The sequence below is a fragment of the Mchenga conophoros genome, linkage group LG14 (assembly GCF_057382185.1).
Source record: "Mchenga conophoros isolate Kocher_MC1m ecotype Shallow Benthic linkage group LG14, M_conophoros_male_GT1.1, whole genome shotgun sequence".
Taxonomy (NCBI): domain Eukaryota; kingdom Metazoa; phylum Chordata; class Actinopteri; order Cichliformes; family Cichlidae; genus Mchenga; species Mchenga conophoros.
The window spans coordinates 9471876-9613869 of record NC_140539.1 but is presented as its reverse complement, the minus strand read 5'-3'; the positions used below and the strand labels follow the sequence as shown (position 1 = coordinate 9613869).

Here is a 141994-nt window from a genome sequence, read left to right as displayed (position 1 = left end):
GTGTAAAGGATAACATTGGGGTTTCAGACAAATATAAAACTTTTTTTTAAAAACGTATTAGTCAGAATTACCAGGAAATTCACTTCTGTTAGGTTACACACTCTTTGTCTAGAATATTTATCCCAATCATGCTCACATGTGGAGGTTGTTAAGATAATACAGCAGGGCCACGATAGGGAATATGTAATAAATTAAAAACAATGAACTTAAATAGCCGTAAATGATTAGAATTAAGATATCTACAGTGAATAAGTTATCATATAATAAGTTATCAGAACTCATAAAAAAAACAAGGTGAATTGGCCTTTCATTGCTGTAATGGCCTTGTTGACTAATATTGGCATCTCGGCAAGTACCATGGCTTTCAGATATCAGTGCCAAATGATTTATGTCAGATGAAAAAAGAAACATATCAGCTTGTTATTCAAAGTTTTATCAACCACAAATTTCTTGATATTGTTGATCTAAAAAAAAAAGAAAAAAAGGGGGGGGGGGGGGGGAGGGCTGGAGCCATTAGAAAAGCTGTTTAATGTAGTTTTGTAACCTGGGATCAAAATGAATCTGTGAAAACAACAAAAACCTCCACACACAATTTATTGAAATGACTCCCAGATGTGTGCGTGTCATCTTTGACATCAAGCATTGTTTACCAGGTCCAGTCTGTTCTTCACTCTTGTTTCTTGCACCATCAAAAATCCTTTCAACTCACAGAAAACTTAGAAACTCATATCCATGCTCTTCTTACATTACATTACTTTCTGTATTCCTGTCTTCAGGAATGCAACACTACAAAGGCTATAGAAAGTCCATTATCTATTTTACAATCACCTCAATGATTTATGGGCTCATTTCTTCTCTTTCTTTCTTTCAACACCCATTATTTCTTGATTTTTTTCAAAGATGCTCTATAAATACAGTTATTCTAAAACTTTCTACAATACATTTCCCATCCAGTCAGGTTTTGTGTGCTGTAAATTGCAGTATCAAAGGGCTTTTGCAGGCTGAGATCAGGAGAGCAATAAAAAAGATTTAGGGAAATAAAGTGAACAGGAATGTGCCAGTATCCTTGTGTCTAAACTAAATGCGTCCAAAGAAAATCCACAAATTTAGAGTTATTACAACAGCAAAAAAAAAGCTTAAAATAACATCACACTTCAATCAAGTGAAGGCCCTTTTCTGGGTTATAGAGGACAAACAGTGGATTCAGTTACATTCAGGTGCACGTTGCCTGACTTTTCCCCAGTTTCTGCCTCTACCTACTGCCTGTTTGACTACTGATGTATCTGTGACACTTTCAGATGATCCGGTCTATTCTAGGCCTGCTTGGTGGCTGAACTCAGATAGTATAAAATGCTATTTTCCACGTGACTTCATTTTAAAATTCAACATTTCAAGAAGCCATGGAGGAGCTGATTCTCCTTGGAGTAAATCTGTGTCTATGACCCTCACTTCAGTCTCACTGCTTCCTGCTCAGCTAGTCAGAGGGCTTCTTGCAGTTTTCTTTGGCTAGTCTGAGTCTGGACAGGATGTGTTTTTTAGGGAATTTTAGAGTGGTGCACCCAAACTGGCTCACGCCTCCGGTATCTCCCGGAAGTTTTTCCCGTCTCTGAACCCAGCTGCGCCAGCCGGGTTTCCAACAGTACACGCTGTCGTAAAAGCGCGAGCCATTTTCCCCTCCCAACACATAAATCCGTCTTTTCCACCTGGCCACACCCCCTGCTGCAATCCGCCGAGGCAACCCCGGAAAAACGACGGGGCTTGGAGCTCGGTCACTTCCGCCACCCGCTCCCCCTCGCTGCTCTGCGCTGACCAGCACCCCTCCCCCAGTCACCTCCCTCTCCACCCCTGACCCTCTGCCTTCTCTGAAAAACAGCACACGGCCTGTAGCGTCCAAAGTCTCCAGGTTGGTGTAGTTACCATCCAGGAACTTGGTGGTATCCCTCATGTATCCCCCAATGGCGCACACTCCACCTCGCACTGCTACTCCTCCAGCGAGGCAGGTGGCACCTGAATCTAGTGCCACACGTGTCCAGCAGTCTGTCAGGGTGTGATAAATAAGCACGCCTGAGTGGACCACAGCTCGGTTCTGTTCAAGTGTGGTTCCACCCAGGAGGTAAAGTCTTCCACGTAGTGCTGCACAGGCAAAGGCGCGCAGGGGAAGCGGTAGCCGAGGCCCAGGACTCCACTGAAGTGTGGTCAGGTCCAGAGTCTCACTGGAGTCCAGGAGAGCTGAGCGGTTGCTGCCACCCAAAGCATAGAGTGACTCTCCACATCCAAGGAGGCCTAGCATGGCCCGGGGCTGGACCATCGAAGGCTGCTCTATCCAGCGGTCCAACACAGCATCGTATTCATGCACGGCTGCAGACACAGAGCCGGTCCGCAGGATCCCACCAGCTACAAAAAGCCTGTCGCCCACAGCTGTGCAGCCAGGACTGACAAGTGAGCCGAGTGGTGCTAGCTTCTCCCACTTCCCTGTCCGAGGATCAAAGCAGTCCACCGTGTAGTCTCTTGCAGCTAAATACTCATCTTCCCGAGGCGTCAGGTCCACACAGACAATCTTTTTCTCAAACATTCCCTCTCGTGGTCTGAGAGGCCCGCCGAGGCCTTCTCCTGCTGCTGCTGGCCCCAGTTCTTGACTCAGTCTTCGGCTCTCTTCCTGGGACAACAGCCCGGGGCGCAGGTGGTGAAGCAGCGCCGGCATGTGAGCGTAGCGATCCAAAGGCTGGTGCTCTGCCCAGCGGCGTGCCGCATCATATACCTCTGCCTCCGAGTCCACGCCCAGACGGTCGGAGCTCAGAAGACTGCCTAAGGTGCCGTGGTCGAGCAGGAGGAAGTCTTTCTGGCGGGCCACCCGGGGAAAGTGCTGGGCTACCAGTCGCAGGGAGGCACGCAGCAGGAGCTGGTCATGGTGAGAGCGAGCCAGAGAGTACATCCCCAGGCAGTTGTCCACTGAGAGGTGCTCAAAAAGAAACCTGAAGCATTTAAAGTGAGAAAAAAAAAGCAGAAAAATGTCAAAGAAAAACAGAAGAAGAGAAAAAGGGAATGACACAAGATGATTTAATTGCCATCTTCATCTAGAAAACAGAATAGGTTTTATTTTAATTACAATCTAAAGTCAAAGTAAAAACGTAGCCACTTGAACTGTAACATCTAATTACTGAGGATATTAACTTTACCTGGAGCACAGGTCCTGGAGGGGCATGACCTGAAGCCGGTTGGCAGCCACAAACAGATCCTCAGCTGTATCCAGGGAGAGCCCAGCCTCCCCAGTGTACACAAACTGGATGATGGTTTCCATGACAGATGGCGTCACTTCCTCAAGCCGGATCTCTGTGAGGCGAGACTCCACCAGCGGGCTGGTGAACATGGCCCGAAAGTACGGACTCACGGCTGCTAAAAGGACTCTGATGGCAAAGAGAAGTCGAGGGAGAGTCAAAAGAAAAGAAGAAGTAGATGGGTGAGACATTAAAGTGAACCACAACAAAATGTAACAAATAAACAATTAAGAAAACTTCCTGTTACTGTACAAATTTAGGTTTTATACAATGGATCCATAGATGCACACAAAAAATAAATAAATTCCTTAACAAAACTGAAACTTTGATGTTGCATAATTACAAGACAGTCTGTAATTTTATGTAATCTTATATTAGCACAAACAGTCATAGTGCCTATAGAAACATGTAGAAAAACAGAGACATACGTTTGAAATTACTGTTATTTTTTTTACGTTGCGATATCTCAGGGATTAAACTGTATTTACACTTCTGTCCACTGACTGAAAGGGGAGTTTCTGGTCCAGCCCACTCAAGCTTAAAGTCAGTTGTATGTGGCCCATGGTGTAAAATGAGTTTGACATCCCCGATCTAACAGGACAAATACCTCCCAAAAGCATTACAGAGCTTTAAAAATTTCAGGCTTGAACTGTTTTCTTTCTTTTCATCACACACACTGGTGCTCTTATTCAGAATATAGCAACGGATGACTCATCTGGTAAGTTCCTATACTCCACTCCTAAACCTGTGCCTTTACAGTTTTTGTAACACTGAAGTTTCCATTGCACGTCTTTTAATGGCGAGTTTCTGCACTTCAACCCTACTGCAATAACTATTCTTCCAAGCAGACCATTTTCCCGAAGGACAAGCTGCCCTGTCTTCTCTTACATATCACTCTAAACCACGGGTATCAGTGCTAACAAATGCATGCAGTTGACTGACGGGAAATTTTCATGCAGAACTACACATTATAACATGTGGCTTTTTATCTTCTTCTGTCCTTGAGGCAATGGTGGTTGTGATAGCTTTGGAAAGCACAAAAACATTGGGAAATGACACTGCTGTGAATCACACTGGAATTTCAAACATAATGCAGATGTGACTTTTGTCTCTTTTTCTAGTGTGCCAGATGAGCTGCCTTAGTAAAAGGCTCTTCTCAGCTCATCAGTAGATGAGCACCAATGCACACTCTTTCAAAGTCACTTGCATCATTATATAAAAATCACAATAATCTAGACCTGCTCATAGCTCTCTTTTTCAGAGGCTGGTTCTCTTGCTATTCCACAGCATTTTAAGGCGATAAAAGAGCTGTAGCTGTTCACTTTAATACAAAGTTTCAAAGCTGTGTCAATCCAAATCAAGAAAGCTATCACGATGAGCACAGAGCTACACTCCCTTCTCAGATTCAGACAAATTCTGCAAGCATGAATGGACAAAGCTTCGAACTACAAATAGATAATGACCCAAAGCAAAAAGACAACCCAAGAGTTTCTTAAGGCAAGAAAAATGTGAGATTGTTCAATGTCCAAGTCAGTCACTTGATCCTAACTCAACAGAGCAGCTATTTAGTTACTAAATACAAAACTGAATGCAGAGAGACCCAAAAACAAACACCTCACTGGAGGAAACACAACATTTGGTGACATCCATGGATTCTAAATGTCAGGCATCTCATCTCAATTCCTCTGAACCTCTGAAAACTACTGAAAATTGTTACAAAATGACAGAGAACAGGTCTCACCTTGTACTGCTCCTTAATTTTCCAACTAAAGCTAAATGTCTGCACTCCAAGTAAATTATTTACTGATGGTTTGATTTAAAATCCACTGTGGTGGCATACAGAGGTAAAATGACAAAAACTATAACACTGTCTAAAAACCTAAGGACCAGAGCGTATAAATAAAAGGGACATTTATTTGTCAGTGCTAGAAAATCAATTTTGCAGTCTTTCAGTGTTCAAAGCTCTTCAAGTCATGTTTTTGAGTTTACTAAAGAAAAAAAAAGGGAAAAAGGAATAGTCAAGTAGCTTTATTGTCATTTCAACCATGTGCAGTGGTACACTACACAGTGAAGACAACGTTCCTCTGATATTGCTCTCATAATTACATATTGATAGTGTGTAATTACTACAAAAACTGTAAATACACAGGGGCAGGCACTGGTTTGTGGAAACCACCATGTTGCATCATCACCTTGAATACAGTGGCCGAGATGCACATTGCTGTTCTACTGTTTTATGGATGAGCCCACACACTCAGTACGTCAAAGGTGGAAAAGAGAAGTCATGCTGTGGAGGCAAACTGTACTTCAGACTTAAGATATGAAGGATATTATATAGGTTTTATCATCTGAGATAGGGTCCTGTTCACCAAAGTCAGGGCTCCAACACAGGAAAACATGCATCAACATGCTTATTTATTCCCAATATTGTCAATAATTACTTATTGTCAGGGAATTAGACCCTTGCATCTCCATACCCTGTAACATATGGCAATCATACCTGTGACACATGAACTTCTTTCCTTCAACAAGGAGGGTAACATCACACAGCTGCTGAGCATCCAGGAGTTGCTTCAGTCCTGAAAGACAGAGAAGAAAGAGGTGGGAGGAATGAGAGAGTGGCAACAGAAGGTAAGATCAGCCCAATGTTGTGCAGGAATAGAGAAACCCCAGCCTTGTCATTTTCTAATGTCCCACCATGAGTTATGTAGTCCCCCAGCGGGGTGGTGCTGTCATCGGGGAAGTCCTCCTCCTCTGAGTCGCTGTCTGACAGAGGCTCCCCTCCGCCCCCGTCTCCGTCCTGCCACGGCTGGGGACGCCAGGTGACTGTGCCCCCCCGCACAGCATTCATCTGAAGGTGTGGACACAAGCAGAGAATTATACACATGCATTATGCATTTAACATCAGCAAACACAGAACAGGCTGATCTTTATGCATCCAAGGACCATCATTATACCCAGAGACTGTGGACACATGGCCCAGATAGCACCTACCTCCAAATCACTGGCAGAAAAAGGTATGCTTTCCTAGCCACACATTATGAGAGCATTGCAATACAGTGCATGTTAAGAAACTCGTTGATTTTAATATCACATGTGTGATACTTGCCATAAAAGGTGGAGTTTTAAAAATTCCAAAGCACACTGCTCATAGAGGCTGTGATGGGGGATTTTTTTTAGCTTTCATTTACCTTTGCTCTTCTTCTCGTTTCCACCGTGAAAGCTGGTTGGGTCTCACTTTCAGCAGGAACTGGTGAGGCAGTTTGGAGCAGACCGACTGTATCCAAGTACCTCGTTTATTGTCAAAAACTTGGAAGCATTTGGTTGTCTTGGTCCTCCGGACTCAGCTGAAACACTTGTCCCGGCCTGCGGTGAAGAGGCGTCAGGCTACTCGTTGCTCGTCAGGCTACTCATCCAGCCCTGTGTACACCATCACCAACTGGAGGTACAAACTAGCTTAAAAAAAGAAAAAAAATCTCCTCCTGTGCAAACGCGTCTCGTCGTTACACACATCAGTCCACCATGGCAGTGTACACAGACGCTCAGCTCGGTGGTTAGCCGGTAATAACTGCAGCTTTTAGGGCTCACGGAGCTGAAAATTGTGACTGAGTTCAGCTCCTGTCGGCCGCACTTGTCGTCTCTGAACCGGATTACCGCAACGGTAAACTTCCGTTCATCTGATTGGCTGACCTTTGCCCCGTGACGATTGTTTGGGGAGGATGAGCCGTTTCCTGTTACTGGATTTAAAAAAAATAAATCCTGCTCCTCCTCTGTGACAAAAGTTGCGTTAAATAACTACTCGTTTCTCTCTCTCTTCCAAATTTAATTGTTTACAAAAATTTATTTGGTTTCTAGCTGCGGTAACACTGGTTTCCGCATTCATGCTGCATTCATGGAAGATACGGACTTTTTAACAGCCAGAACTAGCGCTACCTAGTTAAACTGACACCTAAAAATATAAATTTATCATAAATCAAAAATATTAATAATAATAATAACAATGAAAATAATAATGAAATACACAAACATTGCCTCAAATGTTCGGGACACATTGATAACCACGAGAAACTTCAGTTGAGCAAGAGCCTAAACAGAATACGGCGTTGATTGTTCCTATACCTCCATGAACGCATCCTCAGCTAAAGAGACAAACATGGCGACCTGCATCGGCATGGTCGCTAAAGTTGGGGTTTTTGCAGCTGCTGTGCTAAAGCCGGTAGCCAGACAGTGTCCAGTGCATAGCGTAAATGTATTTGTCCCGCATCGCTTGTCGCATGGAGTCCGGAGTCGTTTGTACGAGCATGTCCGTGAAGGCTACAGTGACAAGCCTGAGCTGGACATGAGAGCTGTGTGTGAGGAGACTGACAAAGTCATAGCGAATGTAGAGAGCAGGAAAGGGGACCTGCGAGGGGACGATGTGAGGAAAATTGTAAGCGGTTTTAGTTACTAATTAAGTACTGTTTGTGGCATTAAAACACCATAATTTTATCCTATGTCACTATTTTCTAAAGTTTTTCTGGGTGTTATCGCTTCACTGAAAAATCTGTTTTTACAATAAGCCTCCACATGCATTTGCTTAAAATGTAACTGGGACATGATTCGCTCCAAACGTGTGATGCCACAAACTCCCACTGATACATAGATGTGTAAAGATTTCATACAAAATCTTTTATAACCCTGAGAATTAAAGCTGAAAGTCTGCACTTAAATTGCATCTTGATTCCCTGATTTGCAATCCACTGTGGTGGTGGTGTACAGAGGCAGAAAAAAACCCAGTCTTTTCCCCTAACATTATGGACGGCACTGCAAATCTTGCCTGGATCTAAAAATTGACAAAAATGTCTAGTCATGCTGACTGACCTTAAAACTACACTACTTACCATAATAAAAAGTGACGTCTTTGGTCTGAATACTTGTGACTGTAAATAAGATATCCTACCATGAAATCATCTGGGAAACAAAAAACAAAGCAGTTGTTTAAAATTAGATCAACTGTGTTAAATTTGACTGATCGGTTCTCAGTGTTTTTACATATGTACACCTGCTTATTATCACTGCTGTCTAATGTGCTTGCTTTTGACTCGATCATCCTGATTGTCTACCTTTTAGGTGTGTGTGTGGCAGGAGCTCCAGGCAGTAAAGACAGAAATCTCTGAGCTGGAGGAAGAGAAGCGGCGCATCAGTGATATAGTCAGAGCACTAGTGGTGAGAAATAGTTATTACAGCTCTAAACATTATAACCAGAATGAACTTCAGTTTCTATCGAGGTTTGCGTCATCATTTACTCTGCTTTGAGGTTTTTGTTGTTGTCAGAGAGTAGATTTCTGTGACCTAACTGATCTTTTCCTCACAGACAAAGGAGGACAAGAAAGCCCTCGCCAATGTAAGTTTCACTTCAGAACCTTGTCTCTTTTGTTACTGAGTCAGTTAACCTTCCTACTCCCCTGTGTTTTTGACCTATAATAAATCTCATGTGGCACCACTTCTGAGTCTTTGCTCTTTTCTATTCTTTAGCTTCCAGAGTACAACCAAGCTCTTCAGAAGGGCAGAGAGATCCGCAATAGACTCAATCATCTGTACCACAAAGAGACCGAGCTGGATGAGGAACACTATGGCCGAGCACTCAGGCTGCCCAACACTACACACCCTGATGTGGTCAGGATACACTATGCACACACACTACTTTGTCCTGAGCTGCTTGGGAGAGATTTACTGTGAAGCTCAAGTCACTAAGCATAAGTTTCTCTTGCTCTTTCCAGCCAATAGGAGATGAGAACCAGGCAAGGGTGGTGGAGCTCGTGGGACAGAAACCAGGTGACTAATGAGATGAGAAGTGCAGATTTCTAAACTTTAAATTGATTACCTAATATTTTTTTTAATGAATGCTGACACAAACGTTTGTGTGTGTTTCTGGTACAGAGTTTGACTTTAAGCCCAAAGGACATGTAGAGCTGGGGGAAGAGTTAGGACTCATCAGGCAGAGGTGAAGATGACTGGTTGTTGTTTACAGTCCTTCACTGTACTGTATGTCCACTATAACACTGTCTAATATACAGTACAAGCTACTTTAATTTAAATAAACTGCGCTATTCACATTTCCTCTGCCCACTGCTGCAGGCATCTAGCTCATGTCTCAGGCCACAGGTCCTACTATCTTCGAGGAGCCGGGGCCAGACTTCAAGCTGCACTCCAGAACTTTGCCCTTGACACGCTACAGCGACGGGTATGTGTGTTTGGTCATTTGATGTGATCCCCGGATAATTAATGTTAGTAGTGTGTATTATTATATCTATATATATATATATATAATATCTAGACATGCCAAACATGGATTCCTCCTTTGACTCCTACAGGGCTTCATTCCCATGGTTGTGCCTGATATGCTGAAGGGTGCAGTGTTTGTGAGTACCAAAGCTCAGGTTTCTAAAGTCACAATAAAATACTTTTGTCATACACTATACATAAAGGATGGCCTCATCCATCAAGACACTCACTATTCTGTGTAGTCTTGTCTTTCAGCCTCATTTTAAGGCTTTAATTTGAGTTTATTGTTTGCCAGATATAAGCACAGTTTAGGAGCTCAGTTTTGCTGCTGAGTAGGCACTCACCTGTCACTCAAAGTGGCTATGCCCCCAACTTAAAGCCTTAATAAAATGAAAATGACTGAGTCAGATACATTCACATGGCTACCTTGTCATAACCTTTGTAATTAGCCATAGAGATGAAAACCATTTTTCAAAACCAGGCCGTAAACATATTCATATCTGTAGCAAAGTTGAGCATTTTAACATGGGAGTCTTTGGGGATTGACTCACTTTTGGTGCTAGCACATCTGCATTAATCTCATTTTTCAGCTCATTTTTCAAACAATTTAAATTTAAATTATTCTAAATGAATTGTTTTGCAGTTATATATAAATTTTCGTTGAAGTAACTGGGCACAGCCACAGATAATCTCACTCTGCTCTCTGATTTGACCCACCTCCAGGAGGGTTGTGGGATGCAGCCCAATGCCCACAGCTCACAAGTCTACTCACTGGACCCTGCACGTTTCCCAGACCTCAACCTGGCTGGAACTGGAGAGGTTGGGGTGGCAGGTAAAGCTTCTTTTTCCATTTCCTCACAGTTTCAAATAACCAGCTGGTTGTGTATCAATACAGCAACAGTGTGTTGTATTGTTTAGTAAGCCTACAGCTATCGAGTGTAGTAACTGAGAGAAGTTTGCTTAGTCCCAACAGCAATCCTGTATTCGATCGATTGCTGAATTGAGATGTCGTGTGTCTTGCTGTCCATCAACTTATCAGTAGTCAGGTTTCAGTAAAGAAAAGCTCTCGTGGATCTCTGTATGTTTAGTTGCGTTTCTTTAATCTGGAGAGGGGTGGTAATGTGTAAACTGGATGCATCCATTTGTATCTCTTCCCTCAGGCTATTTCATGGATCATGCAGTGAACTCGAAGGACCTTCCTGTCAGGTGAGGTACACCCCACCTCTTACTTTGAGATATATGGAATAATTACACGTAATGCGATGCTGTCGTGTCTGTGTGCAGGACGGTGTGCAGCAGCACCTGCTACAGAGCGGAGACCGACACAGGCAGAGAGACATGGGGGCTCTACAGAGTTCATCATTTCAATAAGGTCAGAAGCCACACAGAAGTTTAATGTGTACATTTGCTGTACATGGACAAACCAATGATAATGTAAGTGGTTATTTGCTTGTGCGGCTGCTTGCTTCTATGTGCGTCTGTGCAGGTGGAGATGTTTGGAGTGACGGCAGACGAGACAGGAGAAGAAAGCTCGCAGCTGCTGCAGGAGTTTGTCAGTCTGCAAAAAGAGATGTTTTCTGCACTGGAACTGCACTACAGGTCAACACACACACACACACACACACACACACACACACACACACACACAGTCTTACTGTCTCCTCAGCTGTGTCCTCAGCTCGGACAAAATGATATTGTGGAAATATTCTGAAATGCAAAAATGTCGATGCGCCTCCCCGTTTTCTCTCAGAGAATGCTTGCACTGGTTGTAAGAAATAGTTTTGTGTAGTGAGGAAAGATGGAAAGCTGAGCATAATAACAAAAGACCAAAGATATAAAATATTAAGTGTAAAGGTATTTTTAGTGTTGATGTGTAAACACTGTTTTCCGTGTTTCTGTGGCTCTGTATACCCACTACAATGGTCGCTTTGTTCCACAACATCATCTCACAGTCACTTGTATTTATATCCCAACATTAAGACGCTGCAGTATTTTTCTGAACACTAGGTGTCGCCACTCAGACAATATTGCCACATAAGTGCTGATATAGGAGGAGAAGAACTCAAAAACAGAAGCCAACAATTTGTCCAGTGTTTTTTGTTTTTTCCCACTACAAACTCAGGCTTTCTGTTCCAACGTCTGTATATCCGTGTGTCTCTGAGCTTCTGTACTGGTATATCATTAAAATGGCAGTATAGACTGACAAGATCCTACACTAGTCTCTTCAACTCAGCTGCAGTGGCCATGGCACAGCTGGCTACGTTACAAAGATCAAGATGTGCATGACTGGCTGAAGCAAGACAGGATGTGATGTCAAATTCAGTGCGCAACACAATGAACATATTGGGGCCATAAATGTTTTCTGGCCATTATTAGCGTGGTAGTGTTTAGTTTTCTTGGCCAGGTGAGGTTTGCACCCTTATTATTCCATTAGTTCACTGGAAATCTCAATATGAGGTCCAAAGAAATTGAGATTTTTCCATTGAAAGTGGAAAAGTCCATTAGGCTGTAAAGCCAAAAGAAACCTATCAGATATAAGAAACTGGTACATCCTTTAAAAGAAGGATTGCACTGGCCAGCTTTGCCAGAAATCATTTGAAAGAGCCTCAACAGTTCTGGAAAAAAAATCAGTGGACAAATGAAACCAAAATGGTGTTTAAGAAAAGTATGGAGGAGGAGAGAAATGGCTCATGATCAGAAGCATAACACATCATCTGTAAAACATGGTGGAGGTAATGTTGTGGAAAGGACATGTATGGCTAGAACCAGGTCACATGTGTTGGTGACTGGTGACATTATGACCTCGTCCCTCTTCTTCTCGGTAAAGCTTGGAATAATTTCAGTACTTCTGAAAAAAACAAAAGCAAAAAAACAAAACAAACCTTCAACTTCGACTGGAAAGTGACCCGATTAGGATTTGTCAGTCACATTTTTGGCCATTCAAATATGAACAGGTGAGCTGCGTTTCAACGGTACACATGTGTCTAAAAGGATAGAATGATGACTTTTTATATCCAAGGGGTCGAGTCTGGGGAGAAATGCTTCTAAAGTGCTCATTGACAGGCTGACAATCCCATGTAGTCATAAAGCAGTGAGTTTGGTTGAACCCTGTTCTGTCTTGAATTTGAAGTGAAACAGAAAAAAAGTAGATTTAAAGCTCAAGTCACCCAATGTCTACAGAAAATGCAGCACTACTTTCACTTTACACATCCCTCACATGTTGAGATCTGACCCTTACCTGTGACTATTTTCTTCTTCAGAGTGCTAGACATGCCGACAGAGGAACTTGGCCCTCCGGCACACAGAAAGTATGACATTGAAGCCTGGATGCCTGGGAGAAACAGCTATGGAGAGGTCAGCCCTGTTATATAAATATTACCCATTTACCTACTTACTTCCAGTTACCTCATTTCTATTTCTAATCAAGAAGCTTTCAGTTTGTACAGTCAATAGCGACTCACACCACTCCTGCATGAATAAATTTACGGACTGGTTTTTATAATTGTTGCTCATTTTATATCCTCTGTATCTCAGGTTTCCAGTGCGTCCAACTGCACAGACTACCAGAGTAGACGCCTCAACATCCTGTATGAGAGAGAGGACGGCAGTCTGCAGTACGCCCACACAGTAAGACTGCAGATGATGCTGCACTGCTGTATATTGCTGCTGGTTAGATATACCACCTCCGTAATCTATGTTTTCTTCCTCATCCTAGGTGAACGCCACAGCGTGTGCAATCCCCCGAACAGTAATCGCCATCCTAGAGACGCACCAAACCAAAGTAAGACACCAGCAGCATTTTTTTCCCCCCCACATTAGTTTTTTCCCCCACATTATTATGAAAGACAGTTCTGTAGTATATTCCCCTCATGTTTCTCATAATAAAACGTCAGCTCATCTACCTAACACAGTGTATAATGTGTAATATTTGTGGTGTTGTGACTGTTGTGATTCATGTTTCTCTAAATCACTTCTGTCAAACTCACATCCTAGCCTTCCAAACATTTTTTTCTGGGACTTTGCACATACACGTGAGGTTCTAAATAAATTTTACTCGACCTAGTTACAGCAGCTGTCTGCAGTAATGCGCCCCGTGCACACGCCACAGTGGAACAACAAAGGAAAGTTGAGGCTGCTGGGAGAGAGACAACTTCTTTACTGAGTGTAAAGAAAGCTGGTGACTCTATGTGCCACAAGACAGTTTGTGTTTGCAAAGAATAATTTGTTTTGTAATTCTGAATCAGCACACAGAGCCACAGAAGGGTTAGAAGTTGTAAAAGGCAAGTCTCACTGCAGCAGTGGAAACGGCAACCGAGTCAGGTTGAGGTTGAATGGTACAGGTGAACTTCAAGATCAAGGATCTTTAAATTTTTTCTAAAACCCACTGAGCTGTCACGTTCAGGCTCTATACCAGGGGTCTCAAACTAGCGGCCCACATCACCCCTACTTTATATTGACGTGAAGTTACTTTTTTGTTAGGGAGGATTTGTTTGTTGTTGAGTGCAATGCTACAATAAGTTCTTTAAAAAGGAAAAAATGACTTAATAGGAAGGCAATATGAGCAGAGAGTACAAACGTGATGAGGGATTGGGTGTGTTAGTTCAGTGAGAGAGTTATTTGTAAAGAAAACAATTTTCACTCGTAGTCCAAAACGAATGTGTACACTTAGGTCTGCATTTTTATTTCGGTAAATACAAACAAAATTATAGCAGAAGTGCTGGCACGTGTCTGGCCAGTTTGTTCATTTGGTAGTTCAGTGAAAGGCTTCAGTTAGTTAAGAGTGAGAACAATAATTGTGCTCACTTTAGCAGTTTTGTCTTGTTATACAAAATGTGAAATTTCAAAAAACAAACAAAACACGACATTTTTGGAAATATTTGTGGGTGTTTTTGTGATTGTTTTTTTTTTGTACTACTTGAACACTAAAGTGTCCCTCACACGAGATGACAGAAGTGGCCCACAGATATTTTAAGTTTAAAACTACTGATCTAGACTGTAGTAAAAGATGGATACCTTGACATCGCATATACCTGAGCTAAACATTTTCGCCGTTGTAGCAGGTTGATTTTTTTTTTTCTTTTTTCGTTTTCAGCTGTTCTTTTGATTTGCTGCTGTGTTTGGATCATTGTGTTGGTGCTGATAGGCTGTGCGTGGTTTTACGTTTTCACAGAGGACTTGTTCTTGAAATCTTGAAGCTTTTCAAACCTAACTCATGCTGCCATGCTCTGTTTCTACATCAGAGGCTTTCTCCTTTCAACACTTCCAAACAATCCGTACTTGTATAATTGTGCCATCATGAACTTTAACCATTAAACTTCTCGGAGCATTGCACAGCCAACATTTGAGGTAAATTTGCTGGGATGTCCACTCTTAGGAAGGTTGTAGCACGTGTTAACACACACCTGAATGCTCCAGACCAGCAAAGTCCCAAAGTTCTGCTTTTTGTAAAGGTACTCGCACTCAATGATAATCAATTAATTAAGTGCATTTGAATAACACCAACTGGCTGTTAATTCTTATAGAAGTAGTGAGGGTGTATTTAGTTTTTCACAGGAATTGATAAAGTCTAGCTCTTTTTTCTCATATGTTTTCAAGAAGTTTTGAAACTAAGACTATACTTCCTTACGTTCTCTCACCAGGAGGGAACAATACGTGTTCCCCGAGCCCTGCAGCCTTACTTGAGTCTGGAAGTGATTGAGAAGCCAAAGTACACTCCACTGAAATACATCGGACCCAATCAGCGCTACCCACCACCAAGGCCGGCTCCTAAAATTAGATGACACTAACACAAGTTCAACACTCTAAACAGAAGCCATCGTCTACATAAATAAATAACTGTTTGTTTATTTAATGCAAGTGGATTGGTTGATTGACCGTGTCCCTCAAAAGACATAAAAAACGTTGAGAGTGAATTAAGTTTGTCAGTGTTTGAAAGAAGACCACTGTAAATAGATTCATTCCTTTGTCTAATGTAATGAAACTGGTGTCTTTTGTCTGGATAATTAGAGGAACAATAAGAAAAAAGCAATAAAAAGTGTGTATATCTCCAATATCGTTACTTTGGGTTTTTTTTCAGGGGGCTGCATATATAGACCTTGTAGATGGATTAGCTCTACAACAAAAACACACTATGTGCCTTTGAAGGAGGGAGCTTGCAGTTGGATATTTAATAACTCCCAAAGGTGACATACAGACCTGTTAATGTGCCTTACATTACCAGCTGTTTCAAAGTGATCTGCTAAAATAATTGAGCAGCAGCTAGAGGAGGTGATGGAGCCTACAGGGAGCCTGCAATCAAAGTGTTATCCTAATAGTGTCATTGAAGAGCTTGTTGGCTGGGGTTTAAACAGAGCGCAGTTTAAGTTAATTTATTTTCACTTGACTCCAAGGAGAGCTGCATGCCCCTACTGTTATCAGAGTTGATGCGCAAATATTCTTTGCTAAGTACAGGACGTCAACCTGATTCTCTGGCACCGGTCTGGGCTTTAATCGGTCACCTGACACACACACACACACACACAGAGGACTGTGCTCCGCGGCTCGGCTCCACCTCGCTCGGCGGGTGTGTGAAGAAGATCCAGCCCGTTATTTCAAGGTTATCTCCTGCAGGAGCCTCACTTTCCGGATCCTATGGGAATTCTGATAACCGCGGTGTTTCTCTGGGCTGCCGTCGGAGGTAAGCATTCATCACATCCATTAAACACACACACTGTGTGCATGCAGGGCGCTTTTAGTGTGAAGTGGCGGCAAAAAATTGGCAAGCTAAGCCGAAGACGACCCAGTTCTTTACACGCTACTACCTCAGCTACTCTTTTTACCGCCATGGAGCCGGCTTTGTGATAGAAACACACACAATAAACGCGTTTTAGCGCTACTTTGTGGCGCAGACTGGCGCTTTATGCTAACCTAATGGCGGAATCCGCAGGGGTTTAAGACTAATAGGCTAAACAGGAGCGTTGTTACATAATTTGTTGTGCGCCCACCTTTGTGTTTGTGTGCCTGTGGGGCGATGCTGCTTCTGCCCGTAGACACATTTCACACACAGAGGAGTATTTCAGTGTTTAGGGATTCCCGGCTTTGTCCGCTACTAATCCAAATGGAAAAAGCTCCGCGCGCAGGTGAGCGGAACAGCGCACACGTGCGCGTGATGCTCAGCTGCACGCGCCAGCCGCTGCGAGAGCCAGCGTAATCAATTATAATCTGGGGGGAGTGTGCTTCACACACACACGCGCGTGTCTGCAGGGGCGCACAGCTCTGTCAGTAACCTATAGAGGATACTACAAGCTGTGGGTTAGAGTTGTGTCGCAGTGTGTGAGGGCAATAACCCCACCCTAACACTATACAACCAAATCTATTATTACATTAAAATGGATATAAAATACTGCATAATGCAACTGCCGCTCCACATCTGTCAAAGCCAACACTCCATATTGCGCATCCTTCAACCCCCCCCATAATAAATGCACCTATTCCTGATGCAGACAGACATTTGGGGGCTTGTTGAGCAGCTCGTGTACTCCACTAATTTGACTTGGACACGTGATGTATTCATTTCTGAGCGGACAAGCCGAAATAAAGCCAGATCACGGTGATAATTATGGTGCTGGGGTGTCCCAGCTTGCACACACACACTTCGTCATCACATGGACATGCAGACTGTTAAAAGGCCAAACTGTAGGCAGCTCACGTGTCTGCGAGGGGGCACCAGTGGTATCAGCTGGTCCCGTATTGATCCTGCACTGATCGGGCTGCGATCCCACAGAGCCCAGATAAAAGTCAGAGCTTTAATTTTCCTCAGTGTCTTTTATTATTTATAATTATTTGTGAATACATAACATTTGAAGTCATGTTTGATGAAGTGAACCTTTATGGAGTCTTTCAAACAAAACCGTTGTTGTTAGCTGATAGACACAATCAAAGTGAAGTGGTTTTAATAAATAAGCTGATGAGAAACACTAAGAAAACAAAACAACTGTTGATTTCCATTATGTGACTCAGAGATATATATATTTTTTGTAGATGTGAGTAATTCCTTAGAAACTTCCTTAGAGAAATTCTCCTTTGTGTATTTTGGGTGGCACTGTTAGTGTGGTATGCTTGGCAGTGGTGGTTTTGGAAGAAAAATGCACTTCATGCTAATAGAAGTACACGCTCATTAGGCATTTTAAGTCAGTCAAAAAATATTATGACAGTTAAAAACTTATTTATTTTTCCCTTTTTATGTCAGGGGCCCAGACTTGATGATATTTGCCTTTATTTATGCATGATTTTCTTCATAATTGTGATGGCAAAGTACCACTAAAAAAAACAAAAAACAATCTTGTAAAGTAAAGTTAACATGTGCGATGACATTTGTAAACAAAGAGTGAATAAAGCTGCTGGAACTGAGCAGCATCACGTCTCACACTTCAAACAGTCCTCGCTCCCGGCGCGCAATAATGAAGGAGAGGGTTGCAGGCTGCAGGATGAACATGGATTCTTGGTCCTCGCTAGATGCAGTGTATCACCGTGAGGAAAAGGCACCAGCAGAGCAGCTTAGTGTGCCTTTAATGACTGGCTGGCTTGTGTGGTATTGGTGACTGATTTAACCCGGGTGGGAAACGACCTTGTGAGCTAAAGCTTCTGGGAACGACTGCATCCTGGAGTGCGAGAGAGAAGGGGGGACTGGGAGTTAAGCACATTAACAAGGGAACAGCTCCACCTACGCTCGCACAGAGCAAACGGTTGGAAAGTAAACAAACTACTTCATCTGTGGTGCAAGGTTTCAGCTCCTTTTACTGATAGAAAACTGCTGATTACATTGATTTTTAGTCCAATTGTCCCTCCGTGCCTCACCGTGTTCACTCTGCGTCTCTGTCTGTGTTTGTGTTTCAGTGGGAAGCCGGCCAGTAATCTCACCCCTTAATGATGCAAAGGTGAGGAACAAGACTTTATTTTTGAATTTCATCCATCAGTCTGCTGCTTTTTAATTACTCAACTGTAAAATATGTGTGTGTGTGTGTGTGTGTATTGTACCATTAGGTTGAATGTATTATTCAGGAGACACTGAATGAAGATGGATCACCGCACGATTGTGGCCCACAGCTAGCAGGTAGGTAACCAATTAGCTGTTCTTAAGAGATCAGATGGTGTCATGCAGGGTTTGGTGTGTGCGGTTTGATTGCACGGTGATTAGGCTCGCTTGTGTCTAATTGTTTTTTGCAGATGAACTTGATGAGGTGCACAGGCATCAGGGTCTTCTCAGGGAGCTGCAGAAACTGGCTGATGATGGTACACATAAATTCACACTGCCTCAGTCTGATGTTGTTTTTAAGATATTACTACTAAAAAAAAAACATAAAACATGGGCACTTATATTTGTTGTCTTTTTTTATGTCACACTGACTGTTTCCATTTTTCAGAGAGAGATAAGGAGCATGATGATGAACGTCAGCGGTACGAGTACAATCTGGCCAATGATGAGAAGGATGAGAATGACTTCGAGGAGACGGGCGAGGACGAGAGAGATCTGAGCAACCTCGCAAAGGAGACAGAGGGAGAGGAAGAAGACAAAACAGAGGATGATGACACCAAGGAGAAGGTGATGGAGGAGCCGCGCATTGAAGACAGAGAGAGGGATGACGAGGAGGAACGAGCCAAGGAGCTCGAGGAGTTGCTTGCCGAAGAGCTCGCCAAGAAAGGCAAGGAGGAGAGAAATGACGAAGAGCTCAAAGAGCTGCTGAAGGAGCTTAAAAAGAAGAGGTATGAGGTGGTGAAGGAGAGGGAGATCCAGAAAGGCGCTGGGACGGAGCACAAGGACAAGGTGGAGGACAAGAAGAAGGAGCAGCAGGACAAAGAAAAGAAGGAGGAAATGGTGGAGGACTTGGAGAAGCAGAGGCTCGAGGAGAGGAGGAAGAATGAGGTGGAACTGATGGTGGAGAAAGAGAAGGTGGAAAAAGAGTTGAAGGAGCTGCTCAAGGAGCAGGACAGCAAGGGCAAGCCAGAGCAGGAGAGGGAGAGAAAGGAGAAGCAAGAGGAGCTGGATGAACTCGTCAGGAAGATGAAACGGGTGCAGGAGGAGGAACAGCAGGAGGTGCAGGGCAGGGAGAAAGAGGAAGACGAGGACCAAAAGACGGGGGAAGAGAAGAAGGAGGACAGTGAGAAGAAGAAGGAGGAGGGCGAGGAAGGAGACAAAGAGCCCGACTCTGAGAAAACAGAGACTGGATTTAAGAAGGAAGAGGCAGCAAAGGAGGTGGAGGTGAAGGAGCCCCAGCAGAAGAGAGTAATGGAGAAAGCGAGCGATGAGGCTACACGGCAGTTTGAGCGGGAGCGGTACAAGGGTGAGGAGGAGGAGGAGGATGGAAACGGGGAGGACGAGGAAGATGAGGATGAATATGTCAGGGAGGATGAGGAGGGGCAGCAGGAGGAGGAAGACAATGAGGGTGAAGAGGAGGATGAAGAAGATGAAGGAGAAGTAAGTTAGAACAATTAATGGGTACATTCAGGCTTAACTGCAGATTACAGTGTAATTATACTGTAGTTACTTGGTAGTTATTGGAACCCATAGAATCATGATATCATCCTTGGTGATGTAGTATTGTTAAAGGGACACCAAATAACGACATTTTATTAAATAAATTAAAATTCTCTGGGAATACCAGAACCAAAAGGGGTCATGTGACCTGGCAACCTTGATAATCTCATTTTTAATCACATAAATAAATAAATAAATAAATAACTGAAGTAAGATAACTTTTTTTAATTGGCTAAAACAAATACTGACAAAGTTTAAATCTGAGGACATTACATGCGGTTAAAAAAAGGTGATAAATCACAATGTATGTTACTGTAATATTCAGTATATCACAAAGTAAAAGATTTTACACTTTCAAAATCAAACATGAAGCATTAAGACCAATACGTCAGAGTGAAATGCAACTGAAATATATAAAATCAGTGGTTCATTTATTCAAACAATTAATCATTAAGGTAAATATGCTTGGTATATAGTCGGTGTATACAAGTCAATTTAATTTGACCAGACTCCATTAAATGGAACATTTATTATTGCATGTTTTGTTTTTTGTTTTTTTGTTGGTTTTTTTTTTTTTTTTTTGGGGGGGGGGGGGTGTCTCTTGTTACATTGACAGTGGTTTGGGATAGTTGAAAAATATGCTTTCTCTTAGCTTGTCTGTTCAAATTACAAATGCACTGATTCCAGGCTTGTGCAACTGTTTTTTAATCTGCAGGAGCTGCTGGAGATTGAAGCAGAGCTGCGCAAAGTGGCTGCAGAGCTGAGGGAACTTCGCAGAGGATAAGATACCCATAACCCACACGCACAGCAGAATGACAAAACCCCTTTGTTGCATTCACAGTCACACATTCGGCTCACACAGTTTCCATTTAACAGCCTTCAAATCCCTTCAACACTCAGAGGAATCTGTAAATGGACATTAGTGCAAAGTGTACATACTGTTGGTTCATTTCTGCTTTTAGATTGCCTGGAGGGAAAAAGAATACTCTTTTTTTCTTCTCTTTTGGTCATTTGGATGTGTTTTTGTGTTGAAGAAAAAGACGTAGTTTTCCCAGAGAATCTGAAAGCTTGTGCTCATCACCGTTGCCCCTGTCTTCTCGAGTATCTGTAAATAACGTGCGTGAGGTAGACAGGCGATAGATGCAATAGCATTTCAGCACTTTCATTCAGATGTTAGTTTGATTGCAGATTGTCAGCCACGAAGAGTCATGATCATAGCAATCAGCGCTTCTTTTACTCTGAAGGTTTCATCTTTGATGGCGTGTTCTTGTTTCAGGAAAAAAAAATACAGTTTCCCTATTATAAGTAGTTAGTGTATTTTAATATACAGTATATTTTGTGCAATAACTGATAACTGTGTGTACCCTGCTGTTCCGACTGTTAACGATACTGCTGATATTTGTACCCAGGAGGAAGTCGTTATCTCCTCTTAATTTCTTTGGCGACTTAAGTAGAAATGAAGATTGTTTGTTTCATTCGGCGCACGCACTGTTACAGCCAGACTGTTTGCGACGAACCGGGGTGACACGAGCGAAACACACACTTGCACGTACGTCACACTTTAAGTTTGTCTTTTGCCTGGTTGATCGTGTGGCAGAAGGAGGTGATGTACTTACAGCTTACAAGGTCTAAAAGTGTCACCTCAGGTTTCTCAGCCAGCTTTGCACTCTTATCTTAACAAGCCAAGGAGGAGCTGAAGGAAGGAGGAGAGGAAAAACTAAAGCCATTTGTTGTCTTTTTGGTAACAGTGACACCGACAATAACGTCGATAAATACTAGGTAGTGTTACATCCCAGTTTTAATGGCTGTCATGTCATTTGTGTAAATATCAGATATGTGGTCTGTAAGCCAAGGTCATGGGAAATATGAAGCAACACCGCCCCCAAGAGGACACTGGGCAGATATGCACTTAGTGCAGGATTAACAGGGTTGCTACTGGAGGCCCACTTAGTGCAATAACACAGTATAGACTAGAGCACACGCGAATGCAATAATTAGCCAAATACTGAATTATTTAATGTATTTTAATATGTAATCAAAGTGCATCATGTGGTACTCGTATACAAATATTTCTCTTTTTTCTACAAGGCCGAGATTTACGATACGTTTATGTATTTGAACACTGGCCGAGCCGACGGTCAACTTGTGTAAACACGTGGTAATAATACACGTTATGAATCAACACTGACGATGTTATAGCAATCTATTCCAAAGAGGAGATGCTTGTTCGCTCAAAGGTTAATCAACATGAATGTACTGTAGTTCCTTTTTCTATAGAAATACAAAATGAATCTCACAAACCAGCAGGATCACTGCAGGAAACGTCTGTGGGGAGGTGACGCGCTCAGCATAGAGGACATATGACACAATATGGAAAAAAGTGATTAAAAAAGGCATTTGTATTATTACTGGCCAATCAGAGTGCTATATTTTGTGCCTGCTGTATCTTCTTCTATGCTACCTGTCAATCAATAAACAGAAAAGTATACTCAAGTACTGTAGGTTGCCTTTTTTTTTTGCTTGTTTGTTGGCCTTAACAGAGCAGAGACAATTAGCAGGTCAAAGTAATTAGTGTGTTTTGAAGAGGATAAAGTTCGGGATCAAGTTTTGCTTATCCTTTTGATGAAACCAATCCGTGATCAACTCCTGGGGTGACAAACACCCACTGTTTCCTCAGAGGAACCACCTGTAGTGTGTGAACCAGCAGCGGCGTGTTTGTCCAACACTGACTGGATGTGGCTGAGCAGAGAGGAGAAAAACTGAGGCATGCCCTCGTAGCCTAGCAGAGAAAAGAGCGCATCAGAAAACGACAGTGTCTTCCTGTGTGTAAGTCACTGTGTACTCCGGCACTACCTGGGAAAATGTTGATGTCGATGACGGTGAGCGCGTGCGTTCCTATGTTGACGATGACATCCACGCCAAACAGGGCCATGCCGAGCTGAGCTCGGAGCTCCTTGACGAGGGCGGCCACAGCATCTGAGCTGGGAGAAGGCGGGTCCACCATATGTTCATCCACCTTAGAATATGAGACGTGGCATTTTATGGTGGACATGAGCAGCATTTGACCTGTTGCTTTAAACTAAGTCCAAAATATTACTCACAGACGTGAGATTAGAGTTCGACTCTGGTTTGGACACCTTTTGGCTGTTGAAGAAGATGGTCTTCCTGTCTGCAGGCAGGGAGAAAGAGAAACTGTTATACAGAAAGCAAAACTAGGTGATAGCAGTGGCACATGAAAGTAAAAGTAGTAGAGAAAATGAAATGCTGGAACTCAAAAGGAAGGGACACAAAACGAAAGGAAAAGCAAGAAAGGTAAGGGCGATGCAAGTGAGTTAAAAAAAAAGTTAAAATATAAAGTTAAATGATAAAAGACGGGAAAGACGAAAGGAATATTGGCGGGGTGGAAACTGACCACAGGGGCCGGAGGGAAAGTTCTTGATAGAGGGTCTCTCTACGCAGCAGTGCTTGTCTCCTACCACAAACACTTTGTACAAAACGGCTCCGTGGTTCACAAAACTCTGAAGCACACAGGGGGGATGGATATCAGCCAGACTGGCTGCACTGAAGAGCAGACACATCTGCAGCATGGAGACCACATGAGATTAAGAAATGGAAACTTACAAGAATACATTTTACAGTTAGTAGTTAGTAGATATCAAGTGGGATTTTGCGAGGCAGGAAAAACCAAATCAGCTACCTCATGTGAATATGAGCCGTGTGCCACTCTGGTTTTACAAACTGAGGTGAGGAAAAGAGGAAGTGTTTGTGTGTTAGTATTTTATTTTTATAAAACTGAATTGCATGTTACCTCCAGGCTTCAGTCACACACACACATGCATGCATGCACACAAAGATAATAAGTAAGAAATGTGGAGGACAGACATTAAGTGAACTGACTGAGAGGAAATGTTAGGCCCTGTCTTATCACAGCCTGCTGAATGGATGACAGGTCACTGCCACTGTGGACCTCGAGGCATGGGGGACTGCAGATACGCCAGTCTGACAAACAAAGAAGAATGAGTAACTGTTAATATCTGCGATTGAGCTGTAAGTTGTGTTACCGTTGGGCTAAGAAGCTGCAGTCACCTCGGAGTGAACTGTTCAGTTGGCTCATTATCCGACCCGAGATAAAGCGGTCTAATAGTTTAGCCATGGCAGGCAGGGGATCCAGCAGCACTGTGTCAGGATGAGCTGAAACATAACTCTGTGGTGGGAAAGAGAGAGGAGTCACTAACTGCTCATTAATGAAAACGTCCAGCTGCACCATTATTATTAACACCCGAGATTAAAAGACTACATGCAGAGGGTACTGGAGTATCCTCTGTCAGCAGCCCCAGATGAACACACAGTTTACTGGACTTGCAACATGAATAGTTTAAATAGGTGCAGCATTACCTGAAAGTTATCAAGGAGCTGCTGTGATTGGCTATCGTGCTCAGCTTCCACAATTACGTCAGACAGCTTGTGAAGGATGATGTCAAAGGGTCCCTGAGGGCCCAGGGGCTGAGTGAGATCAATCTACAATAGAAAAAAAATGTACAGGCTATGTTGATGAACTTCTTTTAATATAGAATTTTCTACTTTTTATTACAAGCTTCATTATCTTATTCTTTAATCCCAGTTTGGATTAGTGAGACAGACTCCCTCTCTACTTTTAGGACTAGACTTAAACTTTCCTTTTTCATGTAGTTAGGGCCGGATCGGGTGACCTTGAATCCTCCCTTTGTTACGCTGCAATACACCTAGGCTGCTAGGGGCTTCCCATGATGCACTGAGTGTTTCTTCTTCAGTCTCTATATATATTTATACACATTTATAAACTCTGTTTTTAATCATTAATTATTAAAATCTCTGTCTTCCTCCCCTCACCCCCAATTGGTCTCACAGATGGCTGCCCCTCCTTGAGACTGGATCTGCAGGAGGTATCTTCCTTTTGAAAGTCAAAGGAGCTTGCAAAGAAAAGCGTCTGGACTTCTTTAAGTTGCTTGAAGACGTTTCACCTCTCATCCGAGAAGCTTCTTCAGTTCTAATGTCAAATGGTGGAGAGTCCCAGATATAAACCTAGTGGGAGTTTCCCCCCACAGAGGGACAAAAGGACCCCCTGATGATCCTCTAATCGCCTGAGCCAAGGTGGGAAACTGGGCGTGGGTCCCAATCAGCCAGAGTTTCGGGTGAGCTCATTGTGAAACCTGGCCCCACTTATCATGCGAATTCCTGAGGTCAGATGGCCCAGGATGTGAGTGGGCGTTAAGGCGTCTGGGAAGGGATCTCAAAACTGGATTATAGATGGCAGAGAGTTGGTGTCGTAAACCACCGCCTCTGTTCAAAGATGGTCGCTCACAGTGGACATAGATGGCTTCTTTCACTCCTCTTTCAAACCATCTGTCCTCTCTGTCCAAAATGTGAACATTGACATCCTCGAAAGAGTGTCCTTTATCCTTAAGATGCAGATGGACTGCTGAGTCTTGTCCTGTGGAGGTGGCTCTTCTGTGTTGTGCCATGCACTTGTGAAGTGGCTGTTTGGTCTCTCCAATGTAGAGGTCTGAGCATTCCTCGCTGCACTGTACAGCATACACCACATTGTTAAGTTTGTGTCTTGGCATTTTGTCTTTCGGGTGAACCAGTTTCTGTCTGAGCGTGTTGCTGGGTCTGAAGTACACTGGGATGTCGTGCTTGGAGAAAACTCTCCTGAGTTTCTCTGATACACCAGCTACATAGGGGATGACAATGTTGTTGCGTCTGTCCTTCTTATCCTCCCTCGCTGGTGTCTGATCTTCTTTTCTGTGCCTCTTTGCTGACTTTAAAAACGCCCATTTAGGATAGCTGTAAGTTTTGAGTGCTTCCTTTACATGTGTGTGTTCCTTCTTTTTTCCTTCAGGCTCAGAGGGAACATGTTCTGCCCGGTGGTGTAGGGTCCTGATTACTCCTGATTTGGACCCACACCCAGTTTCACACCTTGGCTCAGGCGATTAGAGGATCATCAGGGGGTCCTTTTGTCCCTCTGTGGGGGGAAACTCCCACTAGGTTTATATCTGGGACTCTCCACCATTTGACCTTAGAACTGAAGAAGCTTCTCGGATGAGAGGTGAAACGTCTTCAAGCAACTTAAAGAAGTCCAGACGCTTTTCTTTGCAAGCTCCTTTGACTACGATGACCTGGATGACTGAGAACCTTCACAGACATCTTCCTTTTGAAAGCGAGTTTTTTTCCCTCCCACTGCCAGCAAGTGTTTGCTCACAGGTCGTCATTAGACTGTTGGGATTTTCTCTGTATTACAGTAGGGTGTTTCCCTTACAATATACAGCACCTTGAGGAAACTTGCTGTGATTCGGTGCTATATAAATAAAAAAAATTTAATTGAACTGAACCCATTCGCACACATATCCATACCTTATAATGTTCACACACACACACTCCAATCAATGCACGAGGAGCAACTCAAGGTTCAGTATCTCGCTTGACATGCAGACTGGAGGAACTGGGGATCAAAGCACTAACTTTACAATTACCACATGACCCACCCACTAAACCTACAGACCCTGGCGCTCTCGGGCTGTCTCTAAACAACTGTGCTTATCTTTTAGGTCAAATCAGATTGGGTGTGCTCAGGGTGGTGCAGCTGTAAGCCATAATAGATGTAGCCAATCTATGCTGTAGGAGTTTAATATAGCTAAATTCTCATATTATCACTCATATTATCTTCATTTGTGCAGTCTTGAAGTGTAATAAATGTACAGTTGCAAATGGCAGTTTGTTTTAGCACATGTAGCTGATCACTGCACCAATTAAGGAGTGATCATCAAAAAATATAGAAAGTCAAATTTTCAAATGGCTGAGCAGGAAAAACACAGGTGTTACTGTTTGCATTGATAATATCCCCATTCTGTCTATAACAGTGATAAAACAAGAATAAAGCTAATTTGAATATCGCCTCCCAAAAAAGCGTGTGCTACAAGACATGATCAAATGAGTCTGTGTTATTACTTTAAGTTTGAAATCATTGCATATCCAACCGGTAGTCAGCAGCAAGGACAGCAGGGGTGTTTCTTTGAATTGTGGCCACTTTTCCTAGAAACCTTGGAAACCTATGACCAAGCGCCTTGTCATAGGGGAGTAATCTGACTGAAGGTGAATGTTCTTGTGATTTGGTGCCATATAAATAAAACCAAATAGAAAGTCAGCACTGTCTTTAAGCCTTATATGATTCGAGAAGAGAACAAAGAAAAAAAACAAAAGAGTTGACCTCTGGGGGTGACAACTGTCTTGGCTTCAGGAGGGATCAGACGTTTTACAACCAAACCACAGAGCCAGTAGATAATTATGTACATTAGCAGGGCCTTGTCACTGGCACACCTACAGTCAATAGATTGCAACACAGTGACTCGTAATAACTTCCAGAAGCAAGGTCAACTTCATGACATCACACAGTATGTAAAAGGTTAAGACACCACATGAAATATATATAGACCTTGTTCACGCAGTTCTTTTGATTTTCTTTTGGTATTGCTTAATGCTTCGTTTTAAGCCACCAGCAAATCTTTCAGACAAGAAAAAAGAGTCACTTCCTGATCTCTGCTCCTGAAATCTAAATCACCATAAAACACACCCAGGTGGTTTTACACCCATGCAGTAGTATATGAAGATATTTGCGTGCAGTTAAATGTCTGAACAGTTATGATCACGGATGGGTTGCAAGTTCACTACAAGCAGATTATAGCAGGTGGCCTCAGGTGGCTGCGATACTAACTGCTAATGTTGTGGCCGCAAGTATGTGACTATGAGCGCATAGTGTTCATAATCTAGTGTCACAGCTATCAAGCAAGTATGAAAACATCCATCTACCGTCACGCACTTACAAAGACATGCAATGTTAAGCATGTTCGCCCACACACACACAAACAAGAAAGTTTTTAGCCTTTACACTAAAAAAAATTAATAATTTTCCCCTAATTTAGGCTTTTACAATCATCTTACTCCATCACTCACACACTGCCTTGTTCCACTCGTCTTAATTAAACTGTAATTATCAACACGAATACGTAACAAATAAAATAAACTGGCCAGTCTTCAGCCTCGCATTTCATGTGACTCGCCATTGTGATTTAAGATTTAACACACAGCCAAGATTTCATGGGCGAAAAGAACTCACCTTTACCACTTCCACTCCATGGTGTCTGTAGGAAAAAATATTAAAATGCTTATTGTCTATTGTTATGTTAGACATAATGAACAAGACTATGCTGACAAATCATTCAGTATAGAGAATTTTACAGTTGAATAGCCTCATAGTAAAACAATAAGTACACTTACGCACAGAACCGTATGAACGCGTCTAGGTTCATCCTCCTGCGCTTCTTGTCACTGAGCCAGCAGCCCACCCTGCGCTCTGACATCCGGACCCCTGCAGCCGAGGGACCGCACACGCGCACGGACAGACGATCCATTCATCCCTTCCCTCTGCCACTTCTGCTCGGGAGTGTCGAGTCCTCTCGCTCTTTTATGGGGACAGTCATGAGTCATGGTTGTCTGAGTCCGCACAGGAGGAGCGAGAGGGCCAGTTTAACTAGTAAAGTCTCTGACTTCCTCGTTGGCGCTGCCATCCAATTAAAGCGGCCGGGGCCGGTCATGGAGCCGCTCTGAGCGAAAAACTGAAAGAGAAAGTAAAAATCCTGTCGGGGAAGTTACTCCATTAGCCTGCTTTCACGGCAGTAGCACAGGCATGTCATTTCCTATTATCTGACTCTTGAAAAACACTCGAAGTATCGATTATTTGCGTGCTCATATAGACATATTGAGTAAAGTTCACCTGAGGTCACAAGGAGGAAGATGTCCCGAGGGTCCAACGCAGGTTTTGACCGACACATCACCATTTTTTCACCAGAGGGCCGCCTGTACCAAGTCGGTAAGGGACATTTTCTGTTGTGTGTTAGCTAACAGCAAACCCGGACCATGCCTAGTGTACAGTACAGTAGCACAGTCATTACCAGGTGTGAGCTACCTGCTGCTGCTAATCGAAACAACACTACAAGAACATGATGGAGCAAAAGTAGCTAGCTTCTTCTGGTTTCGGTGCGGAGTACGGTTAGCGTCCAAGTTGAACACGTACTAGTTGCTATACCTGTTTTTACTCAAGCTTGAATGTTTATAACCTAGTTAAATTGCAATATGAATAACTGCACACAGTTAGTAGTTAGTTTGAGTTAGTTTTATTCTTTATGTGTGCTTTTAGTGTTTAAAGTATCCCGAAAAGAGAAAAAAATAGTTCCTCTAAGTTGTTTTCCTAACTATCATGGGCTAACTCGGTGCCTTCCCCCTCATAAATTAAATAATCAGATTAAAAAAATAAAGGGGGAGGTTTATGTTGTTATTTTTTCTCATATGTGTCTTGTGCTGCGATGCAGAGTATGCCTTCAAAGCCATCTCTCAGGGCGGGTTGACCTCCGTTGGGATCCGGGGTAAGGACACCTCGGTGGTGGTCACACAAAAGAAAGTTCCGGTAAGACCTCAAACGCGTCTCACTAGTGATGATGCTGATGATGATGATGTGAGCTGAAGCCAAACAGTGAGGCCACTTATGACTCAAAGCATGTCAGCAAAAAGCTTGAATAAGATACCCTGTATATAACGCGATAGGGCCTCAAACACACCTTTGGCATGTTTTTTATTCTCCTATGTCAGCTTCATCATCTAGTCACTGCAGTTATGGATGTTATGGAGTGTGCACGGATCCAGATATGATCCAGGAGACCCATTCATTTATCCAATTTAGGGTTACAGGAGGGCTGGAACTATGATAGGGTGAAAGGCAGGGTCTTTCAGAGACCACAAAGGCCTTCTGGAGAAAGGTTTTAATGCCAGACAAGACAAATATTGAGCTATTTGGCCACAATGGCAAGAGGTATGTTAGAGGAGTAAAGCTGCGGCTTTCAAACCCAAGAGCACCAAGAGTCTTAAGTTGCCCTTGGGCTGTTTTGCTGTACCAGTGGTACTGGTACAAGATGTAGCAGTACCCAAAGAACCAACCTTAGCCCTGTTGAAAATTTGTGGACTATGCTTCAGATGTCATGATGTTCCTAAAAACCAAAATAAATGAACTCTACCAATTCGAGCAGAAGGACTGGTCATATATCCAGCCAGAATTATACTAGAACCTTTTTGATGGCTACCAAAAGTGTCCAGCTTGCTAAGGCACATTTAACCAATGATTAGTGGGGGTGTCTGTATATAATTGATCCCATGTATAAATATTTCATCCTATGTGAATTAGAGAAAAAGACCCTGGAAAAAGAACATCACAAAAAACAAAAGAAAAGGAAAAAGGAAATTATCAGAAGATCAAAGTGCTTAAAACCATCAGAGATGCATTTCATGAGTCTAAATTGTTACTTTGACAAAATACTGCAGTGTCTAGATTTATAAAGTTGGATCATTTTTCCTACAGGATAAGCTGCTGGACTCTTCCACTGTGACCAACATGTTCAAACTAACACCTCGCATTGGCTGCGTGATGACCGGGCACAATGGTATGTATACATCACTTAACAGCATGCATTTCATTATGATAATGTGTATGCTGTGCTGTCATAAATAATAATGAATAAATATGAGACGTGATGTATGTGTTGTTAAAGTGTTGATGTTCTTTTTGTGTGTAATTACACTCAAATCCTGTTGTTTCTGTGCAGCTGACAGTCGTTCCCAGGTTCACCGGGCCCGAGTGGAAGCTGGGGAATGGAAGTATAAATTTGGTTATGACATCACGGCAGACGTGTTGTGTCGCAGGTTGGCTGATATCTCTCAGGTGTACACGCAGAATGCTGAAATGAGACCTCTAGGCTGCTGTAAGTAGGCGCTTACGTGCATTTTCACATTTTATTTGCGTTAATATATAGATATAATTAATAGTTAAGACAGTTTAATTTAAGGGACACATTAATAACACATATAAGAGCTCATTAAAAACTGACTGCATGTGCACTGAATGTTCACAATCTGAAGGACGGCTGTCTTAAGTTGTCCCCGTGTGCTCCCAGGTATGATCATGGTGGCCATTGACCCCCAGCACGGTCCTGTCCTTTATAAATGCGACCCGGCAGGCTATTACTGTGGCTTCAGAGCCACGGCGGTTGGAGCCAAACAGACGGAGGCTAACAGCTACCTGGAGAAGAAGCTGAAGAAAAAGCCAGAACTCAACCATGACAGGACAGTGCAGGTAAAATGAAGCTTGATGAAAACACACTTTCTCTGAATTATTGATGCGATGCCTCCAATTTTAGTCGAAAAGGTGAGTTATACGGTGGTGGTAAAAGCTGCTGGGTGGAATTGAAAGGATTGTCCTCCAACAGAAAGGCCAAGGTATACCAACAGTGTCCCTGAATAAAACACTGGATTCCTGTCTGTCGTTATACAGGATGTTTTTACATCCTGCAAAAGTCAAATCTGTGCCTTTATCACTGGTATAGTCACTGCCTTGAAATTATCTGCCTCACCTAGGATTAGCTCATCATACATTGTTGAATTTGTTTTTCCTATACCTGCTCATTCCCAGAATAGCAGCCTCTGATGCACTTGGCCTTTTACCTTTGTTAGAATATCAACATCTCAGTGGTTGTATGTCAGTGAAGGAGAGGGTGTTGCATGATTTCAGCATCTCTGATTGAGATATGATTTACAAGAGGATGACCTGTGAGCAAACAGGTCAATGTGACAATGAACCATAGCAGCCTGTCCTTATAACAGTTTCACATTGCCATTCATGTGACTCTGAACTTACCTCATAAAGTGTGACGTTTCCAGTAACATGAACCCTGCTTACATGTCTCAGGTCATCTCACCTGTAAAGAATCACTGATGCTGGCCTTACACCAAATAACTCTCAGGCAATATCAGTGTCGAAGACAAATGTCCCGTGTCACGACAAAATATTGGCAGTTTTCTGTCATCTCGATTGTCTCAGTCAAAGCTGCCTTAAGTTGGTGTTGTTGTCGTCTCCATATTCCATAGGAATCACCCACGTTTGATTCAGTTGTAAGTCTTTGGTCATGGCTCAGGCAAATCACTTTCATGAACATGGTTGACACCCAGTAGCTTCTCTTCCTCCGGTCTCATTCTCAGTGGCATCTTATGTATGCAGCACCTTCTGTTTAATGCTCAGTTGTCCAGCATTGTGTGATATTGTTAAAGGCAATTTGGTTACTTGGAAATAATAACCCTGAAAAAAATTCCCAGTGTTTGCAAAATCTTACAATCTATGACTACAAACTTTCAGTCAAGACACAGCATCTCTAGATGCTTCAGAAGTGCTTTTAAAGTCTTCTAATGTGTGGTTGGCATTATACATTTTGTGTGACGATCGCTAAAACTGCCTGCTGAGTTGTCTATGATGTATTTAACGACATACACTATATGGACAAAAGTGTTGGGCCGCACCTCTTAATCTTTGAATTCAAGTATTGCCAGTCCCATTGCCACATGTGTACAAAGTCATGCACCGAGCAATGCAGTCTGCCTTTACAATAGGGCTGCCACAAACGATTATTTTGAGAGTCGACTAGTCACCGTTATTTTTGCGATTAGTCGACTAATCAGATCATCATCCATTGGACGTAAAACGTACAGCTTACTGCACCAGCAGCATCTGCTCTTATATAACTATCATTAGCTTACAGCTTGAAGTATTTAAGGTATGTGCTAACTAAAAATAAGGACAAGATGATAGTTTGTTAAATTTTAATGAAATCTGCAGGTTGTTTCAGTGAAGTTTAATAAACTCCTTGCTATCTAAAATATAACAGGACACTGGAGTATATTCTCCAGCATCTCACACTTCTGATAATCAGTTGTCTGCTTGACGTTTATTCAGCTGTGTAAAAACTTTATTTCTCAGCCAAACCGATTTACTCAGGAACAAATAAAATACTAAAAAAGCCAAAGAATAACATTTTTAAGTTATCTAAGTGACTTATATTACATGTTTAACCTGCGTAGCGAAAGACGGCGGTGGGTTTGAAAACAATTTGCCGGGAGTCCGGTGTTCTCACGGGCTCTAGTGAGCATTGCCCCCGGCTAGCTATCGAGCTAGTGGGTAACAGACGTCTCCAAAAACGTCAGAGCGCTTTTGAAAATATGTGGTGTCTTGATAAACTGAGCAGATATTTGAGGTTTACACAGCTACATTCAGCCTGAAAATATGTTAAACTTTTTTTTTGTGACCCAAAAAGAATAATAAGAGTAATATTAAAACTAACTAGCTGCCGCCATTGTTGGAAACTGAGCTGGGCTGCGCTATGAATTCTGGGACAGAGCTTCTTCTTCTTCGGGGTGTAACGGCAGCTGGCATCCTTGTACATGCAGTGCTGCCATCTTCTGTTTCAGTCCGTTATTACACTCAGCGCACCAGCTGTCTCAGTAACTGCAGAGGTTCAAACCTTCTCTAACATTAACGTCAACAGAAGAGTGTGCACTGGGAGCTTCACGGCCTGGGTTCTCTGTGACCAACAGGATTCTGTAGGTATAATGTGTAGGCCTGTGCTTTAGTCCATATATTGTATCTTTTGCAGTGTAAACCCTAATGTGTCCTGATGTGTCCCTTGAAAAATGAGCCATGAGGGCAGATGTGGTGGTACTTTTTCTTTTGTCCTGTTCCCTTTTTGTTCAGCCAGTGTCAACATTTAGAGGGGTTTAAACGTCAAATCTGACTTGGCCTTTAAAAACCTGAATACTAGTGGTCACCTGAGCACACTATAGAAGCAGGTGTAAACCATGATTTTGTTCATGATGTTGGAGTCAGGCCAGTTAACCAAGTGTAAACTGAACCAAGCCTGAAAATCGCCCAATGCCAGAGAATCAACCAGCATTCCTCAAAACTATTAAAAGCTTTTGAATGACTTGCAATACAACCTGTGTTGTAGGAAAACGCACCTGAAACAACATTTTCCTTTCGGCTTTCTCTCCTCTGTGCACCTTGTTAGTCTGTGAAGTTGTACTCTGCTTTCGCTCTGACCGAAAATCCTCTTTAATGTTCTGACTGAAGGATTTTTTCTTTCCTGTCTTTCCAGTTGGCCATTTCCTGTCTGTCCTCTGTCCTGTCAGTGGACTTCAAGGCCAGTGAGCTGGAGATCGGCATAGTGACCAAAGACAAACCTAAGTTCAGGTAACTTCATTCACACACTGGTTTCACCACATGGGTCATGACTGAGGTTCTGCTCTAGATTTTTACCCTGAAAGAAACGTGGCATTGTTTATTATTTTAGGTGCTTTTATTGCAAATACGAGTTTACTTTTTTGTTTTGGTTCATTCCGTTTATATTGTTTGTCAGATGCTTTTTATTTTTTTGTCAGTCTGGTAATTATACAGGATTTGAATCTCTCTGTTTTGAAGGACTTAACATGGCCATGTCTGACTTCTGTTCTTCCACTTTTCCTCCCTCCTCTCCTTCTGGCAGGACACTCGCTGAAGAAGAAATTGAAACCCACTTGGTTGCCATAGCAGAGCGGGAGTAGAGACACCCTTGCAAACATCGGTCTGTGATTTATCATAGTCTGCTATAGTCGGTGTGCTTGATTTAGTCTAATTTACCAATGCTGTTCCACTGTACACAGTCGGTCACCTGCATATCCAGACAGATTAATCAAGCGCACCTGATGAAGAAACTGTGCTAAAAAGGATCGATACATGTTTGATTCATAGTGATAGGACACATATCTCCAGTGGGCTTTTTTAAAACAGTTCTGTATAGAGTAGTAATGCCATTTTTAAATTTTGATCTTGCACCTAAAGCGACTAGCTAAACTTTTGTTGGATGCTGGTTTGTGCATAATATTTATCATACAGCATTTTTAGGACTGTATGTTTATAACAACACTCTCCAAAGATCATAATAAAACTGTCCCTGGGAGTCATACTTAATGCTTTTTAAGCAACTCACAATAAAACTGAATGGAAAGAAGACTGAGCAATGTCGTGTGTTGGTTTAACGTGAACGGATTAAGGATAAGGATACGTATTCATGAGCAAGAACTAAGGATCCAGGATTTAGACGGGGTAGACTAATGAGGCCATTAGAAACATTCATGTGTTCATTTATGTTAGCTGCAGCTAAAGCAGATTTAATTTTAAAAAGCAATCACAGTTTATGAGGCTCTTGTGTTGAAATGTATGTGGCTTCTCTGCCTGTTATTCACTGTTGAATGTCCTGCGTTTCTTCTTGTGACCACTAGATGGCAGTGGTGTGCCTGCTTCCAGCCTCTGAGTATTTCATAACAGAATTTGTTCTTCTTTGTACTTTTCTATTTACAGAAATCTATTTTGACTCTTGTAAACTATTACGCTTCCAAGTCTTTGGGGATTGCGTGTCTGTATGTGTGTCACACTGCCAATCGTGCATTTCCACTTTGTTATTTGTCCCTTGTTGTGTGTCTTGCCAGTCCACCAGAAAGACACACTGTGACCCACCATTTACAAAATGTCACCTGGCAGTCTGAAAGGATAAGTGTTTCTCAGCCACGCACGCACATATTCACTCTTAAAATGAACACGTACAATGACAGAGAACAGCAGCGTGTTTATGCTTTTACTTTATTATTAGAAGCAGATTACATGAATATCCTGTTAGTTTACAGAAGTTAAACTGTGATCCTACATTATTAATAATGCTGATTCTCTCATTGACAACAATATTTATTACTTACCTGCCAAGTAGTTTCACAGTATTCACTGCCCTGAAATTGTCTTAAACAAATACTGTACCGTTGCAATATCTCTATGGTAGCCATGTGATGTTACACATCATACACGTGTTTGTTCTGCACCAGTTTCCAGTAGTTTGTGTTTCATCTTGTTTGTTGTTTATGAGCTCTCTTTGCTCCTCGGTGCTGTCCTGTTTCCTTACCACCCCCAGCTGCCCCACAGCCTGCTGAGGTCTCTTCTTTCCCACAGTCACCAAGTGGTCTGGGGGTTGTTCCATTCATTAGAATTTACATCTGATATTTCAGGGTCTTTACCTTACAGTGTAAAGCTCATAGAGATAACTGCTGTTGTGAACTGGTGCTATGTAATGTAACTTTACTAATGCCCATCCAATAATACATTTTAAAGTTAAGATTAATACTTTAAGGTCATTTTAAAGCTTACAGGACTGAGAAGAAGGATATTTAAAGACTAGATTCTCAATTTGTTTGCAGACACATTAAGGATTTAGACTGAGAGCATCAAAAAGCCCTGCTAGTCTTGTTAAAGCTCCTAGTGGTTGGAGCACGGTCCTAAGTTGCATTGATAGGCTTTAAGTGTCTCGCCTTCAATTACTTTATGGGAGCAAGCGTTGGCACATAAACTCTTATGGCCTGTTTTAACCCCATGCCAACAGGATGGGAACAGTGCTGCAGTGTAGCATTAAGATTATATATATATATATATATATATATATATACACACACATATATATATACACATATATATATATATATATACATATGTGTGTGTGTGTGTGTGTGTGTGTGTGTGTGTGTGTGTGTGTGTGTGTGTGTAAATCTTTCAGTTTAGCATTTTAACCGGTAAAACCAGCTGGCTCTTCAACCCCCATTGCTGCATTGCATGCACAGGAACCTGGAAAAACACAGAACACAAAGAACGCTGTCAGCACTGGCAGGTTCATAGTTTACATAAATGCAGACAGACATGAAAAAGTCTCCACCAATAAAAGTGTTGAACTCGTAGATATGCTAGCTATACTTAGTGGATCCACACCGCAAAAGTAGTTGGAGTACTGCAACCTTTACATGTTCCAGTCCCCAGTTTTTAGATACTTTATTCTGGCAGAAACATTGACTGTTACAGCCATGGACTGTATACAAAAGATGGACATGGCCACCATAAAGCAGACTGAGAAGCCACTGCATGCTGATTAGCTAGCAATTTGTCAAACAAAGTGAAGCATATCCTGCTTTATCCTCCTTTTTTACTTTAATTAAGTCTGTGATTAGCACATAAAACATTTTGTTATATAATATATGATTTGCAACTAGCAATTGAGATCATAACTAATTAAAACGTGTTTACTGAGATCAAACAGCAAGAAAACTGAAGGGATGTTCTCCCCTAGACCTCTACACAATTGGACTCAAGTCACACCCATTCTGGCTATTAAAAGGACAGATCTATGTCACTTTTCAGAGCTGGTAGCATTGTCCATCTTTTATATACAGTCTATAACTCTAGCACAGGGGTTATATAACAGCAATGTGAATGGTCTCTTCATTTAAGTTTCAAACTGCAGTAACAAAATATCTTTAATGAAAAAGACCAATCTGTGCTTGAGATTAATTTAGGGATTACCACACAGTAGGACAGAGGAAGGTGGAAAGGGAGGTCCTATTTTAAGCTGTTTTAAAATTAATTATAGTAGAAGATGTAAGTGAAGCTTTTTATGGGAAAAGAAGACATGACAGAAGATTTACAGGATTGGAAAGAAAATGACTGAAGTGGATCTTTAAATTTGAAAAAATAAAGACTTTGTAATGGAAAAGAAATATCACCACACACAATTAACTATAAGACCGCTCCCCTTTCATTTTCTTATGGTGTATTATTGAATACTAGATGTTTTATAAAACTTTAAGAATAATTAAACAGTTAATTTATATATATGTGTATTTTCATAAACATCTTTATAGTTTTTTTTCTCTTAAGGTCATACCCCTGCCCACTGCTATCAAGACTTGCTCGTCTTATTCTATGGTGTATTTAACAAAGTGGTGCCTTTTTAATTTTTGAATTGATTTGTACTCAGACTCCCCTAAGTATCTTTTCCCATGTCCTCTCCTCACCACATACCCTTCATTTTTCCCTGTGCCTTTTTTTCTCATCCCTACAAACACACCACTTCTCTCGTATTCGCAGCCCCATAACCCTCTTTTTCCTCAGGCACCTTCACCTCACAGCTGTTCTGCTCCTCTCTGTTCTGGCCATACCTCAAGAGCTAATGCCACCTGTTTCTTACCTCCATGCCTGAACTCCTGCAGCTCATACCCCTCTACCTCGCATTTATCCTTCCTTTTCCCCCATCACTCCCCCACCATATGAAATGTTGACCCTGTGGCTGGTGTCTCCTGGTACTGTGAGTGCCTGCCAAGCTAAATGGGCCCAGAGCACTGGCCATGTGTGTGTGTGTGTGTGTGTGGGGGGTCACAGCGTGGGGATTAGGTGTGTGTGAGTGATTGAGGGTGACAGCGGCCCTAGCATTAGGTGCCCTGTGGCAGATTTCGTAGGCCTGTTTTAGACACACTAAGCTGGATTTACCAGCAGCAGTGTGTCAGCAGTGATGCAGCCTGGTTGGACCTCCTACAGAACACACACACACACACACACACACACACACACACACACACACACACACACACACACACACAGGACCCAGCAATCCACCTGTAACCAGTCTTGGCTGTCCCATTAACCCTTCCTTTCTGTCCATCATAACCTTTTTACACTCCTGTAAATTTGCATCAGCAGCACAGTGGACCCCATGATGCAGGCAGGCCACTGTAGCGTGCTCTAAGTGTCCTCTGAATCTTGACAAACAACATCGAAACAAACAACGTTAAGGACACGTTGCATTTCAGTGCAACCAGTGGCTTACCTCACTTACCAGTACACTTACTCAATGGGTGAATTTTTACATATAAAGTTACACTTGTGTTGAATATTATGGCATTAAAAAAGCGTTTTACTTTGCTGACAAAAGAAGGCAAAAGAGAATATGGGTTAGCATGCAGTCAGTCTCATGACCATCAGACAATGCTCATGATGTAGCCTCCAGCTCTTCTGAGATGGCTTTCATTTCTGCTGTGAAGGTGTGATTGTTAAAAAAAAAGAGCACACACACACATGCAGATGTGTAGCTACATCTATATATTGTGTTTCCTGCAAATTGTATGTCCCTTGCATGAGCAGTACTATATGATTGAAATCACAATTATGGTTTTTCTTTGCCACTGAGTTGCATGCTGGGTAGATTGCTGTGTATGTGTGGTCACTTTAGTACTTTGTGAGAGGGCCTCTCAATCTGCACATGTGTATTGATGCTCAATTGTCTGTGTATATGTGTGTGTTTTATGTGATACCCATGCACCACTATTTGCACACCTTTGTCCGTCTGTGTGAGCGTGTGCACAAGTGTGCATTTGCGCGCCTGCTCACTCTCACATCTCTGTTACAGCCTGTCCATTGTGAACAAGAGTGTTGAGCAAGATCCTGACCCACCGGTGGGTACTAATCACACACATTCCTCAGGATTAAACAGCCAATTAACAATAAGAGCGCCATTGTCGCCCTGTCTCCTTGTGCGTCACACGTAAAAGGTTTTCTGTGTGTGTATGTGTACCGAGCGAGTGCGCGCGACTCTGTTTGTGTGCCGAGTGCATGTGCCTTTGGACGAGCACGAAGCCAAGGTGCTTTTCTGCTGATCAGAAAGAACTCTTTGTGCTCCTGTGGCGATGTGTTACAATATTAACATGAAATCGATGGCTTCATAACTGAGATTAAACAGAAACTGTGTGCAGCGTAAAAACAGCGTTGATAGAGAGAAAGATGTTCTGTAAATGCAAGATGTGTGTGTGTTTGTTTATGTGTATTTTGGCACAGTGTTCTTATTAATGAAGCAAGATAAACCAGGACCTACTGAGACAACAGTGGCAGCTCCACCCGCTACAGAGCAATAAACATTCCTTGTAATTCGACTCTGTTCTGTTCGTTAGTATATGCATTTGTGAGACTGTGTGTGTGTATGCATGATTGCATATATAAATGGTACCTTCAGTACCATTCAGTGTGTGTGTGTATGTGTGTGTGTGTCCATAGGGTGGGTGTATGCATCAGTGTGGCACGTGTCGGAGTGTGGCTGAGGATTAGTGAGGCTCAGGGCCTGTTGCTCCACTTCCATGATTATTACTGCTGTCTACTGCCATATGGGCTGGTGGTGTTGCAGGTGGTGGGTGGGGGTTCAAGCTACTGTACCACGCTACACACACACACACACACACACACACACACACACACACACACACACACACCCCACCTTTGTCCACCCACTGCAATAATGTCCCCCTTCTCCTCCACACCAGCACACACACATGATCAGAAGACACACACACACACACGGTCTTTTATAAAGCATATAAAGCCATACATGAATGCACATATGAGCTTTGTCTTAACTAGCTGAAGCCTGTATGTGTGTTACATCTGGGGGACATAACTTCCCTGGAGACAGAAAGCATGTCCATATAGTGTAATTGAAAAATTTAGGTTTAAAACTTAGTGTAAGCTGTGTCTAAGTTGTGAATAGATGGGTAACAGGTACTACTTTAGTACCTGTGAGTCAGCAGGCAACTGCATGCCATACGGTCAGAGAGCAGTGGCCCGGGTTTGAGTCCGAACCTGAGTCTTTACCATACAATTATAAAGCGCTCTGAGGGTGCTGTTGTTGTGAATTAGTGCTACATAGTTAAAAAAAAATGCAAATTGAATTGAAGAGCACAGGCTGCCTTTTGATGTTAATTAAACACTGTGAATGCTTTTACATTAGCAGTTTTTCCACGGTTTTTACAGTTTAATCATATATTTTTAATGAATAATAATAAATAACTTTAAGCAAATGAAAAGTATTTGGTTTGCTATAAAGGTTACCTCAAATAATCAGTCAACATTATGAACTCCGTTTATTCCATAACATAACTTGTATTTTGAATGATCATTATCTACCTTTTCTTCAACCACAATTAAAATGAAGCCAGAATTTTGGATGAAACGCATCTGAAATGTATAAAAATCAAAGGTTTATTTATTTAAATAAGTACAAAAAGTATAACAATCAGGTATAATTTTATTGGACCAGATCCTGTTAAATGTAGCAATTTAAATTGCACTTGCATAGAAAAATTCAATGAACAATTTACATGTAATTAAATTAGTTCAAGTCAGAATTTGGGGCATATGTGTGTGTGAGTGTGTGTACTTTTTTTTTCTTTTTATTGCATTTACTGAATTTGTATTCACTTCCAGTATTAAAAGTGAATATTTTGACATTGTTTGGTGATATTTTGGTATGCAGTTTCTCAGCTACAAGTGTATGAGTATGACGGTATGAACAGGTGTTAACACCCTAAAACCTCAGACAGTGATAGGGAGGGGGTTAAATGATGACTGGTATTGCACACACACACACACACACACACACACACACACACACACACACACACACACACACACACACACCACCTGCTGCTGTCTGCAGTTGATTAGAGATCTGTCTACCAGAGAAGACAGCAGGACACACACATGCACGCATCAGGGGGTCTGCAGTCTGTGAAATTGATCAAGATGCTGGCCAGACATCATTTACAGATGAACTCATAGTCAGACTGATCCTCCTTCTTCTGTCATACACACACTTTGTGCCTCCACATGGGACCCAAAGGAGGCTGGAGTGCAGCACAGCTTCTTTAAGAAAAAAAAAAACTCAGCAGAACTGCATCCTGCAACGACTGACGTCACGCATATCATACATTATGTATAATTACATTAATCTCATCTCATAAAACAACTGTCCACATAACACGCATGGTAATAAAACCAACACTTTAACACTTTAAAAGCTGAACCCTGAAACTGAAAATAAAAATTTTAAAATTATAATATTAATTATACAGCAATATTAATTTGCATAAGTGCATGAGTTTTCACTTTTATTCTATTTGCTGCAGGATGTAAAGAATTATTTATTTGTTTGTTTTTTTTGGGTGGGGGAGTGAGTGCATTTTATTGCTTAGAAATCTATTGTGTAATTTATTGAAGTTTATATAAGTTTACACCAGTCACACTAGTTTACACTAGGCATTCAGGGGTTAATTAAAACATTCACTAATATCATTCATCAGCCTGATAGCCACGACTCTATTCAAGGACGGGGCCTCATGTGACTGTATCATAAACATGGAAAAAATGTGAAAAAAAGTCTTTGGTTGCAGTTGATAAAAGCTGATAGTGTGAAGAAAAGGCGTTTTAGAATCACGGAAATAGGTTTGTATTTCTTTTTTAAAATGTCATAAATATAAATAACAAATCATTAGTTTCTTCCAGGCTGTATTTACCATAAAAAATTCATGTGAAACCATTTTTCAGAGGTTTCCAAACATGCAATATATCACCAAAGAGACCACCAAGTATAAATATGACTGAAGTTTTAGCTGCATCAAATTTGTTAGAGATTCTTTAAAGTAGCTTGTTTGTATCCATATATACATAGCCACCAAGGTGCAAGTAAATTAAGTATCCAGCCCTGGTCTATATTTGTTGAGTATATGTTTATATATGCATCGCATTGTATAAGTGTTAACAGCCTAGATCCATGACAGACTGCTGGTAACCCAAATCCTTCTCAAAGGACGCGCTCACGCAAGCCCACGCATATGCATACGTATACACTAACAGTGTGCAGAAACATTGTAACAGCAGGACTATTCATTGTAACCTACACACAACTGTACATATATGAAATGTAAGCACTATCAGAGAGAGAGACACATGGTCTGACCTGGGCTCACGCAGAGTAATCCTTACACGAGTTAAATGAGGAGTTAACACTGACCTCGATACATACCCTCCAACAACAGCATTCATAGCTACATACAAACTCCTACAACAGATGTAGTATGAACATGTGTCGTCTGTGAATGACTTTCTATATGAATAGGCCAACTTGTATACTGAAAAACATGAGAGGCGGCACAGCGCTGACAGCGGGACCCTGAGAAAGCTCAGACTGGGTCTGTCACAACGCCCCTCCCATGCTCCCCCTCCATCTGCCTCTCTCTCTCTCTGTTCTTCCACTTTTTTCTGCCCTGTTTTATCATCACTCTAGTCAAGTCTTCCTTTCTTCCTTCTTCTCCACCCCATCCGCCCTAACTTTCCGCCCAGTTTCCTCCAGTTATAGACTTTTGTCGTCCGCCAGTCACTCACGGTAACTGTCGCATTCTTACCTTCTCGTTTGTGTCAGCCTGGCCGGTCTCACCCTCACTCACACACAAACACCACTGTGGCCTTTTCTCTCTCACAACAGCAACTTCCTATAATGTTCGTTTACCTTATCAAAACCGATCAATCCAGCCACAGAAGTTAAGGTCCAGGCTCTCCGTTCCAGTGCAGTGAGCGCTCAGTTCTCTCCATCCACCCTTCCTCTGTCAATCTGGCCACAAACCCCTCTTTCCTCCCTTTATCCCGAGGTAAGATACTTACTTTTCAGATAAAGCATATTATGATAAATCGGCTGAACTCTGTGCGCGTGTGTGTATGTGTGTGTAACTGTCTCACACACACACACATGCACACTATAAGCACACAGAGTGTACACAGACATACAAAAATACGCTGTGTATCGAACAATATGATGTCAGAGTATTTAACAGCTGGGGGAAATGTGTGTGTGTGTGGAGGGTTTGTGCATGTATGTGTATGTGTGTTTTAGGCCTTTTTGAATTTAATGGTTTTTGGTCTTTGTCGTGTTGCAAATGGCACAAAAACAGCTTTTTTCATCTCCATCATTCCCAAACACACACACACACACACACACACACACACACACACACACACACACACACACACACACACACACACACACACACACACACACACACAAAGTAAAGGATTGGTAGTAAACAGAAGAGAAAGTTGTCTTTGAGCCGTTTTAGCATGGGAGGATTCAGAAAAAAGGGCTAGCTGCAAAATAAAGTAAATTTTCTGTCAGTAAAAAAGCCTCGGGAACATTTCATGAGCAATGACTGAGTGAAACTTCATTTCAATTCCAGTTTGACATCCTTTTTTTATCCTTTGGAATTAAAACATTCAGACATCCATCTGAGCAGCGCTGAGCATACAGATGAGGAGGATTTCATATCTGAGTATTTTTCTTTCTTTTTTTTTAACTATAGCTGTCCAGAATGGATGAGTTTGCTCTCAGCTTCTTAGTTTATTGAAGGGCGTTCGCTAATGAAAAAGGGATGAGAGAAATAGTGGAGCATATGGGCAAATGTTCTCTAACAAAGTGGGATGGCAGTTAAGGTCAACAAGGGGAATAAAAGAGTTTGGAGAAAATGAAAACTAAATGAAAATACAATGGCAGTGTTTGCCTGTGGGACATGTATGCGTGCTTGTTTCAAAATGGGATGTTTACGAAATGCTGTGCCCTGCTGTGTGTGTGTGTGTGTGTGTGTGTGTGTGTGTAGGTGTTTGTCTGTGGGAGTATAGATTAGATGCACTAAGCCTCTTATGTGATGGTTGCCCTTAATTTGCTTCTACTCTGGGTCCTAGTGCGTCCAAACCACAAGCATCACGGAACAATTTCCAAAACAAACAACCCAGAAAACATTACTTGTCATGCAACAGTAAAATCTGCTGCTTTGAATAAGAGCATTAATATTTAGACTGGTACCTAGCCCTGTATCTTCGGGAGGGCTTATCTTTTTATGCACATTCAAGAGCACAATTTAAAGAGTAAAAATCACAAAGAAAATAACTTGGAGGACAAAAATAGTGACTGTACTAAATAATTCTGAATAAATGAGTCAACTTCCTAATGCTTTCATAATGCTTGTCTTGTTTTCTAAAACAATGGATGCGGCAGTTTTGGGACTTTTTTTCTTTAAATCTGGTGCAGCATTTAGGCTACAACCTAATGACGATTTAAAAAAAAAAATCCTATATTTTATTATCTTATTAGGAACCTAAGAGTCTAATTTAGAACAGCTTTTCCATTTCAAAATACATGTACAATAACTAAAAATAACTATATACTAATATTTTACAACTATACTTTATAGCCTAATACAGTCCCAAATACAAATGTGTCATTTATAATTAGCACACAATACAGGCTATTTATGCTTTTGTTTAATATGCTCGCGTATATTGTCAACTGAGAAACTACTGATTAAATGAAGTTATTTTTTCTACTATAAGCTTATCAAATTCTACTGCTCATAACAAAAAAACATTTTTAACATAAAAAGTAAGAAAACAATGTATTTTCTGTTAGCTTATAACATAAAACATGTTAAAAAATGTACTTAAGACTCTGAGGGCAGGTGCTAGGAGAATGCGCGTGCACAGCACTACCGCGCTCGCGCCCTGACGCGCATCTGAGGTCTCGCTATTCCCGCCGTTTTTTTTTTCATGTCAGCTGGAGGTCTCGAGACAGTCTTGTCCTCGGACTCCCCACAGTTAGCTCAATTAGCTATCCTGCTAGCAGTTAGCTGTGTATAAACTACCCAACAACAACTGACAATAACAGCTAGACATACCAACAAACACACAGGCGTACCTGGATGCGGTAAGCAACTGAAGAGTCCACCGTATCCAAACCGTGAACAGCGCGCACACTGGAAGGCCTCCCACACACTGAGACAGCCACACACACCTCAGCAGGTGAAGACATTTTATTCTTAGATTTGGAAACGCTCAAACACGCCGGTAAAATACTCTCTGTGGCTCTGTGTGTGTCTTTATATCTCCTGCTTTGGCTTTACAGAGCTAGATAAACCCCTTATACAGTTTGGGCTGTAGCTACATGTGTGTGTATGTGTGTGTGTGGATTTTAAACTATAAGAAATCCGATTCAATTAACAAGCGCAGAGAATCGGCTTTGGACACTGTGAAATTGTCTCGCTGTAGAGGATGGCACAGGCCAAACTAGCCCCGGGAGGAGACACAACGCATACACAAAGCTCAGCGATAATAAATACAACACCAGGACTGACAAAATAAACAAAGGGTAACGGAAACAAAAAAACAAACAACCTTCTGTAATAATAGTGCGTACAAAATTATAAGATAACGAAATAACGTCGGACTTTGCAATAAAACATCTTTATCAGATACTTATAACACATTTAGAATTTAGGTATATAATCAGACCAGGGCCTGACAAATCAAATAAAACTAGTTTCAGATTATTATTATTATTATTATTATTATTATTATTATTATTATTATTATTATTATTATTATTATTATTATTGATTAAGTGAATGAATGGATAATTGGTCCGGAGGCAGCATGTTGGGGATCAGAAGGGGATTTAATAGCAGAACAACGCGGTCTTTGTGCTACTTTTAATCCGGCCTGTACCCCCCTTCTCCGCCTCAGCTGCTCTACCTCTGCCTCCACACTCAGTTGTCCAATTATTTTAGGGAGGCCAATTTCAAAAATACTTTAGAACAATATATTAAATTTTTTTAAAAAGAATTAATTCAAATAAAAAAAAAAGATATCTTGACAATGTCTCCGGACACCTATGCTTGTTGCTGGGACGACTGTTTTAAGCTTGGCAAGTGGCTATAAAAACGAAAATTGTTAAAAATTTGTGTTTGCGCGCGCGCGGTGTGTGTTTTATAATACTTTTTCGATGTTTGTGTTTACTGCCTGCATATCAACAAGTCTTCTTTGTTGCTGCGGCGACATTTAGATCAAATAGGGACATTAAAAAGACCATATATTATCCTCTATTGAAAGACAACTTGAATGAATAATGAACAATATGTAGATGCGCGTGGGCGTGTGCGCAGAGAGAGAGAGGGAGAGAGAGAAGGAGGGAGGGCTCTGGGTGTCTACTTGGATAAGAAGTTACTTCTAATTAGCCAGTCTCTTCTCGCTCTCCTCACTTGTCCGCCCTGCAGATCAGCATCCTCTTCTTCTCAGGGACGACCAGGGACAGAGAGGCCCCCCACCCGCCTTACAATTTTTCAACACCCGTCAGACCGCAGGCACCAAACTGCTGTGGAGCTGCCGCTGCTGCCGCTGCTGCCGCTGCTTTTTGCCATCTTTCACCCGGCCACGTTATATGTGCGCACTGCAATTACGCACGGCTCTGATGGAGATTCTAACCGGCCTCGATTAGCGAACTGTGCTGTTTTCAGTGTGGTGTATTGACTTGTCGCACCGGGCCGACTTCAGTTGAGGTAGTCTTTCTTTTTTTGACTAGAAGCATTGAACAAACACCAAATCCTTAAAAGCGCCGTGGTTTTACGCGTCAGATGGAAACAAACGTAAAGGGGCTTGGCCAAAGGTGCCTGGCTGGAAGGCAGTAAGTCAGAGTAACGTATAAAAATAGTTGAGGAGAAGGCAGTCAATGGACAATTAAAAAAACAAAACAACCTAAGGCCAAACATCCCAGGAAAAGGAACAAACACCGTTAAAGGCAGTTAGAAGGAAAATAGAGAGAGAGAGAGAGGAGGGAGAGGGAAAGAGAGAGAGAGAGAGAGAGAGAGAGAGAGAGATACACCCCCTGGAGACTAGTTAGGAGACCCGGCCCCCGGTCTGAGAGAAGGAGAGAGCGAGTGAGAGAGTGTTTTAAAGCCGGCAGGAGGCATGATGTCCTACATTAAGCAACCCCATTACGCCGTGAACGGGTTAACGCTGTCCGGCCCGGGCATGGATCTGCTCCACACCGCCGCCGTTGGATATCCCAGTAAGTACTGGCCTTTGACTTCTGTGTGTTTTTAATCTGTGTAAACCTGTAGTTTCTTTAATCGCCTTTATATTAAGTAAACAAATAAAATAAAACAAGGGAAATGATGGAATTAAGTGAAATATTCGTTATGTATTTATTGCTTATATCGCGCAGAAAAACGGTAAAGAAAAAAAAAGACTCAATTTGAATAATATATTTGAAAATTTATCTGTACGGTTATATTTATGATTATGAACCTAAGTGTCTGCTCCGTGTATCAGAACATGTGTTCACTTGACCTATAAATTCAGAGGATTATAGAGTCAAAAAACAATGAAAATGTGTGAGAAGAGAAAGGCCGCCTGTTCTCACACGGAATTAAAACTAACTCCAATCTGTTGCGCTTACAGTGTAACCTATTTACAAAAAGGACAGTCATTGTATTTCATATTGGTGCATTAATAATATATATTTTTTCATGAATGAACACTGAGGTTGTTTATAAAGGCCGATATGCAGCGATCAGCATCTGCCACAGCTCAGAGGATAGTTTGAAACGACGGCAGAAGGCGTGTTGTCGAGCTCGGCCCAAAGTTTACGTTTTTAAAAGTCATAATCCCCGATGTGGATATTCATTTCGTTTCGGTCTTTCTTTTTTTTCCAGTCAGAAATATTAAAAAAGAAAGAAAAACATCAGGCCTGCTGGATCCGCTTATTCGGTCCTATAAAAACGTTTCAATCCCGCACACGTTTGTTTCTTTCCTGAACGCCACATAAAAGATTGAGCTACGGAGACTCGCCACTATTTGTTTGTCTACAAATATCCACAGCAGCGTATAAAATGTGAAACGAAGCCGCAACAGTGCTTATGTATTTAAAGTGTATGCTGCGAATTCAAGAGAAAAATCGGAATTCGTTTATTTGTTCCAGCGTTTTTATTGAAGTGGTTTATATATAGATTTGAATTTCATATTATTTTCATTCATCAGTTCAATCATTTTTTAAATGTAATAAATGCACACCAACGTTGATACATGGCCTTACATGGTCCAATAATTTTTCTGCGGAATTCTTCAGGTATAAACTCAACGTAGATTTTAACGTGGCAATAATAATAATAATAATAATAATAATAATAATAATATTTTTTGTAGGCACCCCACGCAAACAGCGTCGGGAGCGCACGACTTTCACGCGTGCGCAGCTGGACATCCTGGAGGCTCTTTTTGCCAAAACACGCTACCCAGACATCTTCATGAGGGAGGAAGTGGCACTCAAGATCAACCTGCCTGAGTCCAGAGTCCAGGTAACACATTACACTGAAAATTATAATCATATATATTTTCCTATATTGGCAGGGCAAAACACCTGTGTGTGTGTGTGTGTGTGCGCGCGCGTATGTCACAGAGACACACATACAGAAAGAAAGTGAGGGTTTGTTGAGTTCTTATGAAAGCAGCTTGTACATCTTTAATGTTTTTTATCAGCTGCTTTGATTGTGAAATAGTGATACTTAGATATCTTCTCTCTGATGCTCCTGTTCCCAAAGGTCTGGTTCAAAAACCGTCGTGCCAAGTGCCGCCAGCAGCAGCAACAGAGCACAGGCCAGTCCAAACCACGGCCCCCTAAAAAGAAGGCATCCCCTGCTCGTGAGGCCAACACCGAGGCCAGTGCCAACCCCACCAACGGTCCCTACAGCCCTCCTCCCCCTCCTCCAGGCACCGCCATCACCCCCAGTTCCAGCTCTGCTAGTGCCACAGTGTCCATCTGGAGCCCAGCCTCGATCTCTCCGCTGCCAGACCCCCTGTCTGCTTCCACCACCCCGTGCATGCAGCGTACCACCACCTACCCCATGACCTACACCCAGGCCCCAGCCTACAGCCAGAGCTACGCAGGCTCCTCCTCCTACTTCACTGGCCTGGACTGTAGCTCCTACCTGTCTCCAATGCACCCACAGCTGTCGGGGACCGGAGGGGCCCTGAGCCCTATCACAGCCTCCTCTATGGGCGGGCCCCTAAGCCAGTCCCCAGCCTCACTGTCCTCCCAGGGCTACACAGCCGCCTCACTGGGCTTTGGAGCCGTCGACTGTCTAGACTACAAAGACCAAACTGCCTGGAAGCTCAATTTCAATGCCGCTGACTGTCTGGACTACAAAGACCAGAACTCCTGGAAGTTCCAGGTCTTGTAAATAACAGGAGGTGGGGCGTGGGGAGGGAGGTAGAGGGAAGAGGTAAGAAATAAAAAGATAATAATCAAAGTAGGTTGAAAAAAAAAACAAGATTACTTTCTATGTGTTTTAGAAGGAGGAAGAGGTAAACTTGGGACACAGAAGTCCCACCAATCACACATCAGCTGAGGAAGTGATCGGCTGAAATAAACTCTACGTGTTTGTCGTTTCAGAAAAATATCAGTGGGAGTAATGTGATCTGTTGAAGCTCGGTTTGGTGATTGTAACAAAGAGATGGCAATCGTGTTTAAGCAACATAGAAAATCAGCCTTGAAATCAAGGAATGACTACATGTAAGGAAAAAGAGACTTATGTATGCAGAATAAAATCAGACTAGTGAGAACAAGCTTTCCTTTTGATTCGACTGATAAAGCTGAGTTTGACTTGGACCAAATTTAAAGCAGGGCTTATTTGTAAAATTGCCACAGCACAACAACATTTGTAACCTACAGGTTGTTTTTAACATAGAATTGAAATGGACCTTTTACACTGATGAGAACTGCATTTCTTCCTTTCAGACTTCTAATTTTGTTTTTTCTGTCATGTTTTTCTTTGAAAAAGCTGCTTTTTTAAATCATTGAGCTTTGAGAAATGAAAACAGTTCAGCTAACCCAATGTGACACCTAAAGCTCGGTGTCTTTACAGGGTCTTCTCTAAATCACACACAAGCTGATGGTTCCTAGTAGCCTTGCATGACAGTGACCCCTTGCAGCCTGTGTGGGATACGAGCTGAGGGGGGGGAGGAGTAGGTCACTCCAGTGACTGCAGTACGAACCTGTTGCCTTTGAGCATGGTTATAATCATTAGCTGAATGGCTAGTACATTGTTAGTGTAATAAGATCACTTCCACACATTTTGAGGGACAATGGTCACATTGTTGCTAGTTGAGGCAGAGGAACCCCTCTTCATCTCACAGTGGCATGATGAGAGCAGACTGCCAATAAACTGCTGCAGTGAGGTATCTGATGGGAGAGGAGACTGCACCGGAGAAAGGGAAGGGACTGGGCCTACATGCGGCCGACTCACCCCTCCTCCTCCTCCTTTGCTCAGAGTCTGGTGCCTCTCTCAGCTCCAACCTGTAAAGATGTGATGGGTACCACTTTATGTGTTTGATGTTTTGTCTGATTTCTTTTCTTTTTTGTATTAGACTTAAAACAACTTAAGTTTCTTTTCAAATTTGTGAATTTGTTTGAGTAAAATTTGTGGTAATTTGTTTTTAAGTTCATATTACTATCAGTACTATTATAACTATCATCATTAATATTATATCTTCTGCTGACATGGACTTTGCTAATATACTTTTTTGTTGTTGTTTTGTAAATATTAAAACTTGAAAGTGTAATCATGTCTGGTATCAGCTGTGTGTTGTTACACAGGCACTCCACCCAACAGACTCTATCACCCTCTTTCTTAATTTCTAGAAAACTGCCAACTTTTAATTTTTTTTTCTGTTTATATACTTCTGGTTTCTGCTTCTTCTTCTTCTTTTTTGTCAAACTCAGGGGTTTATCCAATAGAAGTAGCAGTATGCTTCTTAATCATTTATTGTACTTACATTTTTTTTTTTTTGCTTTATAATCGTCTCTGCTTATTTTCTGATATGAATTATTTTGTATATTTCATTTGTCTCCTGTGTTTGACCGGTCTCATCACTACCATGCCAGATAGCTACAATGTTTCTGAGACATTAAACAACTTCATTAAAACTCCTGGGTTACTGTGTTCTCTAAGTCATGGATCCTTCCATTTCTCTGCAATTCAGGGCTGCAAGATAGTGCTAAATAGTGATACTGCAAATTTTAATATCGTTCCAATACCAAGGGAATACAGGGTCAGTACTGCTGGTACTAATACAGGTACTTTTAACATATAAAGCCAGCTTTTTTAGGGGAGAGCAGTGTGTCACAATTTATGAGATGAATCATCATCAATTTGGAAATGCATTTTAGTGTCCACTAAATCACTGTGATTTTTATTCTCCACAATAATTAGTTAACACAGAAAGACACATCTTTCAGCTTTCCATTTATTTTTAAACTGGGTTTTTTGGAGACCTGGAATTTAAATTTGCCTGTCTCTGAAGCTTGTTGGGTCAACTCCTGTTGTTTAAATTTGATATGGGCTATTAATAAAACAGAACTGACAGTCACACAAAAAGGATCAGACATTTTTCATAGTGCATGTTTGAGGTATGTTTTTTTCATTTCCAGAAAAATAATGTGCTTAACACAATTCAGTGTGCCTGATATCAACAAAGTACCGATCCTATCACGCTAGCATCAATCCAATATCGATACTGGTGTTGGTAATACTATCGATATTTGGATCGATACGCCCACCTCTACTGCAAGAGAAGAAAATGGAGCACTGGGACATCTATAGTGGGGAACATTAGGAATCCATACAAGAGGCTCAGTGGGTATAAGGCTGAAATGAGAGGGAGCAGGGCAGAGAGGACAGAAAACAGATTAGAACTAACCCTAATACCGAGTCTCACCACCACACCGGGTCCAAACTGAAGCACGAGAGACAGGCAGATTACTTTGGATTGATGGATGTTTCTGTGTGTTCCTGCCACCGATAGGCCAGAGGGTCAGCTTTATGGGGGTTGCGCAAAGTGCACTGGATGAAAGGTTTTAGCCATGCTTCCGGGAACCACATAGGCTATGTCTTTTGTCCCTGTGCACTGCCTTCTATATGCTTTATCCATATTTTATGGTCAACCAGGGTAATACAAAGGCAGTCCATGGGCAGGTCAACCTGCAAGGAGTGTTTGCTATTAGATGTGATGTGACCGGTCTGTGGGCTACGCTTTCTTGTACTGTTGTTGATCTGTCAGCCAGTCGCAGAAAAGAGCAAAGTTATAATATTCTCTAATGCCTCAGATCAATTACTGTCAGTCTGAGCATCAGTCAGACACCTCAGATTAGATCAAGGAACAAAATCCACAACTAAAAATCAGTGTTGATTCTTACAGGACAAGCAAGTCAGTCCCAAAGAATCCCCACTTCAGCTATGAAATGAAGATATTTACAGACAGGAGGAAAGAAAAATGTATTAATAATAATTAATAACTCATCCTTTGGATATTTTTTAGGCTTAATGTTAGGTATATGTGGCTGTTTGACTGATAGAGCCTCAGGCACAGGCAGCCATAGCTGGCTAATTCGACTCACTGAACTGGACCTCACCTCTGTGTTTTGTTGTGTTGGGGCCTTTTTGATTATTTTTCGTGGGATTATCTGAAACTTATTGAATAATCTATGGTGCAAAAACAGAGGAAAGTCACTCGGTGACATGAACAGATCAATGTCATCAAAGGTGTTGATTGCTTCTGTTTGAACAGTTTCTAAAGGCTGCTATTTGTTCTTTTGGGAAATGTTTTGCCTGTTTGGTTTGCTGTAGTTGGGCTGTCACAGTGTGGCCGATGTGCTTTTTTTGGGTTGCAAATTTGCGTTGCCGAGAAAGTTAAGCTTTTGAGCTGCTGGGAATACAGTTTATCTAACAAAATGAGTGAGACTAGTGAAATGCCTGAGGAAAATAGAGGAAAGGAGGACAATCAAGCTTGAAATAAGGGCACTGACTTGAAAAATTGAAAGTCTTCAGACAGAATACAAATTAAATGTGGGGAAAAAAACAAAAGGACTAACATATGAAATTAAAGAGCTTACAAAAAAGGATGAAAATGCAAGGGAAGATTGCAACAAACTGGGGAAATTGATTCAGCTGTATTAAAACCACAAAGAAGCACACGAGTCAGTTATATTAAGTCCCAAAGAGGAAAAGGAAACCCAGAGAGACTGGTTTAAACGTACTACCGAACACAATTCAGGCGTTATGGAAGCTCTAAAGCATTTTGGAGCTTGTAGGCCTTTCTGCAAACTGGTCATGGGGCTGTGGGATGCACTGCTTGCTGCAAATTTAGACATTTCTCCCATTTCCCCAGATGAGGCACCTGGTGAAGTAAAACTGAAAATACTCATTCACTAATGTTCAAAATGACATTCCCCTCTCCAAATCAGACAATATGGCAACAACAGACAAATGTAATACCACAAGTGTGTGGAATATGTAAAAGTGCCATGGTTCTGGGTCATTTTAACCCAGCATGATCTATTTCTTGTATTTTGGTATTTTTTTCTGTATTATGGTTTATTTTCTGATTCTTTAGTTGTCCTGTTTGGATAAGTTTCAGTGTTATTCTGGTTAAGAGTTTAGGTTTAGTTCAGTGTCTACTCTGTGCCTGTCATGTTTCTTGTTTTACTTTGAAGGTCTGTGTCTCATGTTAGCATGTCCAGTGTTACTCTCCCCTGTGTTGTCATTATGTTTCATTCAAGTCAGCTGTGTCCTCATGTGTCTCCACTTCCCCTGATCAACTCATGTGTGTTTCACCCGATGTCTGGTCGTTTTTTGTAACAGTTTATGTCATAATACTAGGTCTTAGTTCTCCCAGCATCCCTCAGTTTATTCCATATTTCATAGTTGTTCATATTTTTTCTCAGTTTCCATGTTTTTACCTGCAACTAGCCAAATAAAGGTTCGTTTGGCTTTCAAGTTTCGCCTCCTCGCCTCTGTCTGCTCTTGGGTAGTCTATACAAACCCACACACAGTCTCCCCCCACAAACCGTGACATAAAGAGGTGATAAAGGTATCTCTGGTATAATTTTGACATATATTATTACTGTTATTCATTCATATACTTGGAAATGACATTCATATAGCAGTTTCAGGCACCAAACAGCTAGTTCAGATTAATCTAATATGCATGGCTTTGTACAGTGAGAAAAGACAAAGGTACACAAAAAACACCCACAGGGCACAGGGAGAACAACAGCCCCACATTCAAACCCAGAGGGTCCTTAAAAAAAGTTAGCATAATGAATGCTTTTCATATAACTTTCAAATGTCAGTCACCAGTATCTCATAGGCAGTCGCTTCAGCTCCAGCTTCCTTGAAGTGGAATAAACTTTAGATTCAATCATGCCCACTTCATGTCATGTCCACTCTCTCTGTTCTGTGTTCCCCATGTCACTGTGAAATGCTGATTGTGTTGAGGCAGCTTTGAGGGTATATTTCTATAGACTGTACCTTGAGTAACAGAATTACTTTTACTCCACCTTTATTTCTGCGAATTCAGGAACCTCAGCCAAACTGTGTTTAGAGAATCGTACCTGACGATGAAAATATGGAGTCATGTTTTGTAACAGGACAGCAGGTTAAAATATATCCTTACAGATACGAGTTGTGCATACAAAAGGACAAATCTCAAGGTATTGAGTTACCAATCCAAGACAATAATACCAACCACAGTTGAAGGAGATTGATTTTTTTTTTTTTGATAGTGACAAACTTCAGTACCAAACATCAGTGAGAGCAAGGATAGAAAGCCTGGAGATTGTTTCTATTTTCTGGAACAGTACACAAGAGGATGATCGAGGGAACTTTAACAGCTGTCTCCATGTTGTCTTGGACAGAGGATTCAGAAAGGCTTAGTCTTTGCTAAAGGAGCATTTTGGCAATGAGCATAAAATTTACACAGCTTATATGAAGAAGACTCCTTAAAGGCCGTCAGTAACACTGAGCATGACATGAAAGCTCTGTAAGCACATACCCTCTTTCTGAGAGTTAAAATGTTCTAGAACACCCTAACTACACGCGTGAGCTTTACAACACACTTCAACAGGTTAGTCATGATAGAGAATTTTCCCTATTTCAAAAAAAATACATTGACAAGAATAATTTTAGGTTTAGCCCATTAAAAATGAACACCGGCAATTGCCATTATCATTATATATAAATATATATCTGTATGTATGTATGTATATATATTACAACTTTAATGATTGACCAGCTTCTGGCCGACATCAGGAATCCATGATAAAGTTGTTCTATATGCCACAAGTTCTGGAGTTGTGTATAGTGTATATAGAGTGTATATGATGGACATTGTTCTGTCCAAACTATGCTTTCTTAATGCACCATTCTAAGTTATCATGGCCAGGAGGACATGTCAACACACACTCCCCGTGCATATGGTACAACTTTTCTTCATGCCCCTGGTACACTGCCCTGAAACCATTATGAAACACACACCTCGTGCATATGGTGCGACAACTTTTCTACATGCCTCTGGTACAGCGGACCATTATAAGTTATCATGGCCAGGAGGACATGTCAACAGGCTATTGGTTTTAAAACCAGAGAAGCTGTGGGCACAGTAATTCAAAATTAACTGGCAACATCAGAGATGATTCAGAACCTTCAAAAAGTAGTAGTTCTCAGATATACCTTTAAGATCTACCAAACTAGTCAGTGGTCGTTACAGCACCGGATTAGCTTTAAAGAAAAGGGAATTATGCATACTTGACAATAGAAATGTTGCATCAAAGGGTGCGCTGACCATTACAGAGAAGATTCCAGAGGGACCAATTCACCATTTGTTTCAAACTACACCAACTTAATATATGATATATCAAGGTTAGCAGATAAGTTACGTGATCGTGATAGTCTCTTGGAACATAGGGAAGGCAAAAAAAACCAAAAAACGATATGTACCACACAATAGAGGCGGCTGAGGTTATTACTCAGGCTGCCCAGTAACAGTGAGACTTCTGACTGGGATTTAGCCTGAGAACACAGAGCTGGGTTCAGCCTCATGGTGACACAGCATAACTCTGGCTAACCCAAAAAGCTTATTAACATTAAGCATGAGACTGCAGTCACTAACAGACTTCAGTGGCTGTTCATTTACCCAGTTACACTTGAAATTATAATGCTACACTCTGTGACATGAAAAGACAGATTTTTGTTACTAAATCGTGAGCAGAGTGAATTTAACAGATAGATAGATAGATAGATAGATAGATAGATAGATAGATAGATAGATAGATAGATAGATAGATAGATAGATAGATAGATAGATAGATAGATGTCCTGTACTCTGCAGGCAGCATGCTCCTGTAATCCCCCAGAAGCAGCATATGGACCACGAAGCACAGACACACAGACAGGGATACACTCAGGACTTAGAAATATGATTCATTTCTTTCCCCTCTCTAATCCCCTACAAACAAGCTGGTGGCTGGCCTGCTCTGGAGGCACACTGTAATCATGCCACAGGCTGCTGCTGCTGCCAGAGCTGAGCGGCCTCCCCACCATCCCTCCTTCCCTCCCTTCCTTTCTCCCTCCCTCCTGTCCAACTGCAGTCCAATTTCCTCTTAATCGATTCCTAATCCCACTGCCGCCATAACACATGCGTCAAACACACTCTCAGGCACACGCAAATACACATAGGCATGAATTTGTACTGACGTGGGTGCAATTGCATCATCAAACATACACTAGTGAATGCAGACTCTTTTAAACATATAGTTTTTCTTTCAGGGAAAGCAACAGTATCCATAAAACACAAGCATTCTGCTAATGCATGCTTATTGGTAGACTAAAAACTTACAATAGGACACACATCTTAATGGCACTCATTTCCAGAGGAAAACAACATACTGGAAGAATAAACGCCAGAAACTTACATGTGTAAATAAGAAGGGACTTACAAGGGTGGTTCAAGTTAATCAGGAACCTGCTGCTAGAAATTCTCTGGTGCTCCTAGTTTCAGGGCTGAAGTCAAAATGACAGCTGTAGTAGCTCACAGTGTTGTGATATCCCTGACATCTACACAAAGGCAATATACTATAATCGAAATCCATAAAAAGTTTACAAAATATAACAAACGCAAGAAGAAAATTATTACGCTACAAAATTTGATAATAAAGTATGTTGCTTAATCAGAAAGTTATTAATTATACTACCTGTTATATTACTCTGTAACATGATCTGAAATGCATTATTACATTATTATCGTTAGTTAACAATATAAATCTCAGGCTACAGTTCTATAGGCCGACACATATTCCTATCCTACATATAGGTTTTTAGTGTTGACATGTGGACACAAAACTAAAAGCTGAAAACCAGACCAAGATACGCCCAGGCGTTACCCACAGTGATTCTGTATAAGCATGTACAGGTAGAAATCAAATCTGCAATCTGGCAAGCCTGACCGCTCATCACTGCTTTTTGTTACCTGTTAAAGTTCAGGCTCCGGAAGCTGGGCTGGGGTCTGCATTCAGTCAGCTTATCATCACTCTGAGATCTTTGCTAGCTTTGTGTTAGCATACTGTCTGTGCAGATGTTTACATTTTACCATTGCGCTCTTGTCCTTTTGTGCAATAAAAAAGAGTAGGAGAAGTCCACTCCTTGTAAGTTGTAGACTGCTCCACCATTTTCCTTCTTCCTATTCCTTTCCTATTACCTTCCTATTCTTCCATACCTATGACATCAGGTATTTCGGATGTTGCCTGTCATGCAGTTAAATGAAGAAAGTTTGTAATGAAAGTAATGATATATTTAGAACTGTAATGGGATTGCTGAATTTAGTACAGTAAAGTGTTACATTACTGCATTACTGAGAAATAATGTGATTGCAGTAGTCAAGGTCAAGGTCAAGGTCAAATTTATTTATATAGCACATTTCAAACAGCCGATGCTGCACAAAGTGCTTAACAATATAAAAATGGTATTAAAAAGCAACAATGTAATACAATAATAACAGTAAAAAAAAACAATAATAGGACAGTAAAAGAATTAAAACAATAACTAAACTAATTCAAATAAGACCAAAATGCTTGGGCATAGAAATGTGTCTTTAGTAAAGATTTAAATTGCTCAAGTGTTTGTGCAGATCTAATATTTAAGGGGAGACTATTCCAAAGTCTGGGACCTGCCACAGAGAAGGATCTATCACCACGGGATTTGAGGTTAGTCCGTGGGATGGACAGCATTAGTTTTGAGCTAGACCTCATGGTTTTTCCTGGAGCATAGGCAGAGAGGAGCTCAGACAGGTAAGGAGGGGCTCGAGCATTAAGTGACTTAAAAACAAAAAGTAGAAGTTTAAATTGGATCCTGTAGGAGACAGGAAGCCAGTGTAGAGAAGCTAAAACTGGGGTTATATGCTCTCTCCGTTTGGTACCAGTTAGCAGGCGAGCAGCTGCATTTTGAACCATCTGAAGACGATGGATGGTGGCCTGATCTAGACCATAATACAATGAATTGCAGTAGTCTAATCTGCAAGTAAGAAAAAGGTGAATAACACGCTCAAAGACGTTAGCCGGAAGGTATGGCTTTACCTTGGCTAGCTGTCTTAACTGAAAAAAACAGGACTGAACTACTGCACTCACCTGCTTATTCAATTTAAAAGAACCATCAATGTAGACACCGAGGTTTTTTACATGTGTTTTACAATATGAGGAAAGGGCGCCTAGAGTGCTGTCGATATGATTAAAGTTGCCAAAAATGACAACCTCAGTTTTATTTTCATTTAGCTTTAAAAACTTTAATGACAGCTCTTATAGTTACACACAATGCTACATATTGCACAGCAATCAATTCCATTAAAATGCTCCAAAAGGTACTAGCAGTGGAAACAGGGGAAAGAGACGTCCAATTTAGTAATAATTAGCAGTCTGGGAAGTCTCCAGGTATATACGTTCATAATATCCCCTTGTCTGTTTGGGGAACGGAATCCCTTTTAGACCCTGAAAAGACCACTAGAGGAACTGTAGATTTAAGTACTAGAGCAGGGGTGGGGGAACTCCAGGCCTCAAATGGTTTTAGATGTGTCCTAGATCCAACGCAGCTGATTTAAATGGCTAAATTACCTCCTCAACATGTCTTAAAGTTCTCCAGAGGCCTGGTAATGAACTAATCATCATCCTTATTTCTAATAATTGCAGAACTCACTTTGCACATTTTGAAACAACAATAACAGATTAAATTCATGTACTGTGACCAGTTAATTGTGTGCTAATTTGTCAAGATCTGGTGAAAAAGGTCCCATTCACACAGGACTAGAGAACAGTTTACAACCATCTGGCAACCACTGATGAGGGAATAATGAGTACTTATGAGCAGTTGGCGAGGTTTGGAACCACTCCCAACCTTTTGGGGACTACACAGTTCTCTCTAGCAACCAGTGGTTGTATAAATATGACAGCTTTTGAGCAAAGTGTACTTCAAATCACGTAAAAAACGTAAATATTTTGAGAGGGCAAATGTTTGATAGGGTTGATAAAGCATTCACAGTACTTTACTTGTTGTATATTTTGCCATTTTATAGCCAAAATGTATTAAATTAATTATTCACCATATAATTCTACACACAATTCCCCATAATGACAAAGTTATATCGATATTTTTGCTAATTTATTAAAAATACAGAGCAAAAAATATAACATGTACATAAGTATTCACAGCCTTTGCTCAATCCTTTTTTGGAGCAGCTTTGGTAGAAAGTACCGTCTTTTTGAGTATGATGAAGCTTGGCACACCTGTTTATGGACCAGTTTCTCCCATTCTTGTTTGCAGAACCATCGAGTTGGATGGGGAATGTCAGTACACAGCCATTTTTAAATCTCTCAAGAGATCTGATGTTCAATCAGGTTCAACTCTGGACTCTGGACCCAAGGACATTCACAGAGTGGCCCCTAAGCACACAGCCAAGTAGTGTTTTGGCTGTGTGCTTAGGGTTGTTCTATTGGAATATGAACCTTCACACTAGTCTGAGGTCCAGAGGGCACTGGAGCAGTTTAACATCAAGGATGTCTGTGCATATTGCTGCATCCATCTTTCCCTCAACACTGACTAGTCTCCTACTTTCTGCTCCCGAAAAACATCCCCACAGCATGTTGCTGCCACCACCATGCTTCACTGTAGGGTTGGTATTGGCCTGGTGATGAGCAGTGCCTGGTTTCCTCTTAACATGACTCTTGGTATTCTGTCTTTTATTGGTTTATTTTTATAGCATGGTTTTATGCATGTTTGTATATATTTTTGCATGCTTTTATTTTGAAGTTTGTTGGGTGTTTTACTTCCTACCCAACCATAACAACACCTGCATTAACACCTGCTCACACTGCATAAAAGATGGGAGGTGTGGGCAAGTCGATAGGAGTCACAGAGCATGTGCAGAATGGCATGAAAGCATGAAGACTGCAGAGCTTCAGCAGAGCAACAGGATGGGGAAGCCAGACAGAAGCCAAGGAGATTGGCCCTGGAAGTGTCTGCTGAACTGGTGTTGGATATAGTGGAGGAGTTGTATGCAGTAAGGCCTTTCTCAACCAACCAATGAAGAAGAGGGTTTTCTGTGATGGTTGGTGCAAGAACATCCATGTCAAGACTGTTGCACCTGTCATACATTGTATATGTGTAGGACTTTTAGCTTGGTTTTAGTTTTTTAAATGCCCTGGACTTGTTTTATTGTAAATAAATGTTAAATTTTGTGCTCCTTGGCTATCAAGAAATTGAATCCAAGTGTTAAACTTGTATTTGTTAGCTGTTCACTGGAACTCTCAATGAGAAACCAAAGAGGTGATACATACAGTATTAAAATGTAATTATTTATCATAGCACAACTGTTCCTCAGTAAAGTTACCTAAGATTAACTGTATCACGTATTTGGTAACGAATTAGTCATTTATTTTTCATTTGTCAGTCTTTAGCATCAGATATTATTTATCATACCTCAACATCGTAGCATAGCATAGCCCTAGTCTCTGCACAGATTACATAAGCGACATTAAAAATAATAATTCGTATCAATCATTTAAATAAGATTTGTAATGGTCCAGTAATACTTCTAAATCACATAGTACTGCAGTGTAAGTAGTGAGTGATCTGCAGCTAACAGTGGTAACAAGATCAGTATTACACTATGAATGGATCAACCAGCCACTGTCAGCCTCAGCATACACTTCTGCTTAGGGCTTTACTGCAGATTACAACTTAACACCTAGTTAATATCACTAATAGTAAAAGTCAGACTTTAGAGCCGCAGATTAATGATATGCTTCACTCAAACAGTTGTCTGGATTATGGAGGCACTTGGCATTTGGAGCTAGTGAGAGCATGTATCTGAGTGACTGAACCTGAGGCAACAGGTAGCAGTGTGGCCATTTCAGTACCTCTCTGGTGCCTGTGCCACTCTTTCTGATGTCCCACCTCCCATCGGAGGTTTCGTTTGACTTCTTTCCCGCTGCATGTAACCTACCTCTTCTCCCTCTGCACCCTTCTCTTTCTCCCTTCTTCTCACATGTTCCTTCCTTCACGCCGCCTCCCCTCGTCTGACCCTTCCTCCCCACCACCTCCTCCAGTGTGCCCCTTCGTTCCCTCCTCTCCACCTCTCCTTGCAGTTTGTTATTCTTGCTGATCTAATTTAGAGAATGTCCCAAATCCTCTTAGTGTCCTGCTCCCTCAGCGCAACACTAAGTGAATTAGATGGGATTACTGTCTCCCTCTTCCTCCTCCTCCTTCTCGTCCTCCTCTTCCTCTCCATCCACGCCATCACTCTCGCTCATCATCTCTATGTCCATCTTTCTGTGGACATTTCTCTTTTCATCGGCGGGATTAAAGCCTTCTCCCTCTCCACATGACAAATTGGTTCCAATGTTCCCCCTGCTGACAGATGCTGTCGCAGGCCCAGTCCATCATTGAACATTAAGTATCGTTAATTAAACTTTGACCTCTTGCAAATAGAAAAATAAAATCATGACATAACACAGATGAAGTCCATCAAACATCAGCATGTCAAAGTAGAACAGGGAGAAGATATTACAAGGAAAGCGCTGTATGAACATGGATGCTGCTGATCAGGGTTGCCGCTCACCCTCGTTCCACTGCAGGCAGCACTGCTGGAACCACGTTTCTCAACTGTGTGACTGGGATTGATTGCACAGGATGCTGGAGGAACCCCAGATCCAGTTTTGTGCCAGTAGTCTAATCCTCAGTCTGGCTCCCACAGCTTCACCCTGATCTCTCCTGTTTAATTGCAGGGTCAACTTAGGTGCTGTTTACCAGAACGAACTCTGTGGTAACACTAAATTTGTCAGAATCCCTTTTCTTTCTTAAAAAATGTGAGATGTTGGTGTTACCATAAAAATATTATTTTAACCATACATATACACAAGCTGTCTCACATCCTGTACTTATGAACTTTAGTCTTGTTACCTAGATTAGGTAGGACTTTCCTACAAATGACTCAGTTTTTGAGCCAGAGCTAAATGTTGGACCATTTTATTAGTTTGTTACTTAGTATTAATGAGCAGGCTGTGTGTCTATGTAGCGCACCTGTAAGAAAGAGGGTGTGAAACAGATGGAGACGAGGAAGATGGGAGATTCTTTAAATGTATTCATACATTTTTTTCAACCATTCACACATAATAACCTCACCCCCACTAACTGCATGTCTTTGCACTGAGGAAGAAAGCCAGAGTACCCGGACAGAATCCACACAAACATCAGAGAACATGCAGACTCCACACAGAAAGGCCTGTGAGACCAAAGTGCTATCTCCTACTCCACCTTGCTGCAAGCTGGTGATTCTAAAAAAGGCTAGGTTAGCCCTGTAACAGACTGGTGACGTGTCCAGGGTGTACCCCACCTCTCAACCTATGGCAGGTGGGATAAGTAGGCTCCATCGGTGGAGATTGGATGGATGGATACATTTGAAGCTCAAGGGAAATGTTACTATTTATGGATGACTCATTTCAAAAGGGAGTTTGTGTTTACGTTCTTTTCCCCCGAGTTGTCTTTGAAAACAAATTGAAAGATAATTTTGCATTAACCAAAAGTTTTGTGAGAGTGCCGGACCAGTTAATTTGCAGAAGAAGAATCTTATTATCATAAGTTCTGTGCATAAGTTGCAGCATTTGGCTTGAGACAACACTACTCACGCAATATGCAACATGTAAGGGCTCAGGAGGTAGAGCAGTTGAGCTATTAATCACAAGGTTGGTGCTTCAGTCTCTGGCTTCCTCAGTCTGCGTGTCTCAGTGTCCCTGGGTAAGATATCTAACCCCAAGTTGCTCGTCCATGGATTCTTCAGAGAATGAATGTTTGTGAATGTTAGACAAGAAAAAGAGAAAAAAAAGTAGAGAAAACGTGCTTGTATGAACGGGTGAATGGAGCATGTTGTATAAAGCACGTTGGGTGCTCAGATAGAGTAGCAAAATGCTACATAAGCATAAGAACCAATCCATTTAAGTTTGTTAAAGTTATTCACCATGAAGTTTTTATACAGACATAATTTTTGTAGCTTTCCCAATGTATGTACAAGACTTATATCCAAATCCAATTTATTTATATAGCAAATTTAAAAACAGAAAGTTTGCCCAAAGTGCTGTACAGAAACAAAAGGGTAAAACACAAGATAAAAACACTGACACTCACATAAACACATAATAATACACATAATAAACATATCAACTCACACCAGTCTGAAAGCTGTCGAAAAATGGTGTGTTTTCAAAAGCGACTTAAAAACAAGAAATGAAGATGCCTGTCTAATATTTAAAGGCAGCGTATTCCAGAGTTTGGGGGCCAAAATTGAAAAGGCTCGTTCTCCTCTACATTTTAGCCTAGATTTTGGGACAACCAACGGGAGCTGGTCAGCTGATCTAAGGGTCCACGAAGGAATATAAGGCTGAAGTAACTCAGAAAGGTATGGGGGAGCAAGACCATTAAAGCATTTATAAACCAGCGTTAGACCTTTGAAATTAATTGAACAGGAAGCCAATGAAAAGAGGACAGGATAGGAGTTACATGTTCATGCCTGTGGGTACCAGTCAAGAGGCGGGCAGCATGATCCTTGGCTGACTCCAACATACAGTGCATTACAGTAGTAGTAGAGTTGAAATAAAGGCATGTATTACCTTCTCCATGCCACGTCTTGACAAAACTGGCTTCAGCTTTGCTATTTGCCTCAACTGGAAAAAGCTTTTTTGCAACACAGAACTAATATGTTTGTTCAATTTAAAATCCGAGTCCATAATGACTCCCAAATTTGCCACGTGCTGTTTGATATAAGACCCTAGCCAACCACAATTCCCAAGCGGGTTGCATGAAATATTATTAGGTCTAAATACAATCACCTCCGTTTTACTCTCATTGAAACTCAAAAAGTTCAGAGCCATCCAAGCTTTGTCATCTTCAAGGCAGTTCAAAAGGATTTGGATGGAGCCTGGGCCATTTGGTGCTAAAGGCAAATAAATTTGGCAGTCGTCTGTGTAGCAGTGAAAGGATATTTTGTGTTTTGTAAAAATAGACCCCAAAGAGAGCAGGTATAATGAAAAAAGAAGAGGGCCAAGGATTGAGCCCTGGGGTACCCCACAAGAAAGAGGGGCTGAAGTGGACTCAAAATTTTCAACATTAACACTAAACGTTCTGCCACTCAAATATGAACGAAGCCAATCCAGTGCTGCATCTTTGATGCCAACCAGGTGTTCCAAACAGGAGATAAGAATACTATAGTCAACAGTATCAAACGCTGCAGTAAGATCTAAAAGCACAAGGATCACAACACTTCCACAATCATTAGCTAAAAAGATATCGTTAAAAAGTGCTGTTTCAGTGGAGTGTAAATGTTTAAAACCAGACTGAAAAACATCCATGATACCATTAGTATCTAAAAACGTATTCACTTGAGTAAAAACGATTTTTTTCCAATATTTTTGAAAGGAATGAAAGTTTTGAAATGGGCCTAAAATTTGAGGAAACTAAAGGGTGAAGGCCAGGTTTTTTTAATAAAGGGTTTACAATTGCATTACAATTGATACATTTGTATCAAACCTTGCCCGTCGTGTTTATTGAGACTTTGGATGTATACAAAACTGTGAGTCAATTGCTTTCAAAAAGTTTTGTGCTTTTGTTGTAATACCTGTACTGATTTCCGAAACCCTGCCTCTAACATATGCCCGTGATGCAGCAATAATGAAAAAGAGTGAAACTAATACTGAAAGTAAATGAAATTAAAAACAAAAATTCAAAATGGAAATAAAATTAATTAGAAAATACAAAACTATATTCAATCATGTTAGGGTTGGTTAGAGATATAGATATAGTAAATATAATCACATGTAGATTTAAGCAATATTGGCAAAAGTATAGTCAGTGTTAGATGCTATGTGCTTTTGGTAATTGCAGTTAAACATTATTGTTATTACAAAAAAACATTATAAAAAACAGCATCTGTCTCATGCTAGTGTTAACATAATAATTGCATGTAGGTGAAAATCTAAACTGGGACCAATCTCTTCACTGTAACAAATTCCAGCTTCACTTACAGATGTGCTTGGCCTTTACACGTGGCTCAAACACGTATCAGTTATCAGTATTTTATTACCTACAGTTGTTCTCATTTTCAGTGTTTCTACTTTGACCACTACATATGCTGTATTTTCTGTGGATTACACTGGTAATCATCACTCGTCACTGCCCTCTGTGTCTGATAGCATCCAGTGTTGCCTGACCTTTGCCCCCATCACTCCACCACATTTATGTTACCTGTGTTTTCTTACTTCAGTATGAACACTTCTTTAATATCCTGGAATACTTTACACATGTTTTACCTTCATGGAGCTGCATCAGAGCATTTTACATGTCACAGGACCAAAAGTCCTGCTTTTTAGCCTAAAACCCCACTCCATGTTTTTGTCCCCCCTCGCCTTCCCGTGCTTCCTCCTCTGTCTTTGTCTCAGTTTTCTCCCCCTCACTCGTCATCTGTAGGCCATCTGATCCCCCCCATAAACAACGACTACCTACCCATTTCTCCTCCTTCACTTTCAGTAATTCCAGCGTTGCCTCTCTCGTTTGCTCGCTCGCTCACGTAGCTCGCCCTAATCCAGCTCTGACCTCAATCCCGTGATGTAATGGATCATGTGACGCAGGGAGAATGGGAGAGAGGAATAGAAAAGAGGAGAGCGAGAGAGGAACAGGGGACGTAAAGTGGGGAAACATGGCCTAATCCCCAACGCTGGAGCTGCAGACCAATCACAAACTTGTGGCGTGGGAGCGGGAGGGGTGGGGGTCAGGGGTGCCTCCATTAAGTTACAAAATGTGAGTCAGACACACACATAAGCACACACCAACAACACACACTCCTTCTGGAAACAACAAGTCAACATGTTTGTTCCGACTCTGTGACTCGGTGGCTATTTACATGTCAGTGTGTCTGCCAAAAAAACACATCAACAGCCAGGGTGTTTGTGACGGGCGAGCAGCCTCACACTCACACAAATATTTACTGTGTGTCACTGTGACGAGATGAAGAATTCATCAAGAAACGGCATCTATTCATTGCCAAATCATGGGCATCGAGCCTGCAGTCTGTGCCGTGCAAACACGCAAAGGCTTAAAAGATCGTTTTTGACTGTACATGGCTCATAGAATCGACGCAATATTTGTCTTTGTCCTGCTGTAACCATCAATTATTTTGTTCTTAAGTAGTTAAAAGCAAAGAAAGTCACTATATTCTCGGGGGAAACTGCTTGCTATCCATGTTTCTGTTTCACTGCCCATGCACACGTCCTGCAGTTGTATTTAATTTGGAAAAACAGACACAACATGAGGAGGAAATATAAGGATAGGGAGAGACTGACCAGTCAGTCACAAAACTGCAGTTCTTAACTGTTCAACGAAGGGCGCTGTAGAGAGGCTGCCGAGCATTTCCCATGTGTCTGCAGACTGTATGTTCTCCCTCCCTCCTCGCCTGCTTCTGGTAGCAGTGTGACTAGAGAAGCACATGGCCTAAGCGATGCAAGCCAGCACAGACACACACATGCACACAGGGACACACTGGTGCTGCACAGTAACATGAACAGGGATGTAAAATGTGTCTCTACTCATTTACTTACTCGTTTCACTTGAGTGATTGATCTTAACTTTGCTGTGTTATATGAGCAGGGTTTAGTGCTGCCTGTAGGTTCTCCCTGTGACTGTGTGGGCTTTTTTTTTATGTTATCCAGAGACACATGCATGCTGGGTTAATTGATCATTCTTAGCTAGCCATGAGCGTGTAAGTCTTTCTGGTTAACAGTAGTCTTCCCTCAATGAAAGAAAGCCTTTTTCAAAGCTTTGTGTTGATCTTTAAGATCTTTCACTCACAAGAAAACATGCACAACTTTATTATTTCTTCTGAAATAATTGTAAGAGCAATTCACCATATTAATATCATATTGTATAAAAATAAGACTGGAAACAATTGATCAAGAAAAGAACTGGTCAAGAAGGTTTTTACTGAGGCCGTAAATCAAGTGAGGAGAAGGGCAATTCTTCTCATAGGCTTCAATACAATCTGACTTCCTTTTGCAATAAGAAATGTCACCCCCTGCTGGCCATCAGTAAGAATGCATTTTTAAGGCACCCCCTTTTTAAGGCATCACTTTTCCCTTTTTGTTTTCCAGACAAAGGGATTTTTTATAGACAGTCAGCAGGTTACCTAATTTTAACCTATATACCTTTATCATTCTAATGTAACAGCATTTTAGAAAACATCTCCCACCCCATGCAGGAGACTCTAACAGCACTGAGCAGCTCCTTCAGTGGCTGCGGCACCCACGATGTGGGACGTGGAGAGATTTCGCAGGTCTTTCCTCCCCACTGCTGGCAGACTCCACAACAAAGACTTCAACTGATCAAACACACACACATCCACACATGTGCAATAGCAATAACACTAAGTGCAATACTCTTTCTGGCATCGTTGTATCATACTCATATCGTATATAGCATTTGTATTCTATTTTATTTGATTGTATATAGTATTTTATTTTATTGTTATTATATTCTATTGTGTGCAGTATCTTATGGATATATTATTCCAGTGTTTTTTCTCTAATTTTTCTATGCAACTTTGCACTGTCCACTGCTGTAACAAAACAAATTTCCCACGCGTGGGACTAATAAAGGTTATCTTATCTTTTCTCTGACCACATATATACTGACCAGTGGAATCGCACTTCAGCATTAAGTGGATTAAAAAGCTACATGAAAACCATCACTTGCGCTAACCCCACATTTAGTCCTTAGTATTCAGCTATTTTTTCTTTTGTTCTTATGTCCCCCTCATTGTCCACACACAGTGTGTACAGCTACAGTCTTTATTAAACAGCATGTGTGGGACTCCACTGAACCCTGCTGTGCTGCTAGCTGACAACCAGCTTGTGTTAACAGGAGACCACAGTTAATCCCTCAGAGCAATTCCCAACTCCATCCACCCCAGCCCCCCACAACCTCCAGTTCCTCATCACCCCCACTTACTAGTCTCTTTGTGGTGCACTAGTACATTACAGTAATCTCTGTGGTCCACTCTTGTAGTCTTAACCCATTCACCGCCCTCCCACAGTGACTACATCCCCAAATGCTGCAACCATACAATAAAAAAAACAAAACAACAAAAAACAAAAAACCCAATGTTACGTCCATCTTCTGCCAGACATCCCAGCTGGACTTCACAGGACAAGTGAGGTTAAACCCACTTCAGTCTCAGTTTGATTTCACCTACTTATTGTGAGGTTAGGGGCATGGGTGGATGCCAGAACAGGCTACTATCGCTACTATCCACTCAATTTGACCTCCAAGAGCATTTTTGGTGTAGTCACCTGAAAAATACTATGTCCCTCTTTGAGGTACTGCCCATCCAAGAAGCTTGTGCTCTAGTTTTGGTTAATCTGTCGTCACTTAGAAGCATGATTGTGCCTGGTATCTTTACAGTTTGTGAATGCAGCTTGCTAACCAATCTGGCTAGCATTTCAGGGCTAACCAATTAATTTTTCCAAGGTGCCACATGAGACTGTTGTTGAGGGTCACACCAATAAGCTTATAAAGAGATCAAATGAATACAGATCAAAACTGAGTTCACCTTATTGGTGTGGCCCTCCACAACAGTCACAGTTTATCATGTGACCCCTTGGGAAAATAAACTGCCTAGCTTCTTAGCTTAACTTAGCATACTACACTCTCATCCAAGTAAGGTCTCATCTGGCTCCTTTACAGCACATTGAGGCCCAATTGAACACTTTAAATATAACCCAATAAAAACTGTGATTATAATTGTTTGGATAATGATGGGGACATGCTACATATGTTAGGTGAATTTGAACGCACACATGACCCGTCTTAAAACTGCATTACAAGGATGTAAGTTGGACATGCGATAACACAATCAATTAGAAATAATAAAGAATAAGATGGATTTATGTCCTGTTATAAGGTAGCTTTTTAATTCTCTCTCTGAAACGCGGTGGCGTCTGTATGAGAACAACCTGCTCGTTTCTATTCATGTGTTGTGGATGTTGGATTGAGAGCAAGGACCTCAGGAAGAACAGCTAAGGCTGATGCTAGTGGGGATCCTTATTAAACAAAGAAACAAAGAAACAAATGACATCAGACTTTTCACCTTCACCTTCACGTCTGACAAATTTTAATGCTTTAGAGTTTAGATTTTAGAGATTGATCCATTTGAACTGTTTCAACTGGTTTAAACAGTGGAGATGCCTGTTTGCATAGAGTTTTATGCCAGTTTTGGCCCCCACTCGTTCCCCCCCACCATATACATCTGTCCCTCTTCCTTCTTCTCCTTCTGTCCTATGTATACACCCCCTCCTCCCCCAGATAAGACACACAAACACACACACATACGCACTGTACCAGTTCTGTTCTAATCTGGGGTCGACCCCTCAACTTGCCCCCTTCTCCCCCAACACACACACACACACACACACACACACACACACACACACACACACACACTCATCTCTCTCTCTCTTCCTCAACATCTACCCACTTCCCTCATTTGCCCACTCCCCCCCCTCCACTCCTCCCAATCCCAGCACTGTGTTAATCTGCTGCTGGTCTGACGGTCAGCACTTTGAGCAGCAGACAGACAGATTGGCTGTAATCCCCTGAGTGCCACAGATGGAGCGCCACTACGCAGACCTTGGGGAAGGTGAATGCACAGTTGTGTACAAATACACACACATATACACACTGAAACACGCACATAGACAAAAGCATGAAATAGAAAGAAGAATAACTAGGATCATACCTCTTTAATGTGTTGACATGCAGAGTCCATTATATGTTGAGCTATTAGAGCTGTAGTGGTTTCACATGATGATTCTTTGTTTTAAGAGCAGACTGAATGTTTCTAAAGAGCAAAGAAAAGCTAGAGAGGCTCCAATCAGTGGCAAAAGCTAGACACAAATATTTCACACAGTAATTCCTCGTTACTGCAGCTTATTCAGAACAATAAAGGCCTGGCTCACCTGCTACCACCATGCTACCCTTCAGGTCCAAATCCTGAAAGAGACCATTCTTTTCATATTCTGCCATGAAATCCTGCAACTGACAATTAGTAGGGTGTTCCTTTCATCCAGAGCATGAAATTATTTCATGTATAATTAACTGGGTAAGTGTGTGAAGCCAATTTTCAGTATAATCTGGGAAAATGCGTCCCGTTTGGAACAGGAAACAGACTGGGTTATTGTGCCACCGCGGCAGGATGCTTAAGTCTGATCCTGGTATGGATGTTTCAAATAATCCAATACAAATTTATCTGCTGAGCTGTCATTTTAAAAAAATTTAAATACATGAAGCGAGACAAAGCATATAAAGGTAAATCGTGGGATGTAAAAAATCAGCTTGTCAAACTTATTGATCAGGTGATATCCCCCCCCCCCCCAATCACCTAACACCCACTGCTATACAGGCTGGGGCACTTTGGTCAGTTTAACTCACGACTGAGGGTGGAATTTAAATGAGAACACGGGGTGTTGGGTGGCATTCAAGGACAAAGGCTCTGACAGTCAAACCCCTGGCTGTTGGAATGTTGGATCTTGGGATATGGCATGTCACATCTCATGTGGGGGAGGAGCCTGGCCTTGCGTATAAGGTTGCAAGACACTGGATAGATATAATAGGGCTCACCTCAAAGCCCAACTTCAGAACTTTGGCTCTGGAACCAGTCTCCTTGAAAGGGACTGGACTTTGTTTCAAACTGGAGTTGCCTGCAGTGAGCAGTGGCAGGCCAGGGTGGCTATTCTTGTATCCCCCCGGCTTGCTATCTGTACGTTCAGATTTTCCATTGTGCACAAGAGGGTTGTGTGTCTGTGCCTTCAGGTCGGGGAACTGGTCCTGACTGTTGTTGGTCACTTCAGAGTGCCCAGATCTGCCTGATCTGAACCTGAATGTTATTCTGTTACTGAACTTGTGCTAATCACAATTTGTCCATAACAAGCACGATGTTCAAGTATAAGGTTGTACATAAAAGCATGAGGTGCAACTTGATGACTGTTTTTGTAATCATTTCGTGACATCTATGATCTCATGTTTTGGACACTTGGATAAAGAGAAGAGCTAATAAATCCTTCGGATGGAAGCTTTGGAACATTGAGTCTAAATAAACAATGCTGCACGGAGCTGTGGCCACAAGGTGGTTGGTGCCAGTCGAGGATGTAACGATGTAGTTTTCATCCTAGGTGTGGAACACTGCAATTTTGTTGGCTTTGTAAGGTGGTGGCTTCAAGCTCGACCACGCAGGAATGAGAATTAGCATCCCCAAGTTAAAATATCTCTGGGTTTTGTTCATGAGTAAGGGAAGATTGGAGCAGGAGATTGATAAGCGGATTGGTGCAGTGTCTGCAGTGATGCAATCTACATCCCTACTCTCACTTGTGGTCATGGGATCTGAGTAGGTTTGGTTATCTGAGTAGGATGCCTCCTGGGGCTCACCTGGGCAAGGTGTTCCAGGCATGTATTACCATGAACAGGCCCCGGGGTAGGTCTACAACACGCTGGACAGTATACATCTCTTGCGTGGCCTGGAAATGCCTTGGTGTTCCCCTAGATGAGCTGAAGGAGGTGTCCAGGAGAGGAGGTCTAGGATTCGCTGTCTTGGCCACCACAACATGGTCCTGGATAAACATCAGAAAATGGAAGCATGGATGGACATAGAAGAAAAGAGAATAATATAAAGGAAAGCTGTGACAATTAGTCGTTGTACGCACTGCAGGTTTTCCTAACCAGGATGGGGTTTTTTTTTTACACTGAAAGGTAGTTCATTTAGTCATTTTAACATTAACTAACAACTTGTTACATTTAGTCTGACTCCACTGGACTGAAAAGGAAAAATGGAAATCCTGTCAGCTGGAGTAGTTGTATGAATGCTGATCTCATGGGGAAAAATATATATATGTAAAGACCATGTCTTGTATGAAAGTTATTAAACAAGTATTGACTCAATAAAGTCATGTGAGCTTTTGATTAGAAGTGACATCAGACAGAAAAATGGTGCCCAGAAGCGATCGCTTGTCTGTGGGTATGTGGGTGTACATCCATACATGTTTGTAAGTCTGCACCAATGTACAGTGGTTGGTCAAAACAAAAGGATTAAAGGCTGGTGTTTGATTAGATGTTTGTTTGTCTGTGTGCGTTTCATTGTAATCAGTATAGCTGAGGTCACACAGACATGCAGCGACATGGGCAAATGTGTGTGATGAACATGGCTGAGGGCATGGCTTTATCCCTTTTAATCAAGGGAGTAGAAGGATGAAATGAAACAGTGATGAGGGGAATGATGTCAACCCAGGAAGGGAGTCTCACATCTGTGTGTGTCAGAGAGAGGGGCCTAAAAATATTAAAAGGCAAAGTTTAATGGACAAAATAAAATAAAATTTAATGTTAGAGCTGAGCTTAAGGTTAACTTAATTTTGGTTAACCACATTAGTGGTAAGAAAGATGGAAAAATATTTTGATTTCATTCATACAATTACAATCATATACATATATTTCTAAATTAAGGCCCATCGTGATTTTAGAAGTAACTAATTTCTTGGTGTAGAGGAGCTATGAGTTCAAGTCACAAACACTGTGTTGTAGCGCCATCTAGTGGTGTCACTGCCATTAATATAATATAAGGAACTTAAGGAAGTCCCAGGTGCTCTCGAACCTGCTGTTTGTGCATCTCATTTAGCTTCAAGTTTTAAAGTTTGGGGCCATATTGAGTCATAAAAACTATTTTATTTATTTTTGTTTCTGATGTGTTGGGAGCAGTTTGTAAGTGTTTGAAAATGAAGAGCCAAAAATATTTAAAGCTTACAGAGCACAAAGTACTCTTCACAATAAACTGGATCCTTACAGCGCCAACTCTAGCTATTTATTCCTGCTACAGAATAAGAAGCTATACAGGTCAGCAACCATTTACATGTAGACTGAACCGAAATGTAAATTCTTAATATATTTTAGACTTCTCTTTTGTAATGCTGCTAAGACGGTACGGTGTTATCCTAATAACAAACCGTGGGTAACACAGGAAGTCAAAGCTGTCCTCAACATGAAGAAGAAGGCTTTCAGGAGCAAAGTGAAGGAGGAGATGAAAGCAGCACAGCGGGAGGTGAAACGCTGCCTGAGGGAAGCAAAGGACACCTACAGGAGGAAGGTGGAGCAGAAGTTGGAGAGGAACAATATGAGGGAGGTCTGGAATGGTGTGAAAACCATCACAGGCCACAACACCAAGAAAAGCACAGTGGGGGGGACTGTGGAGAAGGCAAACGAACTCAACAACTTCTTCAACAGGTTTGACCAGCCCACAACCCCCCCACCCTCACCCTCACCTTCACTACAGAGTCCTCTCCCCACTCTCCTGCCTCCCTCGCTTCCCCCCCTTCCTGACACCATGACACCCCCCTCCTCCAATCCCTCTCTCAGCAGCAAGACATCTCCCCCCCTCCCCTCCTCCCAAACATCTCCCAGTGTCACAGTGGATCAGGTCAGGAGGCAACTGAGGAAGCTTCGCCCCAGAAAGGCAGCAGGCCCAGACAAGGTGTGTCCTAGGATGCTAAAGGCGTGTGCTGCTGAACTTGGGGAGCCGCTACAACGAGTCTTCAACCTCAGTCTGCGACTGGGGAGAGTGCCCGCCCTATGGAAGACATCCTGCATCGTCCCGGTCCCCAAAAAGAACCGGCCCAATGAGCTGAATGACTTCCGACCGGTGGCACTGACGTCACATCTTATGAAGACTCTAGAGCGGCTCTTCCTCAACTTCCTCCGACCACAGGTACAACATGCCCAGGACCCACTACAGTTTGCATACAAGGCGGGTGTCGGAGTGGAGGATGCCATCCTGTACCTCCTACACAGAGCCCACTCACACCTGGATGGGGGAAAAGGCACGGTCAGGATACTGTTTCTTGACTTTTCCAGTGCCTTTAATACCATCCGGCCCTGTATGCTTCAGGAAAAACTGAACAGGATGGAGGTGGACCCCTGCCTGGTGGCTTGGATCTCCGACTACCTCACCGACAGACCACAGTACGTCAGGCTGAAGGACATCACGTCTGACACTGTGGTCAGCAGCACAGGAGCACCACAGGGAACTGTGCTGTCCCCTCTTCTCTTCACCCTGTACACCTCTGACTTCTGCTACAACTCTGAATTATGCCATATTCAGAAGTTTGCAGATGACACGGCCATCATGGGGTGTATCTGGGATGATCAGGAAGAGGAGTACAGAAGTCTGGTGAGGAACTTTGTCGCATGGAGTCACACAAACCACCTGCAACTCAACACCTCAAAGACTAAGGAACTGGTTGTGGACTTCGGGAGGTCCAGAGAAGGTCCACTGCCGGTTCAGATAGAGGGGGAGGAGGTGGAGGTGGTCAACAAGTACAAGTACCTCGGGCTGTGGGTGGACAATAAACTGGACTGGTCATGCAACACAGAGCACCTGTATAAAAAAGCCCAAAGCCGACTGTACTTCCTCAGGAGGCTGAGGTCTTTTAACATCTGCAGGAAGCTCCTGAGGATGTTTTACCAGTTGGTGGTTGCTGGAGTACTTTTCTATGCTGTGGTGTGCTGGGGGAGCAGCACAGCAAAGAAGGACTCATCCAGGCTGGAGAAACTGATCAGGAGGGCTAGCTCTGTGGTCGGCATGAAGCTGGACACTCTGGTGACAGTGGCAGAGAAAAGGACATTAAAGAAACTGATGGACATTATGAACAATGCTGGGCATCCTCTGCACACGGCCATAAACAATCAGAAGAGTCTGTTCAGTGACAGGTTGCTTCTCCCCAAGACAAGAACTAACAGACTTAAAAACTCCTTTGTCCCACACGCCATCAGACTGTTTAACTCCTCTCTGGAGGGGAGAGGGAGGGGAAACAGGAGGACAAAGGAGGGGGGAACAACTAAGCTGTAGTGCCTCTGCACCTCACTGTACAATACCTTGTGCAATACTTTTTGTAAATAGTCAACAGTGCAATAGACTCAATACTTGAAATGTGCAATTCACTTGTATTTTTATTTTTTATTCCTATTTATTCTATTTATCCCCTTTGTATATTTTATTTATATTTGTCTCTGTATTTATATATATGTGTGTGTGTGTGTGTGTGTGTGTGTGTGTGTGTGTGTGTGTGTGTGTGTGTGTGTGTGTGTGTGTGTGTGTATATATATATAACAATTCTGTAACTTCGGTCGTTGCTGTGCTTTTTGGAAGTCGAATTTCCCAGAGGAACCCACCCGAGGGATTAATAAAGTTCTATCTTATCTTATCTTAAACTGTTGGAAAAGCTTATTGGTAAATGAACAGTGGTCTTTCTTTAACAGGTATAAACAATCCACCTGAGAGCATTTATTTATGCAGCACAGACACAGAGGAGTGTGTGTAACATCCATTTATTACCACCTTATATGACAAATCTGGAAATTACAAACATTGTTTAATTGAAACATTATCTTCAACATTTAAAAAAAAGAAACTCAAATAAAGCAAAAAACAAATTTAAGTTAAAAGGGGTGAAAAGTCAACCTGAGAAGCGGTATACAGATGATCAATTGATCCAGAGTGAAGAAAATAAAAGTACAGGGGGGACGTATACAGAAAAAATGACTATTATTAGTCATTCAATGCTGATTCAGAATATCCTTCACATTTTAATCAGTTGTTTTATTTTCTTAAAAAAATCATTTTTACACTTTGAGAACTTTTGGTTTTACAGAATGTTACAAATCTTGATGAGCCTTTGCTATAAAAAGGTCTTGGTATTAAAAAACGTGCCACTGCTAAAAAAGTATCTCTGACACCATTTGAGCTCATAAGCTTTGGTTTTAAATAATTAGAACCCAATTTGAACACAACAAACAGACAGATGAGGTTAAACTCTATAAGAGCGTGTACAAGAGGATCAAACTTTGGTGTCACTGAGAGTCAGTAGCATCACATTTCAGTAGAAAAAAATATTTCAAATCTGCTTTCTGCATTTGTTTTGTTTTGAATCTGTTTCATCCCCCCAACTCTGTGTCAAATAGTTTCAAAAATAAAATAAAACAAACAAAGAAAAAATCACAACTGTGAGACTTATTTGGAAAGACAAAACCCAACACAATGAATAACAGCAATGAGCCATATGGTAATCATAGAACTACTTCCCCAAGATGCTGATAGACTGTATACAATTTGCTGTGGTGATCAGAGCCAACACTCACGCAGACACACAGGACACCAAGTCCAGGCTCAGCTCTCTGGGGCAGAAACAAACTGCTGCTGAGCCGAGGCTGGCAGGACAGGAAGCAGGACGAGAGGACCAGGCAAGTTCTTCTAGCACCCTGCTGCAGAAAGGAGACCAGAGTCCCCCCAGCAGAAAAAAAACAGCCATCCTGTCCTCCTGCTTGTCCCTCCCACGTTTGCATTGTTCTACTCTGTTTCTCTCCTCACTTTATCCATGTTACCCACTCTCTCACAGAGCCTGTTAGAAACAGTGCAAACCAGGATATGTGTGCTTGAGGAGATCTCATCACCAAACATTTGGTACATGCACAAAAAGAGAGTACCCTAGAAGTCTGCTGCCGAGAGCACTAAGAAAAACACGACTATACACTTTAATTATAATATAATCAGTTTTCCTCTACACACTACTAACACAGGGAGGGAGGGAGGGAGGGACGGCGGGTGAGGGGCAGAGGGATGGAGAGGCAGAAAGGTGAAGGAAGGACAGGAAGAGGTGAGAAGGAGAAAGACCAAGAGGGAGAACGAGAGCGTTTAAGCACGCTCTCCACGGATGCGACGTGCCAGCTGGATGTCTTTGGGCATGATGGTGACACGCTTGGCGTGGATGGCGCACAGATTGGTGTCCTCAAACAGACCCACCAGATAGGCCTCGCTGGCCTCCTGCAGAAAAGAGGAAATGAAACAGTTTTCAGCAGAGCTGAAACAATCACTTCAATGATCACTTGAATTTGGTATATTTATTACACTTTTGGAGTTCATCAGTCATTTTGCAAAAAACAACAACAAAAAAAACAAAAAAAAATCTTGAACAAAATTGTGCAGAGATTTAATTTTTTTTAAACTACATACTAGAGATATGTTTGTGTGTGTGCACACTGTATAAAGTCTTCAGCACACCTGATATACAATATAGATGTAAATTTTAGGAGTGCAACAGTTTGCAAAATGCACTCTAGCAATGTTGGTTCAAATCACATTTTCAGCACAAAAAAAAAAGCACAATAACATGCCAATGTTTAAAAAAAAAATGCATAAAGTAATGACACCTCTCTCTTGTTGTGTCAACACTGAACACACAGCTTCAAGAACCCTGAGCTTCACATGGTGGCAGGATGATGGATCTGCACAGTGTGAGCACAGAGGCTGCAGGTTCTGACCCTGATTAAATATCAACATATTGTGTGAGTTAACACATCACACACATTTATTCAAACCAGCATAGTGTCTGGCCAGCTTTAGAAACTAACCCTGCGAGCAGTCAGGCTGTTTCAGGTGGAAACAGTCAGGTACAGATACCTCATCCAAAGTCATGTGTGGGCAGAGCTAGCTGAGAATTTTTTCAGAGGGATACTCCTCTTGAAAGCCCCATTTCATACTGACCTGCAGAGCTCCGATGGCTGCGCTCTGGAAACGCAAGTCAGTCTTGAAGTCCTGGGCAATTTCTCTCACCAGACGCTGGAAGGGCAGCTTGCGGATCAGCAGCTCAGTGGACTTCTGATAACGACGGATCTCACGCAGAGCCACAGTACCCGGCCTGAAGTGCAGAGGTGGAAATTAAACTTACTTTAAACTTGGCTTTGACTTGCACTGTGCATATGCAACAATAAACACATTTAGAAGAGGAGAGACATCAGTGATAGCCTGGAGAAAAAACAATAACACAAAACCCTTACAGTAAGCTGAAAAAAACAGAGAGGAGAAGTTTTGCAAGTTAGTTTTTGCCTGCCTTACCTGTAGCGATGGGGCTTCTTGACACCACCAGTGGAAGGGGCGCTCTTGCGAGCAGCCTTAGTGGCCAGCTGCTTACGTGGAGCTTTACCTCCAGTGGACTTACGGGCAGTCTGCTTGGTACGGGCCATGGCTACTACAGATCACCTGAAAAAGAGTGAATAAAAAGGTTGAATTTGGCATTTTATAGGACAATTTTTCAAATGCCTTCTTTTTCTTGCTGAGTAATATGGAGGACAAATACATGAAATGCTTGAAAGGCTCCAATAATTAAAATATGATAACAGGAAAACCTTTTATTGCATTTTGTGTTATTTTCTGTTATTACAGCAACACCACTGATGTTATGCTACTGCTGTGTCGAATATGCTCAATAATGGCAATTTGAAATTAGGCAATTATTTAATCACAGCTACCGCAGCTTGTAGGTTGCAGCAGACAACTTAGATTTACTCAACTTTTCTAGTAAATAAACACACAAGACATTTCCCGTTGACGACCAGCCAGACATGCGTCAATCAAAGCTGAACGACTACACGATTGGCTGGCAAAGCTAAAACTATTACCATGAGCCAACCAGCGTATGGAAACTAAAATGGGCGGGCTCTCCAGCTACCTTCCACTGTTACTAGGTCCGCCCACCTCGCTCTGATGATGGCGGCGGTTTGATGCGCAAGCGGGATAAAGACCCAGGGCAGAAGAACAAGCGGGTAGCACATAAACAACTTCAATTTTACAACTCTCCGACGCTCCAGCGAATCGGAAAATGAAAAAAACAGAGATAGTACATGTTAAGGAACTCATAGGTGAACACAGGAATGCTGAACGACCCCTAATGGCAGCGTAGAACCGAGCTGAACCGGCGCATAATTTGAACCAGAATATCCGCTCATCTGAAAGGCTGCAAAGAGGACTGCATTTCACCGCCGCTTCGACAGCCGTGTGTGTCTTATTTTCTCACACGACGAAAACACTGCTTTTTCTCCCTCAAACGAGCTTGTGAATTGTAAATAAAACAAACAGAAAAATTCAAAGTTCAGCCACGAACCAGGTGACACATTTCGAGACGCTTACCTAGAGGGAAAGTGAAGAGAAGTGGAGAGAAATGTGTCGCTTGTCTGTATTTTCTTCTTCGTATCCACAATGGGAAGCAGCGTCCAGCGGGAAAATGGCCGCCGCGTCAATCATGCGTCCCACAATGCAACGGCGTTAACAACATTTCTGTGGTTACAGTGACAGGTGCTGCCCGGTGTTGTGCCAAAAAGTGATTGTCTGCCAAAAACTGATTTCCGGTATTTGCCAAAAACTGATTGCTCGTATTTAAACTGCTATAAGTAACTTGTTGGCCTATAATATGTGAAACATATGTCAAATGCATCCCTCATGGATGACACAAAGTCATATTGAGCCACAAACAACATTCGTGTAACAAGGTAGAAGCCGCAATCAGTTTTTGGCAGCGACTTTTATAGAACCTTTATTTATGCAGTTAAAAAAAATCTCATTAACATTAAAAAGAGTAAGACAGCAGAAATGGCAGCAAATATTACAATAGTTCTGTAAAAATATTGTAAGTGGGGGAAAAGGACCGGATTGGTTATAATGTGAGTACAATAACACAGAGTTATAAAGATACTTGAAAAAACAGATAATCTTTTAATTCTATATATAACCCCTTTGTAAACGCTGTTCACCGAAGTCTATTTACCAACATACGTAAAGATATTACACATAAAAAATACACGGAAACATTGGAAATCACTTTTTGGCACAACACCGGCACTGGGGAGTTAGTTTGACGTTTTCTTTTTAATCGAACATTTCGGGCTTTTAAATGTCGGTAAAGCTAAATGTAGAAAACGGAAGTGCCTGCGCTTCCTTTGAGTGCCTTCTTTATTGTCGAATTAAAGTATTAACATTTGAGTCAAACTGAAAGAGACATTTAAAAGTTGGCTTCATGCAGTGACAGTTCAAAGGTTGTTTTTAAGTGCTTTTTCGCAGCAGTCGGAAAACTACTGTCAAAATGTTTCATATTCGAAATGCTGTTATTTAGTTTTACAAGGACTAATTTTAAAAAATAAAAATAACTTTGGAGTAGTTCTTCCGACATTTTTAATAGTATTTTCACTAACTATTGCTGTTTTATGAATTTACAATAAAAAAGTAAGTAAAGTTATCCTTGTCCCTGGAGTGAGTTTTTCTCCCCAACCCCTGTTAAAAGGACGTTTTTCCTACCTACTGTCACCAAGTAATTCCTTATAAATGGTCATCTTTTTTCCTCTATTATTGCAGGGTATTTACCTTACAATATAAAGCACTTTGAAGCAACTGTTATTGTGATTTAGTGCTATATAAATACAACTGAAATTAATCTTACTAGGTTAATTTTTATAAATGAATATGCCAAAAATACAAAGCTGGGGACTTTAAATTGCTTCAAGATAAAAATCACAACTCATCTAAGCACAAGAATCTGTTTATTATGTTTGTATGTGAATTCTGGAGTACAAATATTTTGCTCTTAAAAATGACTGAAACATAAATCAAGAACACAGTAGAAAAAAAAAGGTTACCATATCAACCTGAGAGAGGAACAAAAAGTCATAATATTACCTGGACATGATAACGTGGCTGAAAATTAAAATATGATTAACAAAGGTCTGCTACATATATGCCGCTCATCATCTGTCAAACCATGCAGTGTCATCATAGCACAATGACATTTCCAATTGACAACCAGAATTGATCTTTTGAATTTTGATACATCAAACAGCAACAGTAGAAATACACCATATCGTAAAAAAAAAAAAAAGCAAAAGAAAACTTACTACTTTTACAACAAATTTCTACTTGTTTTTTAAAAAAAAGAAAAGAAAGTCAGAAGACTCATATCAATGTATGTGTCTGTCTGAAGATGAAACTCAACCTTAATGCTAATTTCTATTCCCATGTTCAGATCATACACTATTCTTGGTTCGCAAAAGCATCTTATTCATAGAGGTCACAAGGTATTCCTGTGGCTCACTAATTAGAACTGATGAATGATTTCAAAGTACATGAAGATACCGCTAAGAAAAATCTGCTACCGGTAGCACCAAAGAAGACATGATCACACATTTACGGTTATCACAATCATGATATATATAGAGAACCTCAAACCAAACTACTAAGTATAGAGGAAGGAAAAGGAGAAATGAGTGGCGAAGGGACGAGAGGACAGAGTATAATAAATCAAAATGTTTTAAGCACGCTCTCCGCGGATGCGACGTGCCAGCTGGATGTCTTTTGGCATGATGGTGACACGCTTGGCGTGGATGGCGCACAGATTGGTGTCCTCAAACAGACCCACCAGATAGGCCTCGCTGGCCTCCTGCAGGTGGCAGAAAAATTCAACATTAGAGGCATTTTAGTGAACAGATGACAAATAGCCTGTTTTTTTGTTGTTTTAAAAATGAAATTAATCAGTGAGAGCTACTGACCTGCAGAGCTCCGATGGCTGCGCTCTGGAAACGCAGGTCAGTCTTGAAGTCCTGAGCAATTTCCCTCACCAGACGCTGGAAGGGCAGCTTGCGGATCAGCAGCTCAGTGGACTTCTGATAACGACGGATCTCACGCAGAGCCACAGTACCCGGCCTGAAGTGCAGAGGTGGAAATTAAACTGGCAGTGAGTCAGTCTTATCTTATAGTGAGAATGTGCAACAATACAACGGGGGCCCCTAGTTAAGAAGACTGACTAATGACGGATGCCTGCTCTTTTCATACACATTAGGTTTACATTATACTATAGTTTCCAGGAGAGCTAGGTGACATCTCACCTGTAGCGATGGGGCTTCTTGACACCACCAGTGGAAGGGGCGCTCTTGCGAGCAGCCTTGGTGGCCAGCTGCTTACGTGGAGCTTTACCTCCAGTGGATTTACGGGCAGTCTGCTTGGTACGGGCCATGGCTACTACAGATCACCTGAAGAAAACAAGTAAAAGGCTGCATTAATAAAAACAATAACAACAATAATAATAAATACAGACACTTTTTCCCATATCTATGACAATCTTTTTCGTTACAGCAATAATAAAAATAAAGTGATTGCATATTAATTTAGTTTCATATTTCTTAGATGTTCAACAGACAGGGTTTATTTTTTTTCTTCCGGAAAGTTCAGAATAAAATATGTGTACAGGCTGTAAAGAATGAAAATTAACTTTCGCATTGTATTTAAAATGATTTGGAAGTTAACAGCAACATGACAGACTCCATTCTTCCACGGGAGCCTGAGTTTTGTTTTGTTTTTTTTAAATACCCGAGGTGGCTTATGCAATGGCTATTAAAAAAAAAAAAACAGTAATAGGCAGCATAGGCACCCAATCAAAACTGAGCCCTTTATCAGATAACCCAAACACATCATGGATTAGCGCCTTTGGGGCGGGACGTAATGAACATGCCAACCACTCAGGGCACGGGGTTTCCCAGACAAACCTCGCCCCTTGCGCACTGAACGTGGGTTTGTTCGTTTCTTCATATTGGGCTCTCCGCTTGCTCACAAGTCTAGTGTTTTTCATTCAGAATGAGCTATTTTAAAGGAAAACCAGTCGACCCCGCCCACCCCGGCGGCCTCGTAAAGGCAAACTAGCGCACCGAAGATGATGGCTGGCTGGTTGGCTTGAAGAATGTAAACGGGAAGGAAAAATCGTTGTACCAAACGAAGAGGGTGACGATAAAAACGACGGAAGAATATAAAAACCGCGGCGTGAAAGTGGAATACACTTTTTGAGGACGACACTAGACATGTCAGGGGATCGATTGATGATAATTATTGTGTCAGATGACCCCTCACTTTAGGCGCATTTCCGAGTCAAATTCGACCGGATCACAAGTGCTTTTTAGGTCCCTCACTCCCCGAGCAGGCAGATAATAGCTCGAGTGCCCTGCGTTTTCGTCGAAAATAAACGAAAAAACACATAATTTCCAAACTAACTTGACATTAAAAGATAAAGTGGAGTTTTATTCAAATAATGATACTCACCTTTGAAAACTTGGTCAAAGATTGCCGCCTAAAACTGGGAATGTATTCTTGAGACTCTTAAGCGTTGTTCTCGCAATAAAATGAAGGGAGGAAAAAAAGGAAAAAGAACATATGAAAGCAAGAGGAGACACGTTTCCCATGATGCAACTGTGACAAACATATTTCACACATGCTGCAACATGATAAACAACTGCATCATCACCTTCACCAGCAACGTCCCGCAACAAGTTTTTCCCCAAGCTGATTTTTGACCTTTTTGTTGGTTAAAGTAATTATTAGAGAAGTGTTTAAACCAAACGCCCATTACAGGAAAAGGGAGACTGAAGCACCATCAGCATTCAAGAGTCATTGCAGAAACAGTGATATTCAGTCTTTCAGCCCTTTAGAGCTATATTTGCTGTTTATTTTATATTATTTCTCAAAATAAAAATGTAAAAGCAGTGTAATTAAACTGTTAATATTATACAAATATAAATATATATATTTTACATTAGAGCCAGTCCTACAATATGGTGAGTTTGTAAAATATATAAACAAATCTCATCTTAATCTTGTAAACAATGCAGTGAAAAGCAGAACTACTTTTTCATTAAGTTAGTTATAAAAGCAGTTTAATAGCGTTTACTCTGCCAGTCCGGCTGGTGGCGCCAAACTGTGGTTCCCGCATACAAAAGAAGAAGAAACGCGCTTCTCCCTCCCCCACTAGTCCTCCAACATGGCGGCTGCCAGGAGATTGAAGCGCGTGGCGATCTCACAGCCAGGTTTTTTAACTTTAAACCCCAAAGTAACCCCTACAGACCTGGTCAGCAGTCGGAGAAAGCGTGTGAACAAGAATAAGAAGAAGAACTGGAACAAATACAGTGACGTACAGGACGTAGAGGAGTTTCTAGAAGACGTCAGGCATCAAGAGAGGACCACGGGGTGAGTTAACAGCCAGTGAGACGTGTTGAAAATGTGTATTTTAAGTCTAAAATTAAAAACAGAAATTGTCAACTATTATATCTGATACTAGTATTTCTGCTCACCTTTACCCCTAGATTTATATTGGGCAGATAAAAATGTGCTGTGTTTACCTTTCAGTTGATAATAATCATGGTCTCAGAACATATCCGTTTTAAACATTACAAGGATGAAGTTGCTTCTGTCGTGGGACTTTTATTTTGTCACTATCATGGTTTGTAATGACTTGATAGTTTCAAACCTGCTGTCGGCCAAAAATAAACAGACGTGTTGGTTTGTGGTCTTGAAATGTGAGCGTTTACTGTTATTGACTTTGGTGGTTTTTAGTCTGCTTAAAAACCCCTGTGATGGACTTTGTTTTTCTCCACTGTCCACAGCATACATGACACTGTTGAATAATTGTTGTAGTTGAAAATCTGTCTTTTAAATTATACGTATGACATAATGGCATCTTTTTGGATTTCAGGGGTTTGCTGTGTGAGAAATCAGATGACAGTTTGTTCTTTTTGGATGTTGGACAGCCGAAGAAAGTTGAAGAGAAAGGTAAACTTGTTTCCCTGTCATCTAAAGCACTTTATTTCTATCCAATTATTTCTATTATTTTGTTTAAAAAATGCACCTGAGCAAGTTGGTAAATCTGAAATTTTGTTTCCTCTGTGAAGAAGCTGCAGAACCAGTCAAGGGGAAGAAGAGGAAAGGGAAATCATCGCGTCCTCTGAGGATAGACCTGATCCTTCAGCATGACTCCCTTGTTGCACCGCCTAAAGAGTCAGTAATCCTAGTCTCTCTGATCCTTGAATCTGTGGTCTTTCAACAGTATTTTTTGCCTTTATTAAGTGGCACAGTAGTGAAGAGTAGACAAGTGTGGGAGCGTCAGGGAAGACACACAGCAAAGGGCCTTGGGACCAAGGTCTGGGCATATAGTCCTACTCACTGAGTGTGACACCCCCCCATCCCCCCTTTGAATCTGTTTTAAATTGTTTGTCTGATTTCCAGTTTTTTGTTTATCACACTTAAATGTTTTAGATCATCAAACAAATGTAAGTATTAGACAAAAATGATGCACGTAAACACGATGCAGATTTTAACTGAAGGTGTTAATTATTAAGGGGGAAAAGAAATTCAAAACCTACATGGTCCTATGTGGAAAAAGTGATTGTCCCCTCCTTTTGTAACATAAATTGGTGTATTGCATCTTTGCAAAGCTGTGTTCAATTTCTCTAGCCACACCCAGGCCTGATTACTGCCACTCCTATTCTCAGTCAAGAAATCATTGAAATAGGACCTGCTTGTGGCGTAGATCAAAAGATCCTTGAAAGACATCATGCCAAGGAAATTCAGGAACAAATGACAAAGTAATTGAGATCTGTCAGTCTGGAAAATTTTATAAAGCCCTTTCTAAAGCTGTGGGACTCCAGCAAACCACGTTGAGAGCCATTATCCACAAATGGCAAAAACATGGAACTCCTTCACAGGAGTGCCTGGTCAGTCAAAATGACTCCAAAAGTGCAGCAATGACTCATCCAAGAGGTCACAAAAAACATCCGAAGAACTGCAGGCCTCACCTGCCTTAGTTACAGTCAGTGTCAATGACTCCACCATAAGAAAGAGACTGGGCAAAAAAGGGCTGTATGGCAGAGTTCCAAGATGAAAACCACTGCTGAGCAAAATGAACATAAAGGGTGGTCTCAGTTTTGCAAGAAAACATCTTGATCTTCAAGACTTTTGGGAAAATACTCTGTGGACTGACGACTTCACCTGTGAATGGCTTAAGGAAAACAAAAAGACAACTTTAGATTGGCCTAGTCAAAGTCCTGACTGGAACCCGATTGAGATGCTGTGGCATGATCTTAGAAAGGCAATTATGCTCGAAAACCCCCCAGTGTGGCTCAGTTATAAGTGTGCAAAGATGAGCGGGCCAAAATTCCAGTTATCCCAACACTTGATTGCAGTTGTTGCTGCTAAGGGTGACCCAAACAGTTATTAGGTTAAGGAGGCAGTCACTTTTTCACGCGGGACAATGTAGGTTTGGATTTTTTTTTCCCCCTTAATAATAAACACCTTCATTTAGAAATTCAGGAGACAATTTGTAGAATATAAACCTATGTTTTAAGAATATTTATTTGGCTTAATGTGGAGGACTGTGTGTGTCCTGTGATGATCTCATCCTTGCGCTCCCAGTATTTCCTTCATGGGAATGTGAAGACAGTTCACAGGAGCTCAGGAGACTGTTATGTGAACAGTGTCCTGGGATCTGAGGATATAAAAACACACCAGGAGAGGAGATTCTGCTCTAACACTTCCATTTCTTTTGCATCCTTCTTCCGCATGTAATCAAATAATCATCTCTTCTGCTTCCTCTTCCACCCCCCCCCCCCCCCCCCACCCCCCCACTAGTGTGCTGGCCTACCAGAAGCCAAATGCCAAGAAACTTCGTCGCACTGCCGAGAGAGCGGAGAAGCTGGCAGCCAACGGTGTGGTCCCACGGAGCAAGAAGCGTCTGCTGAATAGAACCGTTGTCGACAGGACGAGCAAAAAGACAGAAACTGAGGCCAACAACAACCCAGAGAGAGATTTTTATGACATTTGGGGACAAGAGAGTGAGTTTTGTGTGTTCATTTATGTACATCCAATGATGATCCCATCCTTGCGCTCCCAGTATTTCCTTCTTGGGAATGTGAAGACTAACATGGAGCTCAGCTGATTGTTGTGTGAACAGTCGTCTGGGACCTGAGGATGCATCTTATACATATCAGATTATATCTACTGTCTACTGAGATTAAAAAACAAAAAACCTTTTGCCTAAGATTTTCTCGCAGTGGTGCAGCCAGTGATGCAGTCACTGACAGTTCTATTTGTTTCATGCTTCTACTCAAATCTACAGCACGAGATCCACCTGACATATTTTGATGGTTCACTGGTTTCTGTAACTTTATAGAAGTTGTTAATGGCTTCAAGGGTAAAGGTGCCAGAGCACTTCATTGATTTTTGATGGATTCAGCAGTGATTTAACACTTTCACATGGCTCTGAGACTCGGGGTTCATGCAGAACTGTGGATATCTGTATCTTGTTTACATTCTGGTAGTTTATATGTGAAGGATAAGCTATAAGCAAGCATGAACCTGAAATGTGTTTGCATGCATTTCTAGGTTTGGGTATAGCTATTGACTAATATTAAGCTGGGTATCCATAGAGCAGGTAGCCATCAGTGATATGGGCACCGTGTGAGTGAATACTCATTTAAAGATTTCTGTGGCACAGAATGTTTGTCCATAACAGCTGATGTGATTAGGGGAACCCAGAGGAGGAAGCTGTAGGTCACAGGTGTCGAACTACAGGGCTTGAGGGCCGGTGTCCTGTAGGTATTAGATGTGTCCTTGACCCAAAACAGCTGATTTAAATGGCTAAATTACCTCAACATGTCTGGAAGTTCTCCAGAAACCTGGTAATGAACTAATCATTTGATTCGGGTGTGTTGACTCAGGGTGAGATTTAAAACCTGCGGGACACCGGCCCTCGAGGCCTGGAGTTCGACACCCCTGTGTAGGTTTTAGTGCTGGCTTGTTTAGAGTTGATTGCAGTATGCCAGTGTTATTGTACATGTATTATGAAGTTCCAGTTTAGGTCAGCCAAAGGAAATGTTCCAGCTGAGGTGGAGGGATACTTTAACATGCTGCTTTGCTGTCTAACAGCTGCTTTCCCTGCAGCTGTGTTGACAACTTGCAAGACTGGCACAGGGGTGTGGTTTGATTTTTCCAACATCTGTTGTTAATTTAGAAAATGTGGAAGTTTTGACACATTTTATTGGAATGCTGTGTATAAACCCCCCCCCCCCCCCAATTTCAATTACAGCCAAAGATTTGGGCGAACCCTGGTATCTTCAACAGACGCGCAAGAAACTTGTCAAGGTGAGAATAACAGTTGACTAAGATTAATCATGCTGTCTGAAGTGCTCCAATTATGCTCATTTACACGACCTACTAATTGCCTTATTTTGGGGGGTTAGAATAGGTTCAGCTTGGTGTTAATTTGCATAGATGTGCATGGACCCCATGTATTCACGCTTTCATATAATTACAGAACGTATTAAGGTTGTAGTAGAGGAAGCTGCTCATTCATTCATTGTGTGCAGAGATACTGGTTTGACATCACGGCAGTGTGTTACATGGCAGTGTAGATAAATAATGGTATAACTTGACTACAGCAGTGTGATAAGTGGGTTGGCAGCAGTGTTTTCTGTGGGGGGGGGGGTAACTGTTTGGCACAGGCTGTAACTTTTCAGAACCCTTACGTGTAAGATAGGGGGAGGGCTTTAATTGATTCGAATCAGTGTATAAAAATATATTTGTTTGATTTTGTTGAAGTGTGGTATTTTGATATTTCAGCGTCCAGAGAAGCTGAACGAGAAGCCGTCTGTGCTCCCGGCTGTAGAGGTGATCGCTCCGGGAGGGTCCTACAACCCAGACTTTTTCTCCCACCAGGTAAATTAAAAACCTGCATCTTTGGGTGTAGTTACTGATCCTACATATTGAAATGTAATTGCCGAAAAAGATTAAAGTGTTGCATAACTGTTAATAATTTAATATTAGTGCTCTTTGGTGCAAAAAATAAACATGGTAACTTTTATGTAGGCAAATTTTTGAATGGAAACAGTATTTAGAGCAAGGTGACTTTGAAACTATGGCCCCAGCCTAACAACCACTGACTTAGATTATTATAAAGCTGCAGCTGGTAATTAACAAATGTTCATCTCTCTCTTCTGAATGCAGGAATTGCTCAGGGAAGCCCATGAGGTGGAGTTGAAAAAGAAGAAGGTAGAAGACAAACTAGAGAGACAGCTGGCTTACAACAAAGCAGACACAGCTACAGAGGTACAGCTGACAATTCCTCTAGCTCGCCTTCATCTTTCACTTTGTTTTTGGTGCTGCTGATGAATGTGTCTTTGACTTTTTTTCAATTCTATTGTGCGTTATTGCGTTTTTCAGGAGACAATCCTCCGTGAGCAGGTAGAAGGCTTGGTAGAGGAGAGTGAAGAGGAGGAAGAAAAAGATGCTCCAAAAGAGGATGGGGAGGAAGTGGCAGTGGGAGCCATCGCAGTGGCCGACAAGAAGACTGAAAGACAGAGAAAGAGAGAGAAGGCAGAAAAAATGAAGGTATGGCTACAAGGTTTAAAACATCCCAAATTACAGTGACCCTGACCCTAAGAAGTCTTCATACATCTGCAAAAAGATTGCACAAAACCCAAAGTGCAATGATTTTCACAGCACACATTTTGATTTGCCACTGTTGGTAAAGGACGGGTTTGTTAAGGACTGCTTCTTTCCACTTGGGTGGTCCTTCTGTATACATGCTCACTGTCGTGGCTTATTAAGGGCACCTAATGGAGTCACTATTGGGCTGATGAATGTGTGCCTACAGTGAAAAGCCAAAAAGTTCCACTGAAAACTCATTAATTGCATTTTATTGTATTAAGATTTCTCACTGGAGGATACACTGATGTCTGTGTAAGAATATTTAGTTCAGTTAGTGGTGGGTGGGACTTCAATACTCACGGACGCAGCTGGCAATATCTGCTCTCCCTGAAACCATACGGGACCAAGAGTAGAAAAAACTAATGGAAACTGAAGTTTTAAAGTTAGTCTAACAAGCTCACCTCCTATTACCCATATTATCATTCCACTCACATTTTAAACATTTATCTCACTGCCTAAGACTCCAAATTAATCATTTTTATAAAGTATACAATATCTCTTAAACAGTATAACAGTACTTGATATAAACACACCAGTCAGAACAGATGGGTTAGACGTGAGTACATCAGAGGGCAGCTTAGGTTGAGCAATTTGGAGCCAAAGTTAGAGGCAAGGCAGAGATCATTTGGACATGTACAGAGGAGGGACAGTGGATACACTGGACAAAGGATGACCAGAGATTCATGGATTTAATGCAGATGAATATGCAGAGGGGCAGTGTGACAGAGGAGGGCGTGAGAGGCAGGTGATCTGCTGTGGTGACCCCCTAAATAGGCAGCCAAAAGAAGAGTCAGAACAAACAGCTCAAACGTAATCTGATGACTTCAACACTTGTAAATAGTTAACCTGAAATCTGAAGGGGATAAAACATGCGTGTATGTAACACAGTCCACTCATGGCTCTCTTTTGAACCCTAATATAGGAGCAGCAGCGGTTGACAGAGAGGCGACAGACTGAGCAGCAACAGCAGCTCTTCCAGCTTCGCTCCATAAAGACCTCGATCAAACAGCAGGAAGAGACGACCCAGATCAGACAGAAACGACGCAAGGCCAAGGAGGAGGCCCAGAAAGCTCAGCCCAGGCGACTCGGCAAACTCAAGTACAAGCCTAACATGTTTTTTTACACACTCATACTTACGTGCTCCAGAGTTTTAACAACTTTTATACAGTCTGAGGTGCAAAATGGGTTTAAATGACAGGTTTTCTTTTTTTTTTTAAAGTTTTTATTATTTCGTATGACATACGAAATATTATTTCTTTGTTTCTTTGACAGCTGTTGTTGTGAAATCAAAAAAAAAAAATAATAATCTGATTATGACAAGGGAAGTTTGAACACTTAGACTCTTTATTGCTCATCTGGGTTTTCTCCTTCAGTCACAGCTGCTAATGGGGACAGAACTGTAATCCTGTAAAGTTGTACAACAGCTTCAGTGCACTCTAGTAATGGCTGCTATTCCTGATAGCTATGAAATCAAAATATTGTTTTTAACTAAACAAAACTAGCATGACAAGTCACATCACCTCGCCCCAGCTCAATTTTCTGTTGGTAGTGGCCAACATTGTCTCAGCAGGGGTCATTTTTGGCTATAAATAGCCTTTTTCTATCCACGTCTTTAATGTTTGCTTTATATATTTCTTCACAGGTTCCAGCCTCAGGACATGGAGGTTCAGTTGAGCGACGAGCTAGCCGGCTCCCTGCGACAACTCAAGGTACTTCAGAAGCACTTTGACCTCCGTGAGCAAGGACACAGTTTATCTGTAATGGGTTTTGGCTAATTTGGCTGCTGTATTATCTTCAGCACTTCTCCACTATTCAAAGCTTTATCCCATTCTCTCATACTGTGCTGACTCGCTTTCTCCACAGGGATCATTAGTTTCATTTGATGTAATTGCTGGTGGAAAATTCCCAGTCCTTCCCTCTTATCTCCCCCAATTATGTCTTTGAATAATACTTAAATCGGTCTTTGTGATGAGAATAGGATTTTATGATGCACGTGGGAATTGCATATCCAGTGAGAGCAGCATGACATTTGTGTCACATGGCTTTGTTTTGACTATTTCTCTTTGTGTAATGTTGCGACTCCACAGCCAGAGGGCAGCGTGCTCATGGACTGCTTCAAGAGTCTGCAGAAGAGAAACCTTATTGAACCCAGAGAAAGAGCCAAGTAAGGACCTCTGCTTCGCTCTTACATAACATCTCATCAAAGGCCCAGAGTGATGTGTGAATTCATAAGGTGTGTAGTGAATAACATGAGTTTCCACCCTCTCCCTCCTAGGTTCAAGAGAAGACTCAAGGTGAAGTATGTGGAGAAGAGGGCTTTCAAGGAGATTAGTTGATGCCGACCTACACATCACGGGACTGAACGCAAGAAGCTGGGAGACTTTTAAACCACCAGTGCAGAATAATGGAACTGTGTATATACGACATAATGACTGCTGAGGGCCTGCTGGGCCCTTTCAGACTGATGTCACCTGCAGCAGTGATATATAAACTCTGACCAAGAGTGCCGGATATGAGTTTTAATTGTTTCCTGTAGTGCATCTGCCATGCAGTGTTTCTATAATTTCTTTCAGTTAAATACAGATTACTGTATCATTGTGTGTTTGTGTTACATAATGTCATGCCTATCAGGGCACGATCAAAGGGTTTGTAGTAAATGGTCGAGTCCAGCTGTCATTGTGTCACTACGCTGCTCATACAAGAGTACACTAGGTTAATGAAGGGTTAAACCCTGTAGTGGTAATGGCAATATGTCAGCTCATTGCTTAAGATTATGCCATACTCACACACCTAAACATTTTTCTGTGCTTGTTTGTTTTTATATATTGATTACACAAGTCCATCATAGAAGCTGCTCAAATGAGATTGCATCATTTAGTCTGTTTTCACAAATAGTTAATACACTCTGCTTTAGATGCTAGGATGCCCACATTATATAACAATTTGCAGCATACAAAGTTAAGGGTACACAATAGAAACAAAGTATGTCTTTTTAAAATCCTCACTTACATTAGTTGATTGAGCTGAGCTTAACTGAAGTAGATTAATGCATTTCTTTTTTTTTTTAATATTGGGTTTAAAAAAAACAAACAGATGGGCTTGAGGAAGTTGGCATGTGATAATTGATTCCATCCCGCTGGCTTAAAACCATAATTGCCTTCAGTGTCCCACTGGCGTGAACAAGGACCTGCATGCACACACACACACACACCCACGCCCCGTCCCCTAAGCCCCATGGTCCCTGGAGTTGCTCCAAAGCTTCTTATCTGTTAATCAGTGTGAAATTGTAGTCTTTACCTTCAGTGTCCACAAAAGGGCTCCCAACCACATGCTAGTCGGTTGAGCTGTCCCTCCTCCCTCTCAAGACAAACTGAGCACCTGATCCTGGGCTATGCTCGTTTGAGCACTTATTAGTGGTGATGACGCCAAATTACCTGCTGATGAATTAACCTGCTGACTCATAAAGCCACAGCTCGTCTCCAACCCCTCGTTCTATATTTAAAGTTTTTACGAGATACTGGGCCAGAAGTAATTTTATCAAATAATTTGTTGTACAGATATTTTTGTGGATGTTGCTGGGGTTTTTTTGGTTTTTTTTTTTAAGTATTTGGTAGGTTGTATCAAAAAAATTGAGGCATTTTGACATATAACACCAAATCTGTAGGCCTTCATGGGAGGTGACAGGTCTGGAGAACTGAGATTTGATAAATCAGGCCTATGGTGAGGCCTGCAGCTCTACAACGCTATCACCAACTGCACATAAACATACCGTGGCTAATCACCATAAAAATTTGTCACCAAGCTGTTTCCAAACTAATTTCATTGTTTTAGTCAAAACAAAAGCGCGCACATCACCATATAAGGATATTAGTGTTTTCTCCTGCACTCATGCCAGTGACCGACTGCAGCCAAGTTGTTTGCTCCCCTCCCGTTTGCCCTCCTCTCTTCACGTGTGAGACATGGTGCTGCCAGATTGTGTTGGCATGAGGAGTAGGAGGGATTACGTGTGTGCGCAGTCACTCATTACCTCCTTCAGAATAGATTACTATTCCTCCGGTCTGCAGAGCCAGCGAGTAACAGTGGAAGCCTCTAAAACACTCAGCTGCACTGCATGGAGATGCCACAGTGTGTATATGTGTGTGTGAGTCAACGTTGTCAAGTGATCTCAGGCTTGTTTGCTGCAAAGTGACAGGCATTTTTTTCCCCTCCCTCTCTCGTGCTCTTTTTTTTCTTTCTTATTTTTTGGGGGGGGCGGCCCAGTATCCTCCTGCCTGTCTCACCTTGTCCTCCTTGCGTACACGCAGCACACGCAGAGGCACGTGGACGCACTGAGCTCTGTGATGCAGGATACAGGGATATAAAGATCCCAGAATGACCCCAAAACAAGATACACTTCAGACAAGGAAGCAGTGCTGAAAAATCATATACGTTTGTTGTGTTTAGAATGTACAATCTGTGTGTCAGAGCACCTGTCAAATCAACACAGAAGCTCTCCTAACTCACACAAAATATATGGACTGAAGTCGACATCTATCAATCTTTGAATCCAGGTGTTTTCAGTCCCAGTACTCACTTATTCTGAAGGGGAAACTAGCCATAGAAACATACTGCTTTTTGTACCATACTGTAAATATACCTTTTAATCAAGTTTATGGGAGCATAGCACCTTTTCAGCACTGTCTCTGAAACTACAGGAAATGTGTCCTGAGGAGCTGAAAGTCAAATATTTTAATATTAAACATAAAAAAAAAGTCAAATATTTTCAAGTTTTTGTTTTTAATGTCATTGCAAACTAAATATGGGATTGTTCGAGCAAAATAGCCAAAGGAGGACCCTATCCTTTGTGCTAGATTCGGGATTCATATTTTTTCTGTAATACTGAGTAGGGATGCCCTGAATGTGAAATATCAACACTCGTTTGTTTTGATTTTGTTCTTTTCTGGCTTTCTATCATCTTTAAAAGTGCTTAAACACACAATTTTTCCACATTAAGCCTGTGGAAAATGGATGTAATAAAAATATCAGAAGGTACAAGATGTGACATCTTATTTGCAAATACTGAAATTCCTCATTATTGACTAATATTTATATCACATTAATATTTATATTACCACTGCGAAATATATCTAATGTATATCCCTTATAGACTATTGTCCAGGTAGTATTTAAAAGCCTTACTAGCAGCATATTACATAATATCTGAATTATTATTTATCACCGTAGATCATGAAACAGAGTACTACAGTGCCTCTTTGCAACATCTGCTCTGTGACATTTAATGATGATTAATGCATTTGTTAAAAAAAAAAAGAGCAACAACGGGAAGAATCACTGATAATGAAAACACCTAGATGTTTGGTCATGCGTGATTTACTCGCATAATTACTGATGGTGTGTTTGAGTGAGTATCTCACACACACAAACACACACATGGAGCGCTTCCATCGTGTTCTCGCTCTGTCACACACTTCCCCTGTGTCGCCTCAGTATCCTTGCATAGCCTCGGCGTGACACTGCCTCTAATGTCTCCGTCTGCAGTGTACAGTAGGTATCACTGCACAGACGCGAGAACACAATGGATGGCAAAAATGTAAATGCAGGAGAAAATCGTGTGTGGCGGAAGAGTGAAAAACTGTTTGTATGGTATGATGGGGGGGTGGGGGGATAAACACGGTGATGGAGAGTGAGTGAGAGGGAGCCAGAGGGGGGAGGAGCAGAGAGATGATTCCTCGCTCTAATCCTCTAGACACACGCTCGGTCTGGCTGCCTACTGGCTCAGAGAGACAGAGGGAGAGAGACGGAGGCAGGTGGAGGGCGCACACAGAGAGAAACCAAGTGGGAAGGAAAAAAACAAGATGAAGGGAAGAAAGGAAAGGAGCGCTGCCTCGTAAAGCACGCTGACAGAAACAAACAGAGAGAGAGAGAGGCAGGGAGGAACTGGATAACCCAGCGACTCCGGCACGGTTTCTAGCAGAGGGAAGGAGGAGGAAGAGTGCGATGCTACAGTGCTGCTCTGCCTGAACCAAAGCAGGAGGGAAGGAAGGAGCAACAGAGAGGAGGAGGAGAAGGAATCCCTCGAAAAACAGCCTGAAGAGTGGACAGAGAAACAGGATGGAGGAGAGGAGAACACGCAGAAACCCCTGGCTGCTCAGGCTCACATGAGTGTATGGACCTCTGCCCGGCCGGAGTTACTACAAGATGCTGTCAAAGAACGAGCGTACGAGGGCGTAGTGTTAGTGTGCGAGCGATGGATGTCTGTTTGCACAAACTACGGCCGCTCCGCAAAAGTCAGCAGAAGTAGACGAGAGGCTCGGGTCTCTGTCAGAGCAGGTGTGTGCGAGTGTTGGTGTGAGAACATAGGACACACCAGCTGTTTTAGGAGGTAAACAGAGCCGGGGTAGCCCAGAGGAGAGGAGAAGGAAGACACGTTCACGCGAAGAAGTGCATGGAAGGCGAATCGCACACGCGGAGTCAGGAGTCACAGTTAGTGGTGTGAGGAAAGCGTGGCGGACAGCACATTTAATAGAAGACACGGAGTTTACAATGAGGTGTCACTGAGGTTCCTGACTTCTCTATACCAAACCAGCCACCTGAAGCCACTCCCTACCTCAACTCAACCTAACAAGTGGACTTGAACACTGAGAGACAAGGACGAATAAAGCTTTGATTGATTGATTGATTGATTGACTTGAACCCCAGCTGTCTGGGAAGCCCACCTGAAGTGGGGTCAGTCCTGACTTTCTGTGCCCAGTGGATGCCTCCTGACTCCAACCATGGGAGAATGGACCATCCTAGAGCGCCTCCTGGAGGCTGCTGTGCAGCAGCACTCTACTATGATTGGAAGGTGAGCTGTTGAAGACGTGAATGCTATCTTTTAATTGAAATTATGTGCATGTGTCCTTATCTATATGTGTTTCTACAGTATAGTAAGTGTGTGCATGCTGACTGTGAGTCCCTCTGTGCTCACATTCAGGTCCAGGGTGACGGGCTGCAGGTTGTGGGGGGTAGGTGGGTTAGTTTCTTTAATCTGTCTGGGTGATACGATGGGAGGGTTATGCAGCCATGAGGGCTACTATTAGTCCACACAGAGGACTAAAACATCTACAATTCTGTCATTCCCAGTTTTTGCCATGTGCTTCTCCACACTGATGCCTCCCTCCTTGCCGTAACATCAAGTTGGTTTCAGAAGCCAGCACGCTACACAAGCGTGACCCAGTTGACAATTTACCACAGTTTTCTTCACCTCTTGTCTTTTTCTGTCAAGTATGATGTCATCTTCTTTATCTTTACTCCCCCCCCCCAAAAGAAAAAAATCCACGAGCCACAGCCGATCACAGCAGTTATGATTTATGCATTCTCTAACATGCCGAGATGTGTTGCATCTTAGTTGGAGTAACTCGTTCTCAGGGCCGCAGGACGAGCAATTATTCATGAGCATTTTAGCACATCGGCTCTGTAAACATTATTAGAAACGTCTTAACATTAAGTAAAGGACGTATTCCTGAGTATGAAGGCTTTCTCAGGATATGTGTGAAACCGCAAGTTCAACTTAAGTTCATGAGAAACCATCTGAATTTGCAGTTTAAACCAATTCCCTTCAGCTACTGACTCACCCTTGCTAGTGGTACTCTTGAATTATTGAGCGAATGAATGTTGGGCAGTTTATAAAGTAAACGATGCGTGGAGTTTGTTTTTTTTCTGGATGAGTCTTCTTCTGCTTACAAAACTCTGATACATGGTTTGTCAGCATTTGCTTTCCCTCATTCACGAGACCCTGGGAGCACACTGTCCCTCATCATCTAGGCTAGTCATAATGGGTGTGGGGTCTCAGCAAAGAGCGGGAAGGAGAAAAGACAGAAAGAGAGGGTAGCTAAGGAGAAACTCTCAAAAAGAACAATGACATCTACGGCAGGCAGTGAAGGGAAAGGGTAAAAATTAAACAAATCAAAAAGCAGAGCAAGAGAACTTGGTTCCAAAGTAGAACGGGGATGAGGAGAACCGACAAGCGGAGTGCGAGATGTGGGAGACACGAAGCAGATGACGGAGAAAGAGTAAAAAGACCGAGTGAAGGCGAAGGCAGCGGGGAGCGCTTATTCACAGACAAGCGAGCAGACACATGGCTTCAGTCTGCAGGGCGTTGGTAGGAAGCCAAGAGGAGTCTCGTCACGAGATGGTGCTGCATGTCATGACCTAAGCAGAGCAAGCAGGACACCCAGAGGCTCAGATCATCTTTGCACAGATTATATCTATTGTACAGACAGCTGAAATGTTCAGAACACAGGAGGAGCCCATTAGAAATTTAAAAAAATATCCAAACATTCACATGGGCTTACCAGCAGCCCTTTCCTGCTTAAGTTGCATCTGCTCTGGCTCAATGAGTACCCTCACTCTAGATACTCATATGGCAATATTTGTAGCAAGTCTGCAAATTATAGCACCTGAAAAGTTCCCACATATCTACAGACAACAAAAGTTCATACATAATCTTTCTGATAAAACTGAGGTGGTACTTTTTTAAATAAAGAAGTTTTTATCATGAATACACCACCATCACTATCCAAGCTAAGGGCTCATTCTCCTTGTTGTGGTTTGCCTGGTTTCACTGCCAACACGCCACTAATGAAAGTTTTGGGCGAGACTCCTTATGTGTGATTTAGACTTCTGCAGGAAATTTACACTGTGAATTAATAATGTAACTGGAAACCCCTTTTAAACCCTTTAACACAATAACGTCCCATTAGATGATGGGGTGGCTGTAGCTCAGGTGGCAGAGCAGGTCAGCCACTAATCAGAAAGTCGGTGGTTCGATCCCAGGCTGCCTCCTGGCTGCATGCCAAATATCCTTGGGCAAGATACTAACCCCGTGTTTGCCTACTGGTGGTGGTCAGAGGGCCCGGTGGCGCCAGTGTCCGGCAGCCTCGCCTCTGTTAGTGCGCCCCAGGGCAGCTGTGGCTACAATGTAGCTTGTGTGTGAATGTAGTGTAAAGCGCTTTGGGGTCCTTAAGGACTAGAAAAGCGCTATACAAATGCAGGCCATTTACCATTAGCACTGGGGTGTCCAACTCCAGGCCTCAAGAACCGGTGTCCTGCAGGTTTCAGATGTATCCTTCATCCAACACAGCTGATTTAAATGGCTCAATTACCTCCTCAACATGTCTTGAAGTTCTCCAGAGGCCTGGTAATGAATTGATATGAATGAATGATTTGATTCAGCTGTGTTGACCCAGGGTTATATCTAAAACCTGCAGGACACTAGTCCTTGAGGCCTGGAGTTGCCCACCCCTGCATTAGCACTAGTTTTTTAATATGTAGAGTTCATGCTGCGGCAGGACCTAATTGCGATCTTTTCTTAAACCCAACCCTTTTGGTGCTTGAAGCTAACAAAAGCAAAAGTGAACAGTAAGTAAAAAGAGAGTTCCCACTCAAAATACGAACGCCAGTCTTCTGATAGACATCATTGCCAATGCCTAAAGTGGGGATTATGTTTTCCCTCTCTGCGAGTTTGCTAGTGTCTGCTTGGGTCCCAGTGATGTCAATGTCATCATGAGACAGTCAGCGAGAGGGTTCATGCAAGAGTGTGCATGCCTGGCTGTTTTCTGTGCCCGTGTGGACTTGTCTGTAAAGAATTTACATTACAATGCACCGACTATGCATGCGGCCAGGCAGCGGACTTTAAAGCAGTATAATAGGAACGACTACTTGCCTGTCGGGTCTCTAGCTGTCCGCAACCAAGTATAACTAAGGCTTTAAATGCACCTTCCTGTTCTTTCAATCAGGAGCATTTTTTGTTGGTGTCTAACATTGCAGCAGTTATTACATAATGGCACTGACATCAAAGAACACCTTGCGCATATGTGCAAGACCCCAGCGACTTTGACAGAACGGCAGTATTTGATGCCCTAGGATTGAGCTCAGGTTAGAAGTGGGTTAAAGGCTGCTGTTATATCAGCATTTGAATTCCAATTCCAAGACACAAAGCCATGTCCCAACAGACATTTTTGCAAAGACAGATATCGCTATCCGGTGGAGAGAAAGCGGGTTTCAGGCACTTCCACGCTTATAATTTGGAAGCAATGTCCATTTTTTATACCGTCTATGATGACATCAACGTGAATGTAAAGAGGCAATTTAAAGTTTCAACCCCACACCGAAAACACTGGTTGACACCAGTCTGTGTTTACTGTAGAAGTGTTTTTGGAACTACTTTGTCCTCCACTCCCACATTGTTTGACATACTGACAGACTGTGTAATGACCAGCTGATTGATAAACAGCTTTGCCTTTCTCAGGCAGTCTTGCCAACCGACCGCTTATTTTCGTTGCTTCTGGTGGGAGTGACTCGGATATTTATTCACTCATCATGAGATACACAGTCTGTTTATTGGAAATCTCAAACACATTGCTGTTTATCTCAGTCATGCTGGAGGACATTTTAGCAACTTGTCCAATTAAAAAATGGATGAACATGGGGATTATGTCTGTTGTTTACTACGGTGAATGGACCAGCAGTGTAATGAGGTGGGTGCTTTGAAATATGTAGTCAAACTTCAGGCGGGCATTTGTAAGCAAGTTCGGGCTGGCGCTGTGGAAGTCAAAAACCGTGTGACTGCTCTTAAGTGTCAGTCTGACTTGCTGGCTGGGGCTGCTACTCGGAGCGCTGAGGGACCGGGGGACCGCTTCTCACTTTATCCTGGGGGAATCATTCTGAAGAGCTGCAGGAGAGTCAAGGCAAAGGTGGCCTGACCGGAAGGCAGGGAGCTGGAGGCTTGGCTGGTTCGAGGATCTGGGTGAGTGATGAGTCAGTGTGTTATCTAGAGATTTTAGTGTGTGATCAAGATCTGGCTCTGATGACAGCCACTTAACATGGACACTACTACTATGAAGGATCCAGCTGAGTCAGAGCTCTTCACGTGTTCTCCACAATAGAGTAAAGTTGTGAAGAAGGGGAGGATTTCCGGTAGCCGGAGAAGGTTGTTTCAGGTTCGGCAATGGATGTTGCAACCATTGGACGCAACAAGAGACCTGGAACTGTATCTATCATTGGTACTGCAGCTGTGAGTACTATCAAAACTGTAAAGACTAAATTAGTTATTATGTTCGACACTAAATTTGCCACAGATGTAGATGCAGAAACGCGTTCTCTGTATCTTAAAGAGAAACTTAATAGAGATGTCACCCACCAGAAAACTGTCAATATATGCAACAAGCCCAGTTCTTTCAAGGTTACTGCTGAATGTAATGACATTAGTGAAATGGTCAAAAAGTGCATCCAGCAGGGGAGATAATTGCATCTCCTGGTGTTAACATATTAGCATGATGATGTCTCTTCAGGTGTTGTCTTACAACTGTGGTGGCCTGCGTGGCCTACAGGGGATAAAGCTCGACATATCGTTGTGGACAGTTTGCTTGCAGAATGGGACATTTTATGTTTGCGAGAGACATGGTTACCTAAAAAAGACTTGGGAAACTTAACTACCTTTCCAAAATTTGATGTCAGCACAGCTATAGTCAGAGACAGAATTGAGGGGGGGGTGTGAATGTGCTTTGGGGCAAAGAAAAATGATGCTGTGATAAAGTCAGTTAGACTGGATGATCAGCTGGTGTATTGGTATACAATATACGCAGAAAAACAATAGTTTTGTTATCCTAAATGTTTATACTCCCTATAATCTTTCAGCCATGGATGAAAGACCTAAGCAAGGTCCAGAGTTTGAACAGAAGAAACTTGCGAATTCCAGATATAAGTATGCTATTCGCTTTATATTTAAAATGAGAAAGTTATGACTCTATGGCCAGGACAATGGTGAGTAATAAAGTCACAGATTTTTGGAAAGAAACCATCAGCCACCAGGCAAACCATCTCTACCGTGTGTGGTTGAAGATATTTCTGGGGCAGATAATATTGCAGCATTATGGAGACAACATTACATTACTGCATTATGGATCACATTACTGCAGCACATCTAAAAAATGCTCGTTTAAGCTCTTTTAGCACTCTGTTTCCCTGGTTTTATGATCCATACCAGACTCAATGTTGTGTATTTTGCTTTTCCCTGTTATTAAGGACAAAGCTGGACTAGTGAGCTGTCTGGATGATTATAGGCCGACTACACTAGCCAGTATTTTATCTAAGGTTCTAGAAAGAATCCTGCTTGATAAAGTGTGTATATCTCTTCTCTGGATAATCAGTTTAGTTTCAAGCATGGTATCAACATATGTATATGTGGACTTAAGAAAACAGTGAACTTGTATAGGACCAAAAATTCATCAGTCCTCATGTGTTTTATTGATGTGTGTAAAGCTTTTGATCGAGCAAACCACAGGAAACTATTGGTAAATTTAAACAATGTGTTCCTGGGTACATTGTGAGGGTTCTCTTTTACTGGCATGCTCATCAGTAGATCCAGAAGGTACACGTTGCATCCAAAGATGCAATGTCAGATGTTTGTAAGTGTAGGTGTTTGTACTTTAAAAGCACTTTTCAGGAAGTTAATGTTCACTTTTATAGAAAGTTTGAATGGTTCTGCTAACAGTATAATTTTAGCGCTCATGAATCCTACTGTGAATTTTTCCTGTTACTCATCCAGTCTAATGAATCAATGGTTGAAGTGTTTGTGTAAACTGATTTCTTATAACTGCGCTATGTGTAATATAAGATTTGTATTCATTGTAGATTCTATTTCTAATATTGTTTCATGTTTTAAATATATATATACATATATATATATTTTATGTTGTGCTTTTTCTGTGTAATCATGGACTTAAGTCTCTTAATAAAGCTTGTTTCCGTCAGTCCTAAACCCATTTGTCTCTCCCCTGCTATTTTCCTTCATCTCATTGGTCACTGAAGGTGGCGTCCTGTGAAAGAAGCACTGGACAGGTTGCTGTCCCTAAGGCGATGCCAGCGTGTGCCTGAGTCAATTTGTCATACATGAGTCACGCACACTTTAGCAGTAATATAACACTCCTTCGTGTAAGAATACACACGACCGTGACTGTAGAGTCCCTTCTACAGTCAGGGTTTATATGTATGTGTGTGTGTGTCTACAGAAACACTCAGGCTGTACGTAAAACGTGAGCTCTAACGTACTTTGGCAGCAGATCATGTGCGCTTGCTTTAGTTCTGCCTGCGAGTGTGTGTGTTCTTGTGCATCACCTGCTAGCAGTGATTTATTCTTCCCATTACGAGCAGCGGCCCAGGTGTAAATCGAGTTCTCCGGGATCACATGATGGACTGTGGCACTGCCTTTTGGTACACACAGCCTCTGAACACAAGCTGTGATATAACACTCGCCACTTAACTGCTGTCAACACATCACTCATTCTGTCGCTATGGTCCTCCTTCCATATGCGGAAGTGTCATTTGTCAGCTGCCATTGGCCAGCACGAGACTGCTAAACATGTAAGTCCATCCTCCCACCTCCTAATATTGATCTCCAATAATCGAATGGAAAGCGGCGCTTGATAGAAGACAGGTCGCTTAATGAAACAGACTTTCAGGCCTGTCCATTTGCAATACGAATTACCTCATGGGTTTAACTGACTGAAATGTTAAGTGAGCGATTAAAGCTCTAAGTACCTCATTGACTTTTTGCCTGTTAACATAAACCTTGATATTAATTAGCAGGCCAAATATTTATTCTTACAATGGCTTTCTCAATGAGCCACCCCAAAGACAGTAAAATAAAAGTTCAGTGATCAGCATCACCATTTATGAGCAGCAGTGTTAAACAGGTCCATTGACAGCCCTAATAGGCATGACTAGAGACAATATAAGAGAGAACAACCGCCCTCAAAGAATCCAGAATAAAAGCAAAACATTGAAACAATGAACACTAAGATTAAAGTTCATAAGATAAAAATATCAAGAAGCAAGTGACTCTCTGAAGCTACAAAACATGACTCTATGATACTAATAGTTCAAAGACATGATCCTCTCCATCTTTCAATTTTTCAATTTTATTCAGAATCTGCTGGGAAAAAGAACAACCTTAATCAAGCATTTGCATGTCTTTCTATCACACATTCGCTCTCTGGAGCCATCAGGACAAGTTTCTCTGGCTGATTTTCAGTCCTTATGTTGAGCCTCTTTAGGTGGCACTGCTCGTTCTTGGCTACCTGACAGAGGAGCCGGCGTATTTATGGAGTAAAGGCGTAAAGGAGTTGCATTTGCTCGAATTTTCTCATAAATAATTTACTTTGTTGACTTCAGTAAATTCTTAAACTTAGCCAAATCAACAGATAATGCAGCACTCTGAGAGCTGGTATGCAGAAACACTCTCACTACTCAAAGTGAATATTTAAATACCTAATTCTCAAATACAACATGACTTTTCACATTTTTACTTGCATATTTGGAGGCTAATGCTGTTATTTGCACATCAGCTATAGAGAAAATAACAATATTAATCAATTTTATATCAACTATATCATTTGTAATATATTGTATTTTTAAATTTAGTTTGGTACTTACTGTCTCTAAGCAACTGTGACCACATAATTCATTGGGATTAATAAAGTATTCTGATCTAAGGCCGGATTTAGACTTCTGTGAGGAATCTTTGTAGAGACTATGACCAATGTTACTGCCAACATTTCTGCTTGTGCTGCTACATTATTAATGTGTTAATTACCATGTGGTCGCGTCCTGGTGTTTTATATGCAGTGCAAGTTGACAAAAACGAATAAAATGCCGGGACTTTTTTCCCTGCTGGTTCCTGCTTTTTGTTGTTTATTTCAGGGGCAAACATACTTGTGATTCTAGTTTTTCCACTTCTTTTTATGTTTCCTCACATTGCATAGTATTTACAATCCACTTTGGGGGAATTTGTGAGTCCTTATATTGATGCTATGATTATTGCACCTTATATTGAGATGATGATGGTTATTCTCACTCTGTGAAAAGTAGCTGCAAATGCAAAGGAGGAACTGTCAGTACTGAAGAGAACAATCCCAGAAGTTGCGAGGTGCATTGACCTGATGTGTAGTTATATTTCTAGGGAGGTGCATGCTACATTACAGAGTAGGGTTTCAGAGGGGTTTGCAGCTGTGACGTTGCTACAGCATAGATTTCCCGGTGAAGCATAAATCCCCAGTAATCAAACAGTATTTACGCTGGCTTTGAACAGTCACACTTGAAGACAGGATAACAAGTTTTTTGCAAATCCTGATCTGTTTAACCCTTTCATGGATGAATTATGACAACCTCAATCAGGATTTTTTTTCTTAAGTATTTTTATTAATCTTTAGGCATGAAAAAAAGATTTTTGAACTTCATTATTTAAACATGTACTTTTCTAAGAGTTTGTCCACTTAGGAGGACAACATACATTCTGAATTTGGTGTAGAGTGACACATCAGTGTCCAATGTAGTGGTTTATGTGCAAGTATACCATCAACACTGACACAAATACAAGAAAACAGCCTTTGAATAGCTGTCACTGTGACCACCACCATGCGTGAAAGGGTTAAATTCCCAAACTGTAGTTCGTTCAGCTCTCGCTGTTTCTGCTTTAAAAAAAATGTAAAGAATTTACTGTAAGCCTGACCAAACGCACCCAAAGGTTTTCAGACACTGTTAGATGATCTGACGAGCACTTTGTCTGGAGCATTTTGAAGCCTTCGAACTGCTTAGATGTGCATTTCAAGTAGGCCTTCCAGCTTCAGTTCATTAACGTCTCCCTTCAGAAGAGAAGATGATGGAGGATTTCATTTGATCTCAGCGTGTCTGTGCACATGCAGACTTATCAATACTGTATGTTTCCAGTCAAGGTCTCCATCTCGTTCTTGACGAAGGCCTGCTCTCTCAGTGGGATTCCTCAGCACGGCCCCTGTAAATCTCAAGAGTGTTCACTCAGGGAGCTCATCCATATATATGTGTGCATGTATCTGTGTATGCCACTTTATCAGCACACTCCAATGCATGCATTAAGCTAAAACCAATATTTATTAGTGACCTTTGTTATCTGCAACTCGATGCGTCTCTGGTTGGTGGCAAGTTTCAGCTCTGTCGTCACATGACCTTTAGATCATGGTGCATTTATTTAGCAAGTCCCTGTGGAGCACTCGCAACCCCGTAGAGGCTACGCTCGATTTTGTTTGTACATAATTAGAATTAGCTCACAAATGATGCTATATTGCAGGAAAAAAAAGGAAAGAGGCTGCGATATCGAGTCGCTTGCGGCAGATTCCCCTGCGAGACTGTTAAAAAGACACTCTAACAGGGAGCCAAGTGAGACCGCCAACATGTATTCCCTCCATCCCTCTCTGTCTCTGCTTTCACACTTCCTTCCATTCATATGTAATGACCCCTGAGATGCTGCCGGCTGTAATGTCAGCGCCTTCACGGTGCTACCACACAACACTTATTAAAATGACCTCACATGTTATATTGCCAGATTATGAATTACTGATGGGAGTAAGACTCATGCCATTCCTGCTACATTAGATGGCTCCTACACAGCTGCTGATAAAACTTTAATTACATGCAGCATCTGGAAATGAAATATCAAACATAAGTTTATTATTGACAGTGCCTCACAAGTATGCACTAGTGTTCCTGCTCGAGATACAAAGATCCTGGAAATGAGCCCTCAGAGCAGGAAAGAGCTGCTCTTTAGCTGCTCACAGCCTTTCATGGCTGGAATACTACAACCAGCCTCCATTGGGATTACTATAGAGGCAGAGTTGTAGCTGGGGGAGAAAAAGAGAGCAACTGCATGTAATTACACAGCTCGTGTTCTCATTTCTTTTTGCTTACACCCCGTATCTACTTCCTCCCCCATCCTCTCGCTGTACCCCAGCTGCTTATTCTTCCTTGCTTCAATCTCACGCTCCACATATGCTAAGGTCAGGGTTGACATGGCATTTACTGTCATGCTCCTGGGTCATTAACCGAGCACCCACACTGCGTGCTTAACATTTATATGTTCTTAATGTATTTTCATTAGCGTACTGAGTCTCAAGCTCGTAGTTCCTGAGGATAGTCTTATTATTCGGCATTCCTTGCGTTTCTATTTGTTTCTAGCTCCCTTTTGTTTCTTGTTAAATCTTCTTTTGCTTGATTGGTTACACCTGTTTTATTTACCGACCACCTAATCAGCCTTTGTGTATTTGAACGCTCAGTTTGGGTCTGTCCCTGATTGCTCTTCACTTTCTTGCTCTGTTTTCTCTGAGGAATTTATTCCAAGTGATTTTGAATATTTGGATTCAGTTCAAAAAAACATTTCTAAACAGCATTAAAGAATGATTTTGATTTTAAATACTGTGTACTGCATTTGGGTTTCACAGCTGCCTATGACATTTACAGGCTGACAGCTTACTGGTTACACTGTAAGACATTATTTAAAGTAGATGATAAACCTGTACATTAATGCCAATCTGCTTTGTGCATCTAGGAGGGCATCAATTTATAAAAACATCTCAAGGGTGGAGGGGATGAAAATTAGAGCAGGGGTCAAAGTTCAGAAAGAATTCACCTTGCAGAGCCTCAGAGGGAAGCTGTCCCTGTTGGGGTGACTCAGCAAGGCTTATGGGTTTAGTGTTAGCACCTCACTGGAGGACGGAGCAGGTCAGTGTTAGAATGATACTGGAGGGTTAGTTTAACCTGGACAATACCACACACACACACACACACACACACACACACACACACACACACACACACACACACACACACAAACATGGGATCCACCCTGGAAAAATGTCTATCTAAGGCAATTTAGTCTTATCTTCATTTATAAGATATTGTTTCTTTTTAAAGCTCTGCTACATTAACTTTGGTACCCTGCTGTAAAAAGTAATTATAGTTGAAATATCTAGAAGACTTTATTGTTACTTATCATATATGTGCTTGTTAGTTCTAGACTGATACATTTTTCTACCCTTCCAGGCAGTCATTAGCTTTGTATCACTTGAGAACAGTGCAGTGAAAATCATTTTTGCCAACAGCAGTGTAAATCCAAGTTGCAACTGAATCCTTAGCAGTTATCATATGGTTCGCTCTACTTTTTATAAAATGGAGTGGAAAGCAGAACCAGTTGTGTCCCTGGTGGTGCATCCACGCACTTCTGATTCACCTTAAGTTATTAAGAACCACCTGCCGGCATCCACTGTTGTGTTGTCACAAAGTCAATACCTTAAAACCCACCCAAGAAAAGCAGTCCCTGTGCTCATCTGTATTACTGCATGATACTCAGAGTGATGCAATGAATTATTTATCATAAACAAACTTCACATCACTGCATGCTGGTTTTCATGCTTTAGCGGCACAAGCTGAATCCAAAGTAAAGCAAACATTACACCTTTCGGATCCCTGATTTTTTTTTTTTTTAAAAAGCCAGACAATGAGTTTAAACTACAAAAATCACCTCTACCCACAGTAAATGTGGTTTTGGGGTATTGATGTAACTCACAGACTGTAAATAAAAGATGGATAAGATGATGGCCCATGAGGTAATCCTCTAGTGGATTCTCATTGTGAAGCTGGAAATGGTTGGTTGGTTTTTCAGGGCCAGAAGTGACCATTTTTAGACTGCCAAGTTATTAGCTAATGTGAGCTACCCTAGTCAAAAAGCTGCATCCATAGACAGATACCAAGATTTGCTCATTGCCATGTTGGATGACCTAGTTTCAGGTTATGCATTTCAGATTCTACTTTGCTATACAGAGGAGTTCATAGATGACACAGTAACGCTAATGTGCTTGGGGATCTTGTGGGTGCAAAACAAGCCCAAATTATTACCGTGTTTACTACCGTGTTTGACAGCTGGTATGAGGTGTCCATGGAAACCCTTTGCAAAGTTGTGCCTTTTTTGGCTTCCATTTCAGACGCCATTTACTTTTCTTAATTCAGACTTTGTCCTGCCAAACCTTTTTGACCTTTTTTGCAGGATTGTCTCGTATAACCAGGGGTGCACATAAGTGGTCCGCAGGTGCGCATTCGCTGTCAAAATAAAAGACGCACACCAGATAAGAAGTTGCAACGCGCGTTTGCGTACATAAGATTTTCTGGAGGAGGACAGACATTTGTTCAGAACTCTTAAAGATGTCGAAGAAGCAAGCTTTGGTGTTCCTCCACCTCCAAAGAAATGTCAGAAGGAGTCCGAACCGCAAAAGAAGCGCGTATTCTCGGAAAAGTGGTTGCAGGAGGTGAGCTGGCTTCAAACAAATGATGAACGCACAGAGATGTGGTGCAGAATATGCTGTGAAAATACCACTCTACCAGACAAAAACACTGCCTTTAATATGTACGCAAACGCGCGTGGCAACTTCTTATCTGGTGTGCGTCTTTTATTTTGACAGCGAATGCGCACCTGCAGACCACTTATGTGCAACCCTGCGTATAACAATATTGTCACCACCTTTTCCACCTCAAGGTGAACTTGTTTCCTTATACAAATAAATGGCAGTATAGTGGTAAGCAGATAGTATGCGGATTGTAGGCAGTGAGCATGACACCAAGGATTTGCAAAAAGTCTGATTCACTTTTTGTGCAGGGTAAGAACAATTCCTTATGCATATTAGTGACTGAGTCACTATTGTTCTACAAGTCTTTTTGGTGTATTCAGATTAACTTTGCAAACCTAAGCCATGCTGCCATGTTCTTTGTAGAGAGAAAAGTCTTTCTACTGGTAACACTTCCAAACTAGCCACACTTGTTCAGTCTTTTTCTAATTGTTCTGTCATGAACTTTAACATTTAACATGTTAACTGCGGCCACTAGAGTCTGAGATGTAGCTTTTGCATTTTTTTGCATTTTCTCTAAGCAATACTCGGTCCGACCTCGGAGTGAATTTGCTGCCACGTCCAATCCTGGGGAGGTTGCGGCATTGTGTTAACACATACCTGAATGCTCCAGACCAGCAAACTGCCAAGACTTCTGCTTTTACAGCAGTGGTCACACTTTCTAATTATCCGTAAATCAAATGCATTTGATTAGCAGCACTTGGCTGCTACCTCTGCTCTTAATTCCTGTGGAAACAGTAAGGTTGTACTTAACATTGTCCAGGACTGGACATAAAAGTCCTGTGAACTCTTACTTCTTCACATGATTGTATTTAATGCACTCCTATGCATGTAAACACAGCTGTTACCAAGGGAGACAGTTGTGTTTGAAATATTTAAACATTTGATTACAGTGGAACAAATTCCCATGTAGGGCCACCCAGAATATCTGTAAGTGTATGGTGCACGCAGTGCTTACAAAACACAGTGAATCTGTGATTTAATGATAATGAAATGTCATTAAAACTCATCCTTGCCTGGCTGTTTTCAGTGCTATAAAAAGGTTAGGAAGAGGGGAAAAAAAGCAACTTACATAAAATACGAGGGCTAAAATTACAACAAATATCTATCTTTGATCTTTGTTTGGAACAAGGCAGAGCGTCAGCTTTTGATGTTCTCTCACTTGGGTCTATTTTTGTGAGCTTGGTGTTTTTATTGTGAGATTACTGTGAGATTATTGTCTTATTTATACAATATGCTTTTGTGAGACATGACTAAGAGCATTACTATGCAGGCTTTGTAAAGACGCTCCATTTTATTTGATTGATCATCATGTTTGTCTGTTGATCAGATAAAACCACTCCTCTACACATCATCATGTATCCTGTTATCTCATCCCATCTCGCTTTTTGAAGATGAAAAGGATATTCTTCTGACACTGATTTATCCCCCTTGCACCCCACAAAGCAACTCCCATCTTCGGCTGCATCTTAACACTTCACTTGGATTACTGTTAGGACCACTTGGTTTGTGGTCGATCCATCTGTTTCTGCTGTTTATAGTGTGCGTGTTTGTGATAACTATTCCTCAGAGGCAGTATCAGCGTCTGCACAGTGCAACTGACTCAACACGAATAAACAAATAGCAAAAGTGCACACACCTTACACCTTGCTAAGACACACACAATCTCTGCCAGGACTAACATGCTGCACCATCTGATTCACTGCCTTCTCACACAAATGCCCCTTCACACACATGTGCGCACTCATAACCAGATGGTCATCCAAATATACGAACATGTGCGTAAGCTTGCAGTGCGGTTACTATATTTACTCATCACTCAGGGGCAGGAGCATACACATAGACACGCTTTCTCACACGAACGTGCATGCTGCCAAAACTGTCGCAGTCCCCATGTCTGCAGCTGATCATATCAGCAAGCAGATAGGGGGTGACAATGCATTCACACCTCGGCACACACACACACTCCACGAAGCACGATCCCATTTGCAGATTCTTCAATTAAGCGGTGAGGCAGAGCTGCAGGGAGCGCGCTTTATTCTCAGCAGTAGGTTGCATTTGCACCACTCTCGTAGCTAATTATGAAAAAAGAGATACTTGGTAGACAGTGTTGTGAGGTGAATACAGATAAATTTAGACTTCACAACTTGTAGAATGACAGCAGAAAGGATTTGTGATGCCGGCTGCAATTTACTGGAGAAAGCTGTGTCTCCCAACAGGCATCTGTGTGGCATTTATCGAGGCTCCATTCATATCACGTCACATGGTTTCGATAGAAGCTTTTCACTTCAAGCTTTCTGACAATAAATAGCATGTGAATTCTTAATGGGAGAGCTTAGCAGGGAATGAAAGAAATAGTTAACTCTAGGCAATTATCACTCAGTTATTTCTATTTAATGAAAGACTAAGAAAACATGTATTTACTACAGGCAGATCACACCTCTGAAAAGCAGGATAAAACCATAGACTGTATATGAAAGATGGAGAAAGTTGTCTGTTGCCATTTTTAAGGCAACCATGCACTAAACACGTCCAGGTTTATATTGTATTCCTAAATGAAAAAGCTAAATAAAAACAAAATAAATATCTTGCTCTTTCTATCTGCAGTTTGCATGTTCTTCCCGTGTTAGTGTGGGTTCTCTCTAGGTACTCTGCCTTCTGTCCACAGTCCAAATAAGTGCAGTTAGGTTAATTAGTGATTGGCCATAGTGTGAATGGTTGTCTGTCTCTCCGTGTTAAGGCCCCAGTATACACTGCAATGGTCCCTTTGCTTGCTGCCGCAACATCATCTCATAGTTACTTGTTTCTATCTCATCGACTTTTGCTAAATTTTTTACACAAACTCTCAGTTTTTCAAAATGTTCCAACATGTCCCTCTGTATATCTGTATATCTCTGAGCTTCTGTACTGGAATATCATTAAAATTGTGGTAAAAACCGAAGCAAGCACACGCTCGTGTCTTTAAACCAGCTACAGTGGCAGCTTTTATTCTCATACTTTATGTTGATCTTTTACATCTATATAAAACCCAGGATTTAAGATCATTTAAAAAATTTTATGTCATGTGTCTTTCAGTCATTCATATTTGTCATTGATTTGCATGATTGCATGATTGTAGAAACACTGTATAAAAATAGGTATTAGTAATATTTTTTTTCTGGAGTGTGTTTTGTGTGAGTGGGTTTGGGATGTTCCCTGCATGGCCATGTGCTGTCTGCTTGTGTGTCATGGAGGGTCCCTGCATGTGCCAAAGAGGCTGATTTGGGCTGGGGCTTGGCACGGGATTGCCACGGTGGGTGGGGAGTTGGCACGGACGGTCTTAGCTCGGGATTGTCCAAAACCCACTGATTTAATCCGGATTACGGCCATCATTTCTCTCTCTCTCTCTCTGTCTTTCTCTATTTCCCTCCACTGACCCCCACCCCCACCCCCGCTCCATCCCTCGTCTCCTGCCCACGCAATCGCTTGCTTCCTCTGTCCTGCTGCTCTTTCTCCTGCTCGTGCCTCACTCCTCCATCACGACCTTACAACCTACCCCCCAAAACCAACGCTCCCACTGGCTGCTCTGTTGCCATGGTGACTCATTTCACTCCTTTCACTTTTTTCAGTCTCACCATTGATACAGAGTGAATGATCAGTGAGTCAATTTTAGAAAGTCTATTTTTAATGTCGTGTTCTCCCATTGAACTCTATCACATGGTCTGTTGCCAAGGTAGAGCTACCTGAGCATCGGCAGGAAAACAGTATACTAATCTAATCCCCATTAGTGATACAACACCATACAAAACTGTAGTCACACCACTATGCTGGATATTTTTGTAAATTACTGTAGTGTTCTATGAATACTGTAAAGTACTGCAGATGGAAATGCCTTTGAGAAAAAACCCAGCAAGCTAGTGTGCGTTGTCTAAATTTAACACCTTACAGTACTTTTTTCTTTGGCAAATGGAAAAATGTATGAAAACGTAAAAGTTAATTCATTAATTTGCTTATGTATTTATACTGCTTTCATTTAATTTGGTTATGTGCTTTGACCTTGATTTTCATGTGTGTGTGATGTAGTTTTGACTGTTTGTAGGTCAAAGATAAGTTTTAAGGTTTGCTGTCCAACAGGCCACAAAGACCAAAATCATTGTTTGTCAGTCTTATAAGTAGTAGCAAAATCGTGGCAATGCATTCACACCTCGACACACACACTCACTCCACGAAACACGATCCCACACCGTTACAAAAAACATCTTAAAAAACGGTAATATTCCAGCAGCTGGGGTGCCAAAATACTACTGTAAAATAACAGAAAATAACTTCCTCATAAAAATATGGTTATTTCCAGTAATGACGATTCAGTTTGTTGCGCTAATTTTACATGGGATCTTGCCTTTTCAAGTGATTTTAAACATTAAATTAAGAAGATGTTAATGTGATTAAACAATGAAATTATCTATAAATAGGAAAAAAAAAACAAATCTTAAGAAAACGGTAATATTCCAGCAGCTGGGGCGCCAAAATACTACAGTAAAATAACAGAAAATAACTTTCTCATGAAAATACAGTCATTTTCAGTAATGAAAATAGAGTTTGTTGCGCTAATTTTACATGGGATTCTGCCTTTTCCAAGTGCTTTTAGACATTAAATTAGGAACATTTTAACGTGATCAAATAATGAAATTACCTATAAACAAGGTCAATTAATATGGCAATATGAATCATAATACGTAAATGTACAGAAATATACAGTTAATAGTTGGTTTAAATAATAATGGATTGCATGCCCTGGGACAGACTGACAGAGGGGAGGCTGCCATATCGCACCATCATCCCCTCTGGCCATCACCAGTAGGTGGAGAGTCTTGTCCACGGACACAATACTGAGAATGTCCGAGCCAGGGCTCGAATCAGCAACCTTCTGATCACAAGACGAACTGCCAACTCTTGAGCCACGATCACCCTAAATAGCAATGATAATAATACTTATGTGATGTAACACAAGCTTATAGGAATCATGTTATATACTTTTCCATAGCATTACATTTGAATTCAACAGTTCGATCTTTCAAATAACGGACAGATATTTGTGAAATCATGATACATTTGTGAATGTATTTTAACAATCTAAATATGCATATGTACAGACAGATACATTTAATAATCATGACAATTATGTTTTATTACATTACAGTGATTTAACGTTAATTTACATTTGAAATGTGAAGTCAAAGTCTATTTACGTAACTTTAAGGATATTCTAGAAGAACAGAACAAAACTGTAAAACGCACAGTAAAATACTTGTAAATTAGGATTTTTTCCTACAGTACAGCCATACCCGCGACCTTGTGGTTGTTAGTTCACATTCATTAGCCGATGCTTAGCGTCATGTTATTATGTGTCCCAACATCCAATGGCATGTCACATTGTTTTCATGGCCACACCCTCACCCCATGTGCAGAGGCCTATTTCTGTTCAGGAATGTTGTGAATACTTTGAGATTTATATTAATTGCAATTCCTACCTCTACATTTACTTTTTAAAATATATAATTAGCACAGCTAATATACAAAAAATATATATTTAAAAAACAAGTAAATTGTGTTTTACGATATGTACAGTGATGTTATGTTATTTTACCTTTGACATATAAAATCACAGTCTACTTATGTAAATTTCATGATATTCTAGAAGGACAGTACAAAACTGTAAAATATACAGTAAGATACTTTGACATAACTATTTTTTGGAACAGTGCATTTGCAGATTCTTCAATTAAGCGGTGAGGCAGAGCTGCAGGGAGGTAGGTCAGCAGTAGGTTGCATTTGCACCACTCTCGTAGCTAATTATAAAAAAAAGAGATACTTGGTAGACAGTGTTGTGAGGTGAATACAGATAAATTTAGACTTCACAACTTGTAGAATGACAGCAGAAAAGACTTGTGATGCCGGCTGCAATTTACTGGAGAAAGCTGTGTCTCCCAACAGGCATCTGTGTGGCATTTATCGAGGCTCCATTCATATCACGTCACATGGTTTCGATAGAAGCTTTTCACTTCAAGCTTTCTGACAATAAATAGCATGTGAAATCTTAAAGGGAGAGCTTAGCAGGGAATGAAAAGAAATAGTTTACTTTAGGCAATTATCACTCAGTTATTTCTATTTAAATGAAAGACTAAGAAAACATGTATTTACTACAGGCAGTTTGTGATCACACCTCTGAAAAGCAGGATAAAACCATAGACTGTATATGAAAGATGGAGAAAGTTGTCTGTTGCCATTTTTAAGGCAGCCATGCACTAAACACGTCCAGGTTTATATTTTATTCCTAAATGAAAAAGCTAAATAAAAACAAAATAAACATCTTGCTCTTTCTATCTGCAGTTTGCATGTTCTTCCCGTGTTAGTGTGGGTTCTCTCTAGGTACCCTGGCTTCCGTCCACAACTCATGTCTTGCCAGATATCAAGAAAGACGAGAAAATCAATTTAGCAAGCAGCAAAGGTGAATAGTCAGTTTTGCCATGTTAGAGAACCGCAAACTGTTAGTAAACAGCTACGGAGCCCTGATCCCATCTTACTCGAGAGCAAAGGTCCGGTAACTATTTTCACTGGTCTCTGTATTAGAAATTCATCTTCTCCTGAGATGGCGGACTCAGCAATGTCAGTCACAATCGGCTTTGTGATGCCCTGTAACAGCTGGAAGACTGCGTGTATCTGATTAAATGTGTGTGTGTATGCACGCACATGTGCATGGAAAGGTGTCCTGACAGAATTGGTGCTCAGTGCAATCGCTGGTGTTACAGGTCTCCGTATTTTAGTTTAGTTCGTTTAGAGTGTCTGTGCATGTGATTATGTGTGTGTGTGTGTGTGTGTGTGTGTGTGTGTGTGTGTGTGTGTGTGTGTGTGTGTATGTGGTGAGGTGGGTGGCCATGCAGGATAAAGGTCTGTCAGCAGGGGAGAGGGCAGCCCCCTCACTCCTTCTGTCGCTGGCCTGAAGCACCGGAACATCCCCCTGGGTGTGTGTGTGTGAGAGTGTGGGTCTCAGGGTTCCTGTATGAGGCTGGATCCAACCTGGTGCCAGATGACCTGCTGTGAACTACGAGCTATTGATAAACCTTGGCAAAGGAACAGACAGACTGTGAGAGAGAGTGTGTGACAAGTGTCCATCCATATTTGATGTGACAGGATTAAATCTGTCCGCGCTGTTGGTTGGATTTGGGTTAACAACTGGTTTACTTAAGACACACAGGAGAGATAAAGAGTTGAACCTTTCAGAGAAAAAGCAGAAAGAGAAGCAGGATAAAGGGTGGCGATGGGGTGCAAGAAAAAAAATCAGCAATATTTTGTCTGTTGTATTGCTGAACATCATTAAGAGTTTATATACCTAATAACTGTCTCCAAAGTGACCTACATGACTTTTTTGTGACCCTCTGAAAAGTACTTTTTTCTGGGTCCAAGCCTTAACTGCCTCAGCTGAGGCACTTGTCCTTTCAACATGCTGCAGTACTGTGTCCCTTCTTTTTCTGAAGCGCCATGGCTCCCAAAAACTACTCAGTTCTTATTCTACCCCTCTACAGCTTTTTATTAGCACTCATCTGCAGCCCGCCTTTAAGCTAAGCTTTTAAAAACTCACGGTGTACACCACAGCCCTCAGGCTCTCAGTGTCCCAGACACCAATATTTTAATGCTTCAGAAAAGATGAATCACTGTCTGCCCAACTATGAAATCAGTATAGAGATTAATTTTAGGATTATGAGTCTTTAGTAAAAAAATGTAATTCAAAATACAGCAATATTAAAATGACTAATCTCTAGGTAAACAGTTCATGTAGAAAAGGCAAAACATTGACTGAAATGCAAACCAGAATCACTGGTTATTGTCAGACAACAACACAGCTTTTTTATTAGCTTTTAAAAATATATGTGGTTGTATAAACTATAGCTGGTGTGTGGAACAGGAAATCAGCAGGATGTTCACTGACTACACTACAAAACCCCAAAACAGCAGTGTATGGAGGGCTCCCTGATTGTTAAACTTGTCCTTTTTCCACCTCTATGGCAGACCTTAATGCCTAAGTTTATTAAAAACTCAACCCTCAAGGCCTTTACACACTGGACGTGTAACATCCTGGAAGTATTGCACCTATTCCTGATGCTAGTGTTCACACCAAGCACCTAAATTTGAATTTGCGGCATTTATTTTTTGAACCAAGCCCATTTCTGATCCGATATGGCAAATCAAGCCTCTGCATTTTGCAACAAGTGCACTCTTAGCTCAAAATATGTGTCGGAACTGAAAACACAAAAAGCAAAATAATACGATTTTACCTCAGACACTGAGATAAGACTCTGCTCTGGGGCAAACAGGTCTCTGAAATGATTCCTCTGACTCCTCAGATGTGGACCCAGCTCTGCCAACAAGAGCTCAAACTGTCCCACTGACATCCTGAAATATGTACTAAAGCAGTCATGATGCAGCTTCAGCATTGTCTTCTTTTAGCATGCTAACAGCTAGCTGTCAATGTATATTATTTTATGACAGTTATGCAATCTAGCCAGCATATAGCAGAACCAAACAGAGTCATCTTTTTATTTCCCGTCTCTAGTTAGTTTTTCCATTGTGATAATGGATGAGGTCATTTTCAGTTGCTCTCTATCAAATGTGACACTTGAAAGGCATTTTGAAAGACAGTTCCAATGAATGCAACCATCCAGCTCCTCTAGAACCGCTCATGTCAGGAAATTTAATTTATAGTGGAGGCACAGCAAGAAGATAACCTTGTTCCACTGCTCTCCATTTGAAGTCAAAAAGCAATTCAGATCGATTATCAGGGTCAGTGAGGGACAGATCTGAGGTGAAACAGATGACACAAGATGGAACTGCCTGGTCAGTTTGTGAGGGACAAAAACTAATGGATAACAAAAAGAAACAAGCGGGTTGGGGATGTAACTAATAGAAACTTAGTGGCAGCAGCGATGCGGGGTTGACAGTGGAGGTAGTGGTGTGACGTGCAAACAAAAGCCGAGCTAAGCACCCAACAGGTATCGAAGGAGACCAAAGGTGAAAGTCTGAAAAAGATTAGCAGGTTAACCGTATCAATGAGCCTTACATCACAACCCGAAGCAGCTGATGGACTCCTCAGCCTGCAGAGACAGAGCTCAGAGCTTTCTCTTTGACTTAATATTACTGGGGATTTCATAAACTGAAACTGTAGCATTAAAAGTCGAGACTATGTATCCATATTTTAAAATAGTTACTGTATCTTATCTCTAAAACTTCCTTTATCTTCTCACCTTAAAATGCAATAACTGTGGAGCCCGAGCCCCCCTTTCCCACCCCCACACACAAACACTTAAAAGCAGGGCCAGTATATTCTGGATTTGAAAATCTGAATTACTTCTAAACAACCTCAACATTGGATAATTTGCTGTGCCTTGCTGGCATAATTTACTCTTTCAGTGAACTCTTCTTTGGGCTTTTTGCATAAAGTGAACTTGCATCGAGCCCTTTGAGGCACCGAAGCTCCGCTCTGACTGGTGCGACAAATGTACCCCCCTGCTCGGCTGAAACACGCTGTTCTTTAGTTGACTTAGCTTCTAGTCTGCACACTTCTTTCTCTTCATCTCCCTTCATTTTCTGCCCCTTGCCTGTTGCCGTGGTAACTAGCAGAGGGAAGTTGAGTAGAGGGGAGATTGAAGGGAGAGAGGGAAGATAGGGGTGTGTGTGTGTGTTTGCTGGGTTTATGGGTAAAGGAACCACTGCTGCGCTTCCTCATCCCTCATCCCTGTTCTTCTTCTTCTTCTTCTTTTTTTTTTATCTCCACTGCCACATCTTCCAATCTACAATCCTGTGTTCCTTATTGATCCCTCGAGCCACTTATTTTCTGTCCTTCCCCTCCTCTTCCTCAATATCCGCCTCAATATGAGCTTAAGAGAGCCTCAGCTCTCTCATGATCGCATTCATCCACAGTTAATGAATTTTGTGATGTTTTTCCACCATATTAACATCTCAACCTTTCTCCCTGTCTAACACAGCACACTCAAAAATGCCTTTCCACAAACATCATAACACAGAGATCTACATTTGTTCATCTGCTATGCCTCATTATTATCTGAAACTCAGCTCCAGCGCATAATGAGAAACAACTCCCACATCACCTCGATTTCTATCATTTTTGAGGAAAGTTTAATTGGAAAAGACTGACATTAAAGATAGATTAAAGATTTCATTTCTAATACCACGGAGGCTGCACTGTGAATTGCACTTTAATTTCTCTGAAAGTTGAATAGTGTTGATTACCAGGGCAGCAGCAGCAGCAGCATTGCGTGTGTTTGTGTCCATGTATGTCTGCATACATATGGAGAAACAGATGGAACAAGATTTCTCCAGTCACATGCCAGAGCTATAATTTTTTTCATGCTATTGTACATTACATCAATTTTTTTTACAATTAACTGCATGCCCGTAATGAGAGCTTTCAAAACATACAACCACCCCTTTATTGCTAGAGCTCTATTGTCAGATAATGAGAAAGACAAAAAAAAGATGGCGGGTCAGGGACTCGCAGTTGCTGGAGGAGAGGAGGCGTTTTGGAGTTGGTGTAATGTTTTTGCATAATCACCAATAAATTAGTCAAAAGGAACAACAAACACTGTCTGCTGGGAACCGAGGGTGTGAGTGTGCTGAGAAACGTGTCTGTAATATCGTTCAAGCATATTTATAAATTACCCGGTGTATAAATATGCTCACTGGCTAGACACTCAGTGATAAAGCAACACAAAAATCATGTAAATGAAGCTGATTTCAACTTTTTTGTAAAAATCTTTGCTTCATTTTAATTGTGCATGTTAATGTGAATCTGCACATTTCTCCACATGAGATAAGAAGGAAGTTTACTCTGTGGAATTTCATTTTTATTTTTTTTGTGGGAATCACTTGTGAATCAAGGCTTTACATAGAAAACTACAGACACAATTTTAAGATTATTCCGGATTATTCCTCATGGGGGCCGACGACTGCTGTTGTGGTGCAAGGGAGATAAATGGGGGCCCAAAGCTGCATGAAGAGTGAATAAAACCAAGAAAAGAAAGAATAATGCTCTGAAAAGGAGAGGGAAAAAAACAGGTGGGGTTTGCTCTGTGCGGTACGATAATCTAAAGCTATTCGATGGCATTAACAAAAAGACCCCTAATGGAAGAATCCTCCCTTGGCCCAGCCACAGATTACAGAACTGGGTTTGCGTGTGGAAGCTATTATATAATTCATTCTCTACGATGAGATTTTCCTCCATTGCTGGTTTTCTTTACTAACCCCTCTCTATCTCTCGCACGCCGTCACACTACTGGCACATACCTCTTTTAATTTAAGTTGAAGATGTCTGAGCCACTGCGTTTTTGGTGACTTTATAATCTTTTATCCCTGTCTGGAACTCATTCATCTTCAACAGAAAGCTGATGTCTTCTGTTAGCGCTCACTCAACAGTTTCCCGTCCCCGTTTGGACGTTCCTCTGCTACAGTATATGTGTGTTTGTGTGCGCACAATTACTGCTATACACTCTCCACCATTGTATTGTGAATTCCCTGCTTACTAAGCTCCTTAATGGAATCGCTTATTATTTTTGGGTTTTTTGCATCTATTCCTGATTGGTGAAAGGATTGGCAGTGAGTCTTTTATTTTTCATTTTGGAAGCCATCACTGGTGACCTGTCGTTTTGATAGGAGTTACATGTGAGCTGCATGCCGCTGGACTCTGGAAAGGATTAACTCTGCCCTTCAACTCCACATCTGCGCCACGCAAGACTGGCGAAGCCACTGTGCGATTGGTAGATTACCGTTCACACAGCCAAATGCCATCTAATGATTATCTGGCAGGGTCTCAGGTGCAGCACCATGGGTCTCCCCCTGGATTCACAGTCCACTCCCAACAGTGTCCAGATAAACAAATCCTCTAATTGATATGATAAATCTGAGAAAGCTTTGTACTTTACCTTTTACATACTGAGTTGATGAAATGCTGAAACTGTTTTGTTTCACAAAAGTTAGATTTTACTGTTAAACAGAAACTGATTTGATAAATGGATCAGCAATGAACAAATAGTGATGTATTATAGTAACACTGGCTGTGTCTAAAAGATGTATATAGCCACCATCGCATCATCTGATGGTTTTGGATGCATTCTGGGATAATAATCGGACAAGAGAGTTGAGTGCTAAGCAAGTACTAGTAAGCTGCATTCTTAAGGTGTAAGGCTGCCAGAAGCAGACACAAATCTGGTAATTAGTGCAGGCTAATAAAAAAATACTAAAATTTTACTTGCAAAATGAAGTAATGGGGCTACCACACAGGAAGCCCCATTATTTGTCAGGCAATTCTATGAAAATGCTCCAAACACAACACAGTGGAGAAATCCAGTTTGGTGACTGTCAGTATCAGAGATGAGACCAAACAGAGCAAACAGGTATAGCTCCTTGTGTCAGACACCTGTTAAAGTATATATACATAATGTTTTAGGCTTAAAAAAGGATTCTTCTGATCAAGGAGCAGCACCTAGGAGCCTCAAGTCTTGCCCCCTTTTTAGTGGCTTGCATTATGTAATATATGCAATATTACCAACATATTTAAATGAATGCAAACACAACTGCAAAAATAACACTAACATGTAAAATTGGGAAGTGTATCATTCACTACTGCTGTCTAAATTACACCCAAAACACTCCAACTGTCTGTTGTGAAGCTCTTTTTCAAGAATGAGCTTCTCTTCATTCATCATACTGTAATGCCTGTTAGCACTAACTCCATGGCTATTTTTATATGTCAAAATCTAATGACTCGCACATGCACAAAACCCATAAGTCCATGATAAATGTAATGAGGTCAGGTTTTGATGAGCCAGTGAATGGCGTGTCCTCTGGGTTCATGTGAAGCAACGACAGCGATTCTTATTTATGACACTTTCATTTATCTAAACATTGGTGATTGGTGAGAGCACATCTTACACAGAATTCAAACCTCGTATTTAAGGGATTGAACAGTAATGCAACAATCGATCAACACACTAACAATATTGCTGAGCCTGTCTGCGGTGCACAATCTTGTTTTAGACAAGTATGGTCGCAGAATACAGTGCCAGACAGCCATCGGCTCATGGAGCGTGCAAAAAGCTTGCTATCTAAAGTGCTTGCTCGGTCTAAGATCTGAAAAATAAATGAAGGATGCCTAAAGTAAGAACAGAACAAAGAAAAAGATGTTGGCAAGAAAGAAAGTAGAGAGGAATATAAGAATCCAGTTTACCTAATATGTGTGTCTAACATAATGGAGGCACACAGACTCACAAAGTGTACAGATATGCCAAGTCATCACATGCAAGCAAATGCCCGGATAGACGCGAATAACGAGGCACACCTACACCGAGGCTGAGTTGATGTGAACCCATTTCAGGAGCAATAATCTCTGTCTCACCACACCACACACAGGAATAGCACCAAATCTGCAAACAAAGCTCACCTCCTTCTCACCTGTTGCTATGGAACTAAAAGGAAAGAGGGTGTATTGTTAACAAGAAAGCCAACAACACAGAGATGGTGCTTGGATATTACCAAGATTAATCACATTTCCAACTTAAGTGAGTCTAAACTGTGGTTGCTATGCTAGCTGGGCCTAAAGATGCAAAGAAAAGAGAGACTAAATTTAGATGTGGATATGTCATCGCTGCTTCCCCTCTTCACAAAACACACATACTCTGTTTGTAAGATACAGGTAGCAGGTTGACTTATGAGGACTGACGAGTAGCGTTAGCAATGCTCTGCACATAAATGTTTTTCTTCTGGAGTGTTTACTCTGGCTGATAAATGACATTTGGAGCACTCTTCTTCTCTGGTTCTTATCCGGGGGAACAGTGACTTAACAGTGACACAATGCCTCTCTCTCTCTCTCTCTCGTTAATACAGGTTTTCCCTTTTCTTTTCGGCTTTCGTCCTTAAAGCCCGTGCTTTGATTTCAGCGTCAAGTCACCTTGCTTAACTTTGTAGCCTTAATAAGGTCATTTCTATTGCCCTTTGGTCTTTATAGCTTTGTTTTCCTAATAATGAGTCAGCCATTGACAGTTCGGAACCCTTCAGTTCAATTCAGTCATATTTATATATCACCAATTCACACTAACAGTCCTCTTAAGGCAGTTTATACTTTTTAGGCAATGGCCCTACAATATTGGAAGGTAACCCCAATAATCATACAACTCCTATGAGAAAGCACTTGGTGAGAGTGAGAAGGAAAAACTCCCTTTTAAGGGGAAGAAACCTCAGAGGAGGGGCAGCCATCTGCCACGACTGGTTCAGGTTAAGCGGAGGAAGATATGACAAAAGACACGCTATGGGAGAAAGAGTTTTTTCCATAACTAACGATGAAATATAACACTGGTGTATAAACACAAGGGAGTGGAAAGAGTTGATTGAATTGTTCAATCACCAAGAGAAGCAGTATGGGAAGATTTATCATAAAGGAAGTCCAAATCCAAACTGGGAGCTGGTTCTATAGTAGAGAGCCCTGATAGCTAACCCTTAGTTAAGACCAGAAAATAAATGTAGCTACATTCTTCTTATCAGTTTGCTCATATCGGGGTTAAATGGTACAGCAAAATGTATCCATGCACCTAACATGCGAGTAAAGAGAAACATGATGGTACCAGTCAGTCACAATAGCTCTGTGAGCTGCCATCTGTTTTCTCTCTAATGTTACTTTGACTTCCTGCTAGCATTTTGTTCAAAGGACTGGACATAATTTCATTAAACAAATAACTTCTGGTGGAGGGAATGAGGTTACCATAACCCAGCTAGAGATGCTGATGTATTTTAGGGAGAGGACATCTCATCCCCTCATCACCTCTATCACCTTTCTGATAGGGACGTTTTCTTGTAGATGAACACAACTCAATCAATCAATCAATCAATCAATCAATCAATCAATCAATCAATCAATCAATCAATCAATCAATCAATCAATCAATCTTTATTTATAAAGCACTTTTCATACAAAAAAAATGTAGCACAAAGTGCTTTACATAGTTAAAAGCAGCCCACCCCACCCTCCAACTCACTCCCCACACTCTCATTAACATAAATGATGTGAATACACATATATCCCCCCACCCCCACCCACACACACATACACACATGCGCACACTTAAAGAGTAAAAATTGGGCTGGGCTCGCATGAGCCAAGTGAGGAAACACTATAACAGGGAGCCGTCTGCGCCAGGAACCGGTCACAGACCGCAGCCTCCAGGCTGGGCACACAGCAGGAGGGAGGCCAAGGAGCCCCCCAGCCAGGCTGAGAGGACCCCCAGAGACCCAGCAGCCATGGTCGATCACAGCCCCGGTGCAGAGAGCGCCCTCTGAGGAAACACTGGAGATATGACACAATAGGATATATACAGGGTAAAATGATAAAATAAATAAGAACAGGATACAATATAAATATAAATATAAATAGAGTAAGAAGATTAAAAAATGAATAAGAATAAAATCAATAAATATTAGGTAAAGTCTAAATTAATAATAGAATAACAGGATAGAATAAATAAGCATAAAATAAATAAACGTTAAGTAAAAGCTAAATTAAAAAGGTGGGTCTTGAGCCTGTTCTTAAAAACATGTACGTTCTCTGCGGCCCTGAGCTCCTCCGGCAGGCTGTTCCACAGACGAGGACCATACCACTGAAAAGCTGCCTCTCCGTGAGTATGTGTCCTGACTTTAGGGACAATTAAAAGGCCAGTACCAGAGGACCTCAGGGTCCGCGAGGGTTCGTATGGTAAAAGCAGATCTGAGAGATAAGAAGGCCCAAGACCATTAAGACATTTAAAAACCAATAAAAGAACTTTAAAGTCGATCCTGAAACACACGGGGAGCCAGTGCAGCGATTCTAAAACCGGTGTAATGTGGGCCCGCCCTCTGGTCTTCGTCAGCACACGAGCTGCCGAGTTTTGCAAAAGTTGTAAAGTTGAAATATTCTTCTTAGGAAGACCAGAGAGCAGGGCATTACAGTAATCAATGCGACTGGTAATAAAAGCATGCATCAGCATCTCCGTGTTGGCCCGAGAGAGAATAGGGCGGACTCTGGCTATATTTTTTAGATGATAAAATCCAGTTTTGGTTACATGTTTAGTATGTGGGATAAAACCAAGCTCAGAGTCAAAAATAACACCCAGGTGAGATGGTGAGATGAAATGCACAGTATTGTTATTCAGTGCATTCTCCAAAAGAAAATATTGTATTAACCCCATTTATCTCTGTGTTGTTTGTCTTTTAGGATCTTGCTGACTGTCGTTGTCATCTTCCGTATTCTGATTGTGGCCATCGTCGGAGAGACGGTGTACGAGGATGAGCAGACCATGTTCATCTGTAATACTTTACAGCCGGGCTGCAACCAAGCTTGCTATGACAAAGCCTTCCCCATTTCCCACATCCGCTACTGGGTCTTCCAGATCATACTGGTGTGCACACCCAGCCTCTGCTTTATCACCTACTCTGTCCATCAGTCAGCCAAGCAGAGAGACCGGCGCTACTCTTTTCTCTATCCAATAATGGAGAGGGACTACGGCGGAAGGGATGGGGCTCGGAAGCTCCGCAACATAAATGGAATTCTAGTTCAGCACGGAGGGGATAGTGGAGGAGGGAAGGAAGAACCTGACTGTCTGGAGGTGAAGGAGATCCCCAATGCCCCACGGGGCCTCACGCACGGGAAGAGCTCCAAGGTTCGCCGTCAAGAAGGGATCTCCCGCTTTTACATCATTCAGGTGGTGTTCAGAAACGCCCTAGAGATTGGCTTCTTAGCGGGCCAGTACTTCCTTTATGGCTTCAGCGTGCCTGGGATTTTCGAGTGCGACCGCTACCCGTGTCTCAAGGAGGTGGAGTGCTACGTGTCCCGGCCCACAGAAAAAACGGTTTTCCTGGTCTTCATGTTTGCCGTGAGCGGCATTTGTGTTGTGCTCAATCTGGCTGAGCTCAATCATCTCGGCTGGCGCAAGATCAAGGCCGCCATCAGGGGCGTCCAGGCCCGCAGGAAGTCTATCTGTGAAATCAGGAAGAAGGACATGGCGCATCTGTCTCAGCCACCCAACCTGGGACGCACACAGTCCAGCGAATCGGCCTACGTCTGACGATGAAGACAGACAACAGAGGGGGAGCGGGATGAATGTGCAACAGAGAGAATGAACGAATTCTGATTTTAATTTAATGAAGATGGTGTGGAGGTCAAACAAGATGACCTCTCCTCTATGACAGAATGAAACAGAATGTAAAAAAAAGACCAAACCTCAGGCTCTGCGGCGCTGAAAGTCAGCAGAGGCTTGAGAAGGAAGAAAATTAGAGAGCATCAAAGAGGACAACAAATTTCGTTTTGCAAACATACATAATAAAGACATGCTGATCTCATAAGGAGATAGTCCAACTGCCATTTTATACTTCTGTCTTTTTTAACTAACGACCTTCTCTGCTTCTCGTTTCTTATGCGGAGAATTAAATCCTCACGGGGCTGATCTAGAGATGAGAGTAAGAGGGGAAGAGGGAGGAAAACAGATGAGAGGCTGTTTTGTGTTCTCTGGGGATATTCGAAGGCGACATGGTTGTTTGATGCATCCCATGGTGCTTTTCTTCTGGACTGTGTCAGCCTCAGTGAAAAAAAATGGGGGGGGGGGGGGGGCAGGATAGGGGATGGGACAGGGAGGATGAGCAGCAGCAACATTATTAAAAAGAGGAACGGAAGAACTGTCAAAGCCGTGACAGACTCTGGGGAATGAAGGCAAGTTTGAGAGTGAGGGAGAACAGGAGGGAGACGTCACGCTTTGGGAAAACATATGAACCAAGGAGGGGGGGGAAGACAGAACGTTTTTCTTTTGCTTCCTCTCTTTGCCTGCTTGAGATTTTGAGGTAGACCGACGCCAAGAGAGAAAGCGCTGCCTCCCAACAGCGTGTCATGCCTCTGCTGGAACACCGTTACAAGCCAAAACCAAGAGAGTAAGACTGACGATGTTTATGTTTAGTCTCTTGGCAAAAGTTAATTTTAACAGAAACACAGTGAGTACAATAAACACTCCCCCCCCCTCTCTGCCCTATCCCTTACTCTTGCTCTGCTCCACTGTACAGACCTGTACAGACCCGAGGGGTTTTTCGAACGACAGCAGTGACCTTCGCTGCTCTCCTGCTGCGTAAACATCTGAGAGGAACTAATGAACAAACGGATGATCGGCCAGACAGCGTCAGTCTCTGCTAAAGCACAAACTCCACTCCCTCCAGCTTTTTCGTGTGCTAAGAGATGAAACAAAAAGAGAAGAGCGAAAGATAACGAAAGAGCTTGAGAAGAGATCGCTTTACTACAACTTTAAACAGATTTCATAAAACACATCACAATGAATAATGATTTTTCTTCTTTTGAGAAAGCGATGGTGCCATCCTTGAGATATTTAATTATTGCTGAAACGTTACATAGAGTATATCATGGTAATATTATTTATCCATTTAGAGTATATCCAAATAGATTTATTTATCTTTATGGGGCGGGTTGATTGGGAAATCTTGTTGCTGTACTTTTTATGTATAAACTGTCTGTCTTTTCTTTTCATTTTAGTTGAGTTTGAAGCATTTGTCACTGTAGGTCCTGATTAATGACATGCACGGTGTAGGAAGGGGAGAGATTTGTGAGCTTTGATATAAAAAAATGCTTTGAGGATGTGCAGCTGATTTTTTCAAACTTCTTTTGCAGCTCTTTAGAATAACACTTCTTGTTACTTATCTGAATTTAAAATGCAGTTACACCTTTATGTGTTTTATAGAGCCTTGATTTTCTTCAAAAATCAGCTGCGCAGCTTCAGGTAATTAAGGCCTATGAGCCATTAGACAAAGGCATGTTTACACAATGCGGTGTTTCTTGAATGATCAAGCTGTGTAACTGATCGTAGTTGCTCTCTAGGGACAGTTGTAGGTTGTTTGTTTTTTTAATTTCAGTGGCTTTCGTTTTGCATTTCTTTCCTGACTGGATTTCAGCATGCATGCATGGTGAGAGAAAAGAGAATGATGTGCAAGAAACAGAAAAAGATAAAGATGACAGAGAGTGTTGCACCTTGATTATTGCAGACGAGTGAAAGAGTGGCAGACTGAAGGAAGTCACGCTGGGAAAAAGATTGTATTTCTGGACACATACAGACATGCACGAGTTTATGATGCAAAAGATGGAGGGAACACACTGTGTGCCTACTGAACCAGATATAGAGACAGTTGGGTATACTTTCGTTCCACCAGCATGATTTCCTCCTGTAACTCTGCGGGGAGGAGGCCCAGGTGACTGAGACAAGGGCACAAGAACATAGCAGTTCATGCCAAACTCACAATTTGTCTGTTTAAGTCTTGTTGCAGAGGCCATAATCAGTTTACAGGTAATTGTTACAGACCAACACTCTGTGCTTTCGCCATTTAGGAGTATCAAGTGAGCATTTGCAAACTGATCACCCCTACGGAGCTCTACAGTGCAGTGGCTTCTTGTATTTTCTACACAGTCAGCCTTTAACTTATATTTTATGTTAAGTCATAAAAACCATGCAGAGTACATATAAATGATCACTGATCATTTTAAAAAGAAAAATCAGTGCCACAAAATGATATTGAAGCTATAGTGGAAATACTCTGGATATGACATGATGCTAAGTAATGGCCCTAGATCTGCAGTTGGCCTTTGAGCTTAAGCAGCAGCTCTATTTTTACATTCACTCTTACTTTTATAATCTCTGTGATTTTTACAGGTGATTATCCCCAGATTTAGTCTCTTCTGAGGATGCCGATGGGACTCGGTGAAATCAGCGAAGTTTACTACGTGGACTAGGAGGGACAAATGTGCTGACAGGCCATGCCAGAATGCCTAAGGGTTGAGCAACCTCTTGGCCTTCACTTACTGTGAGCGTGTACTTCTAGTGAAAGCTTAAATGCTGACCTTGAGCTTAAAAGCCAAGCCAATGTCCTGTACTATATGCAGCTCTGGCTGAAGAGTCACTGCACAGTACAGCGCTGATCTAATCCCTGCAGAGCACAGGTCAGTGCTGGTGTGAGGACTATTTTTACTGAATGGCGTGCACGCATGTTCAACATACAATCATTCCGCTACAAAAACAAGCGAATGCAAAAGTAGGAAGAGGAGTTTGAGCTCAGTTTAGAGCTCTTGGATTCTGTCGTTATGTCTGGTTTCATTCAGGTCAGAAACACAAACATGCACGCAGTGTGAGGATGTGGAAGGCCATAAACGTGTCCTGGTTTTCTTCGGTTTACATTTATCCAGAGTTCATTAGCGACTTGCAGCCAGTCAGTGGGTCCATCACGTTCCAAAAGTAAAAGCAGGCCTCAGTTCTTCCAGCAGTCCACTACTCTCCACCGTCTGCTTTTCTATTTGTCAATGTGAAATGAATTATGCAATTTATTTATTTTGTTTTTTTATTTGCTTCTCTTTTTGACGTGTGGGTTCATTTTGTTGTCTGTTGCTCTTTTCGTGCAGTGACATATCAAAAAAAAAAAGAAAGATGTTTTTTCTATGTAACGGAACAAAAAAAAACTATATGTGTAAAATCAAGGGTAGAGTTCTGAAATATAAGACTAGCAGAAAATATGTTATATTTCCTCCCTTGCCAAAGTGATATGCAAAATTTAATTAATTTTCAAAGATTTTGTTTATTTTAAATGCATGTGTAATTGCTAGAGTAAGCATGTTTCTATGTTTTCTTCAACAGAATCTTAAAAGAAAGGCTTTTTAAAGTCCAAAATATGGAATGAAGCTATTTTGTCTCGATGCCAAGTGTGTATATAATTTACCCAGTTTTCAGACACTACAGAGCCAGGCAGAGTATACCAACTCAGTGATGTTAAAACTACCTATTACATTTTAGCCATTTGAATTTCCAAAAGGCTAAACCACTGCATACGGTAAATCTTCTAGTTTAAGAAATTTGCACACCGATATATACCTTTATAATTAGTTGAGCTTTGTAAGCCAGTCGCTCAAATGTTGTACTGTAAAAACCACAGGGTACACAGGAATATGAACGTACAGGTAAAAGACTGGCACCATTTAGATGTCAGAACATTCCAGGGTTTAGCCTCCAGCACAAAGTGTAACTGACCTACAGTTTCCCGCGTTTTAGAGTTCGATGATTGACTCCTCAGTGAAGCTCCCTACGGACAACCTATTCAGGAAAGAAAACTGGTGATCTTTTACACCAGTCTTTTTTTTAGTACAAATACACAAAAGATTGCTTTTATAAAAACAGTATGCGTGTCAGCATACCTTCCATTTTCGATCGAACCTTGTACTGTAAAGCCCAACAATGAAAATTGTCCTCAAGCCTGATTGTTTACCTGTTGGTGCTACTGAGGTTGGATTTCAGATACATTGCCACATTCCCTAATGTCCAGCACACTACTGCCCACAAATGTACCACGGATCAGTGCAGGTCTCCTTAAAAAAAATCAAGCCGTTTCTCTTGACTGTTACTAACAGATGGCCACGTGTGCAAAAGCATACAGCCTGATGACATCATTTTCCACTTACTTTACAATGCAGAAAAGTAGCAAACAAATTGATTCCTCAGGAAACGCAGCCTGTAAATGAGCTGTTTCATTCATTCACACAGAGCTCATTGAACTTCTACATAACTCTTTATTCTGCTGCCAGAAAGACCTTAAATTAACTTAATCCCATTATGTAGCCAATTTTAAGGGCTAGTAGTGGCCTCTGAGCAAGTTTTGAAAAATGCCCCTCTCATTCACTCAAGGGCTTCTTAGTACAAATTGAAAAGCCATGGAAAACAGAAAAGAAATTCAAACTAGGCATGGACAATGTGCACTCATAGCCCAAGATTAATATAGTATCGTCAGTTAGGCATTAAAATCATTTTTGCATTTAAATTGAAAATTAGACAACTTGTGTCAAATGAAAAGCTTTTTACTCAGTTTAATTAAATGGAAATGAAAGTTAAAAAACTCCTTTACCAGATGTTCAGCTTCATTTTATTGTGAAACAAAATGTTCCCTCTTCCTCCTCTGAGCTCTGGGCGATGCTGGTGCTGCCACCCTACAAGGTGCATAACACCCATTTCAGGTTTCAGGAATGCACCTCTCAGTTATAATTACTTCATCTAATTAGACTGAGTGGTAGATCCAGGCAGGATGGAATTTAACCAGTGCTGCCACCACCTACAGCAGTGGTCACAGTGCCATTAATGTGATATTACTACCTGGAAAGCTTCAGGTTGTTACAGTTAGTGGAAAAAAGGAGGTGCAGAACAAGTGGAACATCAGTTCCACTCCCTTATTTTCCATCCTCCTGATTAAGACCAGCATTTCATGAGCTCAGACCACGCTGTGTCTTTAAACCGATGTTACAGTGAGAGGGATGAAACCAGAATTGTTGTGTTTTAGGGGAATGGGGGAGCAATGTCAAACATGGCCAATATTTGGCATCCATTAGTGGTGATCAATATTTAAAGGATAACAGATATAGAATATAGAGAATATAGTTTAAAAAATGTAGCCCTAGGCAATCATCATTTGTAAGCTTAACCTTTGCAGTCATCTGTGACATCTCCAGATGTAAAAAACATGGACTGAACATATGAACAATGGACTACACGCTGAAACACGCTCACACTTGTAACCGTGATCGGAGAACCTGTCGTTTCTGACTGCTGATTTTACAATGTACGTGACGGACCTTCGTTGAAGGTTCACTGTATATTTCTGACTGGTGTACTGTATGTAAAGACTGAATAAAACCTTGAATGTTACATCGAGCCTGAACTGGCATCCAGCCTGCTGATTTATGACCTATAAGCGAGCGTATTCGTCCATTTGTGTGTTACAGATCGGGTCGTTTTCTGAACGATGTGTTGTGTGCGTGCGTGTGTGTGTGTATAGAAAACGTGAGTGGGTGGATATGTGACCACGTGGGAATGATGAGATTTAGGGGGGGAAGCTTTCTGTGGTGTGAAGGAAACTGAACAAAGGTGGCCACAATTCATATTTATACAGGTCTATTTATAGCAGACAGAAAACAATATTTGAAGAGCTGCGTGCAGCACAGCTGGCTGGTGTAATGATATTTCTGAAGTCAATAGGTGACAGCAGGATTAAAACCTGATTTTATGATGAAAGGACAGGGTGCGTGTATGTGTGCAGTGCTTTTTTCACACTACATGCAACAGAGTGCATCCAAAAAATACAATGCCTGCATGTATGTAGCATGTTTCTGTGTGTGTGTGTGTGTGTGTGTGTGTGTGTGTGTGTGCGTGTGTGAGAGAGAGAGCCTATTTGTGTGTGTGCATGTGTGACCAACCCCCATCCACCTTCCTCAGCAAGGTCACATGGTGGCTGTGCTGGACTGGGATTGAAGGCTTGTTGCCACGGCGATAAGCCAGCCGGTAATATCTCTAAGCACAGCCAGGATTAATCTGCCAACAGATGGCTGGCTGCTCAGCACCACTTCCTGAAACACAGACATACACAGAATTCATATTCACCATCATCATCCTCGGCATTATTGTCCTCTTATCCTTTCATATCACCTTTGCTTCCGCTGGGACGCCGCCATACACATCATCAGTTTCCTCCAACATCGAAGCCATCCACCTTTACTGCATCAACTGTAAGACCAGGGTTACGAGTTTTCATCATCACCATCATTTCTCCTCATGTACATTATGATGAGGAGCCGTCATAAATTACTTTTTCTCTCACCTGAATGACCACGGCCATTATCTGAAACTGCCTTCATCTCACAGGGATCAATACACGGGGTATAAGTTAAATCACCTTGTGTGCCTCTCTATTCATCACCATGGCCTCATGAAAATGGAAGCAGGACCTTAGTTCACAGTTCAGAGATTTGACATGTCATGCACACGGCTACTGAGAACACTGCAGAGCAGATGTAAGCAGTGAACCTCACAGTGAAGGTGTGGGGTTTAAATCTTTTGGTTTGGTGGGTACACTTTCTCTGGAGAGTTTCTGTTCTCCATGTGGAATCAGTTCAGCATCATATACCAAAAGTTGGGGGAATTTATTTGTGAAGACAGTCATAGCAGTATTGCCTGCTGCATCTGGAAAAGCCGGTTTATCTGCAGCACACTGCAAGAAAGATGAATGTGTAAGGCAACCTGAAAATGAATGGATGGTAAATACCTAAATGCATGTCCACATAATAAAAAGTGTACCATATGCACATATGTGCAGACTAAGAAAATTTCCTCCTTCAACACACGTGTCAGGGAGATGAATCTTTTAACTTACCAAAGTAAGTAAAAATGCATTTGTGCATCTGCACTCATCTGTTACAAGCCTAATAATCCATGACTTCATTATGCATGTGACAGGTGACTGTAGACTGATATTAAATAAGAGTCGCTGAACCTGACAAATAGCATGACTTCTTCCACCACAGGTCACCTAGAAAGTCTCTGCTTTAGTTTTGGCCACTAAATTGTAGTATTTTATCCATCTATACTGGTGTTAGCACTAATTACCAGGTATATGTATGTGTGCAGTGTTAGCTGATATCTTTTCATCTCACCCAAATATGTAGCATGATTTTATATCTCTGTGCTGGTGTTGTTCCATCATCTTCATAATAATGTTGACATAAATAATTGCATTTTTATTCTTTTTCCTCCATATTGCAAAGCTATGACATCACACGCCTGATCAGTTGCAATGTTGATGCTGGACAAACATGTTTGTGATGCAGCATCAATACCAACACAGGGAGATTAGACAGACCACAAATATGAGAGGGGTGGAATGTGCTCAAACAGACCTACACACCAGTGGGCAAATTACTGAACTTGAGGTGTAGTTGCTTTTTCAATCAGTAATTAGTGGAGTGAACTCTACACATATTTCAGGGCCTCTCAGAAAAGCCTTTACAAACATCTGGGAGTGAAATAAATCCCTGTGTGTTAAAACCAGGTGTTTAACACACAGGATAATGTGAGATGGGGTCAAGAGGGATAGCTGTGTGCTGCAGATCTATTTACAGTTTACAGGTTTTTATGATTTCTTTGCACTTTTCTTTTCGCAGGATGGAATGATAGTGCAGCATACACCTTCAGTTTCTTAGGTTTCCTTATTGTTTTGTGTACTGGTGAATCCAAAGTGCTGTCAAACAAATCCATTCAGGCTCACAATGTGAAACTACCAGCTGTAGTCAATCATGATCACTAACGAGAACTAGAGAACAGGCTTTGTCAAGTTAAAGGACAGCGTAGAACCTTTAGCACCATTAAAAACATTAAAGTGAATGTATGTATACATGTGAGTCTGTATGTTTACTTCTGACCATCTACAGATCCAAGATAAAAAAAAATCGGGTTTGAATATATTTGGATATTCAAATCCGATTTTTGTTTTTTAAAGTCAATAAAGATGTAAGATGTACAATTTTTCCACCCTAGAAAAAAAAATAGTTCAAAGAAATCATTAAAAGCCCCAAATTACTATAACATTTATGCTCATGATACATGTATCCCCTGTATGTATCACCAAAACGAGTAACCAGAACTATACTATAGGCAAGTTGCCAGTCAATCAGAGGCTGACAATTAAAAACATGTCATGTCCTTGAACTGAAGGGACAGCAAAGGGAGGGGATGAAAACTGCGGGATGAAAAAGCGTTTATTTTTGGTCTATTTGACAAACAGAATTATGCTACTGACCAACAGCAGAGAACTGGTGCATCCAAAATAAATTAAGCTGTTAATGTGTATTCTCCCGTTTTGTCAAAAATGAAGCAACACTAACAGCTCTTTGCATTTTTTATGTATTTTGACTTGATAGTCAATTCAATTTTTATTTGTGTAGCCCAATATCACAAGTTTGCCTCTGGGGTCTTTACAATTTGTACAGCATATGACAACCTCTATTCTTAGACTCTTGATTCAAATGAGGAAAACTTCCTCTCTTGCAAATAACCCAGCACACACTTTTTTCTTTTCCCCCCAAGCTTTCAGCACTGAATATTCCTAAGTCCATGATTTTAAAAAATGAAACACTGTTTCATAAAAAATAATATACGTAAACACATAACAATTTGATAACATACATTTTTGAACTAATGTGCTAATTCTTGACAACCAGTAGTTAAGGAAGAGTGTTTCCTGACACAAAGAGCTAATAGGCAACTGAAGCAGTTAGCCGAGAGCTGAATCAATATGACAGAAATATGTAGCGGTCAGACTCAATAAGTCTATTTATTTAACTGAAAATGTCTAACTTATTTTTTAAACTAAGCCAGTCTTACCACAAAACTCTTCTCTACATGATTTGCCATGGCTGATGGGCAAAGCAAGAAAATGGCAGGATGAACACATGTGAACACACTAACAAAAAGTGTTGAAGAAAGCAATGAAAAGATGATGGGAATCACAGGGTGCATAAAAATAAAACAAGACCATCAGAATGAAAGGAAAGAAGAAAGCTGATAAGCCATACTGGTAATGATAGAAGTAGAACGGGAATGAAATGAAGATTTGAGACAGGAAGAGAAACAAATGGCCTCGAGGAATGTTAAGAATGGTGCGAGAAGATAGAGGAGATGGGTAAGGCCAGAGAAAAGCCTGGAGGGGTAATGAATGGAGGCTCAGGGTGAAGTGAAGCATAATGGAAGGAAGGAAGGAGGGAAGGAAGGAAGGAGGTGAATGGAAAATTAACAAAGTTAGAAGACACAAGAAATTAAAAAGTCACAAAGAGAATGCTGTGTAGAATGCGTAAGGAAAGCATGTAGGGTGGAGTGAAGGGGAGGTGGTGTAAGGCGAGAGCAGAGAGGTTTAAGAGTGCTGCTGCAGCCGCAGAGCTGGAGTAAGGGAACATGCGAACATGCTGGCTGTTCTGCCTGGCTGCCCCTGCTCTGACTTCAGGGAGAGCAGCTGAGGAGGAGGGAAAGAAGGGGATGAGGAAGAGAGGGACGAGGGTAAGCGATTGCTTTGAGACTGAATATAGAGAAAGATAAATAGGTTGCGGAAAGTGTTGATTTTTTTTGAGGGGGTAACAGGTGAAGAAATGGGAGATGAAGATGATGAAATGGCAGTCATGCTGTTCAAACAAAAGTGGCCTTCTGAGAGTCAACAGGGAGAGTGAGTGAAGTGAGAGGGGCTTTAGGGGAAATCAGTACTATGGTAAGATGGGAAGAAATGTAGAAAAGAGAAAAAGTTTTAAAAAAGGAGTGATGGGACCAGAGAATCAGGAGGCATTTAAACCAATGATGGACAGCGACGCAATGAGTAAGAAGGACAGTAGAGACAAGAGAAGAGGCATGAAGGAGGGTGGAAGAGGAAAAAGAAGAAGAAGAAGAAATAAGGAGAAGGAAAGGAATCATGTCAGAGTGATTGTGAGATGGCGAGGCAGTAGCTCTGGGCAGGGTGAGAGGAAGTGATGCGTATGCTAACAGGAAGGAGCAGATCTCGGCGGCATGCGCCAATCAAACACCAGTCCTCCCAGGCGCCCTCTCTGACCGCCAGCACAAACATATACTACCAACACGTGCACACACACAAACACACAAACAAATTACAAAGCATTGGAGCCGATCCTGGGACCACTTTGCTTATACCTACTTGAACAGACATCTAACATGCATACACAAAAATTAGGACCGGCAGGAGCTTAATGAAGGGATCAAGCACGAATGCACACACAAGGTTCACCTGGCAAGCTCTCAGTGGCATGAGACAGTGTCCAGGCAACGTCTGACCATTTCATTAAGCACCAGCCAATGCATATTCTAACATGCTATGTATATGGAAAATACTGGAGCCATGACGTGAGATGTGCATCATACAGTAAGAAGCTTTAACTCAAGTGTACACCACACACTCACTCACTCACTCACACACACACACACACACACACACACACACACACACACACACACACACACACACACACATCTAATAATTCATTATGCAGGCCCATCAGACTGTGAAATCATGGAGCCCCCAAGCTCATTAAAGATGACTTTTTAAATAGTACTTATTTATATATTTATAATATTTAACACACATATAATTATTTTGTAGCTTAACTGGAGGTTTTCAAGTTTAACAAAACAGAGAAAGTTACAGAAAAACCCTCTAATTATTAACATATGAAAACCTGTGGTATCTTGAATACCCATCAGCTCTGCTAATCATGTTTTTATGCATACAGTTGCCATATAAATCTTTCGTAGTAACCTGAATAAAAATAACTTATGAGAACACTTACATAAAGCAGCATTTTCACTGGTATTAAAATGATAAAATTACAGTGGCATTATTACCCCCCTACAAATCTCAACTTACTTAGCATTTAGCAGGTAAAGCTAAGCTAACATAAAACTCAGTGGGTGCAATTAGCAACATTTTTTATGTTAACATAACAGCGCTAATGTATGTGGGACTAATAGTAAGAACAAAATTTCTCTCTTGATTTGCACTTTTAAAACAAACTAAAAAAAGGGAGAGGTGCTCCAAACACCAAGCTTGCACAGTAAGCTAGCAGGTAGTCCTGTTAGCAAAGTTAATTTAGCTCGTGTTTTAGGAGCAGTAACAGTAACTACAAGATGAACACAGCTGTAGCCATCAGGTTCATGTCAGCCCTTCACACTCACCATTAGAGTTAACATAGTAGCCCCATGGATACGTATCCCAATGTAGCATTGGGAAGCTATCCTGGAATCTGTGAATGTTTTAGATTAGAAGCATTGTTTAATACCAACCACAGACATACTATTCACATACTAGTCACCTAAAGCCAAGGTACACTTAACAGTTCTATTAATCCTTGATAATTTCATGTTGTGATGAATAATTGTCTTGGCCACTGCTGCTTTATTTAGTTTTTTTTCTTTTCAATTTATATAATTTATTTTATTACACTGTTTCCTGTTTATATTCAAACCACCAATGTGTGTTTTTATTAAAATTTGTAAAATTAACTTCAGGATCTTAAAGGTATGGTGTGTAAAATCTCACTATTAGATGTCAGTAGATTGCAGACTGCAGTCTGCTGAGTCATGTTTTCTTACCACTCCCAATTCAAGCACACTAGCTACAGTGACTGCTGTCGGACAAATAAGTGAGTTCCTCATTCATCTGTAGTGAGTGTAGGTCTGATATGAGTCAGTGAAGCTCTTTCCAACGAGGTTTTACTGCTGTTAAATGCTGTTAGCTGGCATTGGTGAAACTTTCTCTGTAGCTAATGTAACATTTAACACTTTAATAAAGTTGAATATGGTCTTTCAGTTATTTGTCAGTAATGTCAGTCAGGTTCTGCTTCCTGTAAACAGAGGCGAGGCTTCTGTGTACATGCACTGAGGCTGAGGTTACAAACCAGGTGAAGAAGATGGCTGGTTAGGAGAAGTTCAGCAAGAAACGACGCTTACTTAGGTGATATGGTTTGTTATGAGTACTGGCTGTCTCCACTGAATCTGGATTTCACCCCAGAAGGTCATTGCAAAGAAAAACTTGTTAAGTTTTTACCTCATCTTTACTCTGCACCTTGCAGAGCATTGCATTTCTAGTTGAAATGGTATCTGGTCTGGTAACACCTAGACTTCCACCTTTACCTTCTTTAAGCTATAGGGCTGACCTATGTTTTATTTGGCATGGGATTGGTTGGGATTGGTGTCACAAGTACATGAGCTGGTCCATGTGCTCTGTCTCTAGAATAACTTTGAGTAGTTCAGTTTGTGGTGGGAGCATTTTATTTTAGAGAAACTTTTCATCTTTCAGGTAATGACTGGAAATGTCTATACATACAGATGCCTGTATAGCTATATCTAGAGGGATATCTGTATATATCCCCCTTCCCCCAAGGCAATGGTAGTATGGTAACATACTTTATAACTTTTGGCTGCTCCCTTAATTAACAAAGGGTCCCCAAAACAGGTAGTTTTGTTTGATTTGGCTAAATTGTTACATTGGATGACCTTTGTATGCAACCCCATAGAGGATTTGTGTCTAATTTTATATTATATTTTAAATGACATTGTAGCCCCACATCCATTTTGGGGAATTTAATGAGGACTAAAAGTGAACGACTGAGGCTTAACTTTTAAGAACAATTCTTTAGGTGAAGACTACAGCTCCTGTATAATCCCAGTCCATGTGCTTGCATAGCAAGCAGTTACAATTTATAGTGTCAGCGCGACACTTTGCTTCAAATTGCTGATTGCTTTTAAATGGTTTGAAATGCATTCAGGTTTGTTTAACTCGTTGAGCAAAGTGGCATTTTGCACTATGAGTTACTCGATCACACATTAGGGGCTTAACTCACCACAGGGGCTCAAGAACCGGAGGAAATCAGAGCCTGTGAGATGGCAGAAAGGATGCCTTTTGTTTTTTTCAGGTTTGGATTTGGAATAGAGAGAAAGACAGAATGACAGTGGTTGTATTTGTACATTTTTACAGCAATTGCCTTTTCTTAATTTGGATTGTTTTTTTTGTTTTTTTTAAGGGCTTAGTGACTCCAGCTCCAGGAAAATGTAAGATGATTACAGCCTGTACAAGGAATAAAAATGATAAGGATAGACATGTGATGGTTCAGAGAAGAAGACCTAAATGCAGCTCGCCACAGGCAAATAAAATCAATTCATTGCACAATTTTGGGCCACGGGCACGGGGAACATAACATGACAATGGCTGAAAAACTGACAGGAAACCCAGACCCCAATAAGACTAAATAAAAATAAAGTTCAGAAAGCAAGCACAAATTATTTAAAATATGACAATATGGACCTGAAATCTGATTAAAAACATAAAAACTTAAAACTATCAGTTTTAACATTTGTGTGGTAAAACTACTTGCTTATTCAGAATGCTACATGTCATTGTGGCATTGGTTGTATTTTTTGTATACTTGGTGCTAAAATTAATATAGACCAGCAAAGCTGATGATGGCTTGCAGACTGGAGGGAATCAACATGTATAGCACATAAATTTACAGGTTATGTTCATTTTAAGCTGTAAATTATGGATGGTCTAATTTATTGACTATCTGCCTGACAGTTATTGCCTAGAGAATGACATGATGTATAACCGAAGCGTGAACAAAACCTTATAGGTGCACTCTAAATGATGGACCCTTAAATAAAACTCTCATCATCATGTTAGATTTTATGGGGTAGTGTGTTACCTCGTCTTTTAACAGTAAAGGTGAAATCTAATCTAGTGCATGTTTGATTTTTTTGTGAACATTTGCATTATTTTGATTAAAGCTTATTTTCTTCCTGTCATGTTGATGTATGTGGTACTTCTAAATGCAGACCAAATGCAGAAAAACTTGAAATGTACTGTTAATATTAATCTGGGGTTATAGTCCAAAAAAACCCTGCCAAAACAAAACAGGAAGTGAAATGGACTAAATGGAGGAACACAGACATGAATGAACCTAATGCAGGGAAACTGACACAAGAGGATGGAGCTAAACTCTACAGACAACCAAAACTAGAAGCAAGAATCAAGGAAAAAGAAAACATAAAGTAAATAACAAGACAAACTAAGAATCACCGGTAGATGTTCAAATAAAACAAAACTAGATGCTGTCAGATCTCTTGACATATCAAAACAAGAGAATCACAGGGGTAGCTAAGATTAATAAAGGCTGCACTTCATATTAAGTGAGCCATGATTTCTTTTTGTGTGAAACTAAGAGGAATTATTTTCTGGCAAGGGACTTTGCTACAGTGGTGAAATTTACTGTCTGCATTGTCCCATATAGATAATAACTAATGCAGCATATTCTCACAAGACTGTGGTATATTTAATCTGAGCATGTCTGGCACTATCGGTCAATCGTAAATAAAAACATCGTTACAGACTTGTGTGCATAGGGCATTTTGAATTCCTGGAACCAGTGAGAAAAAAAAAGAAAAAGGCAGCAGCTACGTTGTACTGTGTGATGCTGAATAACACCACACCCTCCCAGAGGTTAATAAGTGCATATCCACTGTGGGATTGTATTCATGTATACATAATAAAGTTGAGAATGGCATGCACAGTTACAAATATTTTATTATGGGGATGTGATAGCAAAGAATTTGTTGGAGAGTGAAGAATAAACTAAAGGAAGTTGTTGCTGGCAGTGACAAACTGTAATAACTTCCAGCAGAATAACAAATAGTCGGCCTGTTTGTCATGGAGCAGGAACCTCAATGTAAACAGAACAATGTGCCAGGAGCCATAAGACCTTTCAAACAGTGTGAACGCCGCACACCGCTGTGCCCATGGCAACCATGTGACTTTAATAATTGATGCTATCATTCCAGTTTGTTTATTTAAATCTTCAACTTGTAAACTTTATAGCCTGTCACAACATTTACTTTGTATATGAAAGCTTGCATGCACTTGGGTATATTATTATTATCTCATGTGGGCCGGATGATGTCTCATATAGGCTTAACATAGCATGTTGTTATGCTTTGCACAGACATGGCATATTCAGTCTGACATGCTTTTTAAAGCAGCCTGGTTTGACAGTAGCCACTTACTAGCAAACACACTCTTCAAGTCAGGAACATCAAGAATTGCAGTGAGATACAGGTAAAAGAAAAAATTACAATGCTGCTTTGGAACAAAAGGTATT

The 141994-nt window shown here is 41.4% G+C and overlaps 10 protein-coding genes and 1 long non-coding RNA gene across 14 annotated transcripts in view; 6 read left to right on the top strand and 5 right to left on the bottom strand.

Annotated features, from left to right (window-relative positions):
- Window positions 1–6920, bottom strand: part of LOC146559246 (kelch repeat and BTB domain-containing protein 8) — a 10154-nt gene extending 3234 nt beyond the window's left edge. The window contains exons 1-5 of the mRNA XM_085245084.1: window positions 6467–6920; window positions 5973–6126; window positions 5776–5854; window positions 3177–3404; window positions 1–2972 (exon numbers count right to left, since the gene is read on the bottom strand). The exon at window positions 1–2972 is cut by the window's left edge and continues 3234 nt beyond it. Coding sequence (XP_085101210.1) covers window positions 1475–2972; window positions 3177–3404; window positions 5776–5854; window positions 5973–6126 — 1959 coding nt within the window. The 5' untranslated portion in view covers window positions 6467–6920 and the 3' untranslated portion in view covers window positions 1–1474. The remainder of the gene's footprint in view (window positions 2973–3176; window positions 3405–5775; window positions 5855–5972; window positions 6127–6466) is intronic.
- Window positions 6921–7409: 489 nt separating this feature from the next.
- On the top strand, window positions 7410–15582 carry sars2 (seryl-tRNA synthetase 2, mitochondrial). The gene is made up of 16 exons (XM_085245085.1): window positions 7410–7704; window positions 8385–8480; window positions 8629–8658; window positions 8790–8930; window positions 9035–9089; window positions 9195–9258; window positions 9393–9498; window positions 9629–9676; window positions 10263–10371; window positions 10700–10745; window positions 10824–10911; window positions 11026–11138; window positions 12800–12893; window positions 13074–13166; window positions 13255–13320; window positions 15179–15582. The coding sequence occupies exons 1-16, from the start codon at window positions 7429–7431 to the stop codon at window positions 15317–15319; spliced, it is 1566 nt and encodes a 521-aa protein (XP_085101211.1). The 5' UTR covers window positions 7410–7428; the 3' UTR covers window positions 15320–15582.
- A 407-nt stretch (window positions 15583–15989) lies between these two features.
- Window positions 15990–22545, top strand: LOC146559244 (uncharacterized). The gene is made up of 6 exons (XM_085245098.1): window positions 15990–16215; window positions 18414–18454; window positions 18561–18630; window positions 18744–18809; window positions 18941–19992; window positions 20768–22545. The coding sequence occupies exons 1-6, from the start codon at window positions 16170–16172 to the stop codon at window positions 20834–20836; spliced, it is 1344 nt and encodes a 447-aa protein (XP_085101224.1). The 5' UTR covers window positions 15990–16169; the 3' UTR covers window positions 20837–22545.
- On the bottom strand, window positions 20593–28779 carry LOC146559243 (inositol-tetrakisphosphate 1-kinase-like). Of its 2 annotated transcripts, XM_085245099.1 has the most exons (10): window positions 28363–28779; window positions 28202–28226; window positions 24448–24570; window positions 24139–24256; window positions 23950–24051; window positions 23750–23790; window positions 23465–23630; window positions 23154–23221; window positions 22906–23068; window positions 20593–22831 (listed from the first exon to the last, which is right to left on the bottom strand). In XM_085245099.1, exons 1-10 carry the CDS (start codon window positions 28494–28496, stop codon window positions 22692–22694), a joined length of 1080 nt encoding a protein of 359 aa, XP_085101225.1. In that variant the 5' UTR covers window positions 28497–28779; the 3' UTR covers window positions 20593–22691. The 2 variants fall into 2 exon arrangements, with proteins under 2 accessions (XP_085101225.1, XP_085101226.1); XM_085245100.1 differs by lacking the exons at window positions 23465–23630; window positions 23750–23790.
- Window positions 28490–35000, top strand: LOC146559242 (proteasome subunit alpha type-6-like). The gene is made up of 7 exons (XM_085245102.1): window positions 28490–28954; window positions 29454–29548; window positions 30494–30575; window positions 30738–30893; window positions 31086–31264; window positions 34110–34204; window positions 34497–35000. Exons 1-7 carry the CDS (start codon window positions 28879–28881, stop codon window positions 34552–34554), a joined length of 741 nt encoding a protein of 246 aa, XP_085101228.1. The 5' UTR covers window positions 28490–28878; the 3' UTR covers window positions 34555–35000.
- Window positions 34861–46005, bottom strand: LOC146559241 (uncharacterized). 2 transcript variants are annotated; one of them, XR_014888307.1, is made up of 2 exons: window positions 45420–46005; window positions 34861–36655 (listed from the first exon to the last, which is right to left on the bottom strand). It is a non-coding gene; the product is annotated as an uncharacterized LOC146559241 (long non-coding RNA). The 2 variants fall into 2 exon arrangements; XR_014888308.1 differs by lacking the exon at window positions 45420–46005 and adding an exon at window positions 43188–45409.
- Window positions 46006–46099: 94 nt separating this feature from the next.
- LOC146559240 (homeobox protein otx5-like) lies at window positions 46100–51479 on the top strand. Its single transcript, XM_085245101.1, has 3 exons — window positions 46100–47564; window positions 48701–48852; window positions 49096–51479. The coding sequence occupies exons 1-3, from the start codon at window positions 47465–47467 to the stop codon at window positions 49732–49734; spliced, it is 891 nt and encodes a 296-aa protein (XP_085101227.1). The 5' UTR covers window positions 46100–47464; the 3' UTR covers window positions 49735–51479.
- Window positions 51480–76316: 24837 nt separating this feature from the next.
- On the bottom strand, window positions 76317–83974 carry LOC146559239 (histone H3.3A). Of its 2 annotated transcripts, none has more exons than XM_085245083.1 (4): window positions 83912–83974; window positions 78896–79039; window positions 78545–78698; window positions 76317–77824 (listed from the first exon to the last, which is right to left on the bottom strand). In XM_085245083.1, exons 2-4 carry the CDS (start codon window positions 79021–79023, stop codon window positions 77696–77698), a joined length of 411 nt encoding a protein of 136 aa, XP_085101209.1. In that variant the 5' UTR covers window positions 79024–79039; window positions 83912–83974; the 3' UTR covers window positions 76317–77695. The 2 variants fall into 2 exon arrangements, with proteins under 2 accessions (XP_085101209.1, XP_085101208.1); XM_085245082.1 differs by lacking the exon at window positions 83912–83974 and adding an exon at window positions 79967–80120.
- Window positions 81353–84045, bottom strand: LOC146559238 (histone H3.3A). The gene is made up of 4 exons (XM_085245081.1): window positions 83912–84045; window positions 82708–82851; window positions 82378–82525; window positions 81353–82268 (listed from the first exon to the last, which is right to left on the bottom strand). The coding sequence occupies exons 2-4, from the start codon at window positions 82833–82835 to the stop codon at window positions 82134–82136; spliced, it is 411 nt and encodes a 136-aa protein (XP_085101207.1). The 5' UTR covers window positions 82836–82851; window positions 83912–84045; the 3' UTR covers window positions 81353–82133.
- Window positions 84046–84591: 546 nt separating this feature from the next.
- On the top strand, window positions 84592–92793 carry nop53 (NOP53 ribosome biogenesis factor). The gene is made up of 12 exons (XM_085245080.1): window positions 84592–84832; window positions 85338–85414; window positions 85534–85639; window positions 87269–87471; window positions 88725–88780; window positions 89258–89353; window positions 89642–89743; window positions 89858–90025; window positions 91047–91222; window positions 91767–91833; window positions 92212–92288; window positions 92400–92793. The coding sequence occupies exons 1-12, from the start codon at window positions 84627–84629 to the stop codon at window positions 92458–92460; spliced, it is 1395 nt and encodes a 464-aa protein (XP_085101206.1). The 5' UTR covers window positions 84592–84626; the 3' UTR covers window positions 92461–92793.
- Window positions 92794–95848: 3055 nt separating this feature from the next.
- gjd1b (gap junction protein delta 1b) lies at window positions 95849–127015 on the top strand. The gene is made up of 2 exons (XM_085245079.1): window positions 95849–96968; window positions 125657–127015. The coding sequence occupies exons 1-2, from the start codon at window positions 96898–96900 to the stop codon at window positions 126504–126506; spliced, it is 921 nt and encodes a 306-aa protein (XP_085101205.1). The 5' UTR covers window positions 95849–96897; the 3' UTR covers window positions 126507–127015.
- The last annotated feature ends 14979 nt before the right edge of the window (window positions 127016–141994 follow it).

Bases quoted from the DNA above. Each gene is read 5' to 3' on its own strand.
- LOC146559240 (XM_085245101.1), top strand. From the start codon at position 47,465: ATGATGTCCTACATTAAGCAACCCCATTACGCCGTGAACGGGTTAACG. The intron at 47,565-48,700 runs GTAAGTACTGGC...TATTTTTTGTAG, and splicing joins CGCCGCCGTTGGATATCCCA to GCACCCCACGCAAACAGCGT. The intron at 48,853-49,095 runs GTAACACATTAC...CTGTTCCCAAAG, and splicing joins TGCCTGAGTCCAGAGTCCAG to GTCTGGTTCAAAAACCGTCG.
- nop53 (XM_085245080.1), top strand. From the start codon at position 84,627: ATGGCGGCTGCCAGGAGATTGAAGCGCGTGGCGATCTCACAGCCAGGT. The intron at 87,472-88,724 runs GTGAGTTTTGTG...TTTCAATTACAG, and splicing joins TGACATTTGGGGACAAGAGA to CCAAAGATTTGGGCGAACCC. The intron at 91,223-91,766 runs GTACAAGCCTAA...ATTTCTTCACAG, and splicing joins AGGCGACTCGGCAAACTCAA to GTTCCAGCCTCAGGACATGG.
- LOC146559244 (XM_085245098.1), top strand. From the start codon at position 16,170: ATGGGAATTCTGATAACCGCGGTGTTTCTCTGGGCTGCCGTCGGAG. The intron at 18,631-18,743 runs GTAGGTAACCAA...TGTTTTTTGCAG, and splicing joins TTGTGGCCCACAGCTAGCAG to ATGAACTTGATGAGGTGCAC. The intron at 18,810-18,940 runs GTACACATAAAT...TCCATTTTTCAG, and splicing joins GCAGAAACTGGCTGATGATG to AGAGAGATAAGGAGCATGAT.
- gjd1b (XM_085245079.1), top strand. From the start codon at position 96,898: ATGGGAGAATGGACCATCCTAGAGCGCCTCCTGGAGGCTGCTGTGCAG. The intron at 96,969-125,656 runs GTGAGCTGTTGA...TTTGTCTTTTAG, and splicing joins CACTCTACTATGATTGGAAG to GATCTTGCTGACTGTCGTTG.
- LOC146559239 (XM_085245083.1), bottom strand. From the start codon at position 79,023: ATGGCCCGTACCAAGCAGACTGCCCGTAAGTCCACTGGAGGTAAAGCT. The intron at 78,699-78,895 runs GTAAGGCAGGCA...TCTGCACTTCAG, and splicing joins AAGAAGCCCCATCGCTACAG to GCCGGGTACTGTGGCTCTGC. The intron at 77,825-78,544 runs GTCAGTATGAAA...TCTTTTCTGCAG, and splicing joins CAGCCATCGGAGCTCTGCAG to GAGGCCAGCGAGGCCTATCT.
- LOC146559242 (XM_085245102.1), top strand. From the start codon at position 28,879: ATGTCCCGAGGGTCCAACGCAGGTTTTGACCGACACATCACCATTTTT. The intron at 30,576-30,737 runs GTATGTATACAT...GTTTCTGTGCAG, and splicing joins CGTGATGACCGGGCACAATG to CTGACAGTCGTTCCCAGGTT. The intron at 31,265-34,109 runs GTAAAATGAAGC...CTGTCTTTCCAG, and splicing joins ACCATGACAGGACAGTGCAG to TTGGCCATTTCCTGTCTGTC.
- LOC146559238 (XM_085245081.1), bottom strand. From the start codon at position 82,835: ATGGCCCGTACCAAGCAGACTGCCCGTAAATCCACTGGAGGTAAAGCT. The intron at 82,526-82,707 runs GTGAGATGTCAC...TCTGCACTTCAG, and splicing joins AAGAAGCCCCATCGCTACAG to GCCGGGTACTGTGGCTCTGC. The intron at 82,269-82,377 runs CTGCAGGTCAGT...TTTTTCTGCCAC, and splicing joins AGAGCGCAGCCATCGGAGCT to CTGCAGGAGGCCAGCGAGGC.
- LOC146559243 (XM_085245099.1), bottom strand. From the start codon at position 28,496: ATGGATCGTCTGTCCGTGCGCGTGTGCGGTCCCTCGGCTGCAGGGGTC. The intron at 23,791-23,949 runs GTCAGTTCACTT...TCCTCACCTCAG, and splicing joins GGGCCTAACATTTCCTCTCA to TTTGTAAAACCAGAGTGGCA. The intron at 23,631-23,749 runs GTAGCTGATTTG...TCCATGCTGCAG, and splicing joins ACGGCTCATATTCACATGAG to ATGTGTCTGCTCTTCAGTGC.
- sars2 (XM_085245085.1), top strand. From the start codon at position 7,429: ATGGCGACCTGCATCGGCATGGTCGCTAAAGTTGGGGTTTTTGCAGCT. The intron at 9,499-9,628 runs GTATGTGTGTTT...TGACTCCTACAG, and splicing joins TTGACACGCTACAGCGACGG to GGCTTCATTCCCATGGTTGT. The intron at 10,372-10,699 runs GTAAAGCTTCTT...CTCTTCCCTCAG, and splicing joins TGGAGAGGTTGGGGTGGCAG to GCTATTTCATGGATCATGCA.